Consider the following 120931-nt stretch of genomic DNA (forward strand, 5'->3'; position numbering starts at 1 on the left):
CTCTCCCAATATATATCTTAATTAAAATGTATTAAAGTTCTCCTATTTCTTTTATTAATTTAATCGTGCGCGTGCATATGAATTGGTGTGCATCAACTTTTATTTTGGAAGGGGAACAAAAAGAAAGTCGGCATGCCCAAGGGTGTAATTGAACAGAAGAAATTTCTAATGTACATGGCGACAAAAAATATGGTGTCTTTTACCTTGTTTGTTAATGCTACAAGATGAAGAACCCGCATGGTTGAATGTTTTCCTAAATTCAAAAATGTCAGAGCAAATCAATCTTTATTTTTAAGTTAAATAAATTTTGTTTTAAACAGTTAAACTTATTTAAAATATTTGATCAAATTAATTTATCTACAAATTTTATATTAAAACGTGTCTTCGATATCAAAAATCAACTCTTGGTGGAAAATAAGTAGGTATGGAGTATATTATACATTTAAATTTTCCAATTCATTTACTTACCATTTCTAATTGAGAAGTGATACTTTAATTAATATGTGTGTGCGTGTGAGCAATTTCATAAAATTTCATATTCTTGTTGATAAAAGTGCTATTTTAATCACTATTTGTTTTTCAAAATGATTTTATATTTAATAATTGCTTTTATTTTGAAACTCTTTATACTATTATTAGATATAAAAGTAACCACAATATTATAGATAAACTTCACAAATAAGGATTTATATTAAAATTTAAATTTAAATGCACTCATAATGGAAAAAAAATTCTCATTCAATTATAGATTATTATGAAAGATAAAATTGTTGGTTTTTATGATAGTTATTTTAAAGATCATGTTTAGTTTTTTTTTCTTTTAATATATTGACAGAAAGAATTTTATTGATGAAAACAAGACCAACACAAGATGTGTTACATGCTGGGACAAAAAAAAAAAGTAAATAGATATAACCTGAACAAAACCCAAATTATAAGAACTGCATACAACTCTTAAGTCTTAATCCATAATATAAAATCTCCCCACTATGTGCATATATCCACACACGATATAGCATGAAGCTCCACACGATAAGACCCACTACACGACACACATGCGGCTCTACAATTGCATGAAAATTGATTGACAGTGGAAAAAAAATTATATAGACGGTGCATATGAAAATTAAACTTTTATATTAAATTATTTAGTATAATATAATTTATTAATAATGTAAAGTTGTATTCATGATTTAGGTTAAATGGATTTAACTTGGCCTAATCCAAGCTCAATATTTTAATAGATCTAACTTATTGTGTTTAGTCATGATTATATGAATGATTAATTCAGATCGAATTGATTTAAAATTTAAACGTTACAAAATATACATAACTTTTTTACTATATCTTTAAACATGGTGTATTTTATGACAACATATTGATAATTCAGTAATAATAATAATAATAATAATAATAATAATAATAATAATAATAAAAAGATACATAATATATATTTTTAAATTAAATTGATATATAAAGTTATCTTGTGGATTAAGAGAGTTAATTAATTAGGATGCGGTGAATATTATAAAGTCTTCAATATTTATTTTTGATACTTATGGATTAAAAAAATTTATCTTATGGTTATTTTTTTTTTTTTTGAAAATGTGAGGCAATAAACTTATGACGAATTTAATTATTTGGTCAAATTAAGTAATGATCACCCCAATTTCATTTTTAGGTTTAGACAAAAATAGATTTTGAAGTTATACGTCGGTGGCAATTCCGTTTGTACTGTATAGAGAAAGCGCGATTAATGTTTGGTCGTACTGTCTGACTTTAGAGAACCCCACTTTGTTTAAACTCTTTTTTATTTGCAGCTAATGATTTTGATTAAGAATGTAAACGAAAGATTCCCTTATTTGCAAACCCCAACAAATTTAGTAACAACAACACTTGGAATAAATAGTAATAATTTGTGTTCTTTAAGTATTATAAAGTTTAAATTTTGATGAGAAGAAAATATATATTTTGTAATGCTTATGATTCTTAAAAAAAAATTACTACTTTTAATAAAATAATTTTATGGTAAAAAAAATCCAACAAATTAAGTGGAATAGAACAGGTCGATCTATGCTAATGCTAGCTAGATTTCCACTTCCATAAAGTCACATCGACCAAAGTTAATTAATTCCACACACCCTTCAAATCAAGAAAACAAAGAAAGTTAGGTGCAAGAGGGAATGCCAGAAATGAAAATTTTGAAAAGGAAACATGGATTAGGACAGTTTTTCTCTTGTTTGATTTAAATAGCAAAAACACAATAACAAAGTAATTTGTTACCGAAATAACAGTAATCTACAGGGAATAATAACATATGTATGATAAAAAAAGAGTTTAATGTAGTATAAAATAGATTTTCAGTGTCATACAATTTGTTAGTACCACAGGTCATTCAGAAAAAAAAAAAAAAAAAAAAACAATCCAGATCAAGTTGTATTGTACTGTGCATAAATGATGATGGATTCTACGGTCAAAGAAAATACCAGCGATAGGAGGTAAATACAGACAGAAACGATTTGCTATAGTATTTAAGATATTTTAAAATTACAAAATAGTCCTCAGACACATGATGCAGCAACAAGTACTAGAATCTCATATCTCATACAATGTAGTGTGTCGATCCTCTTTGTTGATCACAAAATCTCCTTTAAAATAATTTATGTAACGCTGATAATTAAACTTTTGAAAATTTTAATAATTTATGTAACGCATTTCACTAAAAAAAATATTTCCTTAATCCATAAAGAAAGAGACCTCTTGGTTTTATTTGCTTCGTGTTGTGTATAGTTTGCTGCACCTAATTTTATGTTATTCTTCTTCAATAGTTCACATGTGTATGTTCGACCAATCACAACAGATTCTGTATTTCAATGGAAATCTCTAAGAAAGCAAAAGATCATTCTAATAGTGGAATACTTAAGAAGATGGCTGAGTTGGTCATCTTAGAGCTTTTGGTGGCCATTTTGCTTAGTCCTCTTATAATATTACATCGTCATTCAGTAATTTAAACAGAACCATTCTTCACGACTATCAAAAACTGTCATTTAAAAAAAAAAAATCCAATCCCATTGTTAAAAAGAATCACTCTGACCAATTTAAATTTTAAAGAAAAAATTATCAAATAGTATTTTAAAACATTTTCATCTTTTATCCATTTCAGTTAATATTTTCAGGGATTAATTTAGCTAGGTCACTAATAACTTCTTCAGAGACTGTATTTGTATACATTTACTGACTGTATTTGCATGGAAGAGCATACTTGTCCCCCATACAATCCTAAAATTTTAATTAGTCAAACTTTTAGTCTTGTACCTCTCTTCAAATTTAAAGAAATCAAATAATGAGTTAACATAAGATTGGGTCTGAATGGCTAGAATAAAATTACTTCGGATCAAGACATTCAGCAAATAATTATAACAAAAAATATATTATTAGATTTTCACTTAAATTTCAAAATGTAGGTGAATAACAATTAATTTCAACATGGAAATGGCAAAATATTGTCACATAACACCTCACCAGCTTTATTAATATTCAAAAATAGTTGGAAAACACAAGTCTAACAATGCTAAGGAAGAGAAAAACACAAGAGAAAGAGTGGAATGAGATTTAATTAAGGAGATGAGATCTTTTAACAGATATTTTTCATACGTACAAACTAGGAATCGAACTTTCAACAACCATATATTTAAGTGACAAAATTATGTGTTAGACCACATCGATATATATAAATGTCTTTAATAATTTTTCTGCTCTGCATAATAAGCTATGTAAATGAAAGAGTACTCTGGCATGGACAGCCCAAGTGCAACGCACTTCATGTTCCCTTTAAGTCCAGATAGATTTGAAATATTAATGCTAATATCGTCATAGCTAGCATATGAAGCTCCCCTGTACAACTCAGGGTTTCACCTGAACCTGTCATGTAAACAAAATGACAAAATAAATGCAATTATGCGCGCAAATATTAATTTATCACCATTAAGATTAATAAAATTAGCTGATAAATCTAAAAGAACATATTTATTCACTTGAAATGGCATGTGACTTTGATAACTTGGTCACAGATGAAAGACATATGCTGGCACTATATTTTAGAAGTTTCAAAATATATGTTAATTAAGTAAATTACACTTAATATTACCCGAAATCACACTCATATTCTTTAAGATTTAATAATATTATATTTGATATTATATCAAATATCTAACTAACTTAATTAAGCTAAACCTCCTTAATAAAACTAGGGATTTTAAGATCAAAGTGTGGGAATTCAGATGGTTCAATGCTTATGTTAAGGAATGTTTTGAAGGGTACGTACTTGCAGTAGTTCCAGGAGAGGCAGTTCCAGATGTTGCTGGGGGTGGCGGAGTTTCGGAGCTGAACCCAAGATCAAAACCATTGCAATCTCCACCGAAAGTGCCTGCAATATTGTTCCAGTAAAATTAAAAAGGCATTGGATGGATGAATTAAGCAAATTAAGCCCTGTGTTTGTTTTGAAGGAGAGAAATAATATACAAGAAAAGTTTTATATTTTATTATGGGACACCTACATCTTTTATATTCTATTTTAATTCAAAAATTTCTCTCTTTTTTTTTCTCTTTGTTTCTATCATCCGAGTCAAACACACCCCAAAAGAGGATAAGAAAAAAAGCAGTTTACATTTCTTAAAGCAAAACAACTTTGGATCGTTAAGTAGATTTTCTGAGCCTTCATTGCATTGACACCTAAAATCAAAGCCATGATGACTCACACAGTTTCCATCCCCACAGAAATTCAACAAGCAAGCTGTGTATATAGTAAATTAAAGCGTTAAACAAGTGGCAGCTAGCAGCTAGTGAACGAATTAAATTAAAAGGCAATTAATAATGAATTATGAGCTTACGGTCAGACACTTGTGTAGGTGGAGAAGAAGGGGGTGCCGGAGATCCATTACCACAATTGAAATTAACAGTACCTGCACCTTTCATCCAAAGTTCACCATCTTTTTGTTTGAATCAATGGATACTTTCAATTTCGTTACATAAATTACATTGCTATAGAAGTTATAACTATTTCAACAAGGTTTTCATACACAACACTTGAATTCAAATCCTCATTTAAAGATAAATGCCCGTGTATCTTAAATCATTTTTATGAATATAAAACTACATTTTAATATTATTTTACTTCACTTCTAGCATAGGAGTAATAACAAAAAAAATTCAAAGGCAAGAAACAATCAAGTTATGAAATTAAACAAATAAAAAATAAAGTTCTATATATTAATTGTTTGATCAAATTAAACTCAAATTTCAAATTTATCCTGTTTAAATAAATAAATCAAGTTTCAGAAACCTCTTTTTTCAAAACTCATACGTAAATTATAACTATTTACATGAGTTTGACTATTTTGTAAGGAAGCCTACTTTTATATAAAGTATAACTTATGTAATAAAGGCACTTTTATTTTTAATTTGTTTCCTGTAAATATAAAGCGTAAGAATAAGAAGATCGATTACTTTACTCACAGTTAGGAAAACTGCATGGCGGTAATTCGATAGAACCAATGTTAGGCTTCTTCCAACCAGATTCACAATCGCATGTGAAACCGAGCAATTCAGCGGAAGAAAGTTGGCATGTTCCTTTCCCACAATATACAAAATCACATATATTTAATAAATCGTCTGCACAAACAACACACCATGATATATATATATATATAACCTGTCAGATACAAAATATTACTATATAAATGAAAACCAATCCAATTTCCAATTAAATAGATAGCTAAGAGTTTAACTATACCTTGTGTTTGGTTGGACATTAACTGTGTGGAACTAGTAGCAGAGACATCACAAGTGAAGAGGGATACAAAGAAGCAAGGGCAAAAATTATCCATGTCAACATTACCATTGGGAAGAAATTAAAGAGGGAAACTATATAGTCTGGTGAAATAATTTATAAGCGGTATAACCTATGAAAAACTTCTTCAATTCAAGGTATATATATAGCCTACCTTGCCTTGCCTTGATTGACTCTTGACGCGATAGAAAATTGACAAAAATATATAGTAACGATGAAATAAAATGCGATATATAATTCAAACTATAAAAATTATCTCTAACGTATCAAAAGCAAACGAAAATGGCTTTTAGACAGTCGACCTTTTAAAACTAAAAGAGACCATTCATACAAATTTAAAAACTATATGTATCTGCCATCTCAAATTTTACACACTTACAATAAATCCCATGCACTCTTTGATGTAATACAAATATGACGTTAAACAATAATAAATTTAGCCACTGAGATTGGGCAAGTGATGTACGGTCCAGGTAATTTACATAAAGATTCTAAGTGGAAAATTTTGTTATCATCATGCTATACAAAAAATAATAATAAATTTTACCGTTGTGCAACTGAGATAATAAAAAAAATGCAATTCAATATACAATTAAAAGTATAAAGATTGTCTCTTATTTTCTTTTCTTTTTATGAATTCCTATTAGTTTGTCTCTATTCTATTTAATCAAAAGCACCATGGCTTTTGGCTTTGCGCTTTTTGCCAAGAAAATAAGACAATCATATTACCCTGCCACTTTGATTTTCTCATTGAAGACGTGTTGAGATTTCCGTTACATGCCGGACACAATCAAGCAACTTTAATGCCTCGTCATCATAGGCAGACTTGAAAGAAAAAGACACGCCACACACGATTCAAGGCATGTTATTGTTCTCCTCTGCTCATCTAATAAAATTTTTGTGACTTATAGTACTTGAGATATACCGGGTATGATCCAAATATCACGATTTTTTTTTCCGGAATGTTTGATACAAATTTCACAACTTTAGAGCACTATATCATGCACAAAAACATTATTTGCCAATGCAAGCCATTAGATGCAAAACGGAGGTAGATTCTGATCCTATTTTAACAATGCAAGCTTTTGGCAAAATATAACCCGCATTAGTTCAATATTGCAAGCATTCAATCTTTTCTTTGCTTAGAGATTGGGTCTATATAACAACAGCAGTAGTTGCATGCACAATTGCACATTTAAGTGTCCACTGGCATTGGCTACAAATATAACTAAGTATATTAAGTGATGATAACTGCTTTGAAATCATGTCAGACTAAATTACATCAATATTCAATGGTCGCAGATACAAATTAACAATTGAAGATCCCTCCAACATCATAAAACTACAATGAATCGTGTCAGCAAACGAATGAAATATCAACAAACAACGGATACAAATCACCCACCCATTGGAGAACAGAAATAAAGTAGTAGCCCAAAAACAAAAACAGCACTACCGTCGTTGATGTGTCCCAGTCTTTATGCTGATCCAAACTCGGTAAACCACTTCTCATGGCGTTCAATGTCAGCCTGAGAAACACTTCGTTGGACCTTTCCCAAAGCTTCTTCAAAATCACACATGGCAACAGGATCCTTTGAAATCTCATCCTTGGACATGTTCTTGATTTCATCACGAGTCTTTCCTGCTATCTTGCGCCTCATACCATTCAAGGAAGCATCGCGACAGACATTTGTCAAATCATCTCCACTATATCCCTCTGTCCGGCGAGCCACTTCGTCTATATTGACATCAGGTGCCACCTGGTGAAAGACAAGTACAATCAGCAATAATAACAATAATCAATAATCCAAGTTTTAGCATCATTATTCTGCTGCCCTTTCCATAAACTGTTCTCACAGTAAGTTTAGTGACTGATAAACACTCCAGTATAAATGACATTCACATCACAAAATAATATTATCTGTCTTGACAAATGCTCAAATTCATTTCTTTTTTTTTTCTTGGTAACATAAATCCTTAAATACTAAATATTAATAAATAAAGCTCAAGTCAACATAATTAATGTTATTCACAATTTCACTTATAAATCAATCACAGCTTTCGCATAACAAAAATTGCAAGGGTCAAAATCCTATATGACCAAATTAACAGCACAACTTGCCTCAACAGTCTTCAAATTGATTCGGATCAGCTCTTTACGACTCTCAAAATTTGGAAGAGGGATATATATACGCTTTTCCAGCCTTCTCCTGTGTTGCATTAACATCAAATCAAATCAGAATATGTAATCTAGTATATTAAAAGAGATCTAAAACACAGATAACTAATCATACATTTTTATCACTAACAACATAAACTGTAGATAAAGTATAGCAACAAAACAAATAAAAACCTTAGTGCCTCATCAATATCCCAAGGGAAGTTAGTAGCTGCCAAAACCATTACTATTTTACGGCTACCATCTTCATTTGTGGCACTATTGCTTACACCATCAACCTGAACTAGAAGTTCAGACTTCACCCTTCTGGACGATTCATGCTCACCAGAAGCCCTGATTAAGTAAAAGTGAATTCAATCAGATCTCAACATAACTACAACTCTACAAGAGATAATACAAATTAAAAGTGAACCCAACACAGCCTAGGAACATATACAAGCATTATAAACAAAGAATTAAATGAAGATATTTTGGGAAAACATAAACATGTTTCAAAATCTACTACATACAATGGATGACTGAAAGAACAACGAAGGCTTACCCCCTAGAATTGCATAGAGAATCAATTTCATCAATGAATATTGTGCTTGGTGCATATGCTCTTGCAAGATCAAACAAACACCTCACCATGCGCTCACTCTCCCCACGCCATTTAGAAGCTAAAGTAGCAGAAGATACATTAAAGAAAGTGGTCCCACATTCAGTAGCAACTGCTTTAGCAAGAAGTGTCTTCCCAGTTCCTGGAGGTCCAAACATGAGAACACCTTTCCACGGTCTCCTGATTCCCTGCAAGAACAGAAATAATGAGCTCAAACTTCAATATTCACCAAGACATTTAATTCACTGAGATTCAAAATGTGTGGATATGTTATGAGCTTTATTAAAAGAATAGGCTAATCAAACAAGCAATTTTCTAATAAAAAATTCAAAAAGTCATATGAGCTTGATGTAACAGGAGAAGCATGAACTTATTTTGCAACAATAATTTCATAAACAAGGCTTAGTTGCAAATTAAATAGAATTGTATGCAAAAGTAGTTCATCACCAAGTGGCAAACAAGGGTCTAAAATTAACTACCACGATAACAATTAGAGAGTAGTATCATATACAAATCATAATTCCGAATTATTAGTTATAAAATATACCATGATTATTAAATATAACTGGATTGCAAACATTAGGTAAGCTAGTTTTAAGAGAATTCAGAGAAAAATTAGTTCAAGATTACCTGGAAATATTCAGGCATCCACAAAGGAAGAACGACAGCTTCTTCTAGAAGCCTTTTTGCTTCAGTAAGCCCTGCAACATCATCCCATCTAACTCCAGGAGAGGTTTCTAACACGTCCCTTTCAAGCATTGCAGCCAATTCTGGATCAGGACCTTCATATTGAGGCTTCTTTGACTTACCATCTTCAGCATCGCCATTCTGTCCATTCCATGAGCAATTGTAAGGACACAACCACATATCTAAGAAGTTAAACGTTTCTCAAACTATCTAGACTAAGGGATGCAATAAGCAAAGGGCAAATTGATAATCAGAGATACAACACAACATGAAGAAGAAACACTTGACCATGGATCTAATACAAAATAAACACCTGGATGCAATACGCTAAGTGTGGGATTGGATCCATGTTTGACATGCCTCAACTTGAGTCTAGGATGAGTCAGACATGATTTTTTCATTGACCATGATGTTTGACACAGTGTTGAAAAAATGATTCCAAGTTTTTACACTAAGTCTCATTCAAGTTATTAGAAGCAGCCTTTGCATCAACACTAATAACTTGAGTCATGTCTTTTGTTCCATGTATACCCTTAGTTAGACTCAAGTCAATTTGGTAATTACATACCCAAAATCAACTTTGATTGCTAGTTTCCAAACAACATTATATGTCAAAATTAATTTTCCAATATTTGTTATCCAAACAAAAATCAATTTACTATAAACTCACTTTCACTTAGAATCGATTCTACTTCTACAAAATCTCATCAATTCTACAAATGCATCGCCAAACATGCACATTCTAAGTGTGCGTTTTGATTCACGTAGAGTGATTCAGAATCGCATTGAAGGAGACTAGTTAAAGGATTTTAGGTAAATGTTCACACGTTAATTTTCACTAATTCTGGGTTTGAGTCCATGTAACTTTAGGTAACTTTTGCATGGAATCAAAGTTTTATATTGAGTTTTACTACTGACTTCTTTTTATAATAAAAGCATGCAAACATAAACAACATCGCTTCAAAATCAGTTTTAACCAAAATCAACTAACTTCAAAATAAATTTTGCCAATGTTCATCTAAACACACCCTAAGTATGCTAAGACCAACCTATTCAATTAAAGCATTATAAGACTAGGCAAACAACCAAATAAAATTCGGTTGAGTCCACCAACCAAATCAATAAACCATACTTAGAAACAACTTCTCCAACCAACAAGATAACGTGAGACGGTAAATTTTCTCCAACAGACTGCCTCATCAAAGCTGAAACTTACAGTTACAGCTGCAGCAGCGGCATCCGTCTTGCTAGCCTTTCCAGAAGCAGCGCCACCCTTCTTTCCGGTAGTCGAAGCTCGAGTCCCGGAGTTAACCCTACCGGTAGCACCGGCCTTAGCACCACGCCCAGCGGCACCACTTCTGGTTGTAGCGCCACGCGCCCAAGCCCCGTCTTGGGCCGATTTCCGAGCACCCACTTGACCGGGCCGCGCCGGTCTCCGGCTGGTGGTGTCCCTGCTGGGCGGCCGCCACACATCAGGATCATCAACGGGACCAGAACCGCTGGATGAAGTGGGGTACTCATCCAACGGCTGAAAAACGAAAGACGATGATGACTTCACCGAAATGGGAGGCGAAGCAGGGCGTCTGCCAATGGGGTTGTCTTTGAAAGCCCTTCTCTCTGCATCTAGCTGCTTTACCACTTCTGTTTCCTCCGAAAGTGATTTCTTTACGTTCATCCATTTCGCGCGGATTAAAGGGTCTTGGACAGTGCTTAGGTGCCTGAAGAAACAACAATAGAGGAAATTAAGGAATCAGAGAAAAAGAGAGAATTTAGTAAAAAAGAAGAAGAGGGTAGTAGTTGGTACTTGTTGATCTGGGCGAGGGCGCCGTCGAAGAAGATGATGGAGGTGTCGTAGAGGCCTTCGAGAGCGTAGTCTCGGGCTAACTTGAGATGCTCTTGCAACCCTGCTAATGAACCTCCAACCATATTCTCTCCTCCACACCTCTTCCTTCAAACGCCCATTCAAATCTCACTTCATTCCATGGGCTTTCCACTCCCATGGGGCCACCAGCCCACAACCACTTTTCCTTTCGTAAATTATGAACTGCCCCGTTTTCTCCTAACTAACTACCCCTTTTTGTTTTCGATATGAATTTCTTTTAATCATGCTAATTAACATCTTTGATTTTTGGATAGCATTCCCAAATATACCTATAAACTTTTTTTGTTCCGACCATGGTACTGGTATAAAATTATCCCCCCTAAAAACAACAACAAATTTTCATTGAAAATCATGAACGCAGTCTTTTCTTCTCAACATAATTTATTTTATATGCAAAGATCAATCAAAGTTTGAATCTTTAACCATTTTACTAAAAGATACAACCTGCTAATGCGTATGCGAGCGTATGCCAACCGTTATTGGTATACACCTATAGGTTGTGATCTTTTAAATTGAATACAAAATTAATCTTTAGTCAAAGACTTAGTTAATAATGTGTTACCTAGAAATCAGACCAAAGTCATTTTTTACAAGTTTAGGGTATACTGTCAATTTAAACTAACTCATTTTGTAAATAAATTCTTTGTTTGTGTAAGTATGACTTATTTAGGTTTTTTATTTGATATCTAACTAATCATTATCCCCACCAAGTCAATTGATTTTGAATAAATACGATACATTTAATTATAACTTCATGTCTAATCCAATAATAAAACTTAGACTTTAATTCTTAGACTACAACGTCAAACCATCCAACCACTTGTACTAAAACTTTTGATTCTTTTGGTGAATAAAAAACTTGTTTTTTCACATCACTTCTGCCAATGTTAATGTTTTCATTTTACCTTTTGATTTGAATTTCTAACTCTACATCGTCCTTTGATTCGTTTGATCTTCCTTTTTTATTTGAATTCTATGGGTGAACCTTTGGTTAATCATGTTAATTGATTCCATCATGGATATTTTCAAAAATTGAGCTAGCATTACACGTGCTTAAAAATAATTAGTGCAACAAGGAACAATGACCTCTTAGTTAATTAAGGGTTTATTTGGTAAAGAAAGAAAGATCGATTATCTCAAAAATGAAAAGCTAGCCAGAGGTTAAAAACATCCAAAACAATAATAAAATTGTAGAAGTTGAATTCCTTATTTATGATTTATTTGGATAAAAGAAAAGAAAAGAAAATAGAGAAAGTACAAATAATACATTTTATTTAGTATGGCTGAAGAAAAAATAACGGAAAAAGGAGACAAAAAAGTATCTTTTAAAAGCAAATTTTCAAAATTTTCTTTCGTTTTTTTTTAATTCAAATTTTAAACATTTCTCTTTATTCATTTTATTTCCTCTCAACTAAACAGGGTTACTGTGCTTTATCATGCTCATGGACCATTATATCTCCTTCAGGCATTCAATTCTTGGTACCCACGTGGTGGTGGATCTTGATGGCCAAATTGAAAAAAGTTGGACTAGCAACTTCTCAATTTTGTTACACATGAATTTCATCCTTTTGTCTTTTGAGGTTTTTGCTAATGTTTTAGTCTTGTGTCTACTTTATATGTATAAGCACGAGTGATCCCTTCATTCCATATGCTTTTGAGAAGCAGAAAATGTTAACAATGTGATCTTCCTCCACACAAGAGTGTTTCAGCCCTCCACACATAATAAGATACCTAAGCTGCAAACATATGCATAGGCAAGATATCCTCAAATACATGCTCTATAAATGAGTAAGTGTCAGGATAAGTAAAGAATGCAACAACCCTTAAAAAAAGAAGAAGTAAAGAATGCAACAAGGTTGTCCAATTAATCCATCTACCTATCAAACATAGTTACCCCCTTGAGCAAAAATGAGTGAAAACCAAATAGACGAACAGAGCCAAAAATATAAACTACTAATACAGGGTTGGAATGTTGCAAGAAGCTACTAATATATAAACTTGAAGTATAAATAATAAGTTTCATAAACAATCGTAAGAGAATCATTATCAACATCAATCACTCTTAATAAAGTGCATATTTATTGTCCTTTTTGTAATTTGTTTAAGTAATATTCTAATAAATAAAAAATTTTCTACTTACATATATCCTCTGACTCTCATTGCAACACTGTATTGTCTACTTATCTTGTGTTAGTCATATTCTTTAAGATATGAAAATTGGTAAACTCTACCTTCCTTTTTTGTGGATAAGATGATGATTGACTTCCACCAAGCTTGTTAGTTTCATAAAGTAGCTTAAGATGTTGCTTAAGGTCTTGATGGTCTTCTTATCCAATGAAGCATGTAAAAAGCAAGGATTGAAGCTATAAGATAGACAAAATTGAATGAAACACATTAAGGGTCTTCTACTCATATGAGGTAGTCAACATTCCATGATACATAAAGAATATTAGTCTTTATCAAATACAATGTTGTTTGTCATCATTAAAATTAAGAGTTAGATTGTCTTAGGCCTAAAAAAACATTTGTTCAATAAGCGTTTAATTAAGTTGTTTGAGCTAAATGCACTTTTTGAAAGAGTAAGAGTAAGAGTCCGCAATTACACATTACTCGTTTTATGTCAACATACAAGTGGTTGTTTTCTAATCAAATTATTGATAAAATCAATTATTAATATTTTTAGAATGTATAAACCACATGGTGATCTTTTGCCACAAACTAAATAAACAAAATTAAACTTTTTTTATAATTTCTTTTAACTTTTTTTGCAACCAAAGTAAATGGAAAGAAAAAATTATTTTCTTTTCTTTTATTTCTTTCTTATATATTTATCTCATTAAACAACATTGTCTTGAAGTCCACCCTCTACACTCAAATTTTCTCCCAACGTCAGTCCTCTTCTATCGTCACACGTGTCACTTTGTCCTTAATCACTTCTACACTGTTAATTTTGTCTAAGATTTAGATCTACCTCTTATGCTTCCATCGAAGTCACTCGATTCACTCCCCTCACTATAACTCCGTCTTCTATGAATCCCTCCCACAATACACCACCATTGAGTACCACTCCACCACAAACACCTCAATTGTCAACACATGCATAATTGAAGAATTGATCGAGTTTCTACACTCAACATTATTGCAGACGATGGAATTATTGTGACTGTCATTCACAACCCACTCGTTATTATCGCCTTATACGTCGACCACTCAAGCACCTCCATCGACCTTGATCATATCTTGCAACCCAAACACTCTCTATCCTGTTTTACTTTACTTTGTGGGAAACAGGTAAATTAGAGAAAAAAAATATAAAAAATACACACAAGGGAAGTACATTTAGTAAATAGGGGAAATGCATTTAGCAACTACTCTATTTGTACTTATTCGCATTGGCCTACAAATTTAACAGGTCGGTCTAAGTTGAGTCACAATAATAAATGGTAAAAGTTAAATACACCTCTCTTTAATTTCTTTTTCTTTATAAAGTTACCCTTTTCCAAAATTGTAAGTTGCATCCCCTTTCATTGTGTCCCCAAAGAATGCCACATCCACCAGATCGTACAAGCCACACTAGCTTTTAGAATGAGTTCTAAGAACATCTTTAATGGGATTCTTATGTTGGATTCTTAAATTCAAGAATCTCTTTTCAACAAATCTAATCTAACAGTAGACTACAACCTAAGATCTTCATCGTCGAAGTTGAATTCTAGGAAAAGAAGTCTTAAGAACTCTTCTTCTTCTAAAAAAAATAGTTTTTTGTTGTCTCTCTCTAACTAATTTTAGAAGAAACCAACATAAATTAGGGAAGAAGAAGGAAGAAGAGAACTCATTAGATCAATCAAAATAACAAATGTAATATAAACAAAACTCAGATCTAGAACAACATAAACAACAAGTTTCAATTTTTTTTTTGCAAAATAAGAGCTTTCTTCTCTGCCTCTTTGTTCCAAAACCTTATCCATGCTCCCCTCTTTGATTTGCTCACTTTGTCATTCAAATTGATGATTTTGTCATCAATTTCGATGACGGCCTCCGATTTGCGGTTGTCTTCGGAGGCCACCGCAACCTCGGTCTGGTTGTGGTTTTGGTTTGGAGGTTGTTGATTTTGTTGTGGTTGTTGGTTCTGGTTCTAGGAAGGGGAGGGGGAAGAGAAAGAAAAAGAGAAAGAGAAGGGTAAGGGGGAGGAGGACTCAGAAGAAGAGGGGGATGGAGGACTAGAAGGAAAGAAAGAGAAGAGGGGGTTGGAGTTCTCTCATTTCCTACTATTGTACACCAATCACAAGACTTAATTCGAATGTTTGCTACTAAAACTATAATGTTTACTATTGTAAAATTAGACTTTTTATCGGTTTAAAAATTATAAAATTAGATATTTGAAATCCTATAAATTTAATATTTGATGATGTATATTTCACACCATTTTTTCAGTCTCTTTTGTGATTGTCATTCTCAATTTCAATCAAAAAATTTTGAACCTAATTTTAGTTTAAGTTTTATTTTTCGTTATTGCCTAATGGATTTGAATAAGTATTATTGGCAAGTATATTATAATTATTTGCAAAATAATCAAATGTCTTTGTCAACCAAATTTTTTTAAAATTTTCGTCCTTTTTTCCCCTTATTATCACCACCACCAATGAATTTCATACAAAATAGTCAATTCTTTTCAATCCAAAATTTTCAAAGCTCTCAAATTTTTCCTTCAATTCCACCAACCTCCTCCATTGTGTTTTGTATGCATCCCAATACTTCTAATAGTACGCAATCTCCTTCCATTGATGAAGTTGAAACACAATTTTCATAATTTTCTATCCAAATTGGGCTAGACGGAGGAATAAAGAATTCAAAAAAGAAGAAAACAAAGATGTAACATCTTTGGGTTTTATGGCTCAATGTCTCGACCAATCCAATTATTGGTGATAGTCAAACAAGAGATTGATTTTGGTCGAGAGTCATAGAAAATTACAACCAATTCTGAGACAATCTACCAGAAAGGAGCTTGACTCAACTTAAACCTCGATGACAAAAGATAAATCATGTCGTGCAAAAGTTCAAGGATCATTACAACCAAGTTGTTGATTTGAAGAAAAGTAGTTACATGGAGAACGATGTCATGATTTATGCATACACAATTTGGAAGCAAGACAAACTAAGTGATTTTACTTTTGAGCATGCATGCGAAAGATCGACCAGAGTGGTTAGACCAACTTAAAGAAAGTAGTTCCAAAAGAACAAAATCTTTTTCTAATAGAGATTACTCGTCATCATCTAATTTGGAGGATTTTAAACGTTGATGTATCTTGTGGTGTCCTCCCGACTTTGCTACATACTTACAAGCAAGACACTATATGCATATAAGAGGAATTTATCAACAACTTCATACAAACTTGGTGAAACATATTTTAGTACATTTTGGTCACAACAATGATGAAATTTTCCCCGCTAAATGTCTGTTTTGTATTTTGTTACTTACCAATGTTATCTATTTTTTGTCGATTTAACTTTAAGTCAAAAATAAAAAAATCAATTATCAACATCTTTAATTTTTATTATTAGTTATTTCATAATTAAAATGTATATAATTAATTACTTAAATTTAATTTAAAACTAATTGATAAAATATATTCAAGTAAGATTCATTATATAACCCATAAAAGTAGCTCAAGAATCTAAAATAAGATCTACCATTAGAATAAAAAAAAGAAAAAAAAAATTCTTATATCTTATTATAACAGATCCATAAAAAAATAATCCAAAAACTTAAAATTGATTTTATCACTAAAGATACTCTAAACAAACTCCAAACTACATAGATCTTTAACAAAGATGGTTGTGAATGAAATTGCATCCATGTAAAGTTTGAAGATTTTGATCCTCAAAAGAAGCCGAAAGGGAACATGATTGTTTTCACTTGTGTTATTTTAGCCTCAATGACTTCTATCCTACTAGGTTATGATGAGTACTATTTACAAAAAAGCATTCCTTTCTATCAATCTAAGTATTATTTGGTTTCCTCATTCTGCTACTACTAATTTCTTGTTTATTGTTCCCTTTTAATATTTGCCACTACAAACTGCATATACATTTTGTTTTGTATTGAGTGAAAGATCATATCTTTCTTAAATTATTACATCAAAAATTAATTTTACTTGCCATATATAATTTTTTTATCCAATTTTTTTTCATACCTTTTGATAATATCACAAAATGAAAGTGTTGTTGGTTACCAATCTCTCAGGTGATATATATAAAAGTGTGCCATGATTTCCGTCACACACCTCAATTTTTTCCACAACGCAACTTAATTTTTATCCAATAAAACATTATGCGAAAAATTTCGTACTATCTAACACTGTTCATCTCAAAATTAAAGTGAAAAAAATTGTTGATAACTGTTTTATAAAATTATAAATAAAGCTTGAAAAGTACAAATTAGCCAATTAATATTGTTTTACACTGACTTGTTGATATGCCATGATGCATCATAAAATTACCTCAAAAAAAAATATAAAATTATTTTACGATGACTTGCATCAAGAGTAAACGTAGAAATAAAATAAAGCATTTCTGTTTTGATCTAAACATTTTTTTCTATAACTTGATCTAATCACATTTCAATAAAGTAAAGTTGGACCACGTGTATAATTGCCATTAATAAGGTAGAGTACTGATACCAATGACACATTCAAAAATTAAAAAGGAACAGAACAAGAAAGTACCCATTGACTTGTTTGCATTAAGTATTAACCGCCAATAACAAAGTTGCATAAAAATAGATAATTCACGTGTTAGGAAACCGAAATATTGGCTTCAACAAAGGGGGTTGAATGCATAGAAGGAGGGTGAGTTGTCCTATTGTATAATGTGTGCATTGGGTTCTGGTTCTTGTACTAATTTGCTATGGGTTAAAATTGTATTTGTTTTATTACATCAATATTTTTTTTATAGAATTAATAAAATAAAACATGCTCCATGATTTAATGTAATAAAACAATAATTTGCTATGGAGTACTATGCATAAAATAATAAATGATTGTTTTATTACATTAAATCATATTATATTTTAATATTTTTATTCAATTAGCATACTAAAAATATTAAAACAAAATATAGAATTAATATGTTTAACCATCATAATTAAAAAAATACATATTAATATTAATACGTACGGAATTGCAATAACTTCTCAAAAACTGTCTCACTTTGCTTACAACTTAGCACTTCCATGGATATAATATATCTTCAAATTACAAGTAAAACTAGAAAAGTAGTAGTATAAATTAGTCAAAGGATATGTCGATTCAGTTATTTTTATTTTTTTTGTGACATTATATTTAAAATTTGTTAAAGGGAAAGAAAGAAAGATCTGTTTGGTTTCGTAGTCCCAATTGTGGTCTCATCTCATGACCTAATTTGTTTTTGAACAGTCCCAATCCTGGGTTGCCCACGTACAGTACAGTCATGTTGAAATCATGATTAGGGTTGCTTTGCTGCCCATGTATTTGAATTGCCTGAGGGAGTCATCAATGAGCCGAAATAGGAAAACCATGATGTAGGCATATTCAATTGGGTTTAGGATTGCTTCTCATGCATGTCATGTGTCTAATGAAGGAATGAGATGAGATTTTGAAAATTTCCTTATACTGATCTTATTTTCTTTTTAAAAACATAAAACATTTTTTTTATAAATTTAATTAGAATATAGGAGTATTATCATTATAAATACATTTTATAATATTAGATAATCACAAGTTATATGTATAATAAGTTTACTTATTTGTATAATTATTATTCTAAAAATTATGATTAAAATATTTTTTAATTGGTTGGCAATGCCCGTAAACTCTTTCGTACTAATAATACATAATACATGACAATTAAATTCTTTGCGTTTTATTTCTAACTGCAAAAAAACTGTTTTCTTTTAAATTTAATCAGACAAACGTAGAAAAAATTGGAAATTTGGCTAAAATTATAAAATTTTTAAAATAAGAGAACAAATATCTCTATTTTAAAATAAAATAACCAAAATCATATATTTTTTAAAATAAAAAGATCAAATATCTTAATTTTAAAATGAAAAAACCAAAATTATGAATTGAATAAAATAACGAGACCATAATTACATTTAAGCCTAATTTGAATTACATGTGAAAGCCATAATCATAAGTTCAAATTTAGAGAATATCTAGAAACATGAGACAATTCTCTATAAGGAACTCAGCAAAATAATCTCGTAATTTTAGGAGAAGAGGTGTCTCTTCACAAAAGGGGATCACATTGATCAACTCTAAGTAACTATTTACCAAAAATACATGTTTCCACAAAATTATAAGATCATGGGATTGACGTCTGTCCATTGCTAGAAAATCAAAGAAGTTGGTGATATGATTTTTCTTCCTTCAAAGCACTCAAGCAATAATCAAAGTGAATGTGATTACAATTGATTTGTCTATGTTCTTTATGACTTTTTCTTTCCCCAATTTTCAACTCTCACGTAAAGGGTTAAAAGTTTATCTTGGGTAACTTGTAATGCAAACATGATTTTGTTTATATTAAACGAAATTGATGTTTTATAATTTTTGAATTGGTAAATATTCAAGAACTTGAATGTAAACAAATATTGAAAGGACTTTTGTTCTCGAGCAAAACTTTTTGTTGTTTTATTTTATATTAAAACATGAATTTAATCCCAAAGCTAGATATGTTCATGTGTTTCCCAGCATATCTATTCTCATTTAGCATTACAATAGTATGATGGAAAACTATCCATTTTCTTCTTAAACGAATGGAACATTTTTATTCGTGTACTAGATATGTATGTAGAGTATGTTTTGGTTTTACCTTCATTCAATTTTCAATGTGGAGATGTGGGTTTAAACACAGCTCCAAACATGCTGGTAGCCTATCTTAAGGAACTGTATATTGCTATATTTTCATGTTTGATTCTTCTTTTCGAAACATGGAAATAAACAGTGTTGACTTTAACCAGAACAAAAGAAAGCTCTTTCAAATAAATTAAAACAAAGTATTTCATGGATACTTAAGTGTTAATTGACACTTAGAGAGAGAAAAAGAGAAAAATATAAATATAATAGATGATATAATATGACAAAAAGATAGATAGAAAGAAACCGTAAGTGTTAATGAGATGTTTGATATATAAGAGTATTCATATATTATTATTCTAAATCAAATACAGTAAGAAAAACAATGAGTAACGAGTTAAACACACTCCTTGAGGGCCACTTTGTATGAGACTGTTGCGGTATGGTTTCCCTATTTTGCTTGAAGATGAAGCCTATAAAAAAGATTTTTAGACAAATATGTATTGAAAATTGAAACGCGATCGAGTTAGGATGGACTTAATTTTATACATCAGGCTATTCCTCATCGATCGCCATCTTCGTCCCTCATAAAGAACCAATAGTTCACATTTCAGATGAGTAACATAGAAATTTAAACCTCAACAAAGGGATCTTGGATTTGGCTCCAGTTATCTAGGAGTGGCCCACTGGCTAGTATCATGCATGTGATGCATTGTGAACAGTTAGGCCTTAAACCATACTTTTAAGTAATGACCAAACCATACTATGGTCCACTATAGATAAATCGATTATACAATTATATGGTCTGTTGACATCATTAGAAAATCATTAACATTAATAAAATACCAGCATCAATTGTATTGTATTAACCATTCAATTCATTGGAAATCAAGCCGTTCTTTACCAAATAGCAATTCCCGAACTGTCGATCTCCCAAAAGTCCAATATGTACGCGAAAAAATAAAAACAAGACAACAAATGCAAGGAACACCATTAATTACATAAGACATAAGTTGTGTATAAAAATTCTCACATATTTTGTAAAATAAACCAACAAGCACTAATGTTATTAATAAATTTCTACCAGATTTTTTTTACCCACCCATAATTAGAGGAACCCTTTCCATTTTGCTTAAGAAATTTTTCTAAACGAGGTTGGAATATTGTGGATACATATTGACTTATGCACAATTGCCCTTTTATCATACTTTATTTTTATTTGGCATGCAAGTCTTCTATGTTTTTTTATGCCTGCAAGTCTTGTATGTATGATTAAATATACTATACCAATAAGAGAATTAAAATATAATGGACACTAATCTTTTAAAAATATCAGTGAAGCATAGTTTAAATTTTGAGTTGAAGTATGGAGAATATACAAATGGATCAGTTAGGACTTAGGACTTATGCGGAAGGGGTTGTTTCACTTCATGTGGGGCACATATAAGCCACATGCCACTCATGTATCTGTCGCAAAGCTGCTAAATCACATGCTTTTCATATTAAAGTGTTCCCATTTCCTTTAATTCTATTCCTTATTTATAGTTCAAAAAATTTCAAAACATTCCAAAAGTTTTTAATTGCCTTGCCTAGCTGTTACTCTTTTAAGACAGTTTCATCTGCTCCTCCTACTCTGTTCCCTTTCCTTTGTCAGAGACTCAGCGTGTTTATGACGAAAATTTTGAATTTGGATGTTCTCAATTCTCACATTTGGTACTTGTCTACTTGAGCTACCCTTCATAACATTTGAATTGACAATACAGGAAAAGATTAATGTCAACAGAAATAAGATTTTAAATTGATTGATAAACCTGGTAATCCTGCTTACATTTCTCATTCACATCACAATCAACAAACCTTCTCAATATTATTTTTGCTAATAGCAACCGTTTACATGTTGATGGAATCCGACCAGATAAAAAATATTTACAATTACGATATGTTCTGCCCAAGGAAAAGTGAAATGTTATATAAGAGTTAATTATGTATAAATTTTTTTGGAATAACCAACAAAATCAATTTCTAATCTAATGAATTGGAAACACACATGATATCTTATTCAAGAAAAAAAAACACATATCTCTAAGATTTACTTTATACTAATAAAGTGAATATATTAAAAAAATTTAGGATAAAATTTGACTTTATAGAGTTTTACCTTATTTTTAAAAAAATAATTGACTCTACGTTATATTATTTATATAAAATGCTCTAACCATGTATACTTTGCATTCTTTATAATTCACCAATCAGTGAGCAATATATTACATAGTACTAGAATATTGAGATTTTTTAATAAAAGATTTTTAAATTTTTATAAACTTTTGAATTTTGAATTGCGAAGTAGTCCTAACATAAATAGCATTTAAATTATGATAATTCATTAAAAAAAATGCAATAATTTCAACGACTTTGACTTTATTCGTGCATGTAAGACAAGGTCCCCCGTTTCCTTGGCGAGTTGGCGTCACTAAAGAACATGCTTCACATTAAAAGATAATATGAAAAAAAAAAGAACAATCAGATTATGAGGAGGATATATATATATATATATATATATATATAAGGATTTTATTTCATTCAATGCAAGAAAAAATGTTATATATTTTTTTAATTGATATTGGTACAAAAGTAATTTCCATCAAAAAGATTCATCTTTATAGGAGATTATAAATACACATAGATGAATATTTTTTTTTAATAAAATTTATTTCATACTTAATGATCAATTAGGATTCAAATCCTAATTCACTTAATTAAGAAATATAAGTTAGTATTATTTATATCAACTATTCATAAAAATGTCATATACTCATGAAGCTGATTTTTTTAAGAGATGATCTATCATTGTTAAGATTTGTTAATGAAAAATTAACTATTAATATTAAACACTCTAAAAGGTTCATGATCCGCTCGAAACTCAGAAACTTGCTAATCAGGTTGGATTAGAGTCATCAAAGTTTAATTCCATGTAAAATATTATATTATTTGGAACTATAAATTTTATAACAAAAGTAATAATAAATTACAATATTTGTTAATTTAAAATAATATTTTAAAATAATATATGTATTAAAATAATGTGATAATCTTTTGTATGTTGATACAATGTATTTCAAAATACAATGCAAAACATGATTTCATTTGAGCTTTTTATATTTAAAATTTTATAATTTAACTATATATGACATTTATGTTTGTTTTTTTTTTCATTTTATTCGAATCAGATTAATTTTAAATGGATCATGAACTCATCGATTCAAATTAAGAATAAGGAATGATGTTTGAAGACACTTATAAAATATATTTATATTTATCTCATCCTGAAGAAACAAATGAATATTTAAACTTATAATCTCTCATATGTGAGATAGTATTTCTTCTCAACTAACATCTTAAGGTTAAAATATTAAATATGTTGGAGTATATAATGTATCTCTCTATATGTAAATTATAATAAATTAAAAACTATATTAAATGAGTATTTTTAAGAGTTATTATTCAACCAAAACGTTTTAATTTTTTTTATCAATGAGAGTCTTTTAAATAATTTTTCTTAACTTATAATATCTTTTAATCTATCATTTTCATTTTTTATTTCAAAATTGAACTTCATTTTTTTCAAATATCAATAATGAAAAATAATATTGTATTACAATATGAATTATTTATCATAAATCTAAAATATAACTTATATGTTCATCAATATTTATAAATTAAAATTTTCAATTATAATATAATTATATATTTAAAGTATTTTTAATATAAATTTTAATTGAATAAAATAAATATTTACCCATTACAGACTAAAATATTAGTTATATTTTTAAATTATTAATCTTTCTACAGCCTAATACTTTGTTGAATTAAGCTAATTTTAAATCAGATGCACATTTTAGAGACCCAAGAGTGAAGTTATGAATTGTGGATTGAAAAAATAATAATTGAGGATTGATGATTTCATAATTTTTTATCTGTATATTATAAATTTGAATCTCGAAAAGAATTTACCATTTAATAAAAATCACAATAGATAAAATTTAAATTAAATATAAAAATATATCTTCACACACCCATGTTAAAAAGACCCCTCCTCATTCCTCAATATCTTAATCCAACACACGCACGCTACAATTTTAATATCATCGGGTATCTATATTCTTCGATCCTAACACGTTATTTATATTTTAGTTAAATAAAATATGTTTTTTGTTTTAATGTATTTTTTTTAACAAACTAGTAAAACGAGCACAATTCTTTAATGTTAAAATTAACTATTAAAAAAACATATTAATTAAAATTACATTTAACTCCATTAAAAATATCCAACGATATTTCAAATGCTAGTTACAAAACCAAACAAATAGAAAAAATAACCTAATTAAAATCCATAATAAATGAAGTAATTGATGACATAATGTAGTTTTGTATCATTGAGTAAATAATAAACTATATGAAACAAATAGTTCATAAACTTGTAAGTCCTGTGCTATTTTTTTCCCTAGATTTGCCAAAACATCATATACTATAACGTTTTTATTTCTTTTTACAGAACGGTTATTGTTTGTGAAGTTAAGATAACACAAAATTGATATAATCTCTAACTATTGATGCAAATTAGTCCGAGATGAAGAAAATGATGTCTCTTCCTAACTTGCAGCGGTCTTGAAAGAAAATGAAGATAGCGTGTTGTGGCGAACAATACTAATATATCTAAGTTTGGATTAAAGAATGGCCAATGAGTAAGGATAACAAGAACAATATTTAAAATTTTCAGGGAAAAGCCTTAAGACTTATAACTTCATCTATATACGTGTAATATTTTTTTTTTAGTTTGAAATATTAAATTATATATGCAAGATATGAGGTGGGATGTAGTAAAATTCCTAAAGTTGTACCTATTCCTATAAAAAACGATGGATAAATTATATTTCTATAATATTCTAAATTAAATGTTTTAAACACATAAAAATTTTAATTATGGATAAAACAATCTTGTCCTATTTTGAATAAAAAAGTTATATATACACTGATGGAGATATTTGGTCGCACTTGTGTGGAAAGTATTATCTGATATTTTAAAGATCTAAATTACGAAAATAAAATACCTTTTTATTAAAAGTAATTTATTTATTAAATTAAAAATACGGAACTAATTTAAAATCAATTTATAAAATAATGAATGACATTTAATACAATAAGTTTAATAATTCTTACTAGTACTAGTGATATTTTTAATAAACTATTACTCATTAACACGACATTACTCTTCTTACTCATTTATTAACTATTAATTATTGAACCAAATAATTACAACTTCTAACTTGTTCCTTCTTTAAAACTAAAACAAATCCCATCATCTTCTAGGTTTAAATTGCAACCATTGCTGACTAGAAAAGCACCCTACAAAAATCAACATGTCATGGGTATGTGCTAATTCAATTTCAACTTTAAAAGAATCCACCCTCCAACCAATTTGACAAAGTTGATGCTTAACAACCTAAGCTTCTGAACTACCAAACTACCCTTTGAGTTAATTCAAACAAAGGAGTAAAGTGTCACTGTCAACAACAAGTAATAATTGTAACAAAGGAGACAACCTAAGGGTACGAAGGTAAATTAAAACTTAAACGACCAGATCTCACAAGCAATCTTAAGGTAAATCTAAGATTATAAGTAGAAAAAAAGAAAAAACACCACTCATTCACTTGTCACTTGATGATGAACTGGCTTTCACTTTTGAGTCAATAGTCAACAGAGTAATGGCACTGAGCCATATATTATATTATTATTTCTTCAGAAACAATCTTTATTGTATTTTTTTTAACTTTTCCCTTTTTTTTTTTGCTTTGTTTCACTTCACCAGGATTTTAAACAACCACATCCCGCTCACTCTCTCCCTTTGTCCGAAGCTGCTCCCAAGAAAAGAAAGGCTTTCTTACAACCCTCTCTTTCTCTCTCTCTGTCTGTGAGCTCCTATCTCTCTTCAATGGAGGTAGTGGAGCTTGCAAGATAGACCCAGGTCATTCTTCTTGCATTGCTAATGAAACAAACCAACCATGTTTTTCTTTTTCTGATGTGTTTTACAATGTCATGTCTTTTTGAAGATATGAATGTGGGTAATGTTGCTTTTGGGTTTTATGTTGGATTTGTTATAGAATGTCCTAAAAGAGAATGCATTAATAGAAAGATCGAGTCTTGATTGTTTTTCTGTGAAGAACAGTTTGGATTAAAAAAAAAAAGAGGGTAATAGAGGGTACATTTGTATGCTTTTCAAAAGGGAAAACCTAAGTGGGCTAAAAAGAATCACAGAACATTTCATTTCTTATCCACATTTTGATTGGTTTGTACTAAAACCTTGAAAATTTTAGAAATTTTTTAATGTTGATTTACATGGACAAAGATTTTTTTTTTTTTATTTCTTTCCCTTTTCTAAACCATGTTGCTGACAAATTGTCGTTGGGTTTCCATTTATCCCTTCCGAACTGTTCAAAACTTTGATGTGCATTCTATATATCACTGCTTCAATTTGTGAAATCTATCACAGAATTTGCATACCCTTCTTTCTTTGTTCTCTTCTCTTTCTTTGACAATTGTATCTTTCATTGGATTGGATATGAAGGAGGTATTTTTCTTTTCGAAATTTCTTTAATGATGAGACATTCCTGTTGTCACGTCAAGAATCTTTAATAGAAGTTTCCCCTGGAGAAAAAAAGTGTCCATGAAACAAGATGGGTTAGCATGATGAAAACACAAATTAGGCCCTGATCTCATGTGTTGGCTATTATAAATGTAACCTTTTTACATTCTTTGACATTGCCTCAATAAGACCTTATGTTGACCTGTTCTCTTGCAAAGGGGAAAAAGTTGTTTGTGCCTTTCTTACTATGAAGTTTTATGCTTAATGTTGTTTAAGCTAAATTGACCTCTGAATGTCATTCAAATAGTGTTGCTGCTCATTTAAGGTGTTCCGATTGTATGCTTGATTTCAAATAATTAACATAAAGAATCAACAACTTTATTACTCTCTCTGCATTTAAAAACATAGATCAGGTCCACCAGGAAATAACTAAATTTTGTGGTGATTACTTAAAAGTTTCAAGTGAAGTTTGTTTTCTTGATGTGAAGTTGCTAATCACTACACAATTTTACCTCTATTGAGAAACAGCAATCATTAGTATTATGGATTCAAATCCCCACTAACATTCCAACAAAAACTAACAACTAACATTGGCTGATAAAAAAATAGTATTATGGATTCCAGATGCTTCGCTTCTCATGATTCGGTCTTTTTGTTGCAGAATTCACACGGCGCGATTGTATTTTTTCGTGCTGTTCAGAATAATTGCAGAGATGAAGAAAGAAAACAGTGTTATGCTGAAAGCTGGGGAGCTCCCTGGTCGATTGACTCGTGCTCGAGCTGCTGCTGCTCTTCGTGCATATGGACAGCTACCCCCTTTGAAAGAGAGAGCACAGCAAAATCAGAATCAGTTATCCAGAGTCAATTCAAAAAGAGCAGTTTCTGATAATACATGTGTTCAGCGTAAAAGGAAGGCTGTTCTTCAGGAAGTTACTAATGTTTGCTGTGAAAATGCCTACAAGGCTTGTCTCAACTCAACTAATATTCAGGTTTCATCCTTGACTGAAGTCCCAGTTGTTTAGAGCTTTATTTAAAACTATTCCTCATGGTTAACTGTTTACTTTCTTCTTGAAATTTGTTTCTGGACTGATGTAGCTTTCATGGAAAGTTGTTCTCATGCCCCTCACCTAACAGTGAAATTTTGTGACTGGTAGGCTAGGAAAAGCAAGCTGGCTAAGGCTGGTCAAATTAATGTGTCCAAAGTGGCTCCTTCTGTTACTGTGGAGCCACGACAATTTCAAGTTGACTCCAAAGCAAAGGAAACAGCATTGCAATCAGAAGATACTATGTGCTCAATTAATTTGGAAAACAATGAACTTCTACAACTGAATGCCAATGATTGTAGCAAGGACTTTAGATTGCCTGAAAGTCAGATGTCTGGAATATCTGCTCACCCTTTGATTTCTCAGAAGAAAGGTTTTCCTCTTGTCTATGCATTACTCAAATACTCCAACTTTACTATAGGACTCATAATTTGTTTGTACTATAGTTTCTTGAAGGACGATCAATAGTTTTGTTGAACTGAAATCAAATACCTGAATGTTTTCTCAGTGTGCATTATACGTTATTATGTAGGCATTCAAGCAAATGTCTCTTGTGAGACAATAATGTTAGTCAAACAAATATTTGCTTGATTGTTGTATTATACTCCCTTCACATATAAGTAAGTTCTTATAAGACTTCAAATTGTTGCTAGTTGCTACAACAGCTGATCTATAGATTTTTGAGAGAATCCTACTTGTTGGAGCCAAGGAATTTGAAGATTACTTGTTTCCTTTTAATATTATAAACACTTATTGTATGGAAGCCTATAATACTGACCATAATCTGTCATCATGTATTTTATAATGCTTTCACTTGGTTTTTGAATTTGTTCAATACCTTGATATGTTCTCCTCAGCTTTATATTGATCACTATTGACATGCATCTACAAATTGCTGCAGACACGAAAGATAACCTTCCAAAACTTTTGACTGCATTGAAGGATTCAGACATCACTAATATAGATGATGATGATCTTGAAGATCCTCAGTCGTGCAGCCTCTATGCTGCTGATATCTACGACACCATTCGCGTTGCTGAGGTTTGTGCCATAAGTATCATGCGATTTGTATGCAGTAGTCATCTCTTTTACAATACGGTCATATTTTCTGTCAACTCTGCTTGCTTTGAAAGCAAGAAATTATCTAACTTTTTTTGCCATCCCCTATAGAAGAGGAAAGAAAAAGAGCCTTTAATATTAGAAGATTTGTATATCAACCCATATATATATACTTTGGAATATACATGTCAAAGCGGCCTATATACTGTATTGGAAAACATTGTGGGATACTGGGATTCCTGGTTTCTAGTAGTCCTATAAAATGATATGCAGAATTCCCATTACCTTTTTGTCATCTGCCTCTCTTAGATTTTGTTTCTTGCCTTAATTTTTTTGTCAAATATTTTGTATTTCAGCTTGCGAGAAGGCCTTATCCGAACTTTATGGAGACAGTGCAGCGAGATATTACTCAAAGCATGCGTGGAATACTGGTTGATTGGCTTGTAGAGGTTTGCTTCAATTAATTTTCTAATATGACCATGAAGACCATGAAAGTTTTTTTTTTGAGATTTCACATCGACTAATAATATGACCAACTTAGAGTATATAAGTGGACAACAACCAAACCTAAATTCTGAGAATATTAGAGTTTATTCTAGTGATTGTTGTTGTGCCAAATTAAAATATGTAAGTGGAGGATAACTCTCACCTTACAAGTCGATTTTGTGAGATTGAATTAAGCCCAAACCCAATTTCTAAGAGGTTTAAAATAGTTCCTGCCAATAAGCAATTTAATTTAGCAAATTCCAAAGCTACAATATTAAGAGTTTTTATGGTCGATTGCAAAAATGCGTCAGTTGAAAGATACCCAGGGAGACTTCTTTTGTGTTTTTCAGAAACAAAGTTTTATTCTTATCTATTTTTTTTTCCTTCAGGTTTCTGAGGAATACAAATTGGTTACAGACACTCTTTACCTCACTGTGTATCTCATAGATTGGTTTCTGTCCAAAAATTACATTGAAAGACAAAGACTTCAGCTACTTGGCATCACCTGCATGCTAATTGCCTCGTAAGTTCTCAAATTCAATGAAGTTGACATCGTGCCTTCTCAGTCAAATTCAATTGCTCATATGTAATTACATTCATGATTCATGATTCATGATTTCATGATGTCAGAACTTTAATTTTTTAGTTGAATTGGCATTGTTGTATGGTTCCACATTAAATTGATTTTTCTTGTTGAGAATGCAATGTGTCATATCCTTGTTACTATGTTGATGAATTGCCATTCAAAAACATGTTATCTATGAGACCTTGATAATTTGGATTAGGCTGTGAAGGATGGAATGCATAAGATGGGAAATTGTGTTCTTTGTAATGCATTTTGATATGTTTATTTGTATTATGCTTTTTGTGATTGAAGGAAGTACGAAGAAATCAATGCCCCACGTATTGAAGATTTCTGCTTCATCACAGACAATACATACACGAAAGCTGAGGTATGTGATGCTTCTTCAACAATAAAATGTTAAGGCCAATGATGTGAAATTTATAGTTTTACACAATGAAACTAAAAACTAAAGTTTTTATCAAATAAAAGTTGAAAACTACACTTGCACACATGCGCGAGAACTTAGAATCTCAATCTTATATTTTTTGGCTTTTCAAACTCACTTTTAAAACTATGGATTCTGGGCAGGTACTAAAAATGGAGAGTCAAGTGTTGAAGTCGTCTGAATATCAACTGTATACTCCCACTATACAAACTTTCCTCAGGTACTTGTTTGCATTTTTATCATTAAATCATTACTATATCCATATAAAAGAATGATAAGATCATAAGAAAATTTCAATGCGTTATCGAGAGATCCTTAATGCCATTGTTCTTTTACATTGTTGGTTCTTAGGAGGTTTCTTCGGGCAGCACAAGCTTCATACAAGGTGAAAACATTGATCTTGGGGCAATGCTGCCAAATTGTTTAGTTTTGAGTATTAGTAATCACTTGCTTACCTGCTGAAAAAATGTGCAGGACCAAAGCCTTGAATTGGAGTGCCTGGCCAATTACCTAGCTGAACTAACACTGATGGACTATGGTTTCTTGAATTTCCTTCCCTCTATTATTGCTGCATCAGCTGTATTTCTTGCAAGGTGGACACTAGATCAGTCAAACCACCCATGGGTTAGTGCCTTACATTCATATTTCCCTTACATGTGAAGTTATGTAAAGGATCCTAGCTAGCTAACATGAATGTTCACTCATTGTTTATTGCAGAATCCAACTCTTCAACACTATGCCTGTTACAAAGCATCGGATTTGAAAACCACAGTTCTTGCACTACAAGACCTACAGCTGAATACTGATGGCTGTTCTCTAACTGCCGTCCGCACGAAATACAGACAAGACAATGTATAGATATCAACTCCTCTTTCCCTACATTTATATAAATACTTTTGAACCTGACCCTTTTACTATTAACTTAGATGATGTTCATTATGGAATTCTTTGTACCAGTTTAAATGTGTAGCGGCCTTGTCTTCACCAAAACTGCTTGAAACTTTGTTCTGAAGACAAAGATGATTAGCAAGGCAATGCAAGGGACTCCTAACTGATAACAAAGAAATCCTCATTCCTAATCTAATCTTCCCTTCAACTTCCATTCATTAATCCATGAGATATCTTCTGTATGTACATTACATTCTAAGCTGTCTAATATGTACACAACAAATATATTCTGTTTCAGTATGTACATTACATGCTAAGCTGTCTCAGATAGAACTAGAACCCCAAGATGACTTGGGTGTTTTGAACGTACATGTAGTAATGATTATTGTTGGGTTAACAAAATGGCATATGTTGAATTGCCTTGGACTTATTCAGTCCTACCATCAAGTTATTTACTTGTTTGTGGTTTGGCCTTATTATTTTATCCCATAAGGGGTGCATGTGGTCGACTAGTGATCTAAAGTCTCATTTTAAAACTATTTCTATATTAAACAATAATTTCTGCAATAACTTTATCAACTTAGATCGACTTTGCTTTGCTTTCAAATCTAAAAATGTGAATTCTGGCCAGTTAAAAATAAAGGTCAATTCAACACTGGGATTTCTTTCTTATAATGTTGATTGTGTTAGCTTGATTTGGCAATCATGGTTCTAAAGATGGAACCTCTAAATTTAATGACGGGTTCTATCATTATGAATAGTTGTTGTCACTTGAATCTGAAAGTAAGAGCGCAAGAAATTTGAACGGAGAACAAATTGGACTAACCAACTTAAGTAGTCTCATCTGTTAGAAAGTGGATGCCACTAACTACCAACTATTCCGTGATGGGTGTTTATTATCGTGTGTTTTCATTTATACAGATGATTTTATTTAACAAGACTCGCATGATAATTTTTTATTATTTTAAGCAAGGTTTTGAGCTTAAAATTACACAAGGAAAAAGTTTTTGCTGAGATTGTTTGTCTATCTATGTTTCTAACTATGTAAAAATAAAAATGCTGGGCTATTGTTGTATAAATTATAAAATATTTAACTAACAAAACATTGTTTTTATAATAAAAATAATTTAAAATATGAAAATACACGTGTTTAGAGGTTTAAAGTTCAGAATTGAAAGAGGATTACTAAGGGAATTTGTAAATAGTATTTAATTATATTTAATATAGATAGAAGAAATTCAAGTTTTGATTAAAGCGAGTAAAATTTTATTTAATTACTAATTAAAAATAAAAAATAAAAAATACTAGTATTAATTTAATAGTATTACTACTAGTACTAATAAGTTGTAAAGACTACTAGTACTAATTTAATAGAAGATTATAAATGTCTACGTGTTAAGAGACATGTCAAGGGTTCATGTTAAATTTAGCTTTTTCTTTCTCAAGACTCAGTGCTGAGTTGAGGGGAGAAAACATCAGGAAGATTTATACCAATGAGTTACGAACAATCACATAAGGGAACTTGGACACCACATTTTAACCCAAAACCTTAAGACTCAGATTTATAGGTTTCTCCTCACTTATATGATACTCAACTTTTTTATTTGTACTGGATGTGAGACTTCACCTCACATTTGTACTCCAACAGTTCAAAATACCTGATGACGAGTTGTATGATCCATATATACATGACCAGTGTTTTACTAATGCTGTCTCCTTATCTCCTTTAGAGAAATTATTAGGTGGTGTCAGTGTATAATTAAGTGTTATCAATTTTTTCTGCTAAATTAAAAAAACTTAGATACATGTCTTAATAAAAGTTTGAAACTACTACAATATAAAATGACTCAAACAAGAAAGACATTGTAATGGACTCATCATGGTTGGTGCTTTGGAGTTTCCAGGTGAGAGAGATTTTGTTTGTTGCTACTACCTGCCAGCATACGATGTTGCTCACCTTCCTACACTTTACTAAGTAAGAGGGTCCAAAACCTCATCCTGGTTGTCTGGGTTTGCCGTATGATAGTTACATTGCTGGCACTTCATTTCCAGGAAATTATTGACATTTGGCTTTAGTTGATCAGCATTGGAGATAAGTATGTTGTTTAGTTTGTCGAACCTCTAGTACACTTTTGTATTGTTTTTAGCCTTTTATTTGGCCTACTTTGTTTTCTGCTGCATGGATAAATCATTAGAAACAAATCAAGCTATATTGCATTATTTTCCGTGGTATGTATTGTAAATATTTTCAATAATACATGAACCATGGCCAATGCTTTCTGGTTTCCTAGGGGAAAATGAAAAAAAAATGAATGGTGACTAATGCTCAACGTTCTAGCTGTTTTTGTTGAATGGAAGCAATTTTAGGAATTTTTCTTATTTATTCTCTTATCTCTAGTTCTAACTTGAATTTTAATATTTTTTAAAAAAATCATCGGTAATTAAAATAACATTTTATCATAATGTTATTTATTTATTAAAGTGTACTTATTTATTATAAATTTGTGTTCTATAAAATATAATTAATTATTTGATGTTTTGCAATGTTAAAATACTAATATTAATTGTTTGTAGCTTGGGCCGCAAATAGCTGTTAGCCAGGATTGAGATAATCTTTACTAAGGCCCAAACAAACTCAAGGTTGTTTGGGTCAGGTGGTGTCACTTGGTGGAGTTCCGCCGGCAGAGAAGACTGAGGAGGAAGATGTGAAATTGTGAGGATAGGATTTTTAACTTAATTAAAGATTCAAATATAAATAAATAAATAAATTTAAGATATTAATATGAGTATTGAAATGTAAATCCAAATTTTCCATCATTCGGGTTTCATGGAAAGTTTGGAATTGGCAGATAGTTAAATCAATTAAATATGTTAATTAGGATTTGATTTTTTTTTTTAAGATAAAGTCCACAGTATAAAGTTTTTTTATATAATATTCTAATTATGAAATGTCTAGTAAAACTGTTGATTTATATGTAATGAGTGTTTTAAAAGTTATGTTTAAAGTGATTTTTGACAATATAATTTTTTTTTATCAAAATTGAACTCATAAATATCAAGGATTGCACATTTGTAAAAAAAAAAAAATCAGATGTGCTGAAACTGCGTTCTTGTGTAAATTTTGCTTACATAAATGATGTAAATTAAATCAATTAATTTACATTCATATAAAAATACGCATGACATGAGCTTCGATAGAATTGATTAATAGTATAATTTGTTTGGTAGATGAAAAGTTTTTATTTTCTCATAAAAATTGAGAAATTATGATTTTTATGTTTGTTATGCAATTAATGAAAAAAAATTGCTAAAAAATTATGATTTTGGAGAATCAATTTTTGTTCATTTTCCCTCAAAAACATATACAAGGAAGGGAATGGAAATCCAACTTTCCTTATTAGAAGAAAAAGTTTTAATTACATATTTTATATGACTTTTTAATTCACACGAAATATATTAAGACTAATCAAACATATTTTATAAAATTCCCATAAATCAAAATTCTCAAGAATCGACTTTACTTTTTCCTGTATGAAAAAAATTTTCCTCTACCAAACACTCCATAAAGGTATATATTCTACAAGAGGATAATTATGCTTAATTCAAATATAATTATTATGGATGTCAAACTTTCCTTTCAAGTATTTAATTCAAGACCATTAGTTAAATGTGAAACAATATGTAACAATTCATCCACGCATTTGTGGTAATTAATTAATATCAACTCATTAAATTTTTAGTTCTCATTTTGAATTTTTGATCCCTAAACTATTTTTTTAAAATTTAGTCCCTAAAGAATTTACTGTTATTAAAAATAATCTTTGTTGTTGATAATATGTGAGTGATGAGTTGTCTACTTAAGTAATCATGAATATTATCATAGATGGTAGATGAGGAAGATGAATTGTTGTTCTGCGTCGTAGATATTCTCTCATGGGTAGTTGTTATACGTTTATGAATGCTTGGAGTGTTAGGGTTCAAGAATTACTCTTTTTTTTTTCATTTTACATTTTAATAACATAATATTTTAATTATTTATCTTAATATAATAAAACTTACATGAGATATATGTGACACTTCATTAGTTAATTGAAGACATTAACAACATAGACTATTTTTAATGATGATAAATTTTTCAGAGACCAAATTTTTTTTTAAAAATAATTTAAGGATAAAAAATTTAAAATCTTATAATTTAAGGAGTAAAAACTTAATTAACCTTAATATAAATTAAACTTAGACAAAGTCTTGGCAAGAATTTCTCCCGACAACACATTCAAGAGCGTTTCCATATATTTACGAGCAGACAGAAAAGATGTGTCCTGAAAATAGTCAAGGTAGAGCCATCGTCTTTCCTTTTCTTGTGGCTAATTCATTCTGGTGGTTCATAGAAAAGGGAATGACTGTCTTCACTAGTTGGCAAGTTTTGACCTGGTCCTGGCCCAGGATGGTGGAAAAGACTTGGGCCTCTTCCAGCCATGCTCACTCCAATTATTAATGGATGATACTATTTACTTTATAATATCTTTTTTGTTTTTCATTATTTAACCATCTTATCTTGCAATCTCTTTTCTCTTATCTCTGTTTTTAATATATAATTATTTTTTTTTTCAATTTTTTTGTATCAGTGCAGTTTCTCTTACTGAATATTTACAAAGATGGTGGCATATTGTCATGCTCATTACTCATTAGACTCTCCCACAAGTGATATCAAAGTCATGTTCAAATTCGGCCTGAGATAATGTTCTTTAGTCAAGCCTCTATGTTAAATGCATACTCTCATATCAATATTTAACATGACCAAGTCATGTTCAAATGTTATGTTTATCTTCCACAAAACAAATGGACACAAAATTTTAACATAACCTATCACGTACTATATTGGAAGATCCATTAATTCCCTTATGTAGTATAAACCAAGGTTCACGCATTGTTCCTCATATATTAACTGACAAAGGGGCCTGCATTGGCGCATCATACGGGGAAGGCTTTGAAGGGTATCACTTTAGTCTGTTTTTGATGTCATTTTACGATAGCCTTTTAGAGTACAGCAGGAAAGAGAATTCCATATGTTGTGATTGTGAACTCTTTGCATGTCTATGTTCAATTCTCAACGGCAATGAGATTTCATAGTCATTTGTAGCATTTAGAACTCTAATTAAGATTCGCTGCTAATTTACACCTTACACGAAAGCTTGGCAGAATTTTGAGAAGCAAAGGGAATTTTAAATATTTGTTTGACAAAACACACTAGGCAACTACTTTTGGATATTTGATAAATCATAACAGAGAAGAACTTAACATTTTATCATGATTAATTGATTATACACACATATAAAAGCATGACGAATTGAATGTTTGAATTAGGTTTTAACTCTATCAAAGTCAATTCTTAAATAAGTTAAAAGTAAAAGTAACAAATAGTTGTTTCTGACTTTTTCAAATTTTTCCCATGATTTTAATTGAGGTCAAAATTGATTCTAGGAGATTTCCAAACACAATAGAAGACCCTAGAAGATGATAGTGCAGAATCACGTTTAAATGGTTTAGTAATGGTTGTGACCCAAAAATTAGTGAATTTGAAATTAGGTGCGGAAATTGGAGAAATAATAAATTCTGGCTAAAATTAATAATTCCCATTTCTTGAATAAGATACCAACTCCTTTAACTTTTAGCAATCAATTAACAAAACAAAAAAATACAACAACAAAGGGGAATTTGTATTGTATTGTCATGGAACAACTCCTTTCAAGTTGCAGAGATGAGTCCCTTCGTTCTTATCCTTGACAGAAAAAAAAAAAAGATGAAACCTATAGTCCACCATCACGCTCACTCGGGGACAAGCACAACTCAAAAGGCTCATTCCCTGAAGGGGACCCTTTTCCTCTTATATGTAGTAGAAAAATAATAGTAGTAGTTGTTGTGCTTAAAATTTAAATTGGCTTTTCCGAAAGATCCATCAAATGGGTCCTTGACAAAAGCTGGATAGGCTTTATGGTTAGTCCAAGTTCCTATAGACATAGACATGGTATGGTGAGAGAAAGATCAATGCTGACTTGTCTCACCCAATATATGTAAAGGACATCTGGCAATTACTCAGTGTGTTGAAGCCTAGGACTAGGACATTGTTTTGTTTTGTATTTGAATTTTCATTTCTTATTTTGAAAGGGCACTGCTAGTTTATCCTTTTGGAATCTTTATCTTCTTGCTATATATATAAAAAAAAGTTATTCAAATGGTTTGTCACCTAAGAGATGTTGATCTCTCTTTCTCTCATATTTGGTGAAACTGGGTTATAATTGGGGAGGTTTTATGCAAGACCCTTAATAGAAAAAAGCATCCATCAAGATAAATAAGCAGTTATTTGAATCTTAGTATTCTGATGGAAACAGAGAAGGTGTATGACTCGAATAAATCTAATTGGATACGCAAAAGTTGGATTGAAATTGACTCGAGCTAGCCTAAAATATTCCAGTGGCTCTCAATTCTCATAGATATATAGGAAATTTCACCAAGACGGAAAATGGTTTTTAGAAAATGCTTAGACATGAAATAGATTTCTTTTCTTTTCGTTAAGAAGAAAAATCTTTAAGGAATCACTGTGCATTTCAATTTATACTGATAAATACAAGGGATTATTAATTGATGAAACAAATTACAAAGAGCAAAGAGCTAAACTAATTCACATTATAAATACAAGTGACTAAGATCATATCAATCAATCTGAACTAGTTCGAGATGTTCCCGGATTTCTCCTTCCAAGGTGTTTCTACGTACGGCACCTCTCCCTTTTGCCGCGAGGAAGAGATTTTTTTTTTGACAGAGGAGGAAGACAGCAGTAAATCCAGAAAATTTCTTCAATGAGGGGAATTTTTTTTTTCAATGTTTGAGATGTTGCTTCTTTTTGAAAATTTGATGTGTTTAGTGTTAGGAAAATATAAAAACTAAAAAGATGAAGTGATAAAATTACTATTAATTTATTCTTTTTTTATCTCTTATAATTTTTTTCATTGATTTAAAGAAAAAAAATCATCATACGAGAACAACACCAAGTTTTTTATGGGAACAAAACTAAGATTATTAAATATATTTAAACAAAAAAAAAGTTATCTTGTGGGATAATTGCCCTAGGACCATGTATGTGCATGCGTTCCTTGAGGAAGAGGCTAGTTAACCATAAAAATCCTTCGACACTTATCCGAAGTTTGGATGCAGAGAATTGGAAGAGAATTGAAAGAAAATATTTTTTTTTAAAATAATATAAATTGTATACTTGCTTATAATACTTTAATTCATTTTTTTTTCACTCTTTTTCATTCCAAACAATCAAACTCACCCTTAAGTAAAAAGTCTTGAGGTCTATTTTGGAAAATATTTATCTGGTTATTAAACGATTACTTAGGCTGTGATGTAATTTCCAGTTTTAGGTAGTTCATTCTTCTTACAACTGAATATTCTATTATGAATTTTAGCCCATTTGTTTTGTATGGGTGTTTGGACTTGTGTTGCCTTTGTAGCCGAAGCGGATTGAGCTTATTTCATTTAGTAAATTACAATAATTGTTCTTAAGGTTATGAAATTAGACATTTTTTTAATTATTTATTCTTATACTAACTTTTTAATCGTATAAAAATATACATTCACACCTTTTTTATTGTTTATACATTATACTAATATTCTTGATTTTTTGAAAACTATTATGCCGTGCTCCACTATAACTCTAAGAGAGATTACTGTAAATGTTTAAAAAATAAAAAAAGATTATGTAGTACAAGATAATTTAAGAGGGTAACCTCGAAAGTAATTAATGGCAGAGTAATATTTTTTAATAGGGAGTGTAATGTAACAAAAAGATGTGCAACAAGATATTGATTAATTAATGTAAATTTTTATAATAAAAACGCAGTCATATTTTCATTTTTATAAAATATAACACCAGGATGATTTTCGTACATGTGGGATCTTTAACTTAATCCCTCATTTGATCTTTTTTTTATAACACTTATGTACTTCAATTTTTGTAACTTCTTTTATCATAATTATTTAAATTCTTTACTTAAGTCTATTTTTACGTGAATAACTTGATATGGCGGTTTACTATACCAAGTATTTAAGAAGGAAAAGGAAAAAAAAAAATGAGTTTAGGTGAAGTAATTAACAAATTGAAATCATCAGTAATAAAACAATATACTGATACAATAACTTATATTGCAATTGAATGCAAATTAACAAGCATGGCAAAGCATTAATTAATCTAAAACAATGAGTTTTCCCTATTAGTTATATAGGGTCCTATATGTCATTCATTAATACTTGACATAAACAAAAGTATGATTCATATATCAAACTAAAAATGCATGATTTCTCAAATATAATAAAACGACAACATAAACTTGGATTGATGATCGTCAAAATGTGCACGACATTAATTAGAAGCCTAACATAATGTTTCACTTTGCCGCGCTTTCTATGAATCCCTTCAGAGATCCTTTTGGTTGCAAACCGAAGCCCTTGGCATCTGACCTCTTCATAATCCTCAGCCTCTTGCATGACTCCATAAACATTCTGTTAGGGTAACATGATCTCAAACACATAAGTTTTACATCACAAAATAGAAAATCACTATAGCTTAAAAAAGATATGGATACAAATATAAAATCATCATCATCAGTTACTTGTTTATCTTTTTTCTTTCTTTTACTGAAAAAATTATATTTTCATTTCATGGGACATTAGATCATTCTCGGAAATGTTGCCAACTAAGAACCTTTTTTCTCCCTCTTTATTTTGGTGTATCCAATAACAATAATAGCTTTTCCCTTTTCAGGGTAGGCCACATTGTTTCCCCGTTCCTAATTTGATGCTCAACATTATAACGAGGGATTCACGCATGTCGGCTATATGGGGTCCAATATATATCGTCGGTATCACAAAAAAATGTCGATTTCCACTTTCCTACATCAACTTCTCTAAAATGCTAATCTCACTGAAAATTAGAAATTCTCCTTATGAAGTTTTCAATTTTTAATATAATTCCTAGAACATCTTCATTAAATGATTCTGGCTAGCTTATCCGCATGTTTCAATTTTTGGCGGTAACTTCGTTATATAGTATTTTGTATAAAATCTATCTGTGGGACAACTTTACATGGTTTTAGATTCATTGGGTCGTAAACCACGCATGCATCTATGGAATTAAGTAATAATTAGCACATAAGACCTAACATTACACAAAGTATTGACAGTAAACGAAATTTCCGTAGCAGATAGTTTTGAAACATGGAATCATGGTTGGTAGTGGATGTGAACTCAAAACTGTTAGCTAAGCTAGGTGGCTTGGCTGTTGGCTCAGCAAACGTGGAAAGTTGATCTATAATAGTATATAAAAGTTTATCACTTTTGTTTCAGAAAACATAAATAGATGCTTCAGTCTAAAAGAAGGGTTATATGGAATGAAATGGGGTTATACAAATTTATATTGTTATTTACTGTTTATATATTTCCTAGCCTTAATTATATTTCTGAAATTTTGTTTTTAAATCGTGTCGAATAACATCGTCGCGTGATTTATTAGTTGACTTTATCCAGTAATATAGAGCTTAATTTGTTGTTATTGATATTTATTGTTTAAATATTACCTAAACTCTTGAAATTAGATATATTTATATTCAACATAACAGATAGTACCTTAATTATAATTCGATGATCTTGATTTAGGAATGAAGACACTATTTTTTTATAACAATTTATTGTGCATATGTATGTGTTTTTATGATAAACTCAACTTTTTGATTTTTCTTATTAAACTTATAATTTTTTGTTTTTATTTTTAAAATGAGCCTTTCTCACTTTAAATAAGTCTAATCCTGTTGAGCTAAACATGAGCTAGTTATTTGTTGTGTTCTTTAACTTAATCTAAGTATGGTTAAACAAAAATTGTGTATAGTCATGAAATTACATATATTCAATTATTAAGTAATAAGAACAGATATGATCTTACCATGTTCAGTCAAAATCAATATATAATTTCAATCACAGCATAAACAAGTTATTTTTCTCTGAAAGCATCTAAAATATTAATTATAAAAAATTAATAAATTAGAAGGTGGGAGTTAATTAAGGGCAAAAAGTACTTACTCCCAAGGGACATCTCCAACAAGCATCCAGTCACCATCTTTGTCCTCATAAATGGGAACGTGTTCAGAATTGTCCGCATTCTTCAAGGCCTCCACTGTCAACAGATTCCGGCAAACAAATATTAATTTTCGCTGCTCATAATTATTTTTTGCCTTTTGTTTGGTTCGGTTCCCTTTCATCCTATTCTATAATTGCGTGTTAATAATGCATGATTAATTTACACATAGCTTAAATTTAATCATGCTGCTTAATTCTTTTTCATGAAAAGAGCTAGCAGTTCAACTTTATGTATACACTAGCTGCACGCCATCACGTAATAAGCAGAATGTATAATTATTATATATACTACTTGGTCTCCCACTTTGTCCTTCTGTCTCTCTGCTCGAAATTATTTTACTCGTGCTCATTCTTTTTAGGACAATTATTAAAAATAAAAGATTCTTCATAATCGATCGTTATGTTGTACAACATAATATCTACCGGGCAATTCGTTTAACTCACAATATAAGTAAGCATCATCTAATTTCAGATTGTGCTAATTAAGTTCATGAAGAGCTTATGCTGCCAAATTATAATTAAACCTATATCAAAAATACAAATACAAGGTTTGATATAATGGTGAAAGAAAAAGGAAAGAGAAGAGAGATGAAAGGTTCAAATTCTCCACTAATAAAATTTAATAATACTAACAATTAATATTTATCAATTAAAAAAAAACTATATCAAAAGCACGTGTGTTGTTCTTAAATAGTAGTTACAAAAGGTCAAGATGAACCCCAACTATCATATCTCAAGATCAACAAAGAAACTCAAAGGATATTATGTTGGGAAAAAGGTTTATTATTTTAATATAAAACTTTTTTATGCTGAATAAAGTAATTACAGTGGTAGCCTGTTGAAAACTTTTTCAAGATGGGAATATTAAAAAGTTTGTTTTCGGAGGAGAGGGGGTTGGGATTTGAATTCATCTTCTCTTAAAATAGCCCTGCATACAATTCAAGGACGTGGTTTTTTTTCAGATCAGATTCACAGGTATTTTTCACTTTTGCCTGAGTCAGGTGGGTTATACTGAAACAACATTGGGCTAATTGATTCATGTACACCATGGATCAATGTATTATTTTGCATATATATATGAATTTCCATAGACAAATTAATATTATATATTCCTATGGTTTATGAATCATGCACGCACTTTCATATTTTTGCATGTTTCTGTATTTACCCTAGCATGCAAAGTTACCCAAAATTAAGAAAGATATATTTAAAGATGGTGTATACAAACACAAGAAAATTAAAGTAAAACGGAACTCACCCATTCCATAGGAACCAAAGAGCTTGTCCAAAGCCAAGGCTAAATCTGAGTACCCCTTATGGAGACCCAAATCAATTTTGCGCAAGAAAGGAGCACCGTCCATGCTAACCTTCACGTACATCTTTGAACCTTCGTTCATGCTGTTCTTCTTCCGGTAAGAGCACACCGGAGGCCACCCCACCACTTGACTCTTATTGGTCTTGATTTTCCGGTCGCCGCCGGAGGAGCTATTTTCATCATCAATTTGCGAGAAGGCCCTCTTCTTCTCATTCTTATTGACCACAGTTACATGCTCCGCATCGGGTAGACCCAACCTTAGCTCGGTGATTTCAAGTCCAAGACCTTCTTTGGCCATAAGGGTACGTGTATCAAATTGATTAAACTCTCACGAACTTTAATTTGTTTTGTGGAATAATATTGGTTTATTTTCTCTTAGGCTAGAAGAATGCTATATATTAATTTTTTTGGTGTAGTAGTGAAGGATGGAAGAATGGTTAGGACTATGGTATAGAAAGGGCTAAGTTATAGTGTTATATATATAAAGAAAGCTAGTGAATGGAAAAAAGAGGTTAAGTGGGAGCAATGACAGGTCAAGTAAGGGGAAGTGGTCGGTCACATGAGAAAGTGAAACAATTGTGGGGACAAGTTTGTCCCCTCGCCAAACCACCCGCAATAAGTTCGATATGGGACACATCCTACGGCTCATGCTGCCTTCTGAGATTTGATCATGGCCGTTCGATTAGATGACCAGGAACATGCCATGTGATTTGCTTCATTCATTGAGGGAGTATATGTTCGGAGGGTTACATGAATAAGGTGCATGCATGATTATGTACATTTACCATCCCATGTTTCACTAGGTTTATATATATATTCTCTTCTTTTATCAATTAATTAATCATTTATGCTAGTTAGCTTTTCCATTAACATATCATTTTTGTGTGTATGCATGCATGTTTGTGTATTATCTATGTATGTATTATATATGTTCCCACGCATCCAATGAGATCATATGATGTAATTAAAAATAAAACGAAATGAATTTTGTACCGTATAAGTCTTATTATAAATTGATTATAGGTAGATCCATCCATGATTATAACTATCACAACTTTAATCAACCTTCACTATTCAATAGTGATTCTAATGGATCACGTGAATGGTTATCGACTTGTTAATGATACTCATCTATTTAATAAGTACAGAGTAGCATAAACAAATAAGTAATATTCATACTTTTATTATACTCACAAAAAAGTAGATTTATTTAAGCATCGAAATTCTTTTTCAAGTGCTCCTCCCATTATTGGAGAAGGAGTTTGGACGAAGAGAAAGAAGATTAATCAAGTCGAAACACTTCAAGAGTGGTAATAACAAATTTAATCTTAAAAATTAGTTAAATTATTTATCTTATTTCTACTGTTGGCAGGAATTACCAATTCAGTCAAAAATAAATATGATATTTTCAGTCAATAGTAAAGATGGAATTAATTAATTTGATAAGATTATTTTTGTTACGGAACATATATATATAGTATGTACGATGACCAATTCCGTGTGACATTAATGCATGTGATTTGTGAGCATCATGTCATATTGATGATGCAAAGGAGCAAGCTAGTGACTGAAATGGTTAAGTAGGTAGAACCCGAGGCAAATTGTCTGTATAGATAATGTGATTCATACAACGAAAATTCATGATATATGCTATATTTCAGGACAAAGAAGAGAGATAAGTATAGATGATGTAATGAAAAGAGCGAGAGAAATTATAGAAAGTACTATTATAAAAAGGAAAATAGAGTGGGTGGTGGATGCATCGTTACTAGTGGAATGTGAAGGATCAGCAACTCATATCAGTCAAACTAGACAATCTTCAGGATCAGAAACACTTGGGACCTCATGAAAGTTACAAACGCGCAAAGCCAGGTTCCTGTGTTCGAATTAACAAATCAGAGTTACCACTCCATGCACGACCATGATCATATATATATAAGCGTAGCCATTAATGATAAAGATCCTTTTGGTCTAAATACACTAGAAAATCTGACCCGGACTTACTTTAGCCCAGTCCAAACTCTAAACTCAATCAGCCAGTGGTTTGGTGAAAATTTAATCGAAGAGCTTGAAAGAAATATTCAAGGAAAAAATAAGTTTTCTTTTACAAATCAAGTATATTAAAAATGGTATATGGAGTGCTCCAATTCAATAACAGTCCTAAAACACTTGCTTAACACATAAAAGTGAAGTGAAAAACATGACCAAGATCTTACAAATGATGATCAAAGACAAGATTTAAAGGAAACATAATTTTTTTTTGGTGCATGTTTCTAAATCAAATGAATTTGATGATCCGTTTAGTTTTTTTTTCTTTTTCATTTTTCTAAATCAAACAAATTTCATGAACCAAATCTCAATTGTTATATGCCGCGCGTTTGATATTTTAGTAAGATGGTTCATCAATGAATTCAAAATGATGCATATATGGTACGTAAAATAAAATCCCTCCATAATTAATGCTATTCAAATCTCATGCCGTCGAATAACTTGTAATATATTTGCCAGCCATTTGGGAGCACAGTATAAGAATTGGGATTCCATGTAGTAGAAGGAGTGGACAGAAAAGTATATAAGAAGATATATCTTAAGTATACATTGGGAAACTTTAATCACCCAAATATCTTGTTCTTTCTTCAAATTTGAAGCTGATACCCATTATCCCTAATAATGGTTTCAAACAAAAAATCAAGGATCTTTAGTGATTAGAACGTATTATAACTTTACGATTGAGCCCGATTGGGGAATATATATGCGCAATTATGGATTCCACTGCCAATTATACATAACAAAAGAATTATAATAAATTTGATTTAACTTAAAGTATAACTGGTTATTTTAAATAGATGAATAAATGCTTGCTAACGGCTCCATTATGACTTAAATTCTATTGACGACAAATTCAACTTATTTTTTTGGATTGCAACAATCGATATATTCCTTGAATTGCAAAGGCTTTTTAATTAGACTTAATTTTATTTCGAGCCTAATAGTTTATGGATGCTGTTACATGATTGATGTTTCCCTAAGTACAAGCAATAAATCAAGCATATACAAATATCAATAAACCCACATGACATAATACCTCCATGGGTGCAAGTGGATATGGATCTTAATTAATTTCATTTTAATGGTACAACAGATGCTTAACTGAACAATATAAATATAGTATGTCAGAGAGAAAGACTAACAAACCAAGTTGGTTGATGGAAGATTCAATTTTTTAAGAACAGAGATAAATTATTAATTACTTTTCGAAACTTATGAAGGAGACAATGTCCTTATGGTTAGTTAGGGCTAGAACAAATGTAATTTTATATATAAACTTTAGCCCATGTTTCACTTTTTTCCTTTGGTCAATAGCACATTTTTGGGGGGCAGCTCAACAAACACGTTGTACGTTGTTTCGCTTGAAGTGTTTGATAGCTTCATTGTGTTGATAATCATACGGGAAGACCCACTGCCAAAAGAAAAAATACCTATTCCCCACCAGTTTAATACTACTAGTGTATATAATCAACCTTAAGCTAGAGTGATTTTATAACAAATTAATGATTCGCATCATCTAACAATGGGAATTGGGAAATTATAGCTTCCCCTTTCGGCAAGTTCACATGGCAATTTGAGTCATTTTCTTTTGGTGAATTTCTAGACACATACTGATCTTCGTTGAATTGCGGTTTTAGCTATATTCGATCTAGAAATAAGTACACAGGTGCGTTACAAGTTAATCTAGCTAAAAAATCAACTGAAAATTTAAAAAACTAGCTAGAAGATGATTAGTTAATTCAATGAATTGAAAGTGTTGATAAAATTAATTATTGAATTAATTGATAAATGTAAAATAAAATAAAATAATGACATAATTATAATTACTGACCAGAATATGAAATTCGACAATTTTCAAATAATTATAATTTTTCATTTTAAATTAGGAGTAAAATTATATATATATATATATATATATATATATATATATATATATTCATTATTGAAAATAAACGTAGTGATCCTAGTTTGATCCTTCACAGAAACCATAGAGCTCTTTTGAAGCTTGCACAAATGATATGGATATATATAAATAATAATGGCTGCTGAACTGGCTGCAATACCTATAATAATTATATATGACTGTATTCATTCACAGACATCAAAGATAAAATTCATTTGCTTCAATGCCTTTGTTATGTAAGGAGGAGGGGTTCTTACTTCTTACTTCTTAGAGATACAAGTGAAAATCTTCTCACGTTAATTCGCTGATTGCATACCTTAAAATAAGGTTATATATAATTTATATCTAACAAAAAAACCAATGGCAAGATTTTGATTTCATTTCGAACCAGTAAAGTTAATGAGCTATATATATTACAAATTAATCTGAACATGCATCAACATCATAGCCGAATCTTAATTGAGTTCGAGAATTTTAATCAGGTCTCCACACGGGAAATGCCAAGACACTCTATGACCGTTATATATGAAGAGTCGTTTTTTGAGAATATATTGGGGCCAGTTTTAGGCACGGTTGCAATGTTGCTGGTTATACAAGATTGATATATAGCACAAACATGTGTTTCCGGAACTTGCTAGGTGAACATCAGCTAAACTACATCCGAACGTTGTTAATTGAACCAAAATGTCTCTCCCCAACCGAGCATATGTTTCCAATGGCTTCGACACGGGCATGAGTTTCACAACATAGCCCCACAGAGTCACACGTGATGGCAGTTGTTCCCTAGCATAGGATATCACCTACAATCATCACATTAATTCTTCTTACAGCTTCATCATCCTTCAAACAGATTAATTTCTACTAATGTTATTAAAAAAAAAGCAGTAGCAATTTCAAAATTAGTGAAATAAATCTTATTTTAAAGAAGGTAGATGTATATATGCGTACGTGTACCGACATTCACAAGCAATTAATTCAAATCAATAATTGAAATAACGTGGGGAAGTGCTCTTATGTTTTTTGAATAACATTGAAAAGAAACAGCGGCAATTTAAACTTCAAAGTCTCCAGCCCAACAAATCTCAAATGGGATCATAGGTGGACCACGTGTCTTCCAGAATATAGAATGTTGCTAGGTGCACCCAGCATTCTTTAAAAATGACAAAATTATCCCTGTTAATTTCTCCCCTTACCTTACGGATCAAATTGATCCGTAAAATACTTACGGATCAACTTGATCCGTAAGGGATATTTTTGTCTTTTCGTGGTTAGTGCTGGATGCACCAGCAATAATACTGGGTGCACCTAACAGCACTTGAATATAAATGCCCCTAAATGTGTAGCAAATCCCATACTCAACTAAACCAAGCGGGCATTCCTACATGTACCTAGCAAAATTGTTGGTACACCCAACAATTACGCGATCTTTTCGTTTTGTTCTTCCACAAAAGGGATACGGGTTGGTTAATCCATATGAGCCCAATTCGTAAGCCTCATAGCTAACCCGTAAATGTGTAACAAATCCCATACTCACCTAAACCAAGCGCGCATTGCTACGTGCACCCAACAATTGCACGATCTTTCCATTTTGCCCTTCCATAAAAGGGACGTTCTAACCAACTAAGCTAATAAGTCAATTATGTTATAAAATAAATAATGTTATATATAACACTAAAATTTCTAATGTACATTTAATGTGTATGTAAATTTAAATAATAAATTTTGTGACAATTAATTTTGATATAACTCATACGGATTAACTAATCCGCATGATTTTTTATAAATAAAAAAAAATTACTATTAAAAAAATTAATTTATTAATAAATTAAAAAAAACATACGAATTAACTAATCGTATGAGTTATATCAAAATTAATTATCACAAAATTTATTATTTAATTTTACATGTGCATTAAATATATATTAAAAATTTTAATGTTATATATAGCAACATTATTTATTTTATAACATAATTGACCTATTAACTTAATTGGTTAGAGCATTATGCTAATAATGCAAAAATCACATTTATAAAGACCATAAATTTTAAATTAATTCATAAAACATATTTTTTTTTTAAAATTAAAAAAAAACACTTATGAATTACCAAGCCCGGGTGGACTGATTAATCCAACCTATTATCTTAATACATTAATCTTATATTGTATACATTTTAAAGCATACTAACTAACTAACTAACGTACCTTTGACGTACGATAATCTTGAAATTAACCGAAAATGTTGAGTGTAAAAACAATAGAATTGGTGCACCTAGATCACCCCAAATGAAAACAATTCAGGCCATAATTTTTCTCAAGTCTCAACCCCCTCCCCCTTTTTCACTATCGCACCTCCTACTTTTTCTTAAAATTCCTATTTTATCCCCCCTTTACACCTCCCTTTCTCCCCCCTCACTGGGATGACAATGAATAAGGTCCAAATAGGTACTACAGTACTCATCCATATACCAGCATTTGAAAAAAATTCTCATGATACCATACTTTTGCGCGAGTAACAACTTTAATTAGGAACCTCAATTAGGAAATCGTTTTCTGAAGGTGGTGAATCACGTTTAAAAATCATGGTGGGTTTAAAACAACTACGATTTTTCAACATCATCCCCACCAATCCAAACATTGCTAGAAATGCCAGTAAACAATAACCAATGTAAAGGATGCAAACGGGAAAAAGGAATGCGGGATCCGATGTTTGCTACACCCATGAACTCGCAATCTATTCTGACAGGCAAAATAATTTGGAAATCAACGTGGAATAACGTTATGTTTTAAATCAATGGGAATGAAACCTTCCTAGCCGGTTTACTAGCAAAGACCCTAGCCATTCAATTGAATATTAATAAATCTGACAGTCACAATGCTGCCCACAGTGAAGACGTCTACAACTTTTCCGCCGTAACGACAGCGGCATGTTAAATGATGCCCACAATTCAACAGTAATATTAACCTCCAATTTTTTTACTGAATTCATCCAAAATAGAATGTCATTTTGGCATCCAGTAGCAAAATTTTCACATAATGTTTATACATGATGAATAAGCCAATAAAATAGGAAAGATACAACATGCTCTCCCTACATGTATGTTGGCTGAATGCAGGAACAGAAACCTAAAATTCTGTAACTCTCCCAACGACCAAAATGAAAATCTACGACAATGGTACAAGCCCATGAGCCCCCGTCTACCACCTCTCAAAAAAAGGGGTGAACAAATTGAAAAAGTCAATCCTAAAACATAATTGAGGCAAATTATACACATTTGCAAACCAAATAAATTTCACAGCTGAGAGGGAGAAATCATGCAAAGAAAATACATTGGAATGGCTAGTGTAGAATTTGCCATAACCCGCACCAAAACTGTGACCTTTGTTGCTGCAAATTGCAACGCAGTCGTTTCTGGGAGTATGAAATGCCGTTTGGTTTTATAAGCATCCAAACTGGGTAACACGCACGTGTCTTTAGCCTGATGGATGTATTTGATTTGATCAGATAGTGAGATCTTTAAATGCCTCTAGTTTCCCGTTTGATGTGATGGAGCCCACATTTTGACCATCCACTGAATGGTTTAGACTCTCATTTTCAGAGTTCTTACGTAACTGACTGAAGGCCGAGTTGGGAGAGGCAGAGCTGTGGCATCCCTCAAAGTATGTAGAATATGGGAAATACTCTGCACAACGCACCTTCCATCCTGCAAGAGTATAGAATTAATCTCGTGATGCACTATTACAAAAATTTTAATATAAATTAGAAATTGGAATGAAAAATCAATCGAGAACAACATAGAATTAGGCAAAGATTTAAGAAATTTACGCACCAAAGCTTCCTAATTTGGAATAAAAGAAAGCTGAAACTTTCTAAATTTTGAAGAACATTGATCCCATCTCAGCAGAATAGTAGTTTTAAAGGCCATTTACCCCATCCCAGAATAGTGGCTAAAGATTTAAAATAACTAAATGTTTTAGCAAACAATTCTAATCTCCACTAGCCCGTTTTCCAAGAGAAAATCATGTTTACTTCAGAGCAAATTAGTAATTATTTAATCTTCAGGCAAAATACCTATGCCGAACCAACAGAAAAAACTAGTCAGGCAACCCAAAAGTCTCAGATATACTTACTCAATCCAGCATCCTGATCAGCAAGAACTGTTTCAAGAAGCTTGTGAACTGCAATACAGTCTGTAAGATTCCATTCCCTGATTGGTCCAAGTGCTCCATTTCTAGCATAAGATATTCATTGAAAGATTTATTAATGCCATCACTGAGATTTGTAAGCCAAAAATGAATCTAGAAAAGAATTAGATTAAGCTTATAAATCACATGCAGAAACAAACATGACACAACAGACCATACATTATAGGACAAGATACATAAGCACCTCTACACACTAACTTCTTTAAAAGAAAAAAGAAATGTCACTTTTTAACGTCCTCATTTTAAAGATTTTTTATATTGCTTTGTAAGTAATCTGATACGCTTTATTTGATTCACTATGTTTTTCACTTTTGCATCTCGGCCCTTGTTTGAAAAAAGAAAAAACATTTAATGTGAGAAAAAACAAGTTGTTTCCATCTCTGGAATAAATAAAAAACATTTAACCACCTTTTAAAAATTAAAATTAGAAACAAAACAAGGGACTGTATTTTACAGAAACACCATTTAGCACTTACGAAGAAACCAATTCATCTTCATCCACAAAAAAACAGAATGTTTAATGTCACCCTCTCACAATATTTGAGCAGGAGGGTGGCTCGTCCTTGACATTTAATATTCTTTCCCATCTTCTCACTGTGCCATTAATAAATCTTTCTTTCTCCAAACCAAGCATGCTTAAAATGTTGTAAAGCATTACCTGGGCACTATGTTATTTGTTGAATCTTCAACGAACTTAACAGCCTCAGACTTTCTGTTTGAATCCAAAATGTGCAAGATTTCTGCAAAAGCTGCTCGATGCATCAAAGAATCTGCAAACAGAGAAGCAAATTAAGAAATCTTCATAAAGAAGCTTGAAAGATATGTGTTGCTGTATTGATGATAAGGTTCACTATGACCTTTATGTTTTTCAAGGAAAGAGTTGTTTGCCTCAAACAGGGATTTCTCATGCAGCTGACTGCAAAAAAGAAATAAGCAGATAAAGTTAAAATAAAATGATAATCATAAAATGAATAAAAGAATTGTAGATACCAGTCTCCAAGAGAACAAAAGGGAAAAAAAGAAGTAAAAACAGCTTAATTAAGAACCTAATAGTAGGGCGCTCAGCCTCTAAGACACTCCAAATCAGTTTCTCACTGTCGGTCACAGGAGCATTCATAGATCCCACTTTATGGAAGAATTTAATCTGCAACATATGGACCGAAATAAATCCAAGCAGAAAGAAGTTTTTCCTCCTTTTGCATGCATGTGTTCGATGGAGGAAAGAACAAATCACAAGAATAAAGGGGAAAATGAGGATAAAGAAATTGAAAAACAGTCTAGGAGTAGCCGGTTCCAAATCGAATGGTAAATTTTCTTTTGATATGCCATATGCTTTTCATGTAATTCATGATAAAGACAAAAAGATTAAAGTATAGCAATTATACATACTGTTTTTATTAGCATTATTATTATCCCTACTACTGAGATATTAAAAATATGACTTTGCGGGCAATGATGAGATTAACTTGTATTTTAATTTTGATTTTGATATGAAAAATATTACAATAGTAAATTTTCTAATCTCAATAACATGGAACTAACGTATTCTTTAAAAGAGACACCATACCAAACAACGATGCGAATCAGGGTGTTCAGCATCCAATCTCAGTAACTGCTTTACGGCCTACAACTCCAAAGACAAAGAAGAGAACACATTTAATTGGATTTTAGTTTAAAATGTGTAATTACTTAAAAACGAACAAAATAATGCCAGCCGGGCTTTTCATACCTGCAAGGCAAGCAAAATCTTTTGTTTCCTTGTATATAATTCAAAAGAGAGCAAGTGCGTCTCCAATGAATCAGGGGAATTCTTCTGCAGCAACTTCAAGTATTTAGTAGCTTCTGACAGTGGATCTTCAACCTAAATAGGGGAGAACACACAAGAAAAAGGTGAATTTCTAAAATGAATATGTAGAAACATCCTGACATTCAAATTAGCGAGTTTGATAAACCTGACACTGTCATGCATTATACTGACTTTAACAGCTTTTAAATATGTCATGCATATACTGTATTTAACAGCAAAAGTCTATTATAGCATTTTAACTGGTCAAAGTCCATTTAATTTTTATTTTTAATTGAAGAAAATGTTATTTGAAAAAAAAAATTACACAGGAACACTACAAAATTATTCAAATTTACATAATGAATCTAAACCCTATTTAAACATCCACCTATATATAACAGAAGCAATGCAAGGGGCTTTGCAACTCCATCCTCCTGAATTATGTTATTTGTATTGTGTGTTTCTAAAACCTTTTCATTTTTTATAACTATTGGTCTCTTCGCACATAATAATGCTACTATAACATCCTGTGATGATTAGATAGTTACAGTTTTTCTACCAAGACCCAAAAGGCAAATATGCATGGACACAGTTGAAAAGTTTTTCTACATGAGCTCATGAGAAAAGTTTTACTTAGAACACTAAATGAAATTTTGACACAGCCAAATAAGAAACCCAATGGACACAGTTGAAATTATAAGGTTTTGGGCCAAGAGGGAGGGAAAGGAGAATAATGAGACTAAATAGAGATATCTTCCTTCAAAAGATAAGATGTATTACAAAGTGATAAAAAAACATAAAGCATTACCCCTCAAACTAAATACTAGATCTAAATAAGGAAACAAATCATAAAATGTAAGGAAACATGAAACCAATGATATGAGATAATCTTAATATACTCTATATTACTCAAAGATATAATCTATATTATTAGATATTTTATTATTCTAATAGGAAATGAAATGCATTAAATTTGAACCTGCAACAACTTCTCCCCGTTTGGATCAGGGTCAACAGGTTTTACGTGCCGCTTCCCAGACTTTGATACCCCACTGGCACTTGACTCTTCATTCTTCTCTTCTGCCTCCTAAAAACAAAATTAAACAGTAGGGTAAATGCTTCCCACAGGCAGTTCCACAGAAGCTATAGAAATTGACTACAATACCTTTTTGGCTCTTGCTTCTGCCTTTCTCTGCTTTTGTCTCATTTTCTTCTTCTGAGAAGGAAGCAACTTTGACATATTATCATCTTCCTCTGCTGTAGACTTTGGAGGAGAATCATGCAACTTAATATAGCATCTGCAGCTCAAAGTGTTACATTCATGAGATCATAAACACAAAATCAGAACTCAGCAGTTACAACATTCCTTAAGGAGCGTTGTTTAGGACATAAAACCAATCAAACTTATAAACCCACAACAAACTTGAAGTATATAAAAATAAAAAGTCTTGCTCTAACAGATAACAAGAATTTTTTTAAAAGAAAAAGATCACAAGTTCAGTTTCCAATGCACATTGTACTTTGTGTGTATGATTGAAGGGATTTTAACTCCCTTGACCCAGTTAATCAAAGCACCACACAAAACTAACAGGTATAACCAGTATAGCAGAATACCAACAAAAGACATGATATACACCTGATAGCACCAGCTGCTGCTTTATGAAAATATGCATGTGAATGCAATTGGTCTTGAAATTTAAGCATTTCCACATAAGTACGCAAAGTCATTTTCCGTAAGCAGTATGAATGAAAATCAAATTGGTCCTCAGTAATATCGGCATAATGCTTCTCCACTGCTAAAAATTTCTTGAGAGCCCGTCCAAGATCACCCTGACGGAAGTAGCTTTCACCCGAGGCAAGCTCATACCTTCCAAAGGTAGATGTGACATGTCAAGAAATTAAACCACAATATTCGTTTGATGTGCAAAATATTAAAATATCATTATATACCAACCACATGCACTGCATGTCATGAAGGTTATTGTGTTGATCCCCATCTTTTGTGAACAATACAGCAGTTTTTTCAGCCAATGCCACCTTTGTATCAAGGAAATAAATAAATAAATAAAGCAGAATAAGAAAATGAAAATGAAAAAAACACCACCAATTACAATGCCTGTGTGATTAACAACCAAATATAATCCAAAGCTAGACAAAAACCTGATCAGCCTGCAACATGCGCTTTACACATTCACTATTAACATAACGATCGGCAAGATCCATACACCTAGCTTCATCTGCAAATGCAGCAGCAGCAACCAAATCACCAGCATGCTTCAGTATCCGACTCTGTTTTACAAAGAAAGGCACCAATCTTTAAATTTTGCTATAGACTGTTGACGATAGCACCGCAACTCCAAAGTCTGTTTCACACATAGTCTAACTTGGCTACAAGTTACTTAATTATCTAACTTTAATTCAACAATACCTGTTTTAATCCCTAGAATAACAAAGCTTCATTCAAAATATTGGACAATTTTTCCCAAATTCTTTGACATATATGTTATGGAACGAACATGACATGAACCATGGTAAACAGAAGCATACTGTTTAATCAGATTTTCAAGGATGGCAGTTCAGATTTCAGAATGTCTAAAATTGGGAGTGGTCATAATACCATAAATTATTAAACTGACAAATGATTAAACTGGTTCAGAACAGCCATAATACAAGTCTACGTATGTTACAGCATGATATTGAACATCCACTCTCTTGAAACTCTAAATCTTCAAAATAATGTAACACGTCAAATAATTTGATAAAATAGTCGTTGTTGCAAGCAATTAAGAACCTATGTATCCCTATTTTCTGAGTAAAATAGAATTAGAGTGATTCCTTATGCCATATTAATTTTTTAATATTTAAAAACTCTTATTGTATAGAACACAAAATATCATCATTTTTACCAGAGAAATAAATCGGACATTAGAATTAAAAAACTGCTACTTCATACAAAGGCTTCACACAGACACAAATTTGTACGACATTGTATCAAATAGTAGGATTTGAACCATGAATCTAAGATTCTAATAACTATCTGTTGATTAGGAATACAAAGCCTTATAATAAAACAAAAGGACTAGAAAGAAATGAAGAGGTGTTTATAACTCAAGCAAACCTTGACAGAATATAGATCAATGACTGTAGGCGTATGTTCTATAGCTTCATCGATTTTAGAAAGAGCAATTTCATATTGGCCTCGCCTGTCATAATGCTGCACCAGTACAAATTATCTTAGTAAACGGGGATAATGAATCTAAAAATCAAATAATAGCTACCAACCTGAGCCAATAAAAACAAAGTCCACATAAGAGTAGAAGGGGGTTCTTTGTCCGTCCTGTAAAAGATAAATGGTGGTTAGCTATATAACACAAGAAAAGAATTCCTAAGTACCAATTATAAGGCTCATTGCCATGTCATGGCCTCATAGATTCTCATGTTTTTGGGGTTTCATTTTGGTGATTTGCTTATGGTTGTTCCAAATCCTGCCTAGGGTAGCTTTGCTATTCTTAGCCGGTCCCAAGCCCGGATAAAAGGAGAGGGTTGTGTTAGGCTTTCGACAGCCAACGTTAAACTTTGTCGAATCTCTATGACATGGATCAATTACGTAATAATGTGAATGCTAGGTCGTTGCCCGGAAGCAACGCGCTGTATGGCTCGAGTACAGTGTCAAAAGAGCAAGGGCCGCTGCATCGCCGCCCGGATGTAGTGAAAAGTAAGCAAGGGTTCCCACATTTTCGTGAACGGGTGTGGGTAAAGAAGCTAGTTCATGACAGGAGGATTCGCTTTGGTACATGGAATATAGGCACACTTACTGGAAAATCTATGGAAATAGTGGATGTTATGGTGAGGAGGAAGATCAATTTTATGTGCCTACAAGAAACTAAGTGGACAGGTGAAAAAGCGAAAGAATTAGACAACTCGGGATTTAAGCTGTGGTATACGGGAAAAATCAGATCAAGAAATGGGGTAGGGATTATTGTGGACAAGGAGTGCAAGAAGGATGTCGTGGATGTAAGAAGAGTAGGAGATCGTATCATAGTCTTAAAATTGGTAGTGGGACAGGACACCTTTAATGTTATTAGTGGGTACGCACCTCAGGTTGGGTTAGCAGAACACTTTAAGGTAAAATTTTGGGAGGATCTAAAAGGGGTACTTCAGGATATACCCCAAGGAGAGAAAGTTTTCCTAGGAGGGGATCTCAATCGACATGTAGATAGCGTGGCTAGAGGTTTTGAGGGGGTGCATGGGGGTTTTGGCCTAGGGGAGATGAATGGGGAGGGTAAATCCATCTTGGAGTTTTCGGAGACTTTGGATCTTTCTATAGCCAATACATGGTTTAAGAAAAGAGAGGAACATCTTATCACTTACAAAAGTGGAGGGACATGTTCTCAGATAGATTTCTTCCTTATCAGGAAGTCTGATAGGAAGTATTGCTTGAACTGTAAAGTTATCCCGGGAGAGAGCTTGACTACCCAACATAGAGTTTTGGTTATGGATGTAAGAATTAGAGATAGGACAAAGAGAAGAAGTCCTCTGGTAGCACCAAGGATCAAATGGTGGCACTTGAAGGGTGAGAAACAAGGAATCTTCCAACAAAAGATATGGGAGGGTTGGTGTGGACAATCACAAGGAAGTGCAAATGATATGTGGAACAAGATGTCCCAAGAGATTATTAAAGTGGCTAAAGAGACGTTGGGTGAAGCTAGAGGTTTTGGACCTAGGGGTAAAGAATCGTGGTGGTGGAATGAAAATGTTCAGAGCAAAGTTAGAGTAAAAAAGGAGTGTTTCAAGGAGTGGTCTAGGTGTAGAAATTCTGAAACTTGGGATAAGTATAAGATAGCTAGAAATGAAACCAAAAAGGCGGTGAGTGAGGCAAGAGCCCAAGCTTTTGACGGACTATACCAAGCTCTAGGAACCAGGGACGGAGAAAGATCTATATATAGGCTTGCTAAGGGTAGAGAGAGGAAGACTAGAGATTTGGATCAAGTAAAGTGTGTTAAGGATGAAGAAGGCAAAGTCTTAGTGTATGAAAAAGATATCAAGGAAAGGTGGAAGGCGTATTTCCACAACTTATTTAATGATGGATATGGATATGACTCTAGCAGTCTAGACACAAGAGAAGAGGACCGGAACTATAAGTACTATCGTCGAATTCAGAAACAGGAAGTAAAGGAAGCGTTGAAAAGAATGAGTAATGGTAAGGCGGTGGGGCTAGACAACATACCTATTGAAGTGTGGAAAACTCTTGGAGATAGAGGTCTTGAGTGGCTCACCGAACTCTAACGAAATTATGAGGTCAAAACGCATGCCGGAGGAAAGGAGGAGAAGCACGTTAGTGCCAATCTATAAGAACAAGGGGGATATACAAAATTGTGCAAATTATAGGGGAATCAAGCTCATGAGTCATACCATGAAATTATGGGAAAGAGTGATCGAACGGAGATTAAGAAAGGAGACTCAAGTTACTGAGAATCAATTTGGTTTCATGCCGGGAAGGTCGACCATGGAAGCGATTTATTTATTACGGCGGGTGATGGAGCAATATCGCATGGCCCAACAAGACTTGCACTTGATTTTTATTGACTTGGAGAAAGCGTATGATAGAGTGCCTAGAGAGATTTTGTGGAAAGCTCTAGAGAAGAAAGGGGTTAGGGTTGCATATATTCGAGCTATCCAAGATATGTATGATAGGGTATTGACTAGTGTTAGGACACAGGGTGGAGAGTCAGACGATTTTCCCATCACAATTGGTTTACATCAAGGGTCAACCCTTAGCCCCTACCTTTTTACCTTAATTCTGGATGTCCTCACGGAACAAATCCAAGAGATAGCGCTGAGATGCATGCTTTTTGCAGATGACATAGTCCTCCTTGGAGATTCGAGGGAGGAGTTGAATGAGAGGTTGGAAACTTGGAGATGAGCTCTAGAAACACATGGCTTTCGCCTAAACAGAAGCAAATCGGAGTATATGGAATGTAAGTTCAACAAAAGAAGGAGGGTTTCTAACTCAGAGGTGAAAATAGGAGACCATATTATCCCTCAAGTCACACGGTTTAAATATCTTGGGTCTGTAATACAGGATGATGGGGAAATTGAAGGGGATGTGAATCATCGCATTCAAGTAGGATGGATGAAATGGAGAAAAGCATCGGGGGTGTTATGTGATGCAAAGGTACCGATCAAGCTAAAGGGAAAGTTTTATCGGACTGCGGTAAGACCGGCGATTTTGTACGGAACAGAATGTTGGGCGGTCAAGAGCCAACATGAGAATAAAGTAGGTGTAGCGGAGATGAGGATGTTGCGGTGGATGTGTGGTAAGACTCGACAGGATAAAATTAGAAACGAAGCTATTAAAGAGAGGGTTAGAGTAGCGCCTATTGTAGAGAAGATGGTGGAAAATAGACTTAGGTGGTTTGGGCATGTAGAGAGAAGACCGGTAGACTCTGTAGTGAGGAGAGTAGACCAGATGGAGAGAAGACAAACAATTCGAGGCAGAGGAAGACCCAAAAAGACTATAAGAGAGGTTATAAAAAAGGATCTCGAAATTAATGGTTTGGATAGAAGTATGGTACTTGATAGAACATTATGGCGGAAGTTGATCCATGTAGCCGACCCCACCTAGTGGGATAAGGCGTTGTTGTTGTTGTTGTTGTTGCTTATGGTTGTTCCAATGAAATTTCAATTGCTGATCTGCAATGTTATCAGACAGATGTGTTTGTCTCTCTTCTCTTCATTCAAGAGCTAACCAAGAGAGGGTAACATCTGCAATTCTGCACTGTATGAAAATTTTCGTGTTGTAACACATGAATGGAGTAACAAATATTTTACCTTCCAGGATAATGGCCAGACATCCTAATTGAATGCTCTAACTCAAGAATAAGTTGTTCCAAAATGTCGGCCTGGACAAAGTTTAAAAAAAAAAAAGAGAACAAAAACACAGAATCAGTATTGTCCAGCATCATAAATTCATAATATATAATAATGGCAGAAAATTTGATCATAAGAAATCTCATACTCTCAATAATAGAAATGTATGTGACAAGACTGACCTTCCCAGGATGATTGTACAAAGATGATAGATCAGAGAACAGAGATGGAACTCCCTAGAAACAACACCAAAAGAAATCCCAGTCAATTTTGAAATAACTAAAGTAGGCATAATACAATATAAAAAGGAATTTTGTAAACCTTGGTTAGGAGAGGCCTAATATAACTGTCTGCTGCTTCTCGAAATTGGCCACCTTGTAGAAAATCTAGTGGTATTCTCTGGCAAACAAGATAAAATAAAGAATGAATTTCATTTTAAAAAAATGAATTCCAACAACACTCATGTTGATAAAATATACTAGTGGAGCACCAAAACAAGGATTCTTTCATTTGAAATCTAGCATGCATTTTGTAAAATTGTAATAGAAGGGAGAAAACACTATGGTCACACTTATTATGCTAATAGATATCCAATCCAAGTTTCCTCAATATTTATAAAAAATAACAATACACAACATTACCTTAACAGCAGAAGACCACTTATATTGTTGTACAAGTGTTTTGTACAATGAATCTAACCGATCTATTTGATCAGGAGAGTACTGGCCATCTTCTAAATATAATCCAACACACTTTTGGAGACCTTCATAGTATCTGAACAGTAACATGAATCATAAACTTAAATTCAGTTTCTACAAGTACAGTAGACAAAATAAGCAAATATCAATATACACAAAAATACAGTGTAGACTGCATATCAAACCAAATAGAGCCAAATTTAAATAAAATAAAGCAATTCCATAACTGAACCAAAATCATCCCCGCATCCATTTACACTGGTGGCTAATAAAAAAGATAATAATAATTTCTCTAAAAACTATCCCGTAATCTTATAAAAATATACCAGTAACTTTTATAACCCGAAAGACAAATTGACATCCAAATAACTTAACTATAATAAGAGAAGAAATATATTTTTTAAATGAAGTATTCACAGAAGATTTGAACAAAAAACAATAGATATAAAAATCTATGGCAAGCTAAACAAAAAATATATATCATCTACATGTCATCTGATAAATGGTGGGGAAGTAAAAGCCACAGTAATGACAAAAGTATAGTCAAACAACCATAGAATACATGCATTCATCTCAATCTCACCATTTGAAACACAATGAATAATTAAAATGGAACTTTTGTTTATAGAACAATTTTATTGAGAACCAAGAAAGGTGCCAAAAAAAAAAAAAAACAATAACAGCAGGGGGAAAAACACCTGAAAAGGACTAATCAGTTGAGATACTCAAACCTAAAATATAAGTGGCAACAGAGATCACCTATAATTATCAGGATTCATGGAAAGTAATGCCCGGTACAAAGCTTCGCCTTCGTCTAAGTGACCAAGCTTTACTAAAAGTGAAACCTCTTGTTCTTTGTATACAAGCTTATCAACCTAGGAAGACATAATCAGAAGCAAGTTATATATCATGTATTCGTTCCACTTATCAAATTACCCAGGTTAATAAAACTAAAACATACATACAATTTTAGATTCTTTTTTGTGCAACTCCTCCAGAGCTCTCTCAAGAAACCCGCATTCCTCTAACAATGAGATCTGGGCAACAATTTTAGTGCAGAGAAAGATTACAGGGAAAAATAATATCAGCAGTCAAACCATATAAAGATTTCATATTCTTGAACATTCAACAGTAAAATTGACAACAAAAAGAATCATATTCAACAAACGTATTTTGACTATATATCAAAATATTAAAGTGACAAAAAAAATTCATTTGATTTATAAAGCCATAGTGGATACCAGCTATCATTAGCAATATAAAAGAGCATCACATAGAGCCAAAATACATTTCAATTACACCAACCCTACTAAGGGTTTGATCTGATCTAATTGATAGAAGCTTCAGAATACCATGAATACAACCTAGGGGTCAACCTTAGCTCATTATTATGATTTACTCCACCTGCTGCTTAGGTTATGTGAATAAAATAACTGGTGCACAAATAAGCCATTTTTCAGTCCCATAATGCCTCACAGAAGTCACCAATACCAAGACTTGTACTAGACAGTGAATACCATATCTGTTGGACATATGTGGCCAGTTTACTATGTTGCCAGTCAGACAACCCAAAAATTCATAAATCCAGATCGCTGGGTTTGACAGAGAAAAGGTCAACATGTCTAAACAGGCCTTTAATCGAGGCATCAAAGTCACAAGATTCTCTAATACAGTTTTGAAGTAAATATTAGCAGTTAGTAATATACAAAATTTTGATGTCTAAAAGTTAAACCAAAAAAAGGTAGCCAATTTAAATTTTCATGTAAACAGAAAGCTAATTACAGTAAAAGCTACATCAAGCACCAATATTTGAATAAGCATAATGCATTAAAAAAGAAACAGCTGCAAACACACAGCCAGAGGAAAACCTTGTATAAAAGCATTTCCCCATGCTCACACCGTTCATTTTCTGGAGGATGATCCTCATCCAAAGTCCCTTCATATGCTTCCAAAATTTCAACTGCTTTGAATGAACTGGTACACATTCAAAAGATAGGTATTACAAACAACCAAAAGAACGAAATTATGATATTTCATCAGCATCCATTTATAATAGCAAAACAAGAGTAATGCTTGATCCAAAGGTTCAGGGTAAAGGAAATGGAGGACCTTTTGGGAAAACATATGATGCAATAGGTTCCCAAAGAAACAAAAATTCTCCAACCAGTTCCTCAAACCAAACAAAACAACATTTTTGTCACATTTTCCTACATTAATAAATTCCCATAATCGTTATTCATTGACATTATTTATACAAACAAAGAACCACACCACCCCGCTCCCTGGGCCATCCCTCCCCCAATCTTAGGACCTTAGAGCCATTATATAACCTTTAAATAAGCAAACTCATGCTGCAAAGAACCCCACAACTGCCAATTATAGTAAAAGAAAAAAGGAAAAGAAGAAGAAAGTATAATAGGGACAAACTGCATATATTGTATCATTGTATCAAGGACATAAACAATACAGAGGAAGAACCCCCACACAAAAAAAATAAAAATAAAAGATCCGAGGCCAATGGCTGTCTCCATTTGGGAAAAAATAATTCAATATAAATTCAAATCATACTTAGAGTTCAAATGATGGGCTACAGAAAATCCAATCCAGTTCATGCGATGATTTGGCTTCAAAGTCAAAAGTTGTTGTCTTGTCTCAACAAAGCCTGACAAATCTCGCATTTGTGCCTGTGAGTGAAGAGTTACCATAATGAGTAAAACAAATTAAATCACAAAAAAATCACAGAAGATATATTCATATGCATATATATTTAATGAAAAGTACTAGATAAACAGTACTATAGTACAGCAGAGAACATTTATTCACTGTAATTCATGGGAATATTCAGGTCAGTTGAAATTAGAGTTTCAGATTTATGTGATCAACCATATATTTAGAATCATCTCCATGTAACCCATCTCTTTGTTACTTTTTTGTTTGGTCACATTTTTCATATGACTATTAAGCAAAACCTATCCTACTCATCAAATGCACAGATTACAATCAAGTGACAGAAAGTCAGTGTTACGGCCAGTTATCTGCAGGAACAGTTTATGGAGTTTTTCTCTATACTATTAATAAATAAAAAAGGCATCCTCCCATGATATTGCCTTTCTTTGTGCACTCCAAAATGAAGAAGGGAAGGTAAGGAGACCAGAAGGAGATTTTCATTCACCCTTCCCCTTAATCCAGCACAAGTTAAATGTCATAAATAATTCTAGAAGTAATACATAAGTACTCTACACTGAATTTGAAGTGGCCACAGAAGAACATCAAAACCATGTTTGGTTTGTGTATTTCCAGTTCTCATTTACAGTAAAAACTCAAAACAGGCTTCAAAACATTTTTGGCCGTGTTTTGATAAAATAAACATTTCTCAGTAATGGGCCAAACGTGAAAACAGCAATTAATCCACAGTTTCATTCTCAAATTTCAAATTCTGGACTGGAAGTTGAAACAACTGTGACAACTTAGTAACTATAATAAAAACTACACCAACCAAACATAATTTCTAAAATTGGCAAATGAGAGTGGTGTCTAGGAAATGAAAATAGAAGACAAAAAAAAAATGCCTCCACTTAACATTATGATTTTCAAACTTAAGTACATGCCAACAAAATCAAAGACTAACATTCAGGTTAAATTTATTGATATATAGAGAAGCAACTAAAGGCAAGTGCATTTAAGATGCTACCTGTAGGAGTGATAGGTCACGAAGAATTTCAATATTGTCGGGATCTATTCTCAGTGCATTTCGATAGCACTTGATCGCCTCCCTGTATTCTCTGTCGGACCGATAAAGGAGACCATAAACATGCCAGCAAACATGACTTTTAAGGTCATTCTGTACCAGAACAAAAATCAAAGCTGGATCATCTGACAGACGACTATTGTAAGATTGATAAATTATGTAAAATCAAAGACAACAAACAAACCTTTAATCCTTGACGAACAAGTTCATATGCTTCGGACTTACGATCCATGCAATTTAATGTCAAACCCTTCATCGATAAAGTTTCTATCATCAAGAAACAGGAACGGACACATAAATAAAAACTATGACCAAAGAAATAAAATATGCTGCAAATAAGAAATAATAGATAGAAAAGGGGAAGGGAGGGAGGGGCTAACATTGCATTTCTTGCATGACTTAAACAATTAAGAAGGGAAATAAAATTATAAAATAATCACCAAAAAAAGAGTATACCTCCATGGTCTGGGAATTTTTTCAAAATGGCATCAGCGGCTTTGAGACCCTTTTTATATTGTTTGGTTTCATATGATTTCTGCAGAAACAAGAACAATGACACATAACCTTGACGTCAAATTTACCCACCACCTCCAAAAACAAGATTATTTCACTCACATAAATATCCTAATGATAAGATAATCAAATTTTAATTACAAGAGCTTGTGACCAATAAATGGATTTTTCCCCGAAAACTCAAGAAAACCTACTACAAAGAACAAGAACAATGTCAAATGTATTCAAAGCAATGGAATCAACTTCAACTACTTTAGTCGTTTTTCAGTTCTAATTCCTTAAAGATGCAATAACTAATTCCAAATTTCATTGTTTTTATTATCCACAGCATGGCCAAATGATTAAGTCTGGTAGCATGCACGCACACACATTGATAAAAGAGAGGTGAGTGGTGATACATGTACATCGATACTTTACAATCGCTCTATCAACACATATCATTTCTCACTTTCTCTATTCCTATCAAGTCGTATCACCTATGCTACCTACACTTGTTTCTCTCCCTTGGTGTAGAATAGCATACAGTGTCCAAACAACATTTTCCTTGATAAAAACAACCACATCCAGTCATTCTAATATCAGTTAGAAATTCCTGCTCTGCTTCCTATGGCCGCAGGGGGAAAAAAACTCTGAAGTGTCCTAATCCCCTGAAAACCCGATACTTGTAAGAACTTACAAATAACACTTAAGGAAAATAACTGAATATCCCCGATAACATTGGTCCTAGATTTGCAGCACCGAAAGAAACTACCTCTTACGGAAAACAAAAAGCATAGTGAAGCCAGCAAGCTAAAAGTCGAAAGTACCAAATCACCAATTCCCCAACCAAAGACATCACAAATTAGAACAACAAAAATGAACCAAAGATCCCCAACAGTCCTTCATTGAGATTCCTAGAGATTCTCAGCGACCGAATATAGCGTGAGAAGAGAATCTAGGGTTTTAAGATGGGGAAACAAGCGCATGAGCACAACACAGTGATTAAAGTTGCGTGGAGCTACGATAAGCAAGCATAAAAGCAGAGAGAAATGGAGAAATAGAAAGCGAATCGAAGCTTACGACAATAAGCTTGAAGAGGTTGGCCTCCTTGGGGGGCAGAGAAGCGCCCATTGATGCAGGGATGCTGGTGTTGCAGAGAGATTCGATAGGAAGAGAATGAAATTAAATTAAATGATAGACAGATAGATAGGATCACGAGAGAGAGAGAGAGAAGGGTGGCGTTTTGCGACCTGCAAAGCAAAGCAACTGCGTTTGCGAGGCAAGGTAACCCTACTGTGACTGAAAACACGAAACAAGGCAAGTGTGCGCTTATGTATGTCTCACTTTCTCGCCTCTAACCATGAAATTACCATTTACTTTCCTCAATACTACATCACCATCAAATTACCGTTTGATCAATTTTTTTTCCCGGTGAGTGAATACATTTTTCTCTCAACTTATTAATTCAATGATTAATTTTATTCGGTGACGTACTATTATTTGATCCAAAAAAAAATTGTAGGCAATAAAAATTAAATATGAATTTTTTTAATAAATAAATCATTTTCACTTATGTAAATACAATAAGACTTTATACCAATGCATAAACACCACTTATCATTTAGTGAAAATACTAGTCATATGTTTATTTTGTGTAAAAATATTTATATTTATTTAAAATCACTTTTAATATAATTTTAAAATAACTATTGCATGAGGTAATAATTTTATCATAATAATTTATAGTTAAATTTGAAATATATATATATATATATATATACATTGTCATTATATTCTAATAATTATATTTTATTTTATTCACTTCAATTTTATTTTTAATTTAATTTGCATCATACGCATCCCTCTCATTTCAGTCACTTTTATGAAACTCAATTAGTGGATCTGAGTTTAGATCTATTACCCATGGACTCCTTAGCCCAATCGCAAGGCCTTGTGTTTTACAAACACCCTTAATACAAATGTTATTTATACCTCCATTTTTACTAACACACATCCCATTTAATTTTTCCCCAAAATATTCATTTTTCATAAGAGTTTTAGGCAGTGTTAAAATTTTAAAACACTTCAAAAAATATTTTTTGTGAGTATTAATTTAGCATATTTCAAAAAGTAGTTTTCAAAATCCAATTTTCAAAAGGAAAATGTTTGATAGATACCTCGTATGTTAACATACACCTAAAGAGAAAAAAAAATAAAAGAGAAAAATATATGTAAAATAGGATTTATGATATGATCGAAAGAGAAAGATAAACAGAAATGAGAAGTGTTGGTGATGCGTTTAAAATAAAGAATGATTTATGTATCAATACTCTTTTCAAAACTAAAAAATGGAACACCAGTTGTCTTTCTATTGCTCTATGTTTGTTATGTGTTATATACTCACTTTTTTAATTTCTTCATAAGAAACACTAGAAAATTTATGAAAAATTATGAGAATTCAAAATAAGTTGTAGAAATAGGAATCACGTGGATGCATCAACACCCCAAACACAATGATAGAAAATTTTCCAAGTGAAGTGATCACCAAAATCTTATCCTCATTTACCTCTATATGCACTTCACCCACCCTTACTTGCTCGATCTCCAAACCCTTAACAAACCCCTCAAGCTCACCCACCCACTCATAGTCTTAGGTTCCTGTAACAACCATCCTTTCATCTCCAACATTGTCGAGGACATCACCTTGTAGTACCCTTTCGAGCACAACCATTGAATTTTTTCCACCAACCACTTCCTCTACCTTGAATTCTTTACCACCCCTTTTTTTCTTCTGAAAATTGACTTCCAAAAACTACTTTCTAAAATATGTTAAATTTTTAACACTTTCAAAACCTCTTTTTCCAGAAAAAAGTAAAGAAGATATTTTTGAAAAAAAAAATACAAATAGGAGGTATATTAGTACAAATACGGTATAAAAAACAATTACCCACCTTTAATATATCAGCATAAGAGCAAATGACCCAAAATATATAGCCCTTTCCTCCTAGCAGCCCACTACGATCCATCCCACAAAAAATTATTCTTCATTTCCTTACTTCTCCCAACAAGATGCAATGCAACACTTCCAAACACCCAACACCTCCCTTTTCACCAATTTTTCGTATGCAAGAAATTGCATTCCACGCAGAGCCAATATATATCAATAAATTCACATACCCATCCTTGTTCCACAAATTTTATCTAGTCCCACAAATAAGTTGTAGAATTTGACATGATGGCAAGAATTTGAAAGGGGAAAAATTATTGACACATTGGTTATCATTGCTTGTCATCGACTCTAAAGGTAATGGATTGGATTGAAAGGGGAAAAATAATATTTATTTATTTTTGTACTATTCCTTGATTTAAAAGAACGTTTTTTTTGTTTTTTCCTCCAAAAATATACTCTCAAACATATCTTGAAAACTTGAAGATATTGTATTTTGTATGATTATATATGTTATAAGCAATGTATTCCAATTCCAAATGTATTGAACAAATTAAATTCGAGGATATTAATATTCTGAATACATATATGCCGTATACGTATCAGTATCAGTTTCAGGGGCAAGCACGTGGTAGATTACAAATTATTGTAGCCTTAAAATCCTTTCTTGTTTTTTACTAAGTGGGCAGGTGTCATTGTCTCTATAAACTAGATCATTTACTGTATCACGACTTCTGCTAATTAATACAAAACCGTAAGTCTGCATGCTACTTTAATTTACACATGTTTTAAGTTTTCTATTCTGTTACCAACACAATGCATGTTGAAAACCTTTAAATTGTGACGGTTTGCTTTTGACTTGTCCTGCTTTAGAACAATCAATAGAATAACAAGAATTGATAAATCAGTTAGCCAAATGTGTTGCCAATATTATATATATATATAGTGAAAGCTAATGACGGATATATATATATTGCAGTTAGCTAAATATCCGGAGAAGCATCAAACTTGTTAATTTGACTTGATGTATATATCTGTATTAACAAGGCAATCTTGCTTAGATTGTGCTTTTTTTTATAGGCTTCAGATATTACTTACAAGTCTAATAAGACTATTGTAAGTAACAATTTTTTCTCTTTTCATATTATAGGCGGACTTGAGACTAGTAATTAAGTAAAATAATTCCCCACAAGTTGGCCGCGGACGTATTCTGTGATGCCCAGATTGTGTCTTGGCCATTAGTGTATAACTTCTACGTTATTTTTGACAAATGTATCCTTCTGGTGGTTAAATAAAAAGATAATAATATTTCAACATCCACAAATTACAAATATCTCTACTTTCTCTCACTCACTCTTTTCTTATCATATTACATGATCTGTTACTTATCTCTCATGTCTTGTTATTTCTCTCAAGGTGTAAATATCCAAATAGCTCTCCAAAGATCATTTTCCTAAAGAATTTATCAGTGCAGGTTAGGCATCTGTTTCCCTAAAATGCATCAGTTGCTGACCATGCATGAAGATGTATCCAATAAATTCAGACGATCTGTAATTTAACTCTTGATGCCGAAAGTAATCAAAATGAAGTTGTGTCCATTTAGTATACTTCATTTCTGGGTCTCTCACATGGGTAGGGCAAAATTAATTATATGTTAAAAATTTTCTATTCGAATAATTTACGTGCACTAATATTATAAGATAATTATATTAGTTATTTATTATTAGTAGGTTTTATTTTATGTGATCAAATTAAATGAGTCCGTTAGAAATGTAATAGGAATTCTATTAGGTTAATATGCTATATAAAAAGGTTATGATCTCCAATATCAAGGTCATATCGAGAAATAAAGAGATTTTGGTTGAAGAAGAACCATTAAGTCATCGGTGAGTCTGTTAGTTGATTATTCATTGTCTCTAAATCATTTTGTAACATATCTCAAAAAGAACGCATAAATCAGAAATCACTTACGAATTCAAATAATTTTGCGTTTGTTTAATTAATTATTATAGATTTAAAACTTTGTTAGATATATAATCTAGCATGTTTCCGGTGATTATTAGTATTTTATAAGAATCTTCTAAAATTCTAATGTTATAGTTCATTTATATATAATGATATTTAACTTTACCTTTTTTAAAAAAAAATTATTATATCATTTATTTTATCTCACCACAATTTTTTATTTTCTTTTTAATAAATTATAAGAATTGCGAAAAACTTAAGAGTAACGTACAGTTCTTCCATATAAAAGGAGGTGAAGTTGTGGGAACTTTTAATGGTTACCATTAATTACCAACTTAACAATGAGGCCCATGTGGGCACGTTCCTCTATGAATCGAGTTGTCACCAATCAGCATCAACTGTGTATATAATATGCTTTTGCATTTTATCTTTTGGATAGATTGAATAATTTATTCAGTCTTCTAGAAGCTCTGGAATAAGAATATCTCTCATTCTCATCCCAAAAATGAAGGGTGGACCACCATGTTCTTTATCAGGTGATAATTAAGTTGATGATGTACAGTTATGTGGCGCCGCTCGATTCGCACTTCAAATTTGTCGATTGGATGAGTGTCACATTCTCTTTGATTACTATTGGAATCTGATCGAGAGAAACTTTCCTTTTAGAAATGAAAAATGTTAGAGCATGTGCTACGCAATCGCATTAGCTCCTGAATTTGTGAATTATTCATCCTAAATTGATATTAGAGTAAAGTTTTCCAGATTTTTTTCCCATAAATATTTTTTTAAAAGCAGCTGATGTATATATAGTGTTTAATTAGATTATCTTCGATCTACTGTTTCAACCTAACGTTACCTCTCTTAATCTTGAAATCTAGTGATGATTTAGGTGGTGTTTTTGGAAGGTGACATTTAAATATCAAGTTAATTAGTATTGATTTTAACATAGAAAAGTAAGAGAGAATTGTACGTAGGGTTATAAAGTTGGCTTCACCAAGGAAAAAGTAAGAGAGAAGTAATGTATTACCCACAATTATGTTCAGTATTTTGCCATCATAATATTTCTGCATAAACCTACAATAACCCAACTCGTGACAACCGTTGCTTTCCATGAACATCGAAAACTACAAGACCGACTACGTTACAGTTCCAAAGAAGGTTAAAAGAGAAGACAGCGATGAACAAGTTTCAGGCTTAAATTCATCATTTAATTTGCTAATTAATTTTTATCTAAACCTTTATATATATATATATATATATATATATATATATATATATATATATATATATATATATATATATATATATATATATATAAACCTTTATCATCCTAAAGAAGGCTCTGATTTCAAAGGTTGAGTTACAATTAGCAGTCGAAAAAAAAGAGTTGGGTTACAATTCAATCCTTGTGCTTTAGACGTTGAAAATTAGTTTTCTTGGCTCCCAATAATCTTGATGGCAGATGATCAATTGACACCATGCATGACATGTAGGGTTTTTTTCTAGTAGCTTTGAACAAAGCATGCATTGACTTGATAAATTAGAATTGTACACAATCTTTTAGAATTTGAAGCTTTTTGAATATGCGAAAATTTTCATCTCATTCATTAAGTTTGATTAATATCAAAATATAGTTGGACTGAATCAACAATTTATTCACTTTAATTTTTATTATTATATAATAAAATTGTATGCTTAATATTATAAGGATATGGATTTATAGTTCAAAATAGTCAATTTAATTTTATTCGCGTACGTCTTGTTTGAACTGTAATAAAGAATTATTTAACTCAAATCAAAATTAAAGTGTGGTATTTTTCCTCTGTCGGAATACGTCACAAATTAAAGAAATAAAATACCGAAGTTGACATATTCTTATAATCGTTTTTGACTAGTTAGGAATAGTTTGTTAAACGAAATAATTGATCAGTAACATTTCTTTATTTGTCTTCGATTCAAATAGTATGAAATTGTTTCATACTTCTGTTTTCATTCCCTTTGAATATATATTTGCTGGTTTCCACTAAGAAGAGACAGCAAAGACATTCCCACTACTTTTCTTTCTTTGTTTCTTTCTTCAATTTTGTTTTCGTTCCAACTGTCTGTTCTGCCCAAAAAGTAAAATTATAAAAAAAAAATTGATCGAAGTTTGTAATACAAAATTGTTTTAGTTTAATTAGTGGCCTTAAGTTCAAGTATTGGAATCAAAGAGATTTCTTGATTGTAGTTTACCAAAAGAAATAAAAAATTATGTTACCACTTTTTTTTCCAAAAAATATATTATATATGAATCAATTTCTCAAATTAAAAATAATTAACTTATATATTTAAAGTACACAATAGTATTTAATGTGAGCAAATCAGGGTTGAACAATATTTTTAGAATTCAATTATATTACATAATAAGTTTATATAAGTTTTTTTAACAATATTTTAAGAATTCAATTATGTTATTTTTTTCTCTTCTCTTTCAAATTCTCTTTTCTTTTAAATGATTTTTCTTTTCGGTAGCATTCCTCTTTACTCTTTTGATTTTTTTAATCAAAATTGTATAATTTGGTCCATTTACTATTAAAAAGATTGATTTGATCCTTAATTTTTAAAATGAAGTCAATATTTTTTCTTCTATCTAATTGACACTAACAATTAATAGTAACTCTCAAAGATACGGGTTAATTTCACAATTTTTATCGGCTAATGTTGTCAGTGTCGTTTAGACGAAAATAATAAATGGACCAAAATAATAAAAAAATTATCATGGCTGTGGAGTGGATAGATCGATTGTTGCTTTGAATAAGTTATATATTCATAGAGAAAAACTTACTAAATTAAAAATTATCATGGCAGCCGAAGTGTATACATCAACTGTTGCATATATATATATATATATATATATATATATATATATATATATATATATATATATATAACTTTTCTATACACTGAATTTATAAAATCATTAAAGTTGTCGATCTATAAAATTTGACACATAGCATAAATTTCTTTTAGTCAAGACATACACACACATAATTGTGCTAGTTTATGATAACTTAAATCTTATGAAATAATCTAGTTTTTTTTATAAAAAAATCTGTCTCACTGAAATAAGTAATTATATATTTATTCGTAACAACCTTAAAAATAACTACTTAATAATGATGTTATCAGTGGACTTAAGGAAATGATGCCAATTACACAGCTATATATGAAAGGACTAATTAAATTAACATCCAATAATACATGAGGGTTTTTTATTGGTAGGTACGTATATAATACATGAGATGATACGTAATAAAATAAAATAAATTAATATGGAAAGGAAAAAGAGAAAGTTTATAGTTTTATAGTATATATATGTAAAGGAAATGCAGTAAAAGTTTTTATGTGAATTTATCAATGGGACGTGACCGTTGACATTTATTATTATTATTTTGGTATTTCCTATATATTATCGTTCTAGAAGCTAGCCAAGTTATGTTCTACGTATATATGCTTTTTCAAAAACTTGACACATGCAATGTACAAAGTCAACTTGTTTTTTATTGGATAAAACTTACACCGTGTTCTGAGGTGTGCCTTCTCGTGTGATGCTGGAATTTTGACATATGTGTTGACTCGAGTTTTTTAAGTACTAAGTTTAAAATTTCAATATATGAGCTTAATTATCAAGGCACAATTGTTAAAAAAAAGTATAGCATGCCAGGTGAACCTAAGATTAATTGAAGTATATTATGAACTCATCCTTAAAATGCATAAAATTTAACTTTTAGAAACAAAACTTGTGATTTAGTAAAACTCATTTAGTATAATACGGATATATTTATTCCATACTAGCTTCCACGTGGTACTAATCGATGTCCTGGGGAGGGTAGTGTGAGTCATAGTCACATGCAGCAACTTTGTGAAGGTTATGTTGACGAGTGGTAGCTAGTGTTGCAGTCTTAAAAGGGATTTTAATGTCCGAGTTAGTAAACTAAGTAAGTAATGACTAGTTAATTAAAGAGAACTGAACATATCTAAAGAAGGAGAATGGAAACTTAATTATAAACACAATACAAATTTACACGTCCAAGTTAGTATAAACTAATTAACAAAATAATGTCTAGTTACAGGGAATTAATCATCGAGTGTACCTAAAGAAGGGGGTTGGAGGCGCACACACATATGACTGATATGAGTGTATTAGGTAATCAACTAACACTAGCAATACATCTATTGTTAATTAGAGGGTTGTTAATTAACGAGGAACTTACGTTAAATGTTTCCTACATGTAAAAATTGTACTTATTGTTAAGACACTTTAATGATCTCTTGAGATCATGCAGGAGGTTGGTTAAATGCAGACTCACATTTTGTGGAGGGATTATGTTGCCTTTACAGTAACAATTAGGAAGCATGAAAGCTGAGAAATATGATCAGAACAGGGACGATGCGCCCAAAGGAGGGTTTAATGATAAATTGTTAATAAAACTTTTGATCAATAATTTGTAGCTGATAATTTTTTTATATAAATTATGCTAAAATAAACATTGAATATAATTTTTGCCCAAAACTTTAGATTTGTTTTACGATTCTACACTTAAGATGCAATTAACGAGTGTGATCAATAAATATGAAGATATAAATTAAAGTTGCTATTTATGCACAGGGACATATTTAAGGGGAGGGGGGCTCCTCAACAATTTCTTTATGTACGTATAAGGAAAAAAAAAAGTTAAAAAAATGTTAATAGAAAAAATAATAAGAAAATAGTTGTTGATTTGATCATTTTCAACTGACAATAGATTTTATCTTTACTTTTATACATAAAATTAAAAAAAAATATTTTGTGAAATTTATTATTTATTGAAAAATTAATATTTAAACAATTGTGTAAAAAAAATTAATTTCTCTTTAATGTATTTCTTAATTTATCCATGTCTTCAGATCAAATATGTGTATTTTTTAAAATCAGATATAAGAACAAGTATTATAGTATTTTACTCGAGCCTTACTCATTCTCACTTTAAAAATTGTGATTGATTTAATTGTCTTTGAATTTAAAATTATTGGGAGGATAGAATTTAAATAAAAAAAAAGCTGTAAATTTAGTAAATTATAGTTTTATTTTATTTTATTTTTGACATAAAATTAACAATCAAACCGTACTATATCAATATTATTTATTTTCAACATTTTCAATTAATAATAAATTTGATTGATTTTTAATTAAATTAGCAATTGAGCAGTTTTGGACCACAAACTTTTTTATGGTTTATATAAAACAGAAAAATACATGCATAGACCTACACTGATGAAGGTTTATTCTTGTTCTGCATAATAGTGTTGTTGGACTTGCATGAATGGGGCCAAAACTTTCCCATTTGATAATTTGTCAGAATTCAGAACCACCGTCTGGTTCGGGCAGGGACCCAGCTGCTATCACATCGTTGTTAATTCCATGTTGGCCAAGACCATTTGTATGCTTAGATTTCAAGATCTATTCACATCACGTTATCTCATATTTCAATTTGATTCATTATTTTCGGCTTATTTTATCTTATATATTTCTAGACATTAGTATTTTAATTCTATCACATATCCTCGATGTGAATGGATGCAATTTTAAGAGTTGTATGTAACACTCATCTTTCCAATACTTATGAGTTATGACGTCCCCATCCACTTTTCACGCCATTTATCTAATGAAAAACTAATTAGTTTAATTAACTGTGCTACGCGGGATTGTTTAAAATTAGATTTTATCAAATATTATTTTATGTGTATCTATTTTCATAATCTTCTAAATATATATATATATATATATATATATATATATATATATATATATATATATATATATATTCATCATATGCATAATCGATTGAGATTGATGTGGATCATGCCATATACATCCAACAACTTTTAAACAAAGATATCAATAAAATAACATATATCCGATGGTTAAAAAATTATATTTTAAAAAATAAATATTTCTTAAATAATGTCATGAGTAGTCTTCCAATAAAATTAAATTTTATGATACATTAATTAATTTAATCACCTTTATTAATCTATGTGAATTTTTTAAAAAATCTTATATATAAGATAAAAAGTATTACATTTCAAAAAAAATTCTCTCCTTTCTCTCTTGATTGTAAAATTGTCGTATATTTTATTTGTTATACTGGATTATTTTTCTAATGGATTATATGTCTTTAATTAAAAAAAAATGAAATATATTTTTAGTTGGGGTAAATCGAGAATTGTGTTCATGGAGATTTTTTTCTTACTTACCTAAACACTTTAAATTTGCATTTGATACACTTCAAAATACAAGATAATTGGAACAACTAGGACAGAAACACATATTACAACATGATAAAAATGTGAATTATTTGAAGAACAATGGATAGCACAGGTGAAATAATATTAATTATGTCGATATAATTTATATTAAATTTAATGAGTTTACTAAAATAAAAAAAGAGAGATTATAATAAAAAAATGGTTGTTTATTGTTTTAAATTATTACGTTGTTTTTTTTTGTTATTAAAGAGATAAAAATAAGAATACATGTTTTTTTAATAGTTTATATCTGAAATAAAAAGTTGTCTCGTGATTTTTTTAATAACAAAAATTATAAATTTTGTCTTGTTATTTTTTTTTATTTGTATTATCCCTTAATCATCTTTTTAAATCAAATATGAAATAAAAATATTTATGTTCAGTAACATCATTTTTTAACTCATCAAACAGGCCATAATTCAAATATTTAATATCCTTTTTCATTCTTTCTACTCTTTTTCATTTGGTTTTATTAATCAAATACCCTTATTTTTCTCTCTATTTCTACTCTTTTTCAATTTTTTTTATTCCTCCCATTTTCAATTTTTTTTCTTCTCCTTTCTACCCAACACAATGTAAAACAATGTCACCTTGCTAATCTTCCAAGATTCTTGCACCGCTCTTCTTTTAAATTTCACTACTATGTCTTTTGTTTTAAAAAATGACAGTAATTTTATATTTATTTATTTACTGTAAAAATAATAATACTTACTTGTAAAGTAATTCCTTTTATTAATTTCTTTTTTGATAAATATATTTTTATTAATTTCTTAAGGTATCTTAATATGTACTGTCATTATTACTTATTATCAGTAGTTGTAAATATAAAGTAAAGAAGGTAACTTATCATTTTAAACAGCCATAATTGTACATTTTTTCCATCAATCATTTATGTTATTGAAAATTTTACCGTTCAACTATTTTATTTGCCATTTTACCACTCAAGTTACATAAATACATACATTTTGCTCTCTTGTTAAATGTCTATTAAAATTTAAAACGTCTATTAAAATTTCAAAGAAACAAATACTCGATAGATATTATGATGTAATATGAAAAAATTCATAATAGAATTTTTCTTTCTAGTATTTAGTAAAATTGCATATCTGAAATTCAAATATGACATTGCTAGTTAAGTTAAAGTAATTTTACATAAATTTTTACTAAAAGTAAGATATTGTGATATTCAAAAGTCATGAGTTATTCTTGCGCTAATATCATAAAAATGAATTTTGTTCCTCTTAATTTTTTTTCATGCACATAATTAGAGAATCAAATTTTTACCAACATATTTAAGAAATTTAATTATCTACTAGTATCATGAGACCCACCAACTCAGCACGAACTCGACTCGTGATGATCCTCAATCACAACTTACGAATTTGACTCGTGAAGATCCTCAATCATAACTTACGAACTCGACACGTAGAGGAGCAATTGACCAACATAACTCCGAATATAATGTAACCCCCTCAACATCAGACATGTATATATAGACTTAGAGGAAAGACCTCCAAGTACATTTTTCACCATTCCATACTTATATACCTAAACACCTTAAACTCAACTAATTTGATCGTCGAAATTCTTTTGTAAACACCTTACCTCATACCAAGGCAATAGATCGAAGACTCTATTAAGACGAGAGACAAAGAAAGAGAGCTCAACATCTTGTTTGAAACACGCCCCAAACTCAACGGAGACACTATCAATTATACTAGACATTGTAGGTTAATTTTATGTTAATTGATCAACACATTCAATAATGAATATCCAATTTAATGAATATCCATATATTAATCCTCAGCTTATTAAGTCATAATCACGGTTTAGACTTGCTCTTGTAAATTCTTTTGTTTTTTTTTTATCCAACTTAGAATGATGAGATATTTGCAAAGATAAAGTAAAGAAGGTATGCCATCATTTTAAATAACTAACTAAAAAGCAACAGCTAATGAATTAGCTATAGCTATGTAACCCATTTGGTGCCATATGCATAGGATAGACCGTTCCTGCTTTTCAATTATCAAATAAAAAATAAAAAGTCATCCTTAGTTGTCCCTCTCAACACGTCCCCCTTCTCATCAAGTCCTTCTAGAACACCACCACCCCTATTGCCCTTACCATTTGCCTTCTCACTCATAACTTAACCAAAGCCATGTGCACCCTAATATTCCCCCTTCTATAAAATCCCAAACCCCCAACCTTCCACTCCCACAGCACAATCCAAACCCAAAAATCATATCTTCCACTCCACAACCTCAAACTTCTCTCTCTCTCTCTTCCTATTCTAAAAATCCCACAAACCCCTTTCTCTATTCCATCTAAAGATTCATTCTTTCTGCAATTTCGATACACGGGTCTTCATTAATTCACTAAGATTCTGCGTAAATAATCGTTTTCACTGAATTTTCTGTTCCGATGGAGCTAATTTCAGGATTACCGGAGGACGTAGCCCGAGACTGTTTAATTCGGGTTTCGTATCAGCAGTTCCCAACGGTGGCGTCGGTGTGCAAACTCTGGAAATCGGAGATTCACGCGCCGGAGTTCCGCCGTCAACGGCGTAGCACAAAGCACGCCCAGAAGCTCATAGCGATGGTTCAAGCACGCGTCGAACTGGGAACCGGTTCGACCAAGCGACTGACGAACCCGGTTTACCGGCTCAGCGTGTTCGAACCGGAAACGGGTAACTGGAGTGAGATTCCACCTCCGCCAGAATTTTATTCGGGGTTACCCATGTTCTGTCAGTTAGTGAGTGTCGGGTACGATCTGGTTGTGTTGGGTGGGTTGGACCCGAATTCGTGGGAAGCATCGAATTCGGTGTTTGTTTATAATTTCTTGTCGGCGAAGTGGCGCCGCGGGGCGGACATGCCGGGTGGGCCTCGCACATTCTTCGCGTGCGCGTCGGATTCCGAGGAGACAGTTTTTGTTGCCGGCGGACACGACAACGAGAAGAACGCGCTGCGGTCAGCGTTGGCCTATGATGTTACCTCGGACCTGTGGGTCATGCTTCCGGACATGGAGGCGGAGCGCGACGAGTGCAAGGGCGTTTTCTGCCGCGGGAGGTTCGTCGCTGTTGGGGGTTACCCGACGGAGACGCAGGGAAGGTTCGTGAAGAGTGCGGAGGCGTTCGATCCCGCCACGCGGAGTTGGAGCGAAGTGAAGGAGGACTTCTTGGATTGCGCCACGTGTCCGAGGACCTTCGTGGACGGTGGCGATGACGAGGGGGTGTTCTTGTGCAGCGGCGGGGACCTGATGGCCCTCCGTGGGGACACGTGGCAGATGATGGCGACCCTGCCGGGGGAGATACGCAACGTGGCGTACGTTGGGGCGTTTGATGGGACGCTGGTGTTGATTGGATCGAGCGGCTACGGTGAAGTCCACGTGTCTTTTGCGTTCGATGTGAAGAGTTGCTGTTGGAGGAAACTGGAGAGCCCAGAAGGGTTCAGGGGCCATGTCCAAACCGGTTGTGTTTTGGAGATTTAAGAAATTGGCTTTTTGATTTTTCCATATAAACATGATACAGTTACATAAGCATAGAGTATATAGTCTTTGTTTTGTAAATTAGCCCTTTTCTTACACATTAGAGTTTAATTGATGAAAATATCCTGAGTGAAAAATATTTTTGCCTCATTCTGTATAATAGTATAAGGTGAAGATTGGATAATTTTTCTTCCCTTAATATTTTGGTATGTTTTTGAAATTCATTTCTACTAGATTCTCCCTTTCCTGTATAGCAAACGTGAAAAGATAGGATTGAGTCTGTTTTTTTCTTACATAATTGATGTGGTGTTATTCATTTTTGTTATGTAACAAACATTATTGGCTCTATCTCAAGGCAAAGAGCTAACTAAGCAGGATTGATTCGATTGCGGCGAAGCAATGACAGACGCAAAATGTCAAATAATAAAAAAATTGTTTTCATTAAACAAGTTGGGGAAGAAAAAACAGGAATGCTCATTACATATTAACACTTCATATGACCAATATCATTAACGTAACCAGGGGCATTAAATACTATAAGAAAATTTATTTTTAAAATAAAATTATGTTTTTTTTTTAATATTTGGCGTTAAAATCGGTTTATTTAGAACTTTAGATATAATTGTTGTAGTGGTATTGTTGCTTTGTTTATGTAACTGGCTGCGGGAGCATGGTATCTGTGTGCTTTGGATTATTAGATAGACGAGTGATATAAATTTGGAAAGTCTTTTGATTGTTCTTTCTTCTATTATTATCTCGTGCTGTGAGGTTTGAATATTTACTTGAGGAAGTGGACTCAATTTTGCTTTGTTTTCTTAATTTTCTTTCTTTGGGATAAGCCCTCAGTGCTACGCAATGGTACGTTTCTTGGTTAATTTTGTTTGATCATTGGTTATCTATTGATTATAACGGTCCCCACAAATCCCTCACCTCTAAGTTGACGACTGGCCGAAAAGAGCAATTCAACGAGTTTCAAGTGTTCTGCTAGAAGGGGCAATACGTGTTGGATTATTTATTGCTATTGATTTATGTGAATTGTGACCTTTTCTCAAACTAAAGTAACTTGAATTTAGGAGTTATTGTATTTATCTAGCGTAAAATGTACGAATCTATTTTAAAATGAATAGCGTTGACAAATTTAAAATAATAAATCTCTACTTTTTGTCCCACATAGATAAATCACTATTTCAAATTATAATCTTACAATAAATCTCTATTTCAAATTCTATAAGTCGGTCTCGTGTATGAAATTTCTTTTCTTGAAACATATTAAATCTATTTTGTTATTTTTCCTTCTTTATATAATATGGTCATTTGCGGTCGATAAACTAAAGCAGAGAGTAATAACTCAAGACGTTACCGCTGTAATAATTTTCCTCCCTTTTGCCCGGTGGTTAGTGAGCTTTTGTTAGCTTCAGCACCGCAACTCTCTTGTTTTCTCCGTTATCATTTGGTAAAAAATAACCCAACTTTGAAGCCCTTTAACCCTGAGTTTGGTTAAATTTTATCAATATAAAAGATTGAAGGGAACGAATTGTAAATAAAAGAAAATAATTGAAAAGAAATGAAAGGGAAGAATAAAATAAATTGAAATTACTGGAAACTTAAATAAAAAAGAACTAAATTGCATTGAAATTAAAATAAAAGTATACGGTACCTAAGTTCAATTCATACGTCCAATTTTTTTTAAATGAAAGCAATTAAATCACTGAAAAGTAGACGCATCAATTTAAATGAAAACAAATAAATGGCTGGAAAGTAAATGAAAACACAAAATCTAGTGTGTAATAATCAATTAATGACGATAAGTTTGTAGGAAAAAATAGAGTTTAATTCTCGTATAATATATTATTGAAAAAGGATAATAAATTTTATGTGTGATTAAATTTCGAATGGTCGATCAATCCTATAATTGACTAATATAATCAAAATTTATAAGAATACCTTAAGTCTTCTTGGAAAACTAAAGATTTTAGTTATGATTGTCAAAAAAATAAATAAATGAAAGTGCCAACAAAAAGTAAATGGATGGATTTAAATAAAAGTAATACATGACTCAAAAGTAAATAGTTTAAATGAAAGAAAATAAATGACTGGAAAATAAATGAAAGTAGTTAAATGAAATGAGAAGAACGATGCATCATGCATTAATGGAAATGGATAAAGAAATTACTGTAGATTGCGATAAATGTAAATGTAAGCAATTAAAAGACTTGAAAAGCAAATGATGCTGAAAGCAAAGAACTTTGAAGGTAAAATGTTTGAATGGAAATGGAAATTAAAGACAATGGTTGAAACTTGGAACAAAGTGATTAAGACCTTGCTTGATGCCCGTTTGATCTTTTGATGAGTGGTGTGTAATTAATTTTGATTTATGATTCATAACTTTTATCTTTAATCTCCACCTTTTATAACTTTTATGGTATTGATTCTTCAATTTTCAAAATTTTCATTACACTCTTGTCAAAGTAAAATCAATATCACAAAATCGTAAATTCGAATCGATTCTATTGTTTGATTTTGAACTGATTCTATACCAACTTTTCACAAGACTTGATTTGAAGATTGAACAAATTAGTTTAGTGGCCAGTTCCAGTAAGACCGGTCAACTCTTCTCTCTCTTAAATTTCCATCTATTAGCTGCAATGGCCAGCCACTACTACTGAGTACGGTTTACTAGGACAATAAATTTTTTTGACGAGTTTTTACTAGGACAATAAATATTAACTGAAACAAATACAGGAACCCCTCCTCAATACAAATTGGCACAAATAAAACATGTTAATTCGTTACACACACAAAAAAAAAGACAGGTTAATTTAGTAGCTGAGACTAATTAAATTTTTTTTACTCAATTGTCGGCAATCATAAATTTTGTTACACGTCACTTAGAGATTTTATATGTATCGTGGAAAAATCATAAAGTATATAGTGTAGCACGTGTTTCATCTTCATGAATAAAAATCTAGTCACATTTATTAGGAAGGTCATCACAAGTAGGGGAGAGATTTAATGAAAAAAAAAAGTAATGATTATTTATCTTTGTTATATATGTATTATGTAGTTTATTTGGATCAAACTATTTCATAACCTAGTCAAAATTATTAAAATGTCTTATAAAATACACTCATTTGCAACCAGAATGAAAACAAGTAGAATCAAAGGAAAAGAAAAAAAATATATAACTTTTAATTTTTTTTCCACTAAAAGGTAATGTGTTTTTTTATTAGACACAAGTCTGATATGTACTCAAATACTATTCATATGTATCTAAATTAACTATCTAATTTACTTTTTTTAGAAAATACTTTTGGCACATGTATAGTACGTATCTACATGTATCTAACGTGTAACAAATACAGGTATGTACCCGTTAGGAATATCTTTCTTAATATACTGGGCACAAGTATTACATTTTTGAGTATAAATAAATTCACACAATCATGTGATTTGAATCCAATAAAAGAATGAGAGTATTACAAGCGCCAAACAGTTATATTATATCCTTCTCATGCACTTGACAAGAACCTCTACAAGTTTCTCATACATGTGCTGCTTCAAGAACATCCTCTGCACCTTTTTTCTTCCTTCCATCCCCATTTGCTCTCTTGCCAACCTGTTTTCAAGTAAAAACCGGAGATTCTGTGCAAGGACACGATTCCCTGCACGTCCAATAGGATGAAGAAGACCTGTCACATTATGCTCAACAATTTCTTGTGTTCCCCCAGCATCTGTTCCAAGCACCTACTCCATATTTTCAAATGGAAAAAAAATGCCAATATTCATTTGTTCCATTTTAGAAACTTTGAACATAGATAGAGACATATAACCTACAGATTATCAAGTATGTCAAGTTTAATTGCTTAATTGTAACTAACTACTTCTAAAAGATTATAATAGTTAAGATGTTCAGTTAGTTAGTTAAAAAGGTTTATATCCTATCCTCTGTACATATAGGACTTCTTGTACCATTCTAACTAACTGAACATCTTAACTGTCATAATCTGTTAGAAGTAGTTAGTTACACTTAAAATACTAACTGTACATCTTAACTGTCATACTATGTTAGAAGTAGTTAGTTGCAATTAAGAAATGAAACTTGACAAAGTATCTTCACCGAACCATAGAAGTAATCAGGATATACACAATATAAAATTAATAGTAATTTGGGCTTATGATTATGATACTACTTATAAACCTTAATATATAGATGGAAGGTTACTTGTTAAACATCCAAGAGCCACATCATAGAAAGTTAGTTTAACAACAGCAGTCTTTACATTTCTAAACTCAAATTAACTAGCAGTATTTCATAGGATAAAACTACCAATAGACTAGGTAAAGCCAATTGGCATACCGGAAGACCAAATGCCATGGCTTCTATAGTCACCCGTCCAAATGTTTCTCCCAATCCCTGTTCACCATTTTGCAAAAAAAATAAAATTCGTTACAGTGCATTTTTTTTTCAAGCAATGTAGTAATGATAGATGCTAGCAGAGTAATGGATGCAGCAAGTGTAATACTTATACTATATGATAACAAGAAGAATAATAACAATGCCTTATTCCACTTGGTGAGAGCTAAGTTGATAGACTCAATCTCTGAGTTCTGCACTCACAATGCATATATTTTATGACATGATAAAATGGTTTACCTGAGAGTTTATGGCATAAACATCTGCTGCAGAGTAAAGTGAGGCAACACGTGTTGTGGCTGAGGTCCACAAAACTGACTTTGACAAGTTTGAATGCCGTGCTAAGAAACTTAGAAGACCTTTAACATAATCCACCTTGTTACTCTTAGATCCCACAGAACCAATGAGAATTTTGAGAGATTGTGCCATTGTTCCATTGTTTTGGGACAACACTTCCCTTGTTCTGTGAACATAAAAACTATACATCAGTAGTGCAATAAATGAATACATTTATGACGCTACACTACCATATACTTTTTAGCTTCATGTAACCTGTTTATAAAATTGCTTGAGATATTGTTCAAGGCTACACTGTTATCCTTCAACAAATTTCTAATATGATGTCTTCTAGCCAAGGTAGATAGGTATTCTCCATCATCTGATGACTCCGGTATTTTCTTATCATCTTGTTGCAATGGTCCATGTTCTACCATTGAGCGTGCTGATTCAAGAAGCAATAGCTGACCCTTCCCACGGTTGATGCTACTGAGAGTCATAACAAGTATATCATTATCATTCAATCCCATTTCTCTTCGGATAGAATCTCGCAACAACTTCCTTCTCTCATCCATTTTTGCAGCACTGAAGGATGGAACTTTAAGTGTAGAGGGAATGCCAGCTACAAAAGCTAGTTCATCATTAACAGACAATGGGACGAGTGCAAGCTGAGAGCTCAGTTTTATGCCTTCTTCTACACACCATTTTTGCCATTGCCTAGATTGTGATTCAGACAGAAAAACCAATGTATTCACTCTCTGCAACACATCCTTTGCCCGATCAAAGTACTCTCGTCGGTTTTCCATAATCCACCAAGCAACTTGATTTGCACCAGCGGGAAAATGTTCAATGTATTGTTCTGGAAATATATTAGAAAGGTGTTCCAATAAGACATGTGTACAAGTATATAGTTACTTACTCATTTTTTCCATAATGTTTATGAACCATCACATAATATATAGAAGCTCTCAATTTGATAACGGTACAAATTTTCAAAAATAATGAAACTTAACCACTTTTTCTATCAATTCTCATTGTCAAATAGTTAAGAGGCTAAAGTTTATGTTCATATGAAAAGCTAGGCATGGAGAGAATCCTTTGTCAATGTCATTTAGTAAGATATTAAAAGATTAAATAGATTGCATGACATGGTAACAAGTAAAAGTCCTATGCCAGTAAGTTTAGAGTTAGTCGGAGGATATGATATTAAGCCTCTGATATTTTGGTATCCTTCATGTAGAAAAATAAGGTCTTCAAAATTGTATATTCCAGTTTTTAAACTCAATGGTCCATGTTCTATTATAAGGAGCAGCAACTACCAAGCATATGCTGTTGTACCAGAGCTAGAAATTGATGTTGATTCTTCATCAATGTGTGCTTTTGTGCTGTGTTTAAAAACTATTTAGCCGCAAATACATCCACTTTTCAACACTGAAAACTACAACACTGCATAAGGAAAAACTTAACCAGTTTGATCATACCAATCCATGATGTACAGACAGCTGATCCAGCAATGACAAGATCTGCCTTGTTTGCAATTTTGAAGCTGAGATATGCCTTGTCATCAAGCACCTTGATTCGTCTCCTAGCAAGTTCTTGCATCAAACCACCCTTCCTGCTAAGCACCACAGCTGAAACAGAAGCTCCACAACTCAAGAGTTCAGTTGCCAACTCCATCATTGAAAGTGGAGCACCAGTCATGGAAAGCTCATGAAATATCAAAACAAACCTTCTTGACCAAACAAGGCGTGCGAATTCCCCCTTCTTATCACAGGTTTCATAACGCCTCTGAGGACTCCATTGCAGAATTCTATCCTCTATCGAACCAAATGGACCAACAAGGAATCCATAGGTATCATTCCTGAGGGGAATTTCTGGCTCTTGCTCCTCTATATCACTGCTCTCAAGTATATGTTTTCGCCTCCTCGTACCTCGCAAAGCATGCGTTGATCGCTTTCTTCTGTTCCTTTTCTTTGAGCTAGCCTTAAGTTGAGATAGAACACCGTATTCTTTCTTGGCCAAAGCCACATCAACTGTTTTGTTCTCAACTAATTCAATATTTACAGATAAGGAAATGTTCTTGGCAATCAAATCAAGATGCTGATTCTGTCCAACGTAAGAGTTTGTTGTATCACTTTGCCTGCTTCCAAAGCCTGAAAATTCTTCTTCCTTATCATCATGTGCCCACCTTGACTGAACATAAAATCCAAGATAAGCCCAAAGGGTAATCAGAAGCAGCCACAACAGTAACCGGTTGCTACCATAGCACTGTGCATCACCCTTGCTTTCTCTTCTTGGTGTCAAGGTAGAATATGGTCGCTGAAATGAAGGAAAATGTTGTGGAGATGATCTTCCAGATAACGCAGCTTTCAAACTGATACCTGATCTTGATGAAGACTGCTTCTGCTTAGTTAAATGCACATGAACTTCTCCTTTGTTGTTGCAATCCTCCATTATTAACTATATCACAAAAGAAGCCTGAGGTTGAGGCACACTTGTAAATTCACTTCCTTTTTTGTGATCATTGCTTTCAACATTGTTGCTTCTCTTCTCTCTCACTCACTTACCGTATATAGGAAGTTTAAGGTATATCTAGAAAGAAACAACGGTAAAGAAAAACTGTTATAGTTCTTGAAGCATAGCTAAGAAGAGAAAGAGAGAGAGTAGGCTAAGGTTCTTAAAAAAGAAGGTAAGAGCATGCGTTAGCGTTACGTTTAACGGTTTCAATACAAGGATTTGTTTGTGCTTACAGGGTCAACGACCATTCTTGAATTGGCTCCTTCACCTGAAAAGTGAAAAAAGGAGTTCAACAACTGAACAACAAAAAAAGTGGAAAAGAAGACACAGAGAGGGGTATGAGTTTGAGTTTGACACAACGAATGCACGTGTGTCGCACATGTATGAGGTTGGTCAACCATAGCAAACTCAATTTTCTTTGTGACCAAACCAAAAAATTTATATTATAATATGACATAACTATTGTTATCTCACTTTTTTGTATATAGAATAGAACATTTAAAAAAACTGAAAATTTAAAAATAACTTTTCTTGTTTCATGTTGAGGATTAAGAATCAATTTTCGTAAACTATTGAATTAATTATTAGAGGATTCGCTGGTGGCAACAACTTTCATGTGCAAGGTCGGATGTCACGTCACCGTGTTGGACTGTTGGTAAAATGATAATGAAATGTTCTCCCAATTTCTGTTATAAAGTAATTTAATTATTTTTTTGGTTGATCTTTTCATTAAGTAATTGATGATATATTAATAATTTTTAACACATTCAAATATTTTTATTTTTTTTAAAATACAATTATTTCTTTAAAAACAGATTAAAACAGGCACTTGACTTCAGCTTCATGGTTGGACAATGGCAATATACAGCAAAATAGCGAATGATTCACGCGTCACGATTTTTATTATAGTTGACCAACTATAACCATTTAATTCTCGCCATTATTGTAAAAGAAACTAGTGTTCTTTCGTTAATTTAGACAAAACTAGAATTACATTTAACACTTCAACAGATCTAATACGAAAACAATGCACATTCATGTTTTGTTCATTAATGTAGCAGTGTTCTAGTCACTGATTTGCTAGAGACTAGACTAAAACTATTTGAAATGGTGTAAAAGGAGTATATCTTTTATTGTCTGTTTGAGAAGAGAATTAAAAACAAATTGTAAGACAAAAAATATTTAAGAATATTTTTTAAGACAAATATTCACCTCTAAAATGACAAAATGGAAGTAGAAAAATTACTTTATCTATTTTTCTTGTTTTAGTTTTTTTAAAAACCCACCAGGTGTGACACAAGTTACAAATAACTTGAGTCCTCTAAACATATGTGAGGATTCAATTCCTGTCTATGTGAATAAAACAGCACATGTAAGAAAAAAAAATTGTGCTTAATTAGTATTTTATTTTCTTAAAAAATTAGTCTCATGACCTTACTATCAGGAAAAAAATTGTAAAGTCTTTTTTTTATTGATATGAAAAAAGTTTACATTTTTCACTCATTTCAACTTATCTAAATGAACAGTAAAAAGTTTACTTATTTTCTTTTTTATATTTCTACTCATTCAGAAAAACATCTTTCCTGCTCAACTTATCTTTAATTTCTACTATTTTTTTCTCCCTTATTTCCTCAATCTTTCATTTTTCATCCAAACAAATTGCAAGGGACAACTATTGAAAGCCACTTTCACGGGTAATAGCCACCATAGGTATGATCAAATATATAGATACAGCAGTAGGTAGCAAAATCAAATAGCCACGAGGCAATAGAAATGGTCATTATATAATGCAGGAAAACTGTTGATAGTATGATAGCAAACTATGTCACAATAGGTGTAAAAATTTGGAAATAGAACCGTTCAGCTAAAAGTAATTGAACTAAAGAAAAAAAGGAACAATACATTAAAAATGTCTCATAAGCTTATAGATGATATAAGCACATGGTCAAACCAGACGCATAACAAAACCCTTTACATGAGAAACTTTTCATCCACGATGCAATCAGCTGCTGCACAACTATAATTATGGCTTCTTTCTATATTTGTAGTTCCAGAGAAGCCTGCCTGTGTTTCACACAAGCTTCACTAGAAAACCAAACCGCAAGAAAAACCTGGAAAGAAGCCAGAAATTGTCAGTGTTTTCTCGATTATAAAGGTACAAAACAAAGCAAGAGATTTGGCTCCACCAAAATGAGAGACTCACTTTAGAATCGTTGATGGAAAAATAAAAGTCGATATTTCAATATTATGTGCACATAATATCAATCTTTGATTTTCTTATCAACGACCAAGATTACTTACTTTTCTCTAAAGTGAATTGCTCTCCTTAGAAGAGTCAAATCCACGAAGTAACTATAACTAGTAATAATTAAGTCGTACCAAGCAACTATCACCCGTCAAGCTGCAATAATTTCTACTATGGGGAACAGCAAGAGCAGGCATTATATAACTGCAATGACAAAAATAGGAAAGGGGGAGAAAAATGAAACAGCTAAGTGAGTCCAAGGAAAACCATACTAATGTTTTGTTGTAGCCAACAAAAAAGGTCCATGGCAAGGCAAACCCTTCAACAGGCAACAAGTCCCTTTACTTTAATATTTTCTAAGACTAGACATATATCCTCAAATATTTTAATTTAGAAATTCCTTTCTGCTATTTAAAATCTATTGCCCCTAAAGCCAAAAGGGAGATGGGCAAACAGAAAGCCAAAGAAGGTTTTCAAATCCAGTTCCTCTAAAGTGAGGGGTACACTTTAGAGAATAAAAAAAAATTAACAACTGATATTGTGACTAAAATTAAGTACATGCATAACAAATTAACGAACTTATTTAGTTATGATTTCAACCATTTTCTAATCAATGGTTATCGGTGTACTTTATTTTCTAATGTGTACTTCCCTCACTTTAAAAGAACTAAATGCAATTTTCTTCATTGGCTCTGTTAAATGATGATGAAGCCCAAGGATACAAAATTAGCACACCTCTTAATTAGAAAATAAAATATTCTCAAAAAGAACACAAGTTCAGTAGCTACAAGTTACCTAAAAAATCTGAAACTTATCGTAGCCCAAAGTGCTCCAGATCAAAAGCTAGAGAACAAAGGGCCAGGAAAAAGGCCTGTATAACAAAATTACCAAAACTTAGAAATTTGAAGCAACATCAACCAATATAATAATAATGAAGACATTAATTAGGCAATAAGCCAATAACAAACCTTTATCTGCTTATTTCAAATTTCAAACAAGCTGCATCCTATTCACTGACCAAAATTCATCTCTGAATATCTGCATAGGGCATAACCAAGTAACTGGCATTCGTTGAAATTACATATCTAATACACAATTGTGCCATACTAACCAAGATGTGCATTCCCAATTTCACTCAAACAAAGTAATACTTAAAACAATTAATGATGGTTTTGCAATCCAACTTGCCTTCGGGGTTTATTCTGCCATTGCTCAAACTCATCACTTGCAAGCTCTACAGACAGACAAATCACAAATGATAATGTTAGTCACCAAGGGCAATGGATAAAGAGTATCAGAGGAAATGGAATGTCAATGTTTACCAGATCTCTGAGGTGGCTTCAATTCATGATTATCTTTATCAACATTATGTTCCTTGCTGCACAGATTCAAAAACAAAAGGAAAAAAGAAATCAAGAACCAAGCAATAGGATACAGCAACATTGAAAAGGAAATGGTGGTAAATAATATGAATATATCTCAATGCTATAAAACTTGGCAAACCTTGAAGTACCCAATGCAGAGGCCTGTCCAGATTGTTGATTACTTGCACCATCAACAGGAAGGAATGGGTATGTAGCCCCTAAAGCTCCTGCAGAACCAGCCAAGACTGGCAGCCTAAAGCAAAGTAAGATGAAATTATTATGGGTTCTAATACAAAGGGAACAAAAAGGAATCAAAGTTTTTCTTTTTTAAGTAAAAAAAAAGAACTAATAACACAAAAGACATTCTTGCATGATCACTTCCTTATCATGATTTTTGTCATTGATATACACTGTTCTTATAGAAATGTATAGAGAGATTAGGACCATCACAATGGCACTAAAACAAGTGAATTGCCCATTCCTCAAACATTACCCAACAGTCCAACACACTCTAAATTCGGAAATTATATCCATACCATGTCATTTCCGACTTTCCCAAACCAAGTTGAGGCTGAGCAACATATCCAGGGAACGCCATGCCGACAGTAGGAACTCCCATACCACCAGGATGCTTGCCCCCAAATTGCATGACTGCATTCCACCAAAACCCAGACAGAATTAGGAAAAAACCATTGACAAGCTAAACAAATTAACTGAAAATAATAACTACAAACAGAAAGCAAAATGGGTGTTAATACTAGAGCCTACATGGTCAAAGTATCCATCTTAACATTAAATAATATATTAATTTTGCACAGGACACTGTTACAACTTACAACAACATCGGCAGCATGAGAAATGTCATTCCAGCATCAGATGTTCTAAATGATAACTAATAGGTAGATTGGATCTAACATTTCCATAAAGTCAGCAATGTTGGTACAAACCTGGCAAGAAGGCTGGGAAGTTTGGATCTCCATGACTAACAGCCGCATTTCCTGTGGTGCCCATTACCTGTGCCCCACCATAAATGAAAGAGCCCCTTCCTGCACCTTGGGAACCTTCCCTTCCCTTCCCAACCATAGCACCTTTGACTTTACCTGATTCTGATGCTGCATCCACTTCCCCAGAATCATGTGAACTTATTGGCATGGATGTTTCGAGGGGAGATGAAGATTGAGACCCACTATCAGGCCTATTCCCCAACTGTGGGGCAGTAGCTTGCACAGAAGTTGAATTCCTCCCTGGTGCAGAACTTGTCTGAATAACCTGGAATTGAGATGGAGAAACTTTATTCTGCGAGGGAGCATGCTGATAATTCATCTGTATTGGGATTGATGCACCCCTCCCAGTCCCAGAAGCCCTGAGATGAGGAGATTGAGATGCACTGACTGCAGAAGATCCAGGCTTTCCAACAGATAGAGGGATGGATTCATCAATATACAACTTTGCCATGCTAATGGAATCAACAACGTTGTTTCCCCGAAGCCGTGCATTGTTTTGTTGAACTGGGAAACCCTCATCCACAACAACAGGACTAATGTTCCTGCTACTGCCACCTGTTTGCACCTCCCTTTTTTGTGCCAAATTAATATCTTTGTTGGAAGAGCCTGAGGGGTAAAATGGTGGGGATGCTGAATTCAAATTTGAAGCAACCACTTGATTTTTAACAGGCACAGAGCCAGATTCTACCTTGGAAGCATGTGTGGAAGTCCTCTCCGAACTAACAAAACAATACTTATCAGAATGTCTTGACATTATATCATGTGCCCAGCAAATTTTAAAAAATGAAGCCTATACTTACTGTTTATTTTGCACTGCAGAAGATGGACCATTGCTTTTATTGGTACGTTCATACTTTTGGGGGCCTCTCCCTTTCACAACTCTCTTAGGTACCTGATTTTGATTGCTACTGTCATTATATCCTGTCCTGTTTCCTTGAACATATCCTCCACGATAAGTGCCTCGACTTTTACCTCGACCACGATAATTACCCTTATAAGGTCTCCCCCTCTAAATTTTAGACAAAAAGCATTAGGAAAGAGTGTCAGAAAAATGACAATTGAACTAACAGAAATGCTTGACCACACAGCACTTTAAAGATCATCACCTCTTCATGGTGCTTTTCGTGCAAAGTAATTTCCTCAAATTTATCATGTCCCCATTTTCTGTCGTCTTTGGACTCCCACAGACTCCTTTCCCCATGTATCCGCCTAAGAGGAATTAAAAAAATAAGAATTTAAATAAAGCACACTGACAGTATTTACACTATCATCCAATTATGAATAGCCATGTATAGTAAAATTGTCGAATTTTGTAATAATTACTTTAAAGATCACATCTAAGGTGATTCCTAATTGGTTGAGACTTGGGAGTATATGCCAACAATATCAAGATTAAACTCAAAAGAGAAAAGACGTTGCATTCCATGACCAAGTCCAAAGCTCTACTATTGTTTTGGTATAGAAAATCAATTCTGCTGAGTCGGGTAGGGTCTGTATGGGTGACAAAGTTCTCCTTTGTTGCACTTGCATACTCAAGATTCAAACTCGAGACCATTGGTTAAGCTAGCTACAGTAGACTAGTTGATCAGCAGAGTGGTCCTACCCTACTCAACTATGATATTCCAAGTCAAATATGTATGTATCATCACATTGTATGCACATATTCCACAAGGCTATATTTGACATAATGCAAAATATGAAGGAAACATCACATACCTTTGGCGGGCACCAGCATTGTCCCTAAAACGGTCATCGTGCATGTAAAAAGCTCCAGCTGTGGGCACCGCAAATGGTTCATTCTCCTTTTTCTCCTCCGAATGGTCCTCAATAGAATCTTCCAAAGGGGGTCTGACATCATCCTGAGATTCCTTAACCACATCCGCTGAACCCTCATCAACCTCAACCCCACCACTTGTAGCACCCTTTTCCTCGTACACCTCTTCTTCAACTTCCACTTCCTCCTCCTCTTCCTCTTCTTCTAATTCTTCTTCTTCTTCTTCAACATCATCATCATAGTCTTCAACACCTCCTTCGTCATCAGAACGAACCTCTACCCTACTATCTTCCATCTTATCAGTGACTTCTTCTCCTTCAGCTTCGGCTTCGGCTTCGGTTACTTCGTCATCGCTGGCTTCACGCCTCCGCATTGTTAACGGTCTTTTTGCCTCTTCCGGGTCACTATCGTACTCAACATTGTTCTTTTCTTCAACCGTGCTAGCCATCAATACCAAAAAAACAACACCACCCGATAAACCCCGACCAAAACTTAGACTTCTCCAAACAGAAACCCCACAAAGCAGAAACCTTAAAAACACAAATTTTAACAAATTCCAACCACCAAAACTGACATAAAAAAGAAAAATAGTTTATGGGGTGCCGAATAACCAATCAACACCGGAATTTCCCCCTCAATACTCGAAACCCAATATGTGGAAGTTTCTTCAATCGATTGAAAACAGCTAAAAAAAGAGAGTTAATTGGGATGAAAGGGCTTGCCCTGTGTTCTGTGAAAGCGCAGAGAAGAGGAGTTAAAATAGGAGACAGTGACATTTGGTAATTCTACCTTTATTTGAGAATTGGAATCTCATGATCGGTCGACTTCTGGCACGTGAGATCAAAATATAAAATTAAAGATCAATATTGAAAAAATTGGAGTGATCGAATCGCTGAAAACAATAATTCACAATTCATCAATTGTATTATGATTTGAAAAATAAATATCTACTATTTTATAAACGAGTGTAGTAATTTGACTATTGTGTGGGTGTTAAGTTTATAATGTATATTTTTTATATTCTTATAATCTTTTAATGTATTTATTAATTATTTTAAATTTTATAGCAATATATATTAATAAATATTTAAAATATAAAAAGTATGAATATTAATAAATATTTAAATAATTATATATTTATGCATTTTTACATTATTTTAATTTACACAAATGTATATTTTAAAATACTTTAAGAAATATATTGATGTTTTTGTAGTAAATAACTTTGTTTTAGTATTAGCTATTTGACCAACATATAAGAATATAAGAAAAGAGAAAATCAGGGATTGTTTTCTCTATTCTCTAGTTTGAAGTGTTCATCTAAGTTTTATATTCTCTCTACAAGTTAGACGAGTTTGATTGTGTGAAAGGAAATAGAACAGAATAAAATTGAAAAAAAATGTTGAATTAAAATAATGTAATAAATATGAGACCCACAAATTTTTTTGGAAAATTTCTCATTTCTTCACAATTTGAACACAACCAAATCAAGAAATGAAAGTACCAGAAGGATGATAAGTGTAAAAACTCACATCTCTTCAAAGTTCAAACATCTATAAAATTCTATTTAATTTCTTAAATAAACACTAAATTAATTAATTAGAAATATTAACCTTTCAAAATATCCAAAATCAAAATATACAAACGCAACCAAGTGGCATACAATTTAGTGATGTGCAAACATTGTCAACAAAGTAGAAAATTTTAGTGAAGACAAAAAACTACCTAATAAAAATTAAAATGGTAAATAGATTTTTGGAAGAGATATTCTTAATTGTGGTTATTAACATATAGTAGAAAAAAATACGTAACAAGTTTCAGAATTGGGAGCGCTTGCACTCGATAAAACAGTGATAAGTAGCATCTGGAAAGTTTAAAATAGAAAATAAAACAACCCAGAATTCATTATCTTAACCTCATCTTACACAACAAGTTTACAGGAAACGTTTTGCAAGAATTATACCACGATTGCTCAAGCAACAAAACGTTACAAAATTCCAAGCCAAATTGCCGTACAAAATTATGGAAAAATAGGTGATGAGTTCTGAGAGTTGGTCACTGATTCACTACTGAAAATGGGCGTAATTTTTATAATTTCCTCTCTATTTCCCAAATATACAGCCTAGTTGTAGTAAAGTATATGATACACTAAAAAAACAAAACTAGAATTGCTAGGGACTCGGGGTAGCAATTATAGTAAAATGGGAGTTAGATATGGCACTTGAGAAACAACCAACCACCCGAGACAAAACTTCAATTTTCACACGGCCCCAACCAAATACTTCTCAGCTGACGGGGCTCCTTCATTACTTTTACCCTACTCTTCATCTGCCTCGTTACCATTGACAAGGACTGCACCATCAGTAGAATCGGCATCCACTACAACTGCCTCCTCTTGGCTTCCTTCTTCTCCATTTTGTTCCTCGTGCTCCTCATGTTCCTCTGTATAGTGCTCTTCTCCATTTTGTTCAGTCAACTGGAACAAAAGGACATAAAAGCAACATAAAATAACACTAACACCACCACTGACAATCAATTGGGTTATAGATTATTCTCTCTGTAGAAGCAAAAGGACAACATTATTTTAGGAGAAGATTTTGATGCTTTTCGTCCAGTGTTAACCCAATATTTAGTATACCTCATGGTTAGAGTCCCCGTTCTCAAGAGGCTGATCCCCTTCTTCTATCTGCATGTTTCTGAAAGCTTCAACAAGGGTGATATGTGATTTATCAGCCTGGTTCACATACTCCGATGCAGGAGGGTAAACACCTCTGTAATAAACAAACAAAATAAGTTAGTAAAGAACATTTGTTGAAGTGGTTTAGCTAGCACACAAAACACTACAACATAAATTACCAAAGTTGCAAGATACTTGTAAGAAAGTACACATTTCCCCACTGACCTTGCTTCCGTAGCTTTAGATTCAACAGCTAGTGCAACTTGCCAATCATCAAACAAATTAGGATATTCCTCAGGATCAGCCAATGATTCAGCAGCTTTTGGATTAACCTGTGCATATTAACAACTAAATATAAGAATTTATATTTTTATTTCACATGCAATCTGTAGCATGATAAGAATCCAGGACAGGGCAGGCCAATGGAATGAGAACAGAAGTTCCTACCCAAAGTATCATGTGCACCACATAAATGTCAGGCTATTCCATTACTAAATTATGTATGTATGTATATATATACATATATATATCAGAATAACAAATTACCTTACTGAGATCTTTTCTCCAAATTGCCACTATCTCTGAGACCTTGCTTGGGAGATAGGATCGAGCCATTAAAGCAGCCTCTGGAATCCGATTGCTGCCAAAAGCATAACTCAGCTACATCAAACTGCATTCTAATCACCCCCCCCCCCCCCCCCTTTCTCTTTGTACAGTAATATCATTAATAAAATATCACAACGGTAAAATAATACCTTTCTACCAAAAGTTGAAGGCAGTCCTCAAGTTTACCCAACATGAATAAGCAAAGGAATGCAACATTATTCTTCCCTTGCTCTTTAGCAAGAGTTGCAAGTTTTGATATTCCTTCAGCATCTCCTAAAGAAGAATATAGCAGCAATAACCCACTCAAATCTGTTGCGTGTTTTAAACACTCTTCAGCCATTTCTAACTGCAAGAACAGATAATAAAGTGAGTTGCTAGGAAAAAGAGAGATACCCAATACCAATCAACATCAAGTGTGTCCAGAATCATTATTAATTGCGACAAGAATAAAAGAAATATTCAACATCCTAATCATGCACCAGAGTCAGCATCTAGACCTCCAATACGGTTGGGAGTTTTGAAGGGGATGGGATGGAGTGTTCACAATGGAATCGTTTGGAATGGGATTGAGTAGAAAGGAATATTGCTCTATTTTTGGTAAGTTTTAATGAAGTAATGGAAGAAAGCCCCTCACCATTGTTTGGCAGTCACAAAGGTAACTAACGGAGTGCAGTGGATACAAATTTAATTTCCAACTCTATCCTTTTTATTACATGGTGGCAGCAAAAGAAGAAAATTAAGGATATCATCAGTGACCATTTATAAAATAAATGTACTACACCAATACTTTCCCAATTTTGGAGTATTTGGGCTTCATAGTTTGGCTCATTAAAACCTCTGAATCCTCTTAAGTATGACACTCATTAAATAGATTTGGACATGAATATTTAGAATGTAATTCGGCCAAATGTTAAAGAAATCACAAAAAATGAAGATTCATTTGATAGAGAGAAACACCTTTCCAGTAGACATGGCTAATTCTCCCAATTGCTTCCATTTGGACTCACTCTGCACTTCAGAAGCAATACCCTGCAAAAGAAGATGAGCATTACTCACAATATAAACTCAAATCAAACTAGTGCAAATTAGAAATGCAGAAAATTAAATAGCAGAGTTATGAAATTTCACGAGTCAAATAATATATCCTTGCAGGAACATATGAACTTACCTTAGCAACCTCTAATCTTCCAAGCTGTATGGCTAGATCAAACCTATAGTCAGGGTCAGTAGCTACTTCAAGAGCATCCTCTATCATCCCTCGTGATTCCAGGAAACGAGCCACACTAGTGTAAAAACAAGTAAAAAATTGCAATTAGGATATATGTGACATCTGAGCACCAAACATTGAAAATGAAAGCCAAGAAAACACCATATGCAGATAGAAAAATATTCTGAATTAAGGACACAAGTAAAAAAAATGCATTATATATTCATATAATTATACATTAACTTGATAAAAGCGTCGAAGCAAAGATATATAATGAACAAGCAAGACTACAGCGAGTCCAGAATGAAATATCAAAGTACCCAAGAAGCAAAGTATCATTCATAAGCAAACAAAAAACTTATGACCATGTGAGTGTCAGATTCTCCACTCAACCACAAATGATCCACTTCCATTTATAAGCTGGTTGACAGTTTTACTCATGGGATCAGACCAGATCTTCCCTCGCAAAAAATAAAAAAATGGCATGTAGTGCATGATAATTATTGATATATAGAAGTTTTGTTATTTTGGGAAGTAAATTCCCATTTTGTTATAACACATATCCCTTACAAAAAAGCCTTTCTCAAAACATATCAAACATAATTTCTAAATAATGAAAGTAAAGGTCATTCTGTAATAACATAAAAGAAAATAACTACTACCTGTTATGATACTCTTTAGGAATTGATGGTAGAATTTCATTGGCCCTTTCCAAATCACCGCGCATGACTAGTGTCTTGTATTCAATCAAACTTAAAAGTAGTGTGTATCCCACAACACTGAGTAACACAGTTAAAAAAGAAGAAAAAAAATCAGGACCACTGCATTGAGAGATTTTGAATAATGCAAACCATTGATCCACTTACTTGAATTCTTTGTCTATCAAATAGACCTTACTTTGGCTGGCAAGATATCCCAACAAGTACATAGGACGGTCCAAATGAAACATTGTAGTAACCTAAATCCATAATGTAATGCAACAACAGGAATTGTATGATCCTTGTAGTTCAATAAATATACATATAAGAAATTCATGAAGACAAAGAAAAGATGATTACCGAGAGTTCAATAAATAAATACAGAGCTCTTTTGAATCTAAAAGGGAAAAGTATAAATACCTCACCACCAACACAATAGTTAAGCCTCCAAGAAGAATTGCTGTAGATAAAACAATCCCCAACCCAGATCCCTGTCCTGACACGTTCATTCATTTCATGAAGGAGCTCAAAGGCATCTTCAACACCTTGCTCATCTACAGGCCCTCCACTATCTAAATATGATGCAACAACATCATGCTGCAACAGTGGAAGTTAAAATGTTTACAGTGCTTCACTAGTAAGTGCCATCAGATATTCATTTAACCAAAAACATAAGAGAGGGGGGGGGGGGACAATTTAGAATCCTCACATTGTACTTCAGGATATAGAATGATGTATCACTAGCAATCGTCACTAGATCACCACTATCAGCCCAGTAGAGGTTCTGACACAAGAAAATTTTAACAAAATTAACAAGAAACAGTAAGAAGAAATAAAAGCAGAAAGCTGATGTCACCTCATGCAAGCACTTACTTTAACATTAACATCAATACGACGAATCAACCTGCATTCAGCCCAATCATAAAAGCAGATGAAATCATTTGAGCACATTGCCAATACAGTGCCACCAAATATTCGTTCAGCTGAAAAAGTTGGTCGGATACTCTTCTTTTCCTGAAATATACAAAATTTCATTTCCAATTAAAACTTCCCTAGAGACAACTTATAGTTCATTTGGAAGACATCTAAAACAATAAGAGAATGTTATTTTTTGAGAACCAAGTCACGCAATATACATATCTTTGGAGGGAAGGGTGACTTTGATAAAGTCAGTTCTTAACTCAATAGCTATTTTTTTTCTTTTCCTTTTTCAGGGTACCTAAGAAGGTGGTGGATAAGTTGGTGCGGCTACAACGATCATTTCTTTGGGGTGAAGGAGAGGGACAGAGGAAGTTGGCATGGGTGAAGTGGGACACAATATGCCTCCCTAAGGAGAAAGGTGGTCTAGGGGTGTAGGATCTTGTGTCTTTTAACTGAGCATTACTTGGTAAGTGGTGTTGGAACCTATTTCATCATAATGGCGATTTATGGGCAAAGGTTTTGGAGTCAAAGTATGGGGGATGGAGAAACTTAGATGAGGCGAGGAGGTACCACAAGGAGTCAATATGGTGGCGGGACTTGAGTTTTATGTGCAGTTCAGAGGAGGAAGGTGGGTGGCTCAATGAAGGTGTGAAGTGGAAAATAGGATGTGGGTCGCGGGTAAATTTTTGGGAAGATAGGTGGAGGGAGGAGGGGTTATCGTTGATGGAGAAGTACCAGAGACTATATTGTTTATCTCAACAGCAACATCACACTATTCAACAGATGGGCGTTGAGGTGGGCGAATCATGGGAATGGAATTTTGAGTGGCAGAGATTGATACTGGAAGGGGAGATGGAACTAGCAGCTAGCTTTATGGAGGATAGAGGAGTTGAGGGTTCAGCCTAATCAACAAGACAGATGGATTTGGAAGGGGGGCATGAGTGGGCTGTACTCAGTGGGAAGTGGATATCATTTGCTTAATGAAGTTGTGGCGGATGAGAACGAAGACGGCGCACTCACACTTATTTGGAAAATGAAAATTCCAAGCAAGGTAGCACACTTTGTTTGGAGGCTGGTGAGGGATAGACTACCAACAAGAGCAAACCTAAGGAGAAGGAATGTGCAGCTAGATGATTATCCCTGCCCGTTTTGTTCGAGTCATAAGGAGGAAGCGTCCCAAACATTTTTTGGCCGCCAAAGAATAATGCCTTTATGGTGGGAGAGCCTTGCATGGACAGAAGTTGTAACTGTTCCCTGCATCACCTAAGGAACACTTTCTACAACACTCTTACTGTAAAGCATCAGGAATAGTCCAAAACAGATGGTGGATTTGGTGGGCTGCCCTCACATGGTGCATTTGGAATCTCAGAAACAGAATTGTATTCTCAAATGAGGAATTTAATGGACAGAAATTGAGGGAGGATGCAATTTTCCTCTGCTGGACGAGGTTTAGACATTTAGATAACGATTTTCAGCTGCCTTTCCTCTTTTGGGCCAGTAATATTAAACCTGGATTCTTGTACAGGGGAGGGATTAGACCATAGATACTTTTTGTAATGGGTATTCCAGTGTGCCCAGGGATGGGGGTTATGGTATTCTAATATCTCAAGCATATTTCCATACCATAATCTTACATAGATAACATGCACACTGGGATGTACAGATATTAGTACGACTTGTACTGATTATATATCTATATAAAATACATATTTTTTCTGATAAAAAAAAAGTCACGCAATATAAATAAAAATAAATAATCTGTTCGTATTAGCAGCATTGGAAGCACATTTCCCAGTTGCTTATCAGATGAAATCTCAAGGAAAATTAATTGACATCTTAGTTTTCTTATGTGGTCCTTTTCATAACAGTAAATCATTGCTAGGACCCAGCTTGCCTATCCTTTTAACAAATTATTTAGAATTTGTAGGCTGTCACCATCACTTTCGTCTTAATACAAAGTATAAAATGATAAGAGTAACTGATAATGAAGCACAACCTGGAAATTTTTGCTGAAAATTTTGACCTTCGATGTACTTTCTCTTACAGCATACTCCCCATCTGAAGACCAAACAAATTCCAGAGCTGAACCAAATGATCTATTTCTCCATGCCAAACCAGTGTATATAATATACTCCCCATCTCCACAAACAACAACAAACCTCCCATTCGGATTGTGCCTTAAACTCTTGAGTATAAAAGTAAATCACAAGTCAGACACCAGTCAACATGCATGAAAAAATAAATAAGTGGTGATAATTAAAACTAAGGGGTGGATTATTATTTTAAAGCTCAATTCTTTGAAAATGGATTAAACACAACAAAAGAATAGTTCAAAGATACCAAATAGTTCTTGCCATTAACATCTGAATTCCAATGTCTAACATTACATAATAAAACCTATATTTATTTAAATAAATACCTATCCATACCCGGATTACATACACAAGATCATGAATCACCAATTTAATCCTATAAAATGAGGACAAGATTTATGCATACAAATACAATATAAAGACAAAAAAAATTGATCGAGGTTAAAAAAATTGTCAAGTATAAGACATGAATCACAACAATAAAGAAGCCAGGATTGATACTCTACGACACTTCACTCAGCTTTTTTGGTCAAGCCCCCATAGGGTTCGAGACACCGACAACCAGCTCTAATACCAATTGATAAGCACCCAAACACTTGGGGAACCCACTCTTAAAAGCTAGCTATTAAGGGGGGAGAACCAAGCACTTAAATACTCCACTTAGCATCCCATACTACTCCATATGGGACTTAGGCACCCCATAATACCCAAGTCCCTATCACATGATGTGAGCATAAATGATAAAAAAAATAGAGAAGTAATGCAAAAGAATGTGACTTAACATCAAGGAAAAGGGATGTTCACTCACTTGTGGATAGAGATCACAGGTGCCCAACTCCTTAACAGCCAATGGTAGCCTTTCTCCATCAGCAATCTAAAAAACATAGTACTTGCATGTGTCACTAAAGCAAGTTTCCACTTTTGCTTACATATTAGACGGATAAAAAAAGGTAAAAATGAGCCCATACCTCCACATCTGCTCCTACACTTCTTATATTGACAGTTTGAATTTCATTATGCTTAGCCCAAATTATTTTCCCACTGTTATCCATGCTGGCTACAGGTTCTTCTCGGCCAAGTTTGACCATAATAGTACCTTCATCATAGCCTATCACAACCCTGCAAAGAAAGAGGTTTTGGTAATTTAGGTCACGAAGAAGGAGGGAAAAGAGAGAGACACTGATTTCTCAAGAGAAGAAAAAGTAAATAATATTCGGCATCAGTGGAGAGAATAGCAAAAAAGATCACATGAAACACTACGAGAAAAAAGAGTTTGCTAATCAGTTGACAGTTTGACACTATTGTCCCACTCAACATGATTCCAGGGCCTACAGATATGAGACTCAGAAATTACATTCACAATTCAATCCAAAAACAAAACTCACCGGCGTGAACCCTTCAGATATCCAATAGCCCAAACTCTTTCAAGACCATAGTTCAATGTGTTCTCAAGCCTGCAAGCAGATTGCACCACCATAAAAATTTAAAGATGACTGGAATATATCCATAATCTCAATTTCAAACTAATTTTGGTGAAATCTTAAAAACATGTAACAAGGACAAAGGTTACGAAAAAATATATTAATATAAGAATTAAACATCATTATACAGTCTTACTAATTCTCAAGTAAGCATCAAATTTAGACATACAAGTCTTCAAAAAATAGGTGAAGAAGCAACAAGTGAAAAACAATATCATAATTTTTGAAAAATAAGACATACTGGCACAATGCATCGTTCTCTATGATAAAACAAAGTCAACCAAAATCAAATTATTCAAGTTTCTATAAAAGAGTGATGACATTGAGACAAAAAGGCAAGAGCAATGCACCAAATTAGATAAGAAAAAATAAAGCTCTCAACTCAGTAATCTGTGAACAACATAAAATTACCTATAAGTTGTTGAATGCCAAATGCGCACTGTGCCATCCTCAGAGCCAGTAATGATTATAGGTAGTTCAGGATGAAAGCATACAGCAGATACATTGTGTGTGTGACCTTCTAGAGTCTGGACACAACTTTTGGTTTGATAATCCCATACCTGATTCAAAGGTTTTATCGGCATAATAATTCCTATCCATATACAAATATAGGAAACCAAATTAGAGGGAAGATGAAGAGGAAAAAACAGAAAATAGAAAACAAACCTTGGCAGTGTGATCATCAGAACCAGTTATTAGATAAGGCTTGTCACCACCTGTAAAGTAATCAACACAATTCACTCCTTTTTGATGCGCATCCAATGTAAAATTGGGGTCAGGAGAGCCAAGATTCCAAATCTGCAAGAAAAGATAACATTAATACATTACTTTTTAATTTTTATCATAGGTGTTTGGAAATAAACAAAGAAAATGCAGGACACAACTAGCAAGAAGAACACATGTATACCTTTATGGTGCGATCAAGAGATGCACTGGCAAAGGTGTTTGTGTCTTTAGGATTAAATGTCACTTGCATGACATAATGAGAATGTCCCTCAAATATCTGGGTACAGATCCAGCCCTTTTCCCAATCCCAAAGCTTTATGAGCATGTCATCAGATGATGACAACACATATGGAAGGGTAGGATGAACTGCCACACACCTAATGTAATCTGTATGTGCCTCAAATACTTTAACTTTATCCATTGTGTTGTAATTATATACACGAATAAACATATCATCTGCCCCTGCAACAACCCACTGTTTGCGTGCAATAAACTTGGCTGACCTAACTGCAAAATCATGCTGTATATGAGACCCATGAAATATACAAAGAAAAAAAATGACTTCAAGCAAATGAATCAAAAGGCAGATACACAACCAATGAAATAGACTATAAAACGTTCACCCACCTGGTAACTCAGTAACCTCAAAAGACTTGGCCATGGTCTGAAATAAAATAATAAAATAATTCAATCTAATTGCAAACACACAAATCTCCATAGAAATTAATGATGAATATCCATTTGAAGAAAGTTTTGAGAAAGTTTTAAATATATGAACAGGATTGTTAGAGGCTGTATTTTAATATCAATCTGTATATCTATAAATACATTGCATATAGAATGTGTAACAGTCTTATGAAATTATAAATGGTATTAGAGAGGCCATGAAGTGATGATAGAAAAAGCAAGGATATGCCTCATTTGATTTTAGTAGAACTAACAAAATACAACATACAGAATGTACAAAACTAAGTACAAGAGTGTAATTCTTCTTCCGGGGGTTTTCCCTTTATTTCACCAAAAAAAAAAAAAACAGAATTCTACCAAGCTATTGATTATCATTTTTTTTGGGTACACAGGAGGGGCAAAAAGCCCATAGCCAATGCTGATAATAAATCTACAAAAGCACTCACTTCATCAGAGACAACTCAACTAACAAAAGTGTAAGGACATCAAGGATATTCAAAAAGGAAGGAATTTCAACTAAAATAGTCTTTTGCATATATGGGATACGAAGACTATCAACTTCTGTCAAATAGGAGTAGCTACTAGCCTTTCATCATCGTTTTGAATGGGAATTTATCAAACAATAGGTTCAATGAAACAATATATTTATATTTTTCTTTATCTTTTTTCCTTGTTATAAAGGAAGTCTATGACCTGGTGCAGAGAAGGAAATGGCTAAAGTGGAAGCAAATAAACTTGGTTGGGATTTTAATACTAAACTGCTAAAGTTTTATTTATCTATAATAGCTTAAAATATGTAGTCCTGATATTTTAGTAGAACACCATCATTTTTTAACATTGCTTTCATGTAATATAGAGACATACACCAGTTTTTTCAACAAAAGAAATAAAATATGCAGCAACTTTGAGTTTTAAGGAAGCCATAACAAATAGTGTTCTTTATTTGTTGATTAGTGAGTCATTATATATAGGCATCACGCAAAAGGTGGATTGTTTGGTAATCCATCAACAAACACCTGTGTTTGACTCAATCGCCAACACATGTATGAATTCAACATTACATTTCTTAATCCAGTTGCATATATTTATTAATATATGCAGCTCATATATAAAAATTAACATACCTGAGATTGGTAGTTCCAGATACAGACAGTTCCAGAGTACAAACTTGCTAGAATCCTGCATTAATGATGGTAACATCAGACGATTCAGCAAAACGTCCAACTATCTACTTTTTGATTATATTTCTACGTCAGCAGTAGTCCCATGTAACAGACAGCCATTAGTGACAAATGTTCACAAATGATCCTTAATTCCTTATAGATGCTATACTTGAGAGATACCAAATAATAATGAGCAACAAATTATAAAGGTGGTTATAAATTTAGCTTCATATATTAAAATAATTCTAGTGATAAAATCACAAAACACAACCAAGGATAAGGCATTACCATGGTTCTGTTGGATGTAGATCCACAGACTTTACTCTCTCTGATCTTTGCGCAAGCTTTCGCTGTTCAAATATTACGAAAACAAATCAGTTTAAGCCGCCAAAAAGTTGTAAAACTCTGCCATGCTTGGTTGCAGAGAAATACAAATCACATAAAAGGTCGCTGAAAAGCTAATCAAACAATTCTCAGCAACCAAACCAAAATAAACCTCGAATCAAATGCCAGAAGAAGAGTACCTTGATTTCGAGTCTGAGAGGCTGCAAAGGCGAGCAAAACACAAAGAAAGAAACAAAAAGGAGTCAATGCACAATTCCATAATAGATCCCACGGAAACCAAAATTGCATGAACTAACAAAGCAAAAATTAGGAGGCTCGCGTTTGAAGTCACAGATACGAAAGCAATTGAAATTCGAATCAGAAAGGGCGTAATAAGAAAACATCAAATCCAAGCGACCCCGCTTCAGATCTAAGATTGTGGAGAACGGTGAAGCGTCGTCGATAACAAGAGAAAAGAGAGGAAGCTCACCATTTCCGAAGATTGAAGTGAATGATAGAACTCGTCGGAAATCGGGAACCGAATTCGAAGAGCCCAATAAATCGAGCTCAGAGAGAGAGAGACGAACGCGACGAGCTTTGCAGTGCAGAGTTGAGAGTGCAAATATGATGATCGAAGGAAAACAAAGGGGGAATGCTGCGTTGCGGTTAAGGCACGGATTTACGGTAATGCCACTGGGAGGGGCTTCTGTCGTATATCCAATGCGCTGTCGTTTTGAATGCTAGTACTTGTGGGGATCTTCTAGGATTGAATGAAACCAACATGAAAAAATGGAGGCATTTACATCATACACCTCCCAATATCAATCTCACATCTCCCAGCAAGTTTTAATGGTCAAAAATATCCTCACCCCTAACACATTTTCTCCCTCTTCCCTGCATCCCCCAAGCACCCTCACTTCTGGACTACAAACTCGATGTCGCCCATGTCCCACCACTGCCATAGTGAAAAAAAAGTTTGCACCTTATCCCCTTGCCTCACCATCGTCATCACCTACAACTGACTTAAACTCCCCTCTGTTACCTTCTCCACTCATCTCCCTTTGACTATTCCAAAAACATCTTCATTCGAACCTTCTCTATCGTTCCACGTGGTGACCCCAGATTGATGCAAGAAGGTGGTGCACGATGACATGAAGGTGCAAACGTGGCACACGATGAACAATGACTTGGCAACATAGGTTCGAGTTTGAAGAAGGGAAGGGGGGTACTACCACCTATTCCAAAATAGGATACATTTCTAGAATAGCTATTCTAGAATATAATTTTTTATATTGTGGAATAAAATAAGTACTTGGGAAACCTACTTCAGAATAGGTATTATGGAATATGAAAAATTATATTCCAAAATATCTATTCTAAAATAATCGTTTCGGAATGGGGGTGTCTGATAAAGGGTATTTTTGTCCACTAGAGTCTTTTGGGAGGTGCATAATATAAATACCTAAAATGGACGACATAGATTTAACCATACCCATAAGTTACTTTGATAAACTTAATGGAATTTCTTGTTGGTTTGTGCAAGGTGGTTACTATTGGCCCCAACAAAATTGCTCTTAGCCCTACCAGCTAAGAGCAATTACCAAACTACCCTCCCCTAATTTTCCTATCTTCATTCTCCTATCTTTTTCCTTTTCTTCATTCATTCTTCCTCTTTTCTCTTTTCATTTGTTCTCCCTCTTTACTCTCTGCACTCATGTTGCCAAGTATTTTTTTTTCTTCATTTTTTTGGTCAAACGGGATTATGATTCCATTGTGCATCAACAACTTGTTGCAAAATAGAATCACGATTCCATTGTAAATTGTTTTACAAATAACTGTATTTTATGTATTGATTGTGTAGATCAATGAATTGGAATAGGTTTATATCCGATGAGGTTACAATGCTAGTTGGATGGGAAATATGAATAATGAAAGTCAATTCATTTACCAACTCAATATTTTATGTGTGGTCGAGCCTGATGATTATATGGGGGATTATAATGATGATGAAAATGTGGGTGGTGAAGACACTGATATGTAGGCGCAACCTAGCTATCCTAACTTTTCTAGTTATTTCATGATTGACAAGGTATATTTCATTAGACTTTTATTTGTATGCATTTTGTGTTTTGTTAGTGAATAATTTTTTTGATTCTTTTAGATTTTTCAAGGGTGCGATGATTTGTTAAATTGGGCTCGACGTGTGGGACAAGAGCATGGGGTTTCTGATTGTCATTCATAAGTCAGAAGTAAGTAAAAAAAATATTTTGTTATACTAGGTTGTGAAAAGGGGAGAAAGAAGTACAAACAATACAAAGACAAGTTAGTGTGCAAGTCCACTAGAACCAGAGAATGCGAGTGTCCTTTTGAATTAAAAAGGAGGTTTATGAGAATCGTAGGGTGGAGACTTACTATTGAATGTGGTTTCCATAATCATAGTGTGATGGAAACATTGCTTGGTCATTCATATGTCGGTCATTTGAGTTGTGAAGAAAAAACCATGGTTAACTATTGACGAAAAACATGGTGAAGTCTGGCCAAATTTTGTTGACAATCAAAGATCAAGATTAGACAAATCTCAGTACCATATACAATGAACGTCAGAAACATCGTCTCCAAGAAAGGGGTCCAAGGATAAAAATACAACATCTGACGAAATTGATAGAACCTGACCAATATGTTTACTGGTTTAGACAGTTGGATAATGAAGATGTCATCAGAGATATAATGTGGTCGTACCTGTTAGACAAATGGCCTCAGTTATCTTAAGAAGGGATGAATTAATTTTCACTAATAAACTTTTAACCCCCTTCTAAATAATAGGCTCAGAATGTAGAAGAAGAAACAACAATCAATTTAATAATGTTCTTTAAACATGCAAGATAAAATTGATTGCAATAACAAATGAGATAAAGGAAGAGAGAAATACAAACTTGATTTATACTGGTTCGGCCACTTCCCGTGCCTATGTCCAGTCCTCAAGCAACCCACTTGAGATTTTGCACTCTCTTTGTAAAAATTCTTTTACAAAGTCTGAACCACACAGCGACAACCCTTCCTTTGTGTTCAAGAATCCTTACAACTTAAGAGACCCTCGGTCCCTTAATCAATCTCTTTAAATAAGAAGAAGAAGAAAAATTCTCTCTTTAAGAGAAGGATATTACAATTGAAGTTCCTAGATGAACTCTTAATAGATTTGCAAGTGTTTGTCCAAGAATTGTTGAGAGAGCATTTGACAATAAAGTTCTTTTGGAATATCTCTCTCTTACTTTTTGAAGTCAGACACACACATATATATAGGCCTTTTGTGCCTTTTCAAAATGGTTTGAAGAGATGTGTCTTTTCAAAAAGATTTTTTTGAATTTCTTCACTGGTAATCGATTACAGGTTTTTGGTAATCAATTACACAGTTATATTTTGAAGGGTCATGACTTTTGAATTTGAATTTCAAGAGTTTCGTTGCTGATAATCGATTACAAACAGCTGGTAATCGATTACATGTTCAAAATTCAAATTCAAAACCATTTTTAACAGCTATTTCTCAAACTCTTCTTCTGGTAATCGATTACACTACCTGGTAATCAATTACCAGAGCCTTGCATGTCTTAGAATTACTTTGTTTTGAGACAAGACTTGATATTAAAGTAATCTTGAAGCAAGGCTTTGTTTGTTGAAGCAATCTTGTATTAATCTTGAAGCAATGCTTATCCTTTGAAGCAACTTTGTTTGATTCTTCTTTGATATCATCAAAATTCATGTATTCATACATTCACAATACCTATATTCAATCAGACTCCTGAATTCATTTTCAACAATGTTGATTTGTGAGACAACTTACAAGACAAACAAGTATTGTTTTCTGTTGTTGGAAATTATTGGTACCACTTCAACAAGCATGATTTTCATTGTTGCCTTTACTTATTTAAGTTTTGAGATAACAAATAATTTTGAATGGGCTTTAAGCAAGCTGAAAGCTGAAATGATTGTTTGTGAAAGATAACGTGTTGCCTCAGGTTATTGTCTATGATAGGGATCTTGCTTTCATGAATGCATTGAACACTATGTTTCCTTCTTCAACCAACTTGTTATGTTTGTTCCACATTACAAAGAATGTTAGTGCAAAATGCAAAATCCTCGTGGATAAGGGTGAAGAGTGGCAAAATATCATGAATGCTTGAGAACTATTATTGTAGTCTTCGAATAAAGTATCATATAAATCGCGCTTGAAGAGCTTTACAATCCAATGCGCACGTTATAAAACATTTTTTTGACCATGTCCAACAAACATGGTTGACCCCTTTCAATGAGAAGTTTGTACAAGCATAGGTTGATTGAGTCATGCATCTTGGAAACACAACAACAAATAGGTACATAAATAATTTGACATTAATTTTTTTGGCTTAAGTTTTATTTCATTGTATTAAGAGAATTATTCATATCTCATTTTATTACAACATAAGGTTGAAGGCGCACATGTGAGATTGAAAAGTTTGTTTCATGATAGCATGAGAGATTTGTGTAGTTGTTGGGATGCAATGAATAACATGTTTGTCTTGCAGTATATAGCGATTAAGGCTTTGTTTAAGAAAAGTATAAATGTGGTTGAGCACAGGTTTAATACCCTGGTGTATAAGAAGTTGTGTGGCTTTGTATCAAGAGAAATGCAAGACTTGATTTTCCATGAGTTGCAATGGGTTAACACCGTAGGTACTGATAGTTTTGCTTAAGGTTGCACACTTAAAGTTATTCACAGTCTACCATGTGCTTGTGAGCTTACTGAGTTTATTAGTATATGTGGCTGCATTCCTTGAAAAGCATTCATGTACATTAGAAGATGTTATCCATTCCTACCTAGTTCAGATGACACAGGTGACTCTTGGGGGGACTTAACTCTGACGCATGAGGTTGATGTATTGTTTAAGAGATTTTCAAAACTAAACGTGTCTAGTAAAATCACCTTGAAGACTAAAGTTCGTGAACTTGCATTTTTAGATACTACTTCGATGTGTCCCTGCAATGAAAATAAAAACAAAGGGTGTATCAAAGTCTATGAAATCTACCAAGCATGAACCTTCATCGTGAAAAGTCTGTTGATGAAATGAACACGATGATTGATAATTCGGGAACTCCAACTGTTTCTCACAAGGGTGAACGAGACAACAAGAAGAAAAAAATGAGCAATTATATGGATGAATTTCACGATGAGTTGCAATAATACATTTTGAACATTGTTGATGTCGAAGCAAATGGAAATTGTGGTTATAGAATAATTGCAACTGCGCTAGGCCAAGGTTAGGAGTCTTGGTCTGTCGTTCGCCAAGATTTGATTCAAGAACTTCAAACATGACACTCTGACTATGTTTAATTATTTGGCATAGAAGAGAAACTCTTGGAATTAATAACCTCTTTGTATGTTAAACGTGGTCTAATTCCCTATGAGAAGTGGATGATCATTCTCGACATAGGTTATGTCATTGATAATCGGTATAATGTTGTATCGGTCCACTTATCTAGGCTGGAAAGTTGGACTTTCTTTCCACTTAAGGGTACTGTGCCAACAAAGTCCCGTCTCATTTCCGTTGGACTTGTCAATGAAAATCACTTTGTACAGGTATATAATATCTACTAAACATACCATTAGCCTTTGTAAGCTAATATTGATTTTTTTTTTGCTAACTTCGTCTTTTGTATGCATGATAATAAAGTTTTTTTAAAGGATCGTTGTCTTTTGCCTCCTGTTATACCACAAAGGAAAAACTAGTGCACACCGAAAACTCGCTCATGGCAAAGGCCTTACAATCAACGCATACAAGATTTCAATGCAATATAATTTCAATTAGTTAAAGGATCTCAATATGTAGTAGATCTTTTTAAGGATTGAAATAGGTAGTATTAATACGTCGTAGACCTTTCTTTAAATATGTAGTAGACATTTTGTTCATGGCAAATGTTGAATGTGTATTCCATTATTTTTATGGATGTTAACCTCAATATGTAGTTGACATTTTATGAAATTGTATGCAATACATGTCGTTTCCATAGACTTTTTAAAATTTTGGAAAAAAATACTAAATGAAAGTGCAATTCTATTATAAACAATATACTAAACGAAAGTGTAATTCCATTGTACAAAGTGCACATTGAAATCACACTTCTGTTTAGTATTTTTTTGGAGAAAAAAATGTACAACGAAAGTGTGATTCTGTTGTACAATTTTTTTCCAGGAACAAAATCAAAATGGAAGTGTGATTCCGTTACACATCATACAACGGAATTACGATTTTATTGTGTATTTTTTTCCTCCTTACAAAGCATTATGTCATCGTGTTTCTGCTGCACAAAAGTAGTGTGAATTTTTTGCACAATGGAATTTCGGAGAGGGGTAATCTTGGAATTTAGAGGGGTTGTAGGGGCCAATAACAACTCCCTAACAAGTGCACTCATTAACTCTAGCTAATTCCAAGGCCTCATGCACTAACTTGGCCCATAAAAAGTATTTGAAATTAACTCGATATTCAAAACATTGCTGTAGGTAATAAACTCATTGTCTAATAGATTGGCATCTAATAATCACCAAGAAGCTATTCACAACATAATCATGAAAAAATTAGGCTTATTCTTTTTTTTTTTGTGGGATTAGAAAAATTTAAGGGGAACAATTCGGGTACCCAATTCAAAGTCAAGATATGTAACATGATAGGACTTACATACGGGTATCAAATCCAAGTTGGTGACATAGAGAAATTTGATTTGACATTCATAGATCAGAATATCAGACTTACATACGGGTGAACATGATACGGGTGAACATGATAGGAGCACAATACTATACATAAAAACTGACACAACACCCTATTAGATATGAAAAACTAGATAGCATCCAATTACAAAACTTAAGCATACATAAGAAAATTATGCACACATAAGTTTGCACGTTTATTTGTCAATGAGAGGTACGTTGGAAGGAAAGAAAACCACACACCACACACCACACACTCTCATTAGATAGAGATGCTGTTGGGAATTCCTCTGAAAGTAAGGCCTTCCCCACTGGTAGGAAGAAGCACAGTGTAGGGCATCTGCGCCGGTCCATTACGGTTCCTAAGGCTTGAATTCTTGTTCCTCCCTGAGATTTTGTCCTCAATTTCCTTCAGCTTGTTTCCAAACTTCTTAAAGGCTTGAATTGCCTTTGTGTCATCAGTCCAATTTGGATTGTCCCTCTGTCCAAGGTAGACCTCATCAGAAGCATGCCTTGACAATATCTCTATCACTGTTAGGTCCACAAGGGCCTCAGTCTTTCCTGTAATTGTTCTCAAATAAGCCTTTTGATGATTACTGGTAAGTTCACCATATTCTTTGGTTCCTGGCTCTGGGAGCAATCTTCTGGTTAGAGTTGGACGATTTAGGATGAAACCGCCATAAGGGTATTGTCCGAAATTCACAGCTGCATGGAGTGCTGAAGCAGTCCATATAATAATGCAGCAAATGTGAATCAGATCTTGAAGAGTGTTCAACTTAGGCCACCATGGCTTGTCTTTCAAGTCACCGTGACCCTTCTCAACAGCTTCCTTCCACCAAGCTTGGAGTTCTGAGTCTTTCTTAACTGCATCATCCGTGGCATAGTACAAGGAGACGTAGTCCTTAACCCATGTCTGGATAGCACTCCATATCTCTAGTCCATCAACAGCATAAGGGTAGTCATCTATCACAAGGCGAAGGCCATAGGGAGAGGATGGATCCTCCACTGCCATTCCTCTGCATCAAGGGGGATAACAAAGAACTTGTTATTAACAGCAAATGTGTCTTTTCTTTTTGTGATATAAACATCACTAAAATAAAGATCATTGATGTGAATTTTGACTCTTTCAACACTCTTAACTTCCATAACGTAATTGTATTAGTTTTTTTTTACATTTTTAATATGTATTGATAGTGTAAAGGACTTTTACATTCTAATCCAATCACAAATTAAAGTGTATGGTAAGTTAAGATCTAGCATGATTTCTAATTGGTTTAGATAGACAATGCATAAAAATTAAGATCTTTTAATAGTAACTTAGTTTATATAAAAAAAAGATGTCTATCCAAAGGATACACGATGCTGGTATCAAATAAATGAAAATTTTAACTCCAAAATTTTTAGTAGTCTATAAGTGTATCAATATTACCTCTTGATAAGATCCGCAGGAAGGGCTTGATCAGTGAAAACCCACCCCTTGTAAACTGCCGAAGACATCTCCACAGCAAATGGCCCAGGCAGAAATGATTGCTCAATAATGCCACCTGCATTGATGAGTGATTGTCTTGCGAGTCCATTGATGTTCATGGTGTCACGATAGTGAGGCAACAAAAGTTTATAAATAGGGTGGAGCACACTAAGATGCCTGTTTGTTGCTATGACAAATGGTTCAATCACAGCATGAGTATTTAACCTGTGACCACAAACCAATAAAAGAATCACCTCATAAATTCAAAGAATTGAAAGATGGTTTATGATGACAATTGCAGAATTTATATATACCAGTGGCTCATGAGTTGATGATAGCAGGAGTCATTGACAACAACATATGCCTTGGCAATTAGCCAAATTGTACTTTCAGCACCTTGGTCTGCGGGCAAGACGACTCTACTAACGGCACCAAACTCATCTCCCCTAGGATGTGGCAAACTTAATTCGATGGCCAATGGCTTTAAGGTGCCATCATCTTTCAAGAAAAGGATGGTCCTTGTGGCATAAGACTTTGCAGTGGGAAGGTCATTGATCTTCCTCAGATATGCGATGAATGCATCATGGTGATCTAATATGAACAATCTGTTACCACTCAGTGCCTGTTGCACAAATATCATTATAACCATTTAGTGTCATGATTAATTGGGTATTCATATGTCTTTTTGTTATCAAATATATATGACTTACCTGTTCCACAGAGAGTCCACCAAGGTTGATCTCTAAGTGTTCTTTGGTTATTGTACTAGTTTGATCACCATACACTGTGGGATCTAGCTTGCTCTTTGGAGGGAACACCTGTCATTTATTAATTAACATTATGAGGAAATTAAACATGATATACATTGAATATAATTCACATGGAAACCAAATTCATTGTTAGTACTAAGCAATAAAGCACTATTTACTTGAAGGCACTCAATTAGGCATGGATTAACACCAGCAAGCATCTCTCTTCCAAATTCTTCATCAGTCATCCATGCAGACTTACTAACTGCTCCAAAAAATATGGAAAACATATAAATGTTAAATTTAACAAATAACAAATACTCGATGCCAAGTACTAGCAGCTGATTTTACTTGATATACTTATATATATATACACACACACACATACATACACAATATATACCTTTGATGACATGAGGTGGTGGAAACTTGAGGACTTGTTCACCATCAGTGCGGAAGATTTCCTTGAGCACTGGTAGGGGGCTAATTTTACTGAGTGCATCTGTAGGGAGATGAATTCCACCTTCAAAGAGTCCACGCACGTCGTCAAACCTATCAAACTCGGCATTTAAACCAAATGCAGATTGAAATGTAGGTAAAACGGTTTGAGCTATGGATTTTATTCCATATGTAAGGAAATCTGATGACTTCAAGTGACCAAAGTTCTCATCTCTTGGGATGTAGGTGCTGCTGGATGGTGACTCACTCTTAGAGTCTGTTAAAAAATAGATAAAAGTAAAATTAATACTGTATCATGAATAACAACAATGATAACTAATGACACTTTCAAAAATAAGATAAATTTTTAAGTCACAAGACATAACATCTCTATGTGTTACCAAAAACATATGTAATGCAACATCCTGCTTTCCAAAACAGAATTAAATTAGCAATAACTTCACATTGTGGCAAAATGTCATTGAGATGTGAGTATGTGACAAGTTAATTTTTTTTTATTCATCAAAATCAAAGATGGTCTCTTGGAAATTATAATAATTCATGCACCCTACTAATTGAATTAGACCCCTTGACAAGAACAAATTAATTTCATCATATGTGATGGAACTAATTATTTAAAATAGAAAAATAAAATCCTAACCTTTTGTTGTTGGTTTTCTACCAGTTCTTCCCCTGCGAGGATATGGATAGGCACTAGACCCTCCAAGAACAGGACGAGCTAGATCATTGCTCTTGTCTGGGTTACCCAAATCATTATAGACATCATAATCATAGATCCTATCATATTCCTTGCGCTCTCCTTTTCCATCTCCTCTTAGATTTTCCAATTCTTCTTTTCTGTACTTCACTAGTGGAGTTGGAGTTTCATTTGGAAGATATGTCTGCAGCACATATATATGTTTAATGAATGTCTTCATTAATTTACACATTGGTAATTAAATTTCATATGTTACTTGCTAGCTAGGCAAAAAGTTAGTCATTTACCTTATTAGCAAAGAAAATGCGATCCCTTTTGTAACTTTTTGCATTGTAAACCCATGAGTTGCAAACAAAGTGAATGGTTCCATGATTTGGAATGTCTTCAAGAGTGACACTCACGAGGAAAAATTCAGATTGCATAAAATTTTTGATGTAAAATGCTCCTGGAATTCCAAAATCATTATCCCATTCAAAATAAACGCTGAATGCATCTTGCCTGTCTCCCAAGGTTGGTAACGAAGGAAGATGTTTCTCCAAATAGGTTTGCTTTCCAACTTTCCCATTTCCAAGTCCTAAAAAGAGTAAACAAATCAAACTTCAAAATTAGATTCTGCATTAAAATAATGAGTTTGTGATCAACAATAGTAACTTCTAGAAATTGATACTTACACAAACAATTTATACACAAATCACGTACTGTGCAACTCACCGGTGCATTGCACTGTCCACGCACTATTAGACTTTATAAATATAAACCTCAATGTAATTTTTGTGTGTATTTAAGATGTGTATCAATCAAGAAAGGAACAAGAATGACATTATTATATATATTAGTCATTAAAATGAGTTTGAGTTGGCTCACTATATCAGGATTAGAATTAAAGATTAAAGGTAAAACAACCCACTGTCCCTATATTGTAGTTGTTCATGCTTTGACAAAGGCAGCTACCAGCAATGCTAGTCCTACTTTTTACTATTATGTTCCACAATGTATTTCATTTTTTATTTTTAATGAAATGTCACGAGTATATTGCAGTAAAAATAAAAAAGATATGATATTAAGACATGTTCTTAACATTGATTTTTTAACGTACAGTCTCTCTACTTAAACGAAGTTAATTAAATAATGTACCTCCTATTATTTATTTAATAAATTTTCTTTATTATTTAATAATATCCACATGAATTTAATTTCAACGAAAGAAAAATATGAATGTGGATTGCTAAGTTTTTTTTTCTAACCCTTTCTTCGTGCCCTTTGAAAACAAAAATGCCAATTTAGTATATAAAAATATCTTTGTAGTACTTTCTAATCATTAAGAAATGCCATTTTTAAAATATAGATTTTGAAAGTCTACACTAAATTAATGTTAATAGATTGATAATATATATTAATATTTTATATAATTAATAAAATTATTTATTAATATAATATATCGTATTCTTAATATAAATTTACTTTAATATCTACATGAACAATTTATTATTGAAAACTTATATAAATTTCTTAATATATCTACATGAACAAATTATTTATTAATATAATACATGAACATTACTTATTACATCTATTTTTTGTCGCTTGGCCAATACCTAATATGACCTCTATTTTTTTTATGATGACCTCTATTTTTTTCATAAATAGTAAATATGACCTCTATAAATAGTTAATATTGCCTCAACTGTTGTCATTCTTCATATAAAATTTCGTCAAATTAAATAATTTGTACCATCAATCATGTTTAATTTGTCCTTTTTTATATATATCAGCCTTTCTTTCTGCTTCAATCTGCCTACTAAAATGGGTGATGGGTAATCATGACTCTTTATTTACTTTTTTTTTAAATGCTAACGAAAGTTAATTATTCAATTGATACGTACTGAGGATTTATTAATAGTTTAATTTACTGTAAAAAATTACATTGTGAATCAATGGTAAATTACTATGTGTTATAAAGTAATTATTATGAAATTAAACAAATTTATTATGCATAGTTTATGGTTGAATATATAGTATACGAGCTTTGCAGTTTACACCATCATCAGTAGTCATGCATAGACCATTTTTTCATCATTAAATGGCAATTTTTTTGTAGTCATATATTTTTGTCAAAAATGTTTAGTCTCACAAGAAGATGAGATGAAGGGTATAGTTAGATTATTTGTCTTCATGTTTCTAAATTATAATGAAAGAAACACAAACAGGGAAGAGTTATTTTGCAGCAGAAAATTAATTAAGGAATTAATGAAACAAACCATCAGTCTTGGTGGCACTGATCAACTGGATGGCAATGTTGCGACTGAAGATGGCAGTAGCACCATCGACAACTCCACCAACAATACCGGTGGCAGCACCGAAGATGCCGGTGGCAGCACCAACCAAACCACCCTGAGTAGTGGACACTATTTCGTTGAAGTCCAACACATTCTTGCTCATCAACACCACAGTACCCTTGATCTTGTGCCCCTTATTGCCTCCTAAGATGCCAAACATCTTTGCTAGCTTGCTACTTCAACACAACACAACACACTCTTCTAATTTGTTTCTTCAAAGGAGGGAGGGAAGCCTGTGCCTTGTGCCTTGTGCCTTGTCTAGAAGAGGGTATTTATAGATAAATGTGGCATGTATGTTCCAAGAATAAATGAGCCAATGCTGGATCACCTCATTCACAGACATTTAATTTTCTGCTCCGAGTAAATTGCAAATATGCTCATAATTTGTTGAGAATTTCATAAAAATGCATAAACGGGCGAAAGGAAGATGACAAACCTACACTGTTTTTTAGGATAGAAGACGTGGAAAGAAAGTGAAATAAGAGAGAGATAGATAGTGAAATAAGAGAGAGATAGATAGATAAAATAATTGATGTACTATGATTTGAAAAATTTTAAAATGAAAGAGAAAATAAATATAACAATCATAAATAAATTCAGAATGACTATATTAATTATATATTTGATTTCACGATCTAAGAATTGAATCAGAATTTTAAATTAATTTTAAATTAAAATTTACATTTTTAGTTTTATGTGACAAAAAAATTTAAAATTAATTTTAAGTTAAAACAATTTTAAATAAATTTTATATTGTATCATAAAATTTATAATAAATTTTATTTCTAATAATTTAATTTTATAATAAAAACATTCAAACATAAATTATAATACTTTAAAATTAATTTTAATTAAAATCAATTTTATAAAATCAATTTTAATCAAAATCAATTTATTAATGTTTTTTCAAACACATTAAATATATGAATCAACTACTATGCTGACTCAGACAAGAAATAGAGTGACTAGCTTCCTATAAAAATAAATAAATAAAATACAAACGATTAGTTACCTCAGGTAGGGTGACTGAGAACAGTTTTTTCTTTCTTGAAAGGTTAAAAATATAAAAAGAAAATATAAATAACTAAACATTTTTAGGATACATTAGTAAATTAGCACGTGGTTTGGAATTTTACAACGGGATTTTGGCAGAGATTTTCATTTCACGTGCTTCCTATCAATGTAGTTTATTTTAATTCATTTGCTCTGCCGATTGTGTTTGATTGCCAATGAATCTCCTATCTCCTGACAGTGTCAGCGTTGGGTGCTAAATTATTAAGGATAAATATTTTTAGACACCCGAATGCTATCCTATATACCTAGTGAGTTAGAGAAAAAGAGAAAAAAAATATAAGTATAATATATGATATAATGAGATAAAAAAAAGAAATCAAAAAATATTGATAAAATGTTTAAAATTGTAGAATTTCAAGTCAAAAGATAAAGTGTAAATATATTGAGAATTGAATTTTTATCATTAAGATTTAAGTAGTTTAAATATAAAGTAAAAGATTACATTTTACTAGATAAAACTTAGTTGAATAGATATATTAAAAATTATTTTTGTTTCAAATTCGGAGAAAACTTATTTATTATAATTGGTGGTAATATTTCATCTAAATAAAGAAGAGATTTAGTGAATAAACAATACATGAAGAGAAAATGTGAGAAGAGAGATTGTGAAACAAGATCACAAAAGTATTTTTGTGTAAAAATGTTATTATTTCTTGTAATCATTAGGTATGGTACTCAGGTTTATAGAGTGATACACTATTTGTGGTAAATTAAAATTTTGTAATCATTATTTTAATATTGAAATACCTTTTTGAGACGATTCCATGGACGTATGTAAGAGATGTCAAATCACGTTAAATTCTTTTGTTTGTCAGTATTTTTTTGCGGTGTAATTTTTGTTGTATTCTCACAATTGGTGTGAATAATTTATTTGAGAAAAATAATAAAGTGTTAAAATAGTATCTCTCAACTACTAATGTATCCTAATAATGTGGGTGGTACCAACTATCCGTTCTCCATAGGTCTTTGAGGATTTGGTGGATGAATAGAGTTGCTCCTTCTGGTCTCCACCATTGCGATGATGTCTGCATGACCACAAGTTTTAACTATGCATAAGAAACACAGTCGATTTAGGTTAGCCTTAAAAATAATCTAGGTTGTTTTATATTAACCAGTAATAAGAACTAGTCATTTGACTCATTTCCATAGACAACACAACACCAAGGTTCCATTCATGCCCACGCTAGAGAACACGTGCTTTTCACATGCCTTCGAGTTGGTCTTTGTTAAATTGCTTCCACTATGAGAACTAAAGATAAAATTATCTGCGAGAACTTCCACCCTCAAGTCAATTAGAGGTAAAGGAGTACAGCAGGTACGCAGAACCGTAGGATAGAAGTCATTTGTGGTATGAGGTTTTGTTGTCTTTATAGGCCCTTTCTAGTATTGGTTTGGTATGATTAACTAGGATAGTTTATTTAAACCCAGAAAAAAGGCAATTGTGAAACTGTTTTAAAAAAATATAGAATTTATTTTTTAAAAAAGTAAAAAATATTTTTCTATTTAAGCAAAAACAATTTAAACAAATACATCAAAAATAAAAAAATACTTCTTTTTAATAAATAAAATAAATTAGTTCGTTATCACTTTCCTTATGGTATGGTAACTATATCTTCGGAATAGGAGTCTTTGGATTATTCTTAAGTTGTTAAGGGACTTCTTGTCCTATGTTTGTTATTTCGACTCTGGCCTACTAGGCTAGGCAGATTCCTTGTGATCGGTTTGAGCTCACTAGACCTAATTGGACTTATCTCTCATTTGTTTAGAATGGGGACAGAAGATGTTAGATTAATCGATGAGAGATTAAATTTACAGTTTTAAAAAATTGTTCATATAATTATTTTTTTATATTTTTTATGATGTGATAAGTTATTAGATTCATTATGTATAATTGTCAAAGATAACAAATAATGATATTACTTACCAACAAAGACTAGAAGTGATAAAAAGAAAGTTAAATGAGATTTTGAGTGATTAAAATTTAGATTAAAAATAGTTCTAAAAAGATTTTTTCTTGAGAATATAATATGAGAATATTATTCTTAAATATTATTAAAAATATGTTTGGTTAATTATTAAAATTGATTGAAAATATTTATT

At 32.6% G+C, this 120931-nt stretch overlaps 10 protein-coding genes across 14 annotated transcripts; 2 read left to right on the forward strand and 8 right to left on the reverse strand.

Annotated features, from left to right (window-relative positions):
- Window positions 1-3552: 3552 nt before the first annotated feature.
- On the reverse strand, window positions 3553-5939 carry LOC121175151 (slit homolog 2 protein). Of its 2 annotated transcripts, XM_041017231.1 has the most exons (6): window positions 5792-5939; window positions 5515-5670; window positions 4890-4961; window positions 4667-4792; window positions 4325-4426; window positions 3553-3921 (listed from the first exon to the last, which is right to left on the reverse strand). In XM_041017231.1, the coding sequence occupies exons 1-6, from the start codon at window positions 5883-5885 to the stop codon at window positions 3821-3823; spliced, it is 651 nt and encodes a 216-aa protein (XP_040873165.1). In that variant the 5' UTR covers window positions 5886-5939; the 3' UTR covers window positions 3553-3820. The 2 variants fall into 2 exon arrangements, with proteins under 2 accessions (XP_040873165.1, XP_040873166.1); XM_041017232.1 differs by lacking the exon at window positions 4667-4792.
- A 1121-nt stretch (window positions 5940-7060) lies between these two features.
- On the reverse strand, window positions 7061-11397 carry LOC100787634 (katanin p60 ATPase-containing subunit A1). The gene is made up of 7 exons (XM_006583071.4): window positions 11117-11397; window positions 10529-11030; window positions 9256-9453; window positions 8569-8813; window positions 8202-8360; window positions 7971-8058; window positions 7061-7608 (listed from the first exon to the last, which is right to left on the reverse strand). The coding sequence occupies exons 1-7, from the start codon at window positions 11236-11238 to the stop codon at window positions 7327-7329; spliced, it is 1596 nt and encodes a 531-aa protein (XP_006583134.1). The 5' UTR covers window positions 11239-11397; the 3' UTR covers window positions 7061-7326.
- Window positions 11398-25894: 14497 nt separating this feature from the next.
- LOC100789757 (cyclin-A2-4) lies at window positions 25895-31682 on the forward strand. The gene is made up of 12 exons (XM_006583072.4): window positions 25895-26047; window positions 27327-27654; window positions 27820-28081; window positions 28610-28749; window positions 29124-29216; window positions 29643-29776; window positions 30131-30206; window positions 30407-30483; window positions 30615-30648; window positions 30738-30887; window positions 30981-31115; window positions 31221-31682. The coding sequence occupies exons 2-12, from the start codon at window positions 27379-27381 to the stop codon at window positions 31272-31274; spliced, it is 1431 nt and encodes a 476-aa protein (XP_006583135.1). The 5' UTR covers window positions 25895-26047; window positions 27327-27378; the 3' UTR covers window positions 31275-31682.
- Window positions 31683-39342: 7660 nt separating this feature from the next.
- On the reverse strand, window positions 39343-43122 carry LOC100791342 (auxin-induced protein AUX22). Its single transcript, XM_003528326.5, has 3 exons — window positions 42604-43122; window positions 41289-41382; window positions 39343-39716 (listed from the first exon to the last, which is right to left on the reverse strand). Exons 1-3 carry the CDS (start codon window positions 42956-42958, stop codon window positions 39602-39604), a joined length of 564 nt encoding a protein of 187 aa, XP_003528374.1. The 5' UTR covers window positions 42959-43122; the 3' UTR covers window positions 39343-39601.
- A 6472-nt stretch (window positions 43123-49594) lies between these two features.
- LOC100793968 (N-terminal acetyltransferase A complex auxiliary subunit NAA15) lies at window positions 49595-65722 on the reverse strand. 2 transcript variants are annotated; one of them, XM_003528328.4, is made up of 26 exons: window positions 65491-65721; window positions 64375-64453; window positions 64103-64185; window positions 63862-64011; window positions 62739-62854; window positions 62039-62144; window positions 61136-61207; window positions 60930-61045; window positions 60114-60246; window positions 59794-59871; window positions 59655-59708; window positions 59434-59504; window positions 55885-55939; window positions 55721-55816; window positions 54763-54891; window positions 54557-54639; window positions 54239-54469; window positions 53768-53900; window positions 53582-53689; window positions 52546-52677; window positions 52384-52440; window positions 51863-51960; window positions 51674-51732; window positions 51475-51586; window positions 50742-50842; window positions 49595-50314 (listed from the first exon to the last, which is right to left on the reverse strand). In XM_003528328.4, the coding sequence occupies exons 1-26, from the start codon at window positions 65539-65541 to the stop codon at window positions 50112-50114; spliced, it is 2706 nt and encodes a 901-aa protein (XP_003528376.1). In that variant the 5' UTR covers window positions 65542-65721; the 3' UTR covers window positions 49595-50111. The 2 variants fall into 2 exon arrangements, with proteins under 2 accessions (XP_003528376.1, XP_040873120.1); XM_041017186.1 differs by having other exon boundaries at window positions 59434-59708; window positions 65491-65722.
- Window positions 65723-77783: 12061 nt separating this feature from the next.
- Window positions 77784-79448, forward strand: LOC100796602 (F-box/kelch-repeat protein At1g80440). Its single transcript, XM_003528329.5, has one exon. It carries the CDS (start codon window positions 78071-78073, stop codon window positions 79133-79135), a length of 1065 nt encoding a protein of 354 aa, XP_003528377.1. The 5' UTR covers window positions 77784-78070; the 3' UTR covers window positions 79136-79448.
- Window positions 79449-82450: 3002 nt separating this feature from the next.
- On the reverse strand, window positions 82451-86688 carry LOC100796443 (uncharacterized). 2 transcript variants are annotated; one of them, XM_041017192.1, is made up of 6 exons: window positions 86573-86688; window positions 85304-86414; window positions 84099-84681; window positions 83787-84009; window positions 83490-83546; window positions 82451-82876 (listed from the first exon to the last, which is right to left on the reverse strand). In XM_041017192.1, exons 2-6 carry the CDS (start codon window positions 86274-86276, stop codon window positions 82631-82633), a joined length of 2082 nt encoding a protein of 693 aa, XP_040873126.1. In that variant the 5' UTR covers window positions 86277-86414; window positions 86573-86688; the 3' UTR covers window positions 82451-82630. The 2 variants fall into 2 exon arrangements, with proteins under 2 accessions (XP_040873126.1, XP_006583137.1); XM_006583074.4 differs by having other exon boundaries at window positions 85304-86675.
- Window positions 86689-88080: 1392 nt separating this feature from the next.
- On the reverse strand, window positions 88081-93523 carry LOC100796971 (protein MLN51 homolog). Of its 2 annotated transcripts, XM_006583076.4 has the most exons (12): window positions 92669-93523; window positions 92059-92161; window positions 91753-91961; window positions 90896-91671; window positions 90485-90599; window positions 90088-90201; window positions 89907-89962; window positions 89773-89818; window positions 89553-89622; window positions 89380-89455; window positions 88719-88788; window positions 88081-88450 (listed from the first exon to the last, which is right to left on the reverse strand). In XM_006583076.4, exons 1-9 carry the CDS (start codon window positions 93172-93174, stop codon window positions 89595-89597), a joined length of 1953 nt encoding a protein of 650 aa, XP_006583139.1. In that variant the 5' UTR covers window positions 93175-93523; the 3' UTR covers window positions 88081-88450; window positions 88719-88788; window positions 89380-89455; window positions 89553-89594. The 2 variants fall into 2 exon arrangements, with proteins under 2 accessions (XP_006583139.1, XP_014633172.1); XM_014777686.3 differs by lacking the exon at window positions 88719-88788.
- A 1082-nt stretch (window positions 93524-94605) lies between these two features.
- Window positions 94606-105977, reverse strand: LOC100797508 (coatomer subunit beta'-2). The gene is made up of 24 exons (XM_014777687.3): window positions 105800-105977; window positions 105510-105530; window positions 105274-105335; window positions 104947-105001; window positions 103763-103799; window positions 103317-103642; window positions 103076-103207; window positions 102821-102969; window positions 102314-102382; window positions 101897-102047; window positions 101737-101802; window positions 100832-101020; window positions 98788-98928; window positions 98624-98698; window positions 98335-98511; window positions 98083-98174; window positions 97879-97995; window positions 97178-97292; window positions 96967-97038; window positions 96159-96355; window positions 95950-96043; window positions 95629-95735; window positions 95365-95497; window positions 94606-95202 (listed from the first exon to the last, which is right to left on the reverse strand). Exons 1-24 carry the CDS (start codon window positions 105800-105802, stop codon window positions 95044-95046), a joined length of 2739 nt encoding a protein of 912 aa, XP_014633173.1. The 5' UTR covers window positions 105803-105977; the 3' UTR covers window positions 94606-95043.
- Window positions 105978-111939: 5962 nt separating this feature from the next.
- Window positions 111940-118100, reverse strand: LOX9 (lipoxygenase-9). The gene is made up of 9 exons (NM_001250394.2): window positions 117680-118100; window positions 115709-115995; window positions 115365-115605; window positions 114669-114980; window positions 114445-114530; window positions 114227-114334; window positions 113831-114138; window positions 113478-113741; window positions 111940-113064 (listed from the first exon to the last, which is right to left on the reverse strand). Exons 1-9 carry the CDS (start codon window positions 117915-117917, stop codon window positions 112311-112313), a joined length of 2598 nt encoding a protein of 865 aa, NP_001237323.2. The 5' UTR covers window positions 117918-118100; the 3' UTR covers window positions 111940-112310.
- Between the last annotated feature and the right edge of the window lie 2831 nt (window positions 118101-120931).

This window comes from Glycine max, chromosome 7, assembly GCF_000004515.6.
Source record: "Glycine max cultivar Williams 82 chromosome 7, Glycine_max_v4.0, whole genome shotgun sequence".
NCBI lineage: Eukaryota > Viridiplantae > Streptophyta > Magnoliopsida > Fabales > Fabaceae > Glycine > Glycine max.

Excerpts from the sequence above, each read along its gene's own strand:
- LOC100787634 (XM_006583071.4), bottom strand. The coding sequence starts at position 11,238 with ATGGTTGGAGGTTCATTAGCAGGGTTGCAAGAGCATCTCAAGTTAGCC. Across the intron at positions 11,031-11,116 it reads GCCCTCGCCCAGATCAACAA|GCACCTAAGCACTGTCCAAG; the intron begins GTACCAACTACT and ends TTGTTTCTTCAG. Across the intron at positions 7,609-7,970 it reads TCAATTTGAAGACTGTTGAG|GTGGCACCTGATGTCAATAT; the intron begins GCAAGTTGTGCT and ends GTCTTTCACCAG.
- LOC100796971 (XM_014777686.3), bottom strand. The coding sequence starts at position 93,174 with ATGGCTAGCACGGTTGAAGAAAAGAACAATGTTGAGTACGATAGTGAC. Across the intron at positions 91,962-92,058 it reads ACGAAAAGCACCATGAAGAG|AGGGGGAGACCTTATAAGGG; the intron begins GTGATGATCTTT and ends TCTAAAATTTAG. Across the intron at positions 89,819-89,906 it reads GAAGCCACCTCAGAGATCTG|AGCTTGCAAGTGATGAGTTT; the intron begins GTAAACATTGAC and ends GTCTGTCTGTAG.
- LOC100796602 (XM_003528329.5), top strand. The coding sequence starts at position 78,071 with ATGGAGCTAATTTCAGGATTACCGGAGGACGTAGCCCGAGACTGTTTA.
- LOC100797508 (XM_014777687.3), bottom strand. Across the intron at positions 98,929-100,831 it reads TTTTCAGCAAAAATTTCCAG|GAAAAGAAGAGTATCCGACC; the intron begins GTTGTGCTTCAT and ends TGTATATTTCAG. Across the intron at positions 95,203-95,364 it reads ACGGGGACTCTAACCATGAG|TTGACTGAACAAAATGGAGA; the intron begins GTATACTAAATA and ends CTTTTGTTCCAG.
- LOX9 (NM_001250394.2), bottom strand. The coding sequence starts at position 117,917 with ATGTTTGGCATCTTAGGAGGCAATAAGGGGCACAAGATCAAGGGTACT. Across the intron at positions 115,996-117,679 it reads CAGTGCCACCAAGACTGATG|GACTTGGAAATGGGAAAGTT; the intron begins GTTTGTTTCATT and ends TACTCTTTTTAG. Across the intron at positions 113,742-113,830 it reads CATCAACTCATGAGCCACTG|GTTAAATACTCATGCTGTGA; the intron begins GTATATATAAAT and ends TTGTGGTCACAG.
- LOC121175151 (XM_041017231.1), bottom strand. The coding sequence starts at position 5,885 with ATGGATAATTTTTGCCCTTGCTTCTTTGTATCCCTCTTCACTTGTGAT. Across the intron at positions 5,671-5,791 it reads AATGTCCAACCAAACACAAG|ACGATTTATTAAATATATGT; the intron begins GTATAGTTAAAC and ends TTGTTTGTGCAG. Across the intron at positions 4,793-4,889 it reads ACCTACACAAGTGTCTGACC|CTTGCTTGTTGAATTTCTGT; the intron begins GTAAGCTCATAA and ends CTATATACACAG.
- LOC100796443 (XM_041017192.1), bottom strand. The coding sequence starts at position 86,276 with ATGGAGGATTGCAACAACAAAGGAGAAGTTCATGTGCATTTAACTAAG. Across the intron at positions 84,682-85,303 it reads TGTCTGTACATCATGGATTG|AACAATACATTGAACATTTT; the intron begins GTATGATCAAAC and ends ATATATTTCCAG. Across the intron at positions 82,877-83,489 it reads CCATGGCATTTGGTCTTCCG|GTGCTTGGAACAGATGCTGG; the intron begins GTATGCCAATTG and ends AATATGGAGTAG.
- LOC100793968 (XM_041017186.1), bottom strand. The coding sequence starts at position 65,541 with ATGGGCGCTTCTCTGCCCCCCAAGGAGGCCAACCTCTTCAAGCTTATT. Across the intron at positions 54,470-54,556 it reads CATGACATGCAGTGCATGTG|GTATGAGCTTGCCTCGGGTG; the intron begins GTTGGTATATAA and ends TACCTTTGGAAG. Across the intron at positions 53,901-54,238 it reads GCAGCAGCTGGTGCTATCAG|ATGCTATATTAAGTTGCATG; the intron begins GTGTATATCATG and ends TTTGAGCTGCAG.
- LOC100789757 (XM_006583072.4), top strand. The coding sequence starts at position 27,379 with ATGAAGAAAGAAAACAGTGTTATGCTGAAAGCTGGGGAGCTCCCTGGT. Across the intron at positions 28,082-28,609 it reads TTTGATTTCTCAGAAGAAAG|ACACGAAAGATAACCTTCCA; the intron begins GTTTTCCTCTTG and ends AAATTGCTGCAG. Across the intron at positions 30,207-30,406 it reads ATACATACACGAAAGCTGAG|GTACTAAAAATGGAGAGTCA; the intron begins GTATGTGATGCT and ends GATTCTGGGCAG.
- LOC100791342 (XM_003528326.5), bottom strand. The coding sequence starts at position 42,958 with ATGGCCAAAGAAGGTCTTGGACTTGAAATCACCGAGCTAAGGTTGGGT. Across the intron at positions 41,383-42,603 it reads CTTTGGTTCCTATGGAATGG|TGGAGGCCTTGAAGAATGCG; the intron begins GTGAGTTCCGTT and ends ATCTGTTGACAG. Across the intron at positions 39,717-41,288 it reads GTTGGAGATGTCCCTTGGGA|AATGTTTATGGAGTCATGCA; the intron begins GTAAGTACTTTT and ends TTACCCTAACAG.